Raw genomic sequence first — 144,179 nt, forward strand, 5'->3', positions numbered from 1 at the left:
TCTATGCATGTAGTTAATACTCAGTACTGTACGTATCAAAAAAGTGATTTACTGTATGTAATTTTAATTTCTTATTTTTTTTACTTTTTTAAGGCCACGGCATATGGAAGTTCCCAGGCAAGAGGGTCGAATCAGAGCTACAGCTGCTGGCCTACACCACAGCCACAGCAACGCAGGATCTGAGCCGCATCTGCAACCTACACCACAGCTCATGGCAACGCCGATCCTTAATCCACTGAGCGAGGCCAGGGATCAAGCCCTCAAACCCATGGTTGCTAGTCGGATTTGGACTGGAACTCCTGTAATTTTTAGAAATAACAATTCTCTTTAAGTACCAAAGTGAAATGAATGCCTATAAGATTTAGTTAAGTGAAAAATCATGGTGTAAAATAGTTTATATCATATGAGGTTGATTAGCACAAAAATACACGTGTTTAATAGCATATGTATAAAACATCTCTGAAAGAATAAGTAACAAACTCACTAGATAGATAGTATCCAAGTTTCAGATGGATGGCTTGATGTGGTATCTCAGTTCCCAGACCAGGGATTGAACCTGGGCTGCAGTGGTGAAAGTGCTGAATCCTCACCACTAGACCACCAGAGAACTCCCTAAGATGGAGAGTTTTTATTATATATTATTTTGTTTCTTTTTTATTAATTAAAAAATTTATTATTTTTATCTTTATTCTAATATCTGGTATACACAAAATAATACATGTAATATATTTATAAATTATAAACACTTCTGAACCATCTCTACACCAAGATAATTAATAAATTTCCTCTGGTTATGAGAACCTCCTCTGCCTCTCATCACCTACCCTACCCATTAATCCATGTCTTTATGTTTGTATAGGTATGTATTTCCTTTTTAAAATTTATTGACATTTTTTATCCTATTCCATTTTAATCCCTCTACAGGTTTAAATTTATACATCTTTCCTTATTCTACTTTTTACTGTCACTGTGCTTTTGCTGTTTTAGTGGTAATTTTGAATATTCTTATAATTATTTTAACTTAATGTCTGAACTTTAAAAATAAAATTTTCTCTTAAGCAATAATTCTGATCTCCATCTCTTCCTGAGTTATATGACATTTTTGTTCAGAATCTTTAAATCGCCATTTTTTTTCAACCCCACCACTCAGTCCTGATTATTATGTTTTTATGCATACCATGTTTTTTTTCGCTTGACATACATGTTTACCATTTTATTTGCTCTTAATTCCTTCTAGTTTTTCAGACTGTCCTTCTGGTATCATTTTCCATAGCCTGTGGGGCAGTAGTTTTCAATCTTCTCTGAAACACTTCAAGGAGATTTAAAAATATCCATAAATGCCTGACCTTACCCTACTCTAAGCTTTAGGTTAATTTTGGCTGGGATTGGGATCAGGCATTGGTATTTTAAAAAGAAGAGAGACAAAAGCTCTCCTAGTGACTCTGATAGTCACTCAGAGTTGAGAACTGCTGCTTCACAAGTTGCATATTTATTATGCTATTTTGTTTATTGCTTGTCTTCCTCACAAAAATGTGTTACAAAAAAATGCAAGGATTTTTTTCACTCTTTTGTTTATGCATGTATCTCGACTGCCTTGAACAGTGACAACCACACAGAAGTTGACCAACAAATGTTAAGTGAATAAAAGAAAGTGCTATGAATAGAATACATGGCAGAAGCAGAGAAGAGCAGTTGTCTGGTTTTGGTTAAGGGGTGAAAGGAAGCATCAGCAAGTTTGCGTGAAAGAGATAAGATGTGAGAAGACCTTTGAAAGATGAGTATGATTTAGCAGAGTGTGAAAGCACAGAGATTGGAGATCTCAGTGCACTTTCAAAATCATAAGCAGTTGTGTGATACTTGGATTGAGGGCAAGAGAGGCTGTGTGATGAGAAATGAAGTGAGAGAGAGAGAGATGGAGTTAGACTATCAAGGCTTTTGTATACCATGATAAGGTTTTGGGATTGGGGAGAAATATGAAAGGTCTGAACTACGATAGTGATCCTGGTGACTGAGAGATGTGGATGAAGTCTATAAACGCTCAACGAGCCTTTCTATAATGGCAACCCTTCGCTCTCTCCCCCTACGTTGCTAACCTACTTACCTGGTTCATTTCTACACAGCACTTGTCACCTTTAAGCATGTATTTTCTTAAATATTTTATTACCTGTGACACAAGAATGTAAGTTCTGTGAAAGCAGTAATTTTTGTTTATTTTGGTCACATTTCTATTCTCAGGGCCTAGTGCATATAAAACGCTCAATAAATATTTGTCACAGGAATTAATAAAAATTTTGAATGAATTTTGACTGCAGAGGGGATCAAGGAGAATGGTCAAGTTTCACTGCCTCTGGATTTCTAATAATCCATTGGCTGTTTTATCCAGCTCAATTCCAAAACGCAGTTAATTCTTATTAGCATAAACCCCTCATTTTCTATATGCAGTCATTGATTACCGCAATAGCCTCTTCTAAACCAACCTCTCTGCATTCAGAGTGCACTAGTACAACCCATTTTCTATGTTCTGGTTTGAAACATTATTATATGCTTTCTTGCTGAAAATTCATCTTTGACTTTCTGTTTTCCTCATAATTAGGCTCCAACTCCATAACATGTCATGGTCCTTCCTTGTCTGGTCTCTTTTTATATCCAGCCTCATCTCTCATCACTGCTCCTTTCTTTCGTATCAACTTCAATTGTCATTCTTCCTTTTCATTCATCCATTAAATCATTTGAATGAATGATTAATGTTGAATAACATTAAGCAAGTCTTTATTGAGTGCCTTCTAGGAGATAAGGTCTACTTTAGATTCTTAGTATTCACCCGTTCAATGAGATAGCCCTAGTTCCTACATTGTCTTCTTTTTAGGAATTATTAGTGTTGCATGATAGTGCTGCTAGTTGTTTATGTGTTTATTTCTCCCACCGTTTGGAAGGTCTTGAAATCTAGGACTATGTCTTATTCTTATTCAAATGGGCAATATCAGGAACAGAACCTTCCACTGAGTGGTTGTTTAAAATCTATTGGTTGAATGATAAGTCATAATGTTGAAATAAACTATAAAAGTACCAGCAAAATAAAGACCTTGTGTTGGCTCTTATTGTTGCCGTGACCACAATTTTTGGTCATTTATTCATTTATAATCAGCTATTTTTATGCTAAACTCCTATGTGTTTAATTTCGCATTTAGCCTCTAGGCTGTGGTCTTCTAATGCAATGTCTCTGGGTATAGTATAGTGATTGGGACATGGTATATAACTATGGATTGACTGAAAATGACTGCAAAAGATGAGCATTGGAGTACCGATTTTGGCCCCAGAAAAGGTTTCTGGAAATAACTGCAGAGGTGACTCAGTATTGAACTTTTAACTAGAGTAAGGCTAACCCTTACTGTTGAAACTCTTTGCCGGTTGTCTTTTTCTTCATTTTTTGGAGGCGTATACAAGTATACAAGAATGCTTTCTAAATGAGTTCACTTCTATTTATTTGGAAATTTGAGTATGGCATGTAACTCTATGCATACCATACCAAGAAAATATTATTCAGATTTAAGATTAAAAAAAATCTTGAAATCGAAGTATGCCACTGATACAAAACAACACAAAAAATTCCAGAAACCAGAAATCAGTATGGTAAATTTTTAACAGCAGACATTCAAGAATTAAGGCACTAAGGGTAAGGGAGTTATTTGAAAGTCCGAATCAGCAAAACGAGGTAACCAATTTGATACGGAGGGTTTGGCAGAGATGCTGCAGTTCCTGGGATGACTACAGCTGGGATTTGTAAAAAGTTATTGATTCCCTTTTCCAGCCATTTTATGTTACTATCCAGGTTCCTATCTGATGAGAGAGGCATTGAGATAAAGTATTTCAAGAGCTTGCTAGAGAGGAACAGGAAGTTGCCTGGAGTGCGGGCGGGGTGGAGGTGGGGAGTGGGGGGCGGGGGGCCGGGGGCCGGGGGCTGGTGGGGAGGTGGGGGCGGGGGTGTGTGGCAGCCCCGCTAAAGCTTCCGCCAAACAAAAGAAAATACCGCTTCCGGTCACGCCATCCTCGCGTCGCGGCTTTCTTCCTCAAGGTGAGTGTAAAGAAAGGGACTTGTAATTTTCCCAAGTGACTCCCCAAACCCCTCGGGAACGCTTTGCTCCTTGCTTCAACCTGAGGTGGAAAGACTACATCCCCAGGGTACAGCGTGTAAAGGATGTTTCTGACGCTTGTGGCTCTCATCGCCTCACTCTCTCCTCTCCTCAGGAGATGGCCGACTATTATCCCCTCCCCCTCCTGACCCCTGTCCTTTTGTCCCTGGTTATTCTTCACTTCTCTTCATTCTTTCTGAGCTTGGATCCTTCCCTCTACCACCGATTTCTGTCTTGCCTCTTACTCCCACGGTCCACTTCGCCCTTTCTTTTAGCCTCAGAACTCTTGAACCCTTTACCCACTCTGAACCTAACATTCTTCCTTCTTTTTCCTTCGGACCCCAGTGCTTTACAATCCCTGAAGGCTTCTGATCTCTTCTGTCCCACTTCTGCAAAGGCCCGTGAATTATATACTTTCCAAAACGAGGTGTGGCTTCAATTTCAAGGGCAGAGCTTTTTAAAAATAAGCAAAGGAGCAGAGATTTTAAGCTCTGAGAGACATAAGAACTTGATCAACTTATGTCCCTTTATTTATTTATTTATTTATTTATTTATTTATTAGTCTAGACGACATTACATATCAGATACTGCACTGGTTTCAGCCCTCTAACTCATGACATTAAAAAAAAAATTGACATGCAACTAACTGAATCCCCAGATTTTTAGAGTGGCAAACATAGTGGGTTATGCCTATAACTTGGTGTCAGCTTTAGAGGGTGGAAGCTTTCCTATCTCTTTTAGAATTTTTCATAGAGTAGAAATGGTTGACAGGACATCCAGTGGCAAATTTATTATTGCATATGAGTTGGGGTTTTTATGTAAATCCTTTTCTGGTGTCTGGTAACAACAGATATTTCAAAGATTTTTTTTCTAGGAGCTTTTGGTGCAGTAAGAATCTATTCTAAGTGTCTATTTGTCTTTTTTTTTTCCATTTGCTGCAATGTGAAATGTATTTTTCTGCTCCATTTATCATGTGTAATTTCTCTGGCGAGAATATTCATTATCGTAATATATTTTTTCAATTCTTTACCCAAGAGAGAGCAAATGATCATTAAATTTATAATGAGGGTCAAGAAGTTTTCAGACTTTAAAGAAGGGTTTAACCAACAGTCTCTTTGAACAAGCAACTTATTCCCTCTTCCTCCTTTAGCTAGGTGTGTTAGGCTTGCCAAAATAAGAGATGATTCTTTATTCTAGGCCAGGTATAATTTCAGTTCTTTAATGCTGAGACTGAGGTTTCATGACACCAAAACACTTAGGAACTTTTTCAAAGGATAATTCTGATGTCTCTTTATTCTGTATTCAAATCGTTACTACGCAGCATTTGAGTAAGTACCACACTGGCTTTTTAACTCACCGTGCATCCACCCATCCATTCACTGAAGAGGTCTTTGTTGAATGGCTTTTATATACCAGACAGTGTTGTAAGCACTGAGGCTGCAACAGTAGAAATTAAAAAATAAGAACAAAGTCTTTTAAACTATAATTGAGAGATGATAAATGAATATATAATAAATATATAATAGATTATGATGGGGAGGGCTGTATTATGTTAGATAGGATGCTCCCTGGCATTGTGACATTTGAGCAGAAATCTGAAGGAAGAGAGGGCACAAACTATACAGATATTAAGTGGGGGAACAGGGTATAGCTATGACAGTGTCTCTGCATTTTTTTGGTCACTCTGCTTCCAACATTCCCCTTTCTCTCCTCTACCTGTAGTCATTTTCCTGCATAGTGTTAATGCACCACCCTGCATACTCAAATAATCTAAACCATCTACATAAATTCCCCATATTTTGTTCCTCTTTGTTTCTTGCTACCATTTAGGTGGTTGGTTACCAGCCCTTTTAGGAAGACATCTCTGTGTCTACCTTCACCTCTTCCTCAGTCTGTTCATTTGTGGTGCACTGTGTGCCATATATTATGGCATATTTGCTTTCCTCTCTCATTGTTCTCATCACTCCATGTTCATAATATGGACTGAGAGTTTGGGGTTAGTAGATGCAAACTATTACATTTAGAGTGGATAAGAAATGAGGTCTTATTGTATAGCACAGGGAACTGTGTCCAATCGCTTGTAATATAACATGATGGAAGATAATATCAGAAAAAGAATATATATGTGTATGCATGTGTGTATATATATGACTGAGTCACTTTGCTGTACAGCAAAAATTGGCACAACATTGTAAATCAACTATACATCAAGAAAAAAAATTTTTAAAATATGCTGCCCATAAATGTTTGGTATGGTAAATTGAAAAGCTGTAACAGACAAGCTTTTGAATATAGTTGGCTCCCTAATGTTCAAAACCACTCTCTAAGGTCAGTGTCATCATTGTCATTTTCCTGATGATAAAACCAAGATTCAGGTGGATAGTAACTTGTTAAATGGTAGTGGAGTTAATGGAGTTAAAGTTTGTCAGACACTCAGTTCTGACCTGGTTCTCTCTTTCTGTCTGTCTCTTTATTAATGAAAAATAGAAAGTATGCAAAATGTTTTATTATTTTATTAACTGTAATCTGGGTATAAAATTGTCATTTTTTAGGTTTCCTTTCACAAGTCAGATTATATCAGGTGCTTGAATTACTTCTTAGTTATAAATATTAAGATCTGAGAGGTGTGATGTCTCTTTCTACTTGAATACTTTTTAATAAAATATTTAAAGAAGCATAAGTTGAAAGAAGAGTATAATGAATACTTTTATGCTATGAACCTAGATCCAACAGTTGTTAACTTTTGCCCTATTAGCTCTTATTCACTGACTTGCTCACTATCCATCCATCTAGATTTTTATTGCAGTATAACGTTTTATCTATTTTTGACCTATTTTGGCTGAACCATTTGTGATTTGTGGCATTGTTTTTAAGTCAATTTAAATACATGCAGGAAGGTGTACACACCATACATGTATAGCTCAAAGCATTTTCACACCTGTGTAGTAACCTATATGATCCAGCAGTTCCACTTATGGTATATATCCAGAAAAAATGAAAACGTTAATTCAAAAAGATACCTGCACCCCCGTGTTCATAGCAGCATTATTTACAATAGCCAGGATATGGAAGCAACCAAAGTGTTCATCAACAGGTGTGGATAAAGAAGATGTGGTGTATATATACAAAGGAATATTAATTAGCCATAAAAAACAAAATACTGCCATTTGCAGCAATGCGTATGGACCTAGAGAATATTATGCTTAGTGAAATAAGTGAGGTAGAGAAAAAGAAATACTTTATGATGCCACTTATGTGCGGGATCTAAAAAATAGTACAAATGAATGTATATAGCAAAAGTGAAACACCCAGAGATACGGAAGACAAACTAGTGGTAGAGGGAGAGAGAGGAGGGAAGGGGAGAGGGGCAAAATAGGGGTATGGGATTAAGAGATACAAACTACTATGTATAAAATAGGTAAGCAGTGGGGATATAGTGTATAGCACAGAGAATTATAGCCATTGTCTTATAATTTTTAATGGAATATATTCTGTAAAAATACTGAATCACTATGCTGTACACCTGAAAATAATATAATATTGTAGGTCAACTACACATCCTTCTTTAAAAAAGTGGTAGAAAGTGATCAGTATCTGACATCCCTTGAATATATACCAGTCACAAACTAAATTCTAAACTCCATCTTGGCTTCTGTCACTGTATAATAAGCTTAACCTGTTTTTTGACTTTATAAAAGTACAGTAGTATATTATGTATTTTTTTGTGTTTGAATTTTTTGGCCTAGGATTTTTGTTCCAAAGTTATTGGGTGTAGTAGTAATTCCTTCATTCTTATTGCCGTGTATTCCATTGTGTGGATATACCACAACTGATGGGCATTTTGGTGGTTTACATTTTTGGCCTACAAATAATACCATAAACATTCTAGAACATGTCTTTTGGTGATAATATGCACACCTTCTGTTCGGCATATACCTAAGAGTACAATTGCTGAATCATAGGTTATGGATCAGATTAGATTTAGTAGATACTGACAAATGGTTTGTCTTTTTAAGAAGAAAAAATGGAAGTTTATGTTGTGGCTCAGTGGTTAATGAACCCGACTAGCATCCACGAGGATGTGGGTTCGATCCCTGGCCTTGCTTAGTGGGTTAAGGATCTGGTGTTGCTGGGAGCTGTGGTGTAGGTCGTAGGCACGGCTGGAATCCTGTGTTGCTGTGGCTCTGGTGTAGGCCAGAGGCTACAGCTCCAGTTGGATCCCTAGCCTGGGAACCTCCATATGCCACAAGTGCAGCCCTAAAAAAAAAAAAAAAAAAAGGACGAAAAAAATGTAACCTTTCTAGTGGTTATGAATGGTTTCTTGTTGTGGGTTTTTGTTTTGTTTTGTTTTGGTCACACCTGCGGCATGTGAAGGTTCCTGGACCAGGGATCAAACCCATGCCACAACAGCAACCAAAGCCAATGGAGTGACAATGCCAGATCTTTAACCCACTGTGCTACAAGGGAACTCTTTGTTGTGGTTTTAACTTGCATATCTCTGTTGATAAATGTGTATCTTTTCTTATGTGTTGGTTTGCCTGAATATCTTTTTATGAAGTGCCTGTTAGTCTTTTGACGACTTTTTCTTTTGGAGTATCCTTTTCTTACTCATTTGTAGATCTTTCTGTGTGAAGGATATGACTACTTTGTCAGATCTTTTTATTGCAAATCTCAGTTGCTTACATTTTCAGTCTCTTTCTCTTTTTTGTCTTTTTAGGGCTGCACCCGCCCCATATGGAAGTTCCCAGGCTAGGGGTCAAATTGGGGCTGTAGCTGCTGGCCTACACCACAGCCACAGCAATGCCAGATCCAAGCAGTATCTGCAGCCTACACCATAGCTTAAGGCATTGATGGATCTTTAACCCACTGAGTGAGGCCAGGGATTGAACCTGTGTCCTCATGGATACTAGTCAGGTTCATTTCCACTGAGCTACCATGGGAATTCCCATTTTCAGTCTCTTAATGGTGTCTTTTGATGAACTGAATACAGGCATACCTTGGAGATATTGCAAGTTCAGTTCCAGACCATCACAATGAAATGACTATCACAGTAAAGCAAATCATACATATTTTTTGGTTTCCCTGTGCATATGAGTTAATTTTACACTATACTGTAGTCCCGTAAGTGTGCAATAGCACTGTGTAAAAAACAATGTACATACCTTAATTAGAAAATACTTTATTACTAAAAACTGTTAATCATCATCTGACAACACAGGGGTTGCCGCAAACCTTCAATTTGTAAAGAAAAAAAAAATTCAGTATCTGTGAAACACAATGAAACAAGATATGTCTGTATCTCTATTTTATTTTATTTTAATCTAATATTTTAAAGTACAGGCGTTCCCGTCGTGGTGCAGCAGAAACGAATCTAACTAGGAACCATGAGGTTGCGGGTTCAATCCCTGACCTGGCTCAGTGGGTTAAAGATCCTGCATTGCGGTGTGCTGTGGTGTAGGTCGCAGATGGGGCTCGGATCTGGTGTTGCTGTGGCTGTGGTGTAGGCTGGTGGCTACAGTTCCAATTCGACCCCTAGCCTGGGAACCTCCATATGCCATGGGTGTGGCCCTAAAAAGACAAAAAGACAAAAAAAAAGTACAATTGTTTTAGGTTTTAAATGGTCATATTAAAATATATTAAAATAATGGAGAAATGATTTTATAAAGATCATAGAAAGAATAAGAGTTAATACATGCATTATATTCATTACATTAATACATTATGGAAATTTAATTTTTTTACAGTTCTTCCCTCCCCCTCTGTCCTTGAAGTGTTTATTATATTAGCCAGAAGCATCACAGCTAGGGATAATTAATTTGGTCTTTGGAAATGTTTCCTAGTGTATCTCAATTTTAATACTGTTCAATTCATAATTTTTCCCCTTCATGAGTAGTGCTTATTTATCCTGCTTAAGAGATCTTTGCCTTTCTCAAGGTCATGAAGATATTTTTCTATGTTGTGTTAATTGCCTCATTTCTCATTTATATTTTCAATTCATTTGATAATGATTGTATTGTATGTTGCCAATATGAGTTATGGATATGGGTAAAGGGCGTTTTGTTGTTGTTGTTGAAATGGACATCCAGCCAACCCAATACCACTTATTGAAAAGATTGTCCTTTCCCTCCTACAGTGTCATCATCTTTTTCATACATCAAATGATTAGGTTATATATGCAGATTTATTTCTGGGTTCTGTTCATTTTAGTTTCTCTATCCTTATATGAGTACCACTGTCCTAATTAATGTAACTTGACAATGTATTTTGTATATACTGTCCTATTACAGTTTTGTTCGTTTTCTTCAATAATACTTTGGTTATCTGGGCCTTTTGAATTCCCATATACATTTATACATTTTAAAATCAGCTTGTCAATTTTCACAAAAATTCTTCTTGGCATTTTGATTGAGATACCACTATACCACTTTTTTTTTTTTTTTTGGTATTTTTAGGGCCACACCTGCGGCATATGGAGGTTCCCAGGCTAGGGGTCGAATTGGAGCTGTAGCTGCTGGCCTACGCCACAGCTACAGCAGCGCCAGATCTGAGCCATGTCTGTGACCTACACCATAGCTCATGGCAATGGGGGATCTGAGCTGTGTCTACGTCCTACATCACAGCTCCCAGCAATGTGGAATCCTTAACCCCCTGAGCAAGGCCAGAGATTGAACCTGCGTCCTCATGGTTGCTAGTCAGATTCGTTTCCGCTGAGCCATGACAGGAACTCCTGAGATACCACTTTAATAGATCAGTTTGAAGAGCACATATGGCACTTCCCCCATAAATATCTCAATGTTTATCTCCTAATATTAGGAACATTGTGTAAATAATTTAATTACCATTATCTCATTAAGAAAAGTTAATAATAATTCCCTAATAAGCATCTAAACCTAATCTGTTTTCAGACTCTTTTCCCCAACAAGTCTTTTATACTTGGTATTTAAAACCATCATCTAACCTAGATTAATGCATTTTTATATTTCTTAAGGTTTTATTTTATCGTTTTCTTTATTTTGTTGAACTTGTTATATATTTAGTACTTTTCAATTCATTGCAGTCACTATTTCTTCTGTTCCTCAAACTGTCCAGTTTGGAAAGAGCCAGTTAGAATTCCTTTCCATTAGTGAATTTTTTTCTTTTATTACTGAAATTTTCAAATAGATTCAAAGTAGAAAATAGTGAGAAAAAAAGTGCCCATGCATGAATCCATTCCCAAGCTTCAACAATTAAGATCGTTTTGCCAGTTTTGTTTGATCTTTTCTCCTCACCCACTTTTTTCACTGGGGTATTATACTCTAATAAAAATGAGATAAAAAATTAAAAAAATAAAGCAATCCTAGATATTGTGTCATTGCACAGGTAAATACCTCATTATGTTTCCCTAAATCATCAGTGTATTATATAAGAAACTGCTAGGCCATTATACTTAATATGATTGACAACAATTCCTTACATCACCTAATACTCAGTCCATATTTAAATTCCTATGATTTTCTTAAAAATGTCTATTTACAGTAGTTTTGTTAAATCCATCTGCAAACAAAGGGCATTTATTGCTACTGGATGCTTTTTTCTTGAGTCTCTTTTCCCATACAGTCCTCTATAGTTTCCCCCTGCTCCCATTTTTAAAATTTGTATTTATTTATTTTTTTTCTTTTTAGGGCCGTACCTGCAGAATATGAAAGTTCCGAGGCTAGGGGCAAATTGGAGCTGCAGCTGAGGCCTATGCCATAGCCATGGCAACACCAGATCCATGACCTATGCTGCAACTTGCGGCAATGCCGGACCTTTAACCCGCCGAGCAAGGCCAGGGATTGAACCCTCATCCTCATGCATACTAGTTGGGTTCTTAACCCGCTGAGCCACAACAGGAACTCCCCCCTGCTCCCATTTTAAATACCATGGATTTATTGGAGAAACTAAGTCATTTGTCCTAATGATAAATGGATTTAGATGATTGCTTTTTTGAGGTGGCTTTTATTGTTTTCCCCTCCCCATGTTTCTGTTCACTGGCATTTAGAGCTAAAGGCTTGATTAGATTCAGTTTAATTATTTATTGAGGGAAAGAATCATTTCAGGCAGTGTTATGCACTTTCTATGTGCATTTCATCATATCTGATTTTATCTTTTTAACTGATGCTGGGATTGGTTTGTATTTTTGGGTAATCTCAGCCTGATTCCTCCATTGTAGCATCTCCTTAACCAACCTTTGTCCTATTGGTTTTAGCAGCCGTTGAAGACAATTGTCTAAAGTCGTTATTTCAATAGTGGTTGGAAAATAGTTGTCTAATTTTAGCAGTCACTCTGCATTTATTAGCTGGAATAATTTTATAAAGGAGCCCTTTTCCTTTCCAGCTACTTTTTTTGTTTTGAAATATATCTCATAAAAAGAAAGTTGGGATTTACCAACACAGAAATAGATGCACAGACATAGAAAACAAACTTGTGGTTACCAAAGTGGATAGTTGGGGGTGGGATGGAGAGATAAGTTAGGAGTTTGGGATTAACATATGCACACTACTATATATAAAGTCAGTAAACAAAAAGGACCCACTGTATAGCACAGGAAACTATACTTAATATCTTGTAATAGCCTATAATGGAAAAAAATGAAAAAAAATGTGTGTGTTTGTATGTGTGTATAACTGAATCACTTTGCTGTACACTTGAAACTAACACAACATTGTAAGTGAACTATATACTTCAATGACAAAAAGAGTTAACACAAAAAAGTCAGGATAAATGCTTCTTTTCATTTTTCAATTTTTAGAGTAATGAATTGGTTTCATAGAGACTTTCATTGTTTTCTTAATATCACTAGGAATTCATGGATTTTAAGTATTTAATGTAATGTATATCCATTGTGATTAAACATTTTTTTATTCAAATATGGATGATTTACAATACTGTGTTTCAAGTGTACAGCAAAGTGATTCAGTTACATATAGATATCTTTTTCCAGATTATTTTCCATTAATGATTATTGCAAGATGTTAAATATAGTTCCCTGTACTATGCAGTAAATCCTTGTTGCTTATCTACTTTATATATAGTAGTATGTGTCTGTTAATCTCATACTCCTAATTTATCCCTCCTCATCTCCCTTTCCCCTTTGGTAACTGTAAGTTTATTTTCTTTCTTCTTTTTTTCTTCTTATGGCTGCACCTGTGGCATATGGAAGTTCCCTGGCTAGGGGTCGAATCAGAGCTACAGCTGTAGGCTTATACCATAGCCACAGCAATGCTGGATCTGAGCCACATCTGTGACCTACGCTGCAGATTTTGGCAATGCCAGATCCTTAACCACTGAGTGAGGCCAGGGATTGAAGTAGGATCCTCACGGACACTGTCGGGTTTTTAACCCACTGAGCCACAACAGGAACTCCATATAAGTTTGTTCTCTGTGAGTCTGTTTCTGTTTTGTAAATAGATTCATTTATATTAATTCTTAGATTCCACATATAAGTGATATCATATAAAGTTTGTTTGACTTACTTCAATTAGTATGATAATCTCTAGGTAGGTCCATGTTGCTGCAAATGGCAATATTTCATTCTTTTTTATGGCTGAGTAGTAGTCCTTTCCATTGTATATAAATACCACATCTCTTAAGCCAGTAGTCTGTTGATGTTGCTGCCATGTCTTGGCTGTTGTAAATAGTGCTGCTGTGAACATCGGAGTGCATATATCTTTTTGAATTAGAGTTTTCATCTTTTCCAAATATATACCCAGGATTGGGATTGCTGGGTCTTAGAGTAGTTCTATTTTTAGTTCTTAAAGGAATCTCCATACTGTTTTCTGTAGTGGCTGTACCAATTTACTTTCCCACAAACCATGTAGGACTGTTCTCTTTTCTCTACTCCTTCTCCAGCATTTATTATTTGTAGCATTGGGATTTTTTAATGCTCAAATTGTGTCGTTTCAGAAATTAGGAGTCCTTTTTGTTTGGTTCCTATATCATTTTCACATGATTTCATTAGACCTTGACTTCCCTGCATTCTGATACAAGATATTTTATTTTTTATGTTATATTATATTATATTAATCTTTTTAGGGCCACACCCATGGCATATGGAAGTTCCCAGGGTAGAGGTCGAATTGGAGCTGTAGCCACTGGTCTACACCACAGCCACAGCAACGGGATCCGAGCTGCGTCTGCAGCCTACACCATAGGTCAAGGCAATGATGGATCCTTAACCCACTGATTGAGGCCAGAGATGGAACCAGCATTCTCATGGATATTAGTCAGATTCGTTTCCGCTGAGCTATGATGAGAACTCTGGATACAAGATATTTTAGGCTCATGATGTATACTCCCTACTCCAGCCTTGGAATTAGTCATTTTACAAGAAATTGAGTATTGTTTTGGTAGTGATTGATACTAGAAACCAAGATGTGAATGCTCGGGATTTTTTTTTCAGTTATGCTGCCCGTCCTTTTGTTGTGCCCTTGTCCTCACTATTTTGAATATGTTTGAATGATTTTATCAACATTCGGTTGAAAGTTTGCTGCGCATGGCTTTGATTTATTCATTCATTCAGCAAAAATGTATGGACCACTTACAACTGCGTATGTGATCTTCTGTTTGGTACAGGAGATGTGAAGGTAAACCTAGCTGGTTTCTTGTTCTCAAAGAGTCATAGTGGGGATGTGAGTAAATAAACAAGCCATGTAAGAGTGTGATCAATACAATGATGGGCAATAGGCAAGTGGAATTGACAGTCTGTGGGAGCACAGAGGGGACATCTGAAAATGCTTTGTAAAGGGGAGATGATGCTTGATATTGGACGAGGTATGAAGGTAGAGAAGCTGCAAAGGGTGTTTCAGTCAGAGGAAACTGGAAGAAGCAGAGTGATCTTGATGTATCCAAGGAAAAGAATGTATGCAGTTGGCTATAACTGGAATGTAAGTTTTATGTAGGTGAGGAGAGACAAAACTAGAGACATGAGTGGGGGCCAAGACATTGACAGCCCCAAAGGTCAGGTCAAGAGAACGGGGATTTCACTCTGAAGGCTGTGAGAGAGAAGTAATGGTATGGTCTTAAGTAGATGAGATATATAATCGCTCCTGTGACAACACTGATGATGCATAGGTGGGTAGGAGTGAAGCAGTAGGAGAGTGGTAAGGAGGAGAGAGGTGTAGCTGTCAGGAGAGAGGTGTGTCATGTCATAGTGCATCTTAGGTGTGAGCATGGTGTGCGGGAGGTGTGTGTGTGTGTGTGTGTGTGTGTGTGTGTGTGAGAGAGAGAGAGAGAGAGAGAGTTACAGTAGGTTATATGTTTTATATATATTATATACATATATATACACAAAACATAAAAACATATAATCTATTGTAACACACACATGACTTTCCAACACACCGCACACACACAGATATAGAATATTATCTATAATGTATATATAAAATAGATCTGTGCATACATATGGACATACTGTTGTGTCTATAATTCTGTATGCACATGTATAACCAGGGGCTGTGTCATTGCTAAAGATCTGAAGTAAGATAATTACTTCAGTGGAGAAATATTCTCCAAGGATAGCTGATGAGTGAGAAAGGGCTAACAAAAGAATGTCTCCTGGACCAAACTTTAGTCATGCTTCTTTGAGCCCTGTTTTCAACCCTGTTTCCTCCTTGGGTATTGTCTTTGACCTGCCTAGCTCAGTTTTAGAAAGAATCTCACTAAGTCATTTTAGCGAGAATTCCCCACACTCTTGATATTTAACACTCTGGTCTGCCTTCAGTGAGAATCCCAAGTCAGTTTAGCAAGTATCCCTCTTGATGTCTCCTTTTAGTAATTTTCTATCCACCAACACCAGCCCACTCACCCTCGCCACTCCTCGTGCCAAATCTGCTTCCTGGCTATAGATCCCTAGCTGTCTTTACTGTATTCAGAGTTGAGTCCAGTCTCTCCCTTACTGCTGTAGTCTTTTTTTAAAAAATTATAGTTGATTTACAGTGTTCTGTCAATTCCTGCTGTGTAGCAAAGTGACCCAGTTTTATATATATATATAAATACATTCTTTTTTTCATATTATCTTCTATCATGTTCTGTCGCAAGTGCTTGGATTTAGTGCCCTGTGCTATATATAGCAGGAGCTAATTGCTTATCCATTCTAAATGTAATAGTTTGTATCTACTAACCCCAAACTCCCCATCCATCCCACTCCCTCCCCCTCCCCCTTGGCAACCACAAGTCCCTATTGCAGTAGTCTTGACAACTTTCACAGTAGTCCCGAATAAAGTCCTTACCATTTTAACAAGTGTCAGAATAACTTTTTCTTTAGCAGGTCACACCCAAACTTCTGCTTATTGTGCTCTTATTCTTCAAAGCTCCACCAGTTGGCCCTGAGCCCAGTTGTGTATCCTTGAGTAGTCTGAGAATTCCTCTTCCTCCTCTCCTTCCTGGGACTTTAGAGTATGAGGGGGAGTGAGGTGATTTTTTTTTCAGCTTCTCCCAGAGGTTAGACTATAGCTTTAACAGTTATCTCTGGGAGAGTGGCATGATGATTGAAGAGGCTTATCTCTTTTTATGTGTTTCCTTGTGCCAGGCACTGTTGTACTAATGAACATGTACTGCATTGAGAGGGTTGTGTTAGGTTAAAGATTTATTGGGAAACCAGGGCAGTGAGTATGTATGGATCAGTGTTGGTGAAGGCTAAAGTGCAGAGAACCAGTAATGTACTTGGTGAAATTGTTGATGAAGTGAATGTAGATTGTTGTGTCAAGAAGCTTGTCTGTGAAAAGTAGAATAGATAACAAGTGGTACATGTATATTTTTAGGATGAGAGATTTGAACATGTTTATGTGTTCTGCAGGGAAGGAGCTAATAAAAACAGAGGTTGTTGAAAATACAGGAGAGAAATGGGATCACTGGAGAAGCAAATGTGGAAAAGATGTGGGCTAGAGAACATGTGGAAGGACTGGCCATGAACAAGAGAAAGGACATTACTACTTTTTTTTTTTTGTCTTTTTGCCATTTCTAGGGCCGCTTCCGCGGCATATGGAGGTTCCCAGGCTAGGGGTCGAATCGGAGCTGTAGCTGCCAGCCTACGCCAGAGCCACAGCAACGTGGGATCCGAGCCACGTCTGCAACCTACACCCCAGCTCACAGCAACGCCGGATCCTTCACCCACTGAGCAAGGCCAGGGATCGAACCCGTAACCTCATGGTTCCTAGTCGGATTCGTTAACCACTGCGCCACGACGGGAACTCCGACATTGCTTCTGATGGATGAGAAAGGCTTGTTTTTGCGGTTTTGGTGAGGCAAGGGATTGACAGAGTGTCTTCTTGCCCTGATGTATTTTCTTTGAATAAGGCAGTAAGGGCATTCTGGAGTGTGAGAGAGAATGGCCAGGAGCCAGAGGAAAGGCTGCAACCTTCTTTGAGGAATGAAAGAATATTGATGGGCAATAATGAATACCTATCTGAGAAAGAAATAAAATGTTTGTAGTTCTGTTTTTTTTTCCCCCAGGTGTGTTCAGCTGCCAAGAAGTGGAAGCAAGGAAGGCAAACATTGGGTTTGATTTTAGACTTGTGAATGTGTGATGATGATTTGGGGCAGTGGGAGGTTTGAGGGCTAAGTGCGTTGTTGAGGTTACTGATGAGATTTGTTTAGGTTATAGACTGTGGGATCTAGTCTCATCAGGAAAGAGTATATTCTCAGGAGGATCCTGTGGAACCAGAAAAAGAGAAGCTGTGTGAATATGTGTGTGGGTGTGGGTGAAGCCATATGGAGAAGTCAAAACTCAAGGGTGGATGTTAAAAAGGTGAAATGGCGGGCAGGAAGTTTTGGTCAGTGGAAGACATTGGAACTCAAGATTTCAGAGGAAAAGTAGTTCTGGAGGATGACAAAGGTTCCATGGGTGAATGAGTTGGAAAAGAGGAGGTCAAGGAACTGTGAAGCTGGGGTGATGGACAAAATAGCCATGGGATCATCAAAGATAGTAAGAAAGATATAGGGTGTAAGAGTGGGGAAGAAGGTGAGAAAGATGATGTTTTTTAATATAATCTTTATTGGAGTATAGTTGACTTACAAAGTGTTAGTTTCAGGTGTATGGCAAAGTAAATCAGTTATACATATGTGTATGAGAAGTGAGAGATGGTTCAGATTATTTTCCCATATAAGTTATTACACAGTATTGAGTAGATTACCCTGTGCTATACAGCAGGACCATCCATTTTGCTGCCAATGGCATTATTTCATGCTTTTTTATGGCTGCGTAATATTCCATTGTATCTATGTACCACAACTTCTTTATCCAGTCCTCTGTTAATAGACATTTAGCATGCTTCCATGTCATGACTATTGTAAATAGTGCTGTGATGAACATTAGGGTGCATGTATCTTTTCAAATTATGTGGAGAAAAGGGAAACCTCCTGCACTCTTGGTGGGAATGTAAGCTTGTGAAACCACTGTGGAAAACAGTATGGAGGCTCCTTAAAAGATGCTATGTTTTGTACAAGGGGTGAGTGTAGCTGACAGGCAGATAGCATGACAAAGGAGCAGAGATTTTTACAGAAGGAAGAGTTAGGGAGTGGAGGCCGCAATGGCCAACATGAGTAGTTGCCCTTAACTTGCTTTGCAGCAGATCCCTTGGCTGGACCTCGCTTTGTTTCAACTTTTTCTTTGCTTCACAAACCTTTTTTAAAAAAATAATTAACTAGTTGATTAATTAAATTTTTTTTCCAAGGCTGGGAAAGGACTGGTGGTAAAATCTTGAATGTTAAGGGGAGCTAAGATAGCTGTTCTTACAGGGACTTGAACAACTACCCTTAGCAACTTTAAGGGAAATGGTACTGCTGGTAGGACCCTGGCCTGCCCAGTCTTCCTTTTCCAAGAACCCTAGTAAATGAATGTGGATAACCAGTCCCCACAGCTTTTGCAGGGAGGGTGGATACTTTTTATATCACATCATCCCTTATCGCAGAAAGCTTGAGAATTCATGCTTTAAGAGAGTTCCATAGGAAGGTCCTGGATTCCTTCTTTCTTTCTTTTATTTTTTTTTTAATATTTCTCAAATTGTGCAATATACGAAAATATCACAAGTTGCATAAAATGTAAATTTACACTAAAATGAATGATTATAGGAGTTCCTGTCGTGGCTCAGCAGTAACGAACCCAACTAGTATCCGTGAGCATGCGGGTTCAATCCCTGGCCTTGCTCAGTGGGTTAAAGATCCGGCATTGCCATGAGCTGTGGTGTAGGTTGCAGATGCAGCTTGGATCGGGTATTGTTGTGGCTGTGGTGTGGGCCAGCAGCTGTAGCTCGCATGTGACCCCTAGCCTGGGAACTTCCATATGCCATGGGTGCAGCCCTAAAAAGACAAAAAAAAAAAGAATAATTATAAACACCCATAAAAGAACCTTCCAGGACCAAATACAGAATGTTGCAAGTTATCTAGAAGCCTCAAGTCTTATTCCTGTCTCTCTCCCAGAGGTAACCATTTATCCTGACTTGACTTTTATGGTAATCATTTCTCTGACTGTGTATACAAACATGTATGCACATATATACCTATTTATACATTCTACCATTTATGGACATTTGAATTGCTTTCAGTTTTGGCTGTTGTGAACAGTACTGCTATTCTTGTATATGTCTCCTGTTCCACATGTGTATGAGTTTCTCTAAGATATATTTGGGAGAGGGATTACCTGGTAATAGTTTATGCATATCTTCAACTTTACCAGATAATGGGAAATTGATCTTCAAAAAGAATGCACCAATTTTGACTCCCATTAAAAGTATATGAATATTCATTCCTTAGTTCTTTCTCCTCCACAGTCTTGAGGCCAGAAAACTATGGCTTGGAGATGCTCAGGGGTAGCTAGGATTTATGATTTGATGTGGATATGGGGAACTTGGTTATTATCATTTCACATTTCTCCTGGAATAGTTAGTTACCCATAGCTGCTTCAAGGGTCTTCCATAGGAGAAACTTCATTTGGTCTCATTTTTCCCAGAATTTCGAGGTCTGAGAATTGGGCCCCAGAATTAAGTGTGGTGGAGGCCATTTGAGAATGTAGGGGGCTGGCTTTGCATCCTACAGTGCTCCTCTTTCTTGAAGGGTCCAAATGATTGATCTTAGCAATTAGCCAAAGGTTCTGTGAGTGGGCTCTGACTCAGTTAACTCTTCTTCAGACTCCAAGGTCAAGAATCGGAACTAGGAAGCAGATCAGAGATAATTAGCTCTGTGGATGGCAGGATGTGAAGACTGGTATAGTGGCTTAGATGACCCTGTGTCTTTTTTTTTTTAATTACTCAATGAATTTATTACATTTGTAGTTGTACAATGATCATCACAATCCAATTTTATAGGATTTCCATCCCACAACCCCAGCACATCCCCCCACCCCCCAAACTCTCCTTTGGATACCATAAGATGTTCAAAGTCTGTGAGTCAGTATCTGTTCTGCAAAGAAGTAGATGACCCTGTGTCTTTGGCAGATCCTTGAACAGCCATCTTTATCCAATTCCAAGGAGAGTGTTTTCTTGTTCCTTTCTTTCCCACAGTCTGTCCTTATGGAGTCTATTCCTTAAGGAGGGCCTTGGCTTGATTATTTCTTTCCCAAAGTCTCAAAGATTGGGAACTGTTTCTGAGGGCAGCTAGAAGTGAAGATGACTTGGCAAGCATTTGGATTGCCTCCTAGAGTCTCATTTTATGTTTGTTTATATACCTGAACTTCATAGAAATGTACTTGTAGCAATCAAAATTTCATGAGTTTATTAACTTTCAGAAAATTGATGACGTGTTCTATATGAAGATGTGAAATATTATACACCTGTATTAATTGATTTTTTAATTTTACAACTAATAATGGAGTAATAAATAATTCCAAACCTTAATTAAAATTAGTATTTAATGTACTTCTGGAACCTGATTTTTTTTTTTTTTGTCTTTTCTAGGGCCGCACCCACGGCACATGGAGGTTCCCAGGCGAGGGGTCTAATTGGAAATGTAACCGCTGCCAGCCTACACCAGAGCCACAGCAACGCGGGATCTGAGCTGTGTCTGTGACCTATGCCACAGCTTACAGCAACGCCGGATCCTTAACCTACTGAGTGAGGCCAGAGATTGAGCCCGAAACCTCGTGGTTCCTAGTTAGATTCGTTAACCACTGAACCACGAAGGAAACTCCCTGACTGTCTTTTTACATTCACTAATATTAGAGCATATTTAAAATTAGGAGATGCCTATTTTGGAATATTAGTTCTCTGTTTCTTTTCTTTTTTTCTTTTTTCTTTTTTTGTCTTTTGTCTTTTTAGGGCTGCACTCGCGGCATATGGAGGTTCCCAGGCTAGGGGTCTATTTGGAGCTGTTGCCGCCAGCCTACCCCACAGCCACAGCAACGTGGTATCTGAGCCATGTCTGCTACCTACACCACAGCTCATGGCAATGCCGGATCCTTAACCCACTGAGTGAGGCCAGAGATTGAACCCGAAACCTCATGGTTCCTAGTCAGATTCGTTTCTGCTGCACCACGACGGAAACTCCAGTTCACTGTTTCTTTACTTCTTCCTATTGTTATTATTTTTGCTTTATGTATATTGAGAATTTGAATTTTTAAGGCATTGAAAACAGTGTCATATTTATTGTGGGCTCTCCACTTGATGTCCTTTCATCTTTTGGCTTCTACTTTTGTCAAACTGTATAGTGCCCTGACTGCATTCCCATACATCCTCACAAAGCAAAGTTATTCTAGAAAATACCATCTTTCTTTATTACCAGGTGGACATTACTTAGTGTTAACCTGTTATCGTCTACAATGCATTAGGCTCTACTCTGTATCACAGGGCAACTCACTTGAGGATGTCCATCTGACAGATTCTGCTTGAATAGCATGTTATGGACAGGTTTCACATTCCAGTGTGTGTGGTTTACCAGTTGGGAATTTGGGGACCAGGGGTGTGGGAGAACCAGCAGACTTAGGAGAGAACTATCTCATTTATGGCTAGGAGGTGAAGGGGGTATTCTATACATCACTGAAGGGTGTGGTAAGCTTATTTTTCAAGGAGGGGGTGATTCTTGAGGTAGCCAAGAATTCTAGGTGGAAAGGAGAGTAGTAAACTGTTAGCTTCGAGGGGAAATGAGCATGGCTTGCTATTTTTCATTCCCTCTGTTTGTTTTCTTGGTTATCAGAAAAATATTTTCCCAGGGCCCTAGGGGACACAAAGTGTGAGTGAACAAAGGGGGAAGTCATAGAAGGTGAGAGAGGAAAGCATACGTAGTCTGAGAATGTCAGAAGTGCAAGGACACTAGTGAGGAAGATAGATTGATTGCAAGCCTTAGAAAAGTTGGATAGATCATTAATCAGTCAAAAAAATCAAGTAAAAATGCAGTGATATAGTTTCTTTGCTGCATAATGAGGGCCTTCTGATGAATTAGATGCATTTTCTACTGAGTCTGGTGGGTGAGATGGACACAGACATTTCAACAGGGAGTGCTGTGATGGAGAGATTAGGGTGTGGTGCTTTCAGGAGAAATGTGGAGGATGGTATCTCTAACCCATCCCAAGGGGCTCAGAGAAGGCCTCCTGGAAGGCACTATGTTAAGAACTTAATTTTGCATAGAAGTAGCAGTTTAATCTAGCAATGGAAGAGAATCCTCTGAATGTGGGGACCAGAGAGCAAGTGATCATTTAGACCATGTATGGTAGCTACCTGCATATATCCTCTAGCCTTGAGCAAGTACCTGAAGAAGCGGGCAGTTGAGAGGCCACTCTGGTCTAGAAGAGCTAGGGGAAAGGGGAAGATAGAAATAGTTTCATAAGTGGTTAAATTTATGCTATAATATTGATCACTTTAGCCTTCATGGAAGAGTAGCCAGTATGCCATGATATTATCATTATCCACATATGCCATATTTTTTTTTGCATCTTGTTTAAGAAATTCTTTCTCACCTTGATTTCATAAAGTTGTTCTACTATGCCCTCCTGTAAAACTTTTATAAGTTTCTTTTCACTATTAGATTAATGATTCACTTGGAATTTATTTTTATGTATTGTATGATGTAGCGATCTTAATTTTTCCTGTGCAATTAATCAGTGGTTCAAGGACTATTTACTGAATAGTCTGTTCTTTCTTCACAGATTTATAATGCTGTCTCTATATTATATCAAGTTGTAATATATGTATGTATCTGTTTCTAGGCTTTTTATTCCATTCCACTCACTGTTCTATTTGTCTATTTCTATATAGTATTACACTGTTAATTACTATAGGTTTTTAATGTGTCTTAATATATGGTAGTGAAAGAGCCTTATTCCTCTTCTTCAAAAGTGTATTCTTTGCTCTTTACTTTTCCGTATGAATTTTAAGATAAGCTTAACATGGTCTTTAAGAAACTGGAATTTTGATTAGAACTGCATTTTAGTTATAGAGTATAGACAGAAATGGCATCTTTATAACAATGAACATGGTTTATCTCTCCTTTTATCTAGGTATTTTTAATGTCTTTGAAAAAAGTTTTATAATTTTCTCCACAAGGGTCTCATGCATATTTTGTTAGATGTATTTCTATGTACTGATAGTTTTTTTGTTGCTCTCACTAGTATTATTTTTAAATTGCATTTTTAATTCATTGTGACTAGTATATGGGGATGCTTGTTTCTGGTGTATAGTTTTTAGATCCACTCACTGTACTAACCTCTTTCTCTAGGTCCAATTGTTTGTAGATTTTATTGAGTTTTTATATAACATTTCTATAAAACATACTTAAAAATGTATGGATTATACAGCTCAGTGAATTATCACAAAGTGTTTTTGGTTTGTTAATGTAATTTGTAAATAACAGTAATTATTTTTCCCTTTCAATCTTAATACCTCTGTAAGTTGATGTCATTGTGTGTAAAGTAGAATTCTTTTCTGAAATAATTTCACTTGTACATCTCTGAGATCTCATGCTCTAATGAGCTGTGTTTGATGTGTAAATACCTTTGAAGTCATCAAAGAAAGGAAATTACCTGTATTTGGAAATTTTGACAGTACTTAATAAATGAGCCTGCAGGGTGGTAATATTTCAGGTCATTGACTACACTCCAGAATTTGGTCCTTAGCATTTGTGAAATGCTAAAATGAAACTTGGTGATAAACAAATACAAATTAAATTACTGAGACTCAGATAGAGACAGAGAGAAAAGCACACACGTCCCACACTAATATATTCTTCCTGGTGGCCAGAACACTCAGGTCTTCTCTCACAGGCATGTCAGTTGGGGTACGTGTGAAGTCAGACTAAGAAAACAGCCTGGTGCTTACTGTGAGCATGAAATTAAAGCAAAGAAGAGTATCTCACAAACATGGAGTCTTTTGTGCAGCTGTGGGTCATTCGAAGAATACATTTGGATGTTCTGCCCTCTCTTCATCCCACCCTAAGCAGTTTGAGTGGCAGAAAGATGTAGTGGGAAAATATTGCACTTTATAGCCGATAGACAGGGATTTGAATGCTAGCTCTTTGTGTCCTGACCTTAGGGGTATCATTTTTTCTCACTGGTGAAATAGAAATCATGACACTGGTTTTTTTTTTGTCTTTTGTCTTTTGTCTTTTGTTGTTGTTGTTGTTGCTATTTCTTGGGCCGCTCCCTCGGCATATGGAGGTTCCCAGGCTAGGGGTTGAATCGGAGCTGTAGCCACCGGCCTACGCCAGAGCCACAGCAACGCGGGATCCGAGCCGTGTCTGCAACCTACACCACAGCTCACGGCAACGCCGGATCGTTAACCCACTGAGCAAGGGCAGGGACCAAACCCGCAACCTCATGGTTCCTAGTCAGATTCGTTAACCACTGTGCCACGACGGGAACTCCATGACACTGTTAATTTACAAGAAATAGATCCTCTCAAAGTATCTGTTATATAGTAAATCCAGTAGAATCGCGGGTTTATATTTGTTTACCCATGCCGATAGGTAAAGAGGAAAGTGCCAGTGATTTTTTTTTCCCCTCATATGTAAGAATGAACGTAGAGGTATTAATCTGTTTTTAAATGTAGAGATGACAATTTCAGCTTTTTCAGTAGTTTCCTATTGCTGCTGTAATTAATTATGGCAAACATCGATAATAAACACAAATTTATTATCTTGGAGTTCTGGTCAGCAGTCCTAAAATCTAGGTGTTGGTAGGGTTGAGCTCCCTCCAGAGGCTCTAGGGGGAAATCAGTTTCCTTGCTTTCTCCAGCTTCTTAGAGGATGCCGGTGGCATTCCCTGGGTTCATGGTCCTTCTCTCTATCTTCAGATGAACAGTATAGCATCTTCAGCTTTCGTACTCTGACCTACTTTCAAGGTCATATCTCTTTCTCTGACCTTCCTGCTTCCTTCTTATAAAGACTTCTGTAATTACTTTGAGCCCACCAGGATAATTCAGGATAATCTCTTCATCTCAAGATCCTTAATCATGTATGCAAAGTCCTCTTTGCCATGTAGGGCAGTGTATTCACAGAATCAGGATGTGCGCAATCTTAGGAAGGTCATTATTCTGTCTACCACACCAGGTTAATGAATTACCAAATATGATAATTAGACTGAATTATTTTTAAATAATACTTTTAAGGAAAGATTTGTATTAACAGGATAGAATTAGTTGGTAGCAGTTATGAATATTCATAAGTCTCCATATTGTAAAAGAGAACAAGATTGACATTCTTGTTAAAATTCTCGATTTAACATGTTTCAAATTTAGATTATTTGAAATAATTGTGAAGTAAAATGGGTTCCACCCCTCCAGGGCTGTAGGGGAGAGAGTACTGAGCCCACTTCTCTTTTTGAGTTTCCTTTTGTTGATTGTAAAGATTTGCATTTGTAAAGTTAGGCTCTGGAATTTCATTAGCTATTTTTAAAGAAAAATCAGGTCTAGAGCCAATATTGCTTGTAGAAATGGAGAAGGGGCTGAAAAGGGTTTTATTTATTATCAGTCAATTCTGTATTTTTGTGCCTTGTAAAGTAAAGATTCAGTTGTGGAATCAACTATTTAAAAAAACCCATTAAAAACCCCCAAGGGGAGTATTCTAAGTTGGCCATACAGATGACTAAAATATATATGTATATTTTATGTTTTTATATTTGTTTACCCATGCCATAAACAAATATAAAAATATTCAGTTGTGATCACTTTTATAAGGTCCCAAGACCTGCTTGGTGAGTGAGAGCAGTTTGAGTTTCTCACACTCTTCTGTACTTTCCATCTTTTGTCTCTTAATTGATCTCTTCTGACTTGTCTTAAATTTTCACAAACTGTATTTTCCTAATCTTATTAAAGCTATCCCTTGAGTTTTTCATCTGGAGTGCTGTATTTTTTTTAAGTTTGATTATGTTTAATTATGATATACTACTTATAGTTTCCTATTGCTTGGAAATATCTTCAAGTTTGTTATTTATTTCATTTTCTTATTTTTTTCTGTGAAATTTTGAAATTTACTAATTTTTATTTTATTTTTATTAGAGTATAGTTGATTTATAGTGTTGTATGAATTTCTGCTGTACAGCATATGTATATATATGTGTATATATATGTATATATATACACACACAAACCACACAAAAACACTCTTTATCTATGGTAAAATACCTTATGGTTTGTGTTTGCTAATTCCAGTGTTTGAAGTCTTTTCTGTTTCTGCTGATTCTGCTGTTTTGCTTCTTTGTCTAATTCAAGGCTCAAAGATCCCAGGGTAAGTCATAAATTCAACCTGAGCTGCAAAATAACCAGCATCCCATTCATTCACCCTCTGAGATGGTAGTCTTGGGATCCCAGCTTGTTGAAGGGAGGGTCTCCTGTTGGTTTTCCTACCCTATGTAATTCTGGGCTTAAATCTGTGTCCTTTGCCTTTTAAGGCAAAGTTAACTTTTGGGGGAATTGGGCAAAGCCCTCAGGGGAGAAATTGCTTCCCTGCTTATATTTATTTATCTTGGTTCCCCTTTTCCCATGGTGTTTCCCTGATGTTTCCATATTTTTATTAACCTGTCTTTTTATTGTTTTTAAGTAGTTGTTGCTTCTTTTTCATCAACATTTTTTAAGTTGTTTTCATCGTGAAGGTTTGTCCTAACAAGCTGGTGGGCAATTACCAGAGCTAGAAAATTTTCCTACAGCTCTCTATTATATATATTTTTTGAGTTAGGTTTAGGCTCACAATGTCAAAATTAAAACCTTTTTGGCTTTAATTTTCTTTATTTTATAGAGAAAAAATTTGTTGGCTAAGGAAAAATGTACAACTCAAAAGTTGGGAGCTAAGCTTTATTTGGGGACCTTGCTGAGGGAGGAGACAGGATATATAGGAGGGTTTTTTTTTGCTGGATGTAGTGTAGTCGAACATCAAAATATTACTGCTGTACGCAAAAATAGACATTTAAAGTTCATGATTTTAGTGCTTTTCTGTGTATGGGAAGATACAACAGTCTGGGCTCAAATTATTCCTTGGATATGCATCTTATAACTATCTAAGGCCAATATCCCCAGCACTGAATGCTTCTTGTTTTTCTGCATCATGATGAATTCCCCTCAGGACATACTGTGGCATGGGGGTAGGGAGGCGTGTGGCTGCAATGGCTGTTGACCTGATGGCTGGCAACATTTGTTGTTTACTGAAATGGCCAGCACATTCCCTTTCCATACATCCCGTGCTTGGAAAAGTAAAGATACTTGCTCAAGGTCCCATGGCAAGTAAATAGTAACCTTGGGATTTGAGCCTAGCTCTGTTTAACCCTGAAGCCTATGTGTTTAACCAGTTCAGTGCACTGTAACCTTTGGATTCCAATGATTTTTTTTGCTCCTGGATTATGGAACAAATCTATGTGGAGAGTAAATGACTTGTGTTTTTTTTTTTTTTTACCAGGTTTTCATCTCTCAAGGTCAGCGCCCTCTCCCTAGCTCTTGGGAACACAAGCATTTCTATGCCTCTTCACAAGGCCTCTGCCTGGTTCTCAAACACCCTAATGAGTAGAAACCCCTTTCCACCAGGTTCCCTGTAACTTTTCAAAACTGAATTTAGGGACATGAAGTACCCAAGCTCTAACCACAAAGTTTTATTTCCTTTTCAGCTGCAAGATTTTCCACATTAATTCCCAGCTGAATTTGCAAAGAGGCTAAGGACAAAGGGACCCAGGAAGAAATCCTCTTAGGTGAGCAAAGAAAGGAAAATGAGACAGGGATGGGCTTGAGAACTTATAGCTTTATTGGATGGTGTTAGGATAGTTTTGGAATTTTGGTTGGTGAATGCCCGCAAGGCACCTTGGCATAGTGGAAAACACAGGTGCTTACGAGCCAGCCATGCTTGAGTTGGCTTTCAGTTCCCCTAATTACTAATTCTAAAATATATTGTAAGTCAGTTCCCCTCTCTGACCATCACTTGCTTCATCAATACCATTGGAATAATAATACCCATCTCTCAAGGTTTCCATGTGAAATATAATGTGTTTCAGTAAAGTGTTTGTGCTTGGTACATGCTTACTAAATAGTTGTAATAGTTACCTTTATTGTCCTAACTGTAGGGGTGGGAAAATTTTCCCTTCTTCTAAGTTCTTTGGTCTAATAAGTAAATTGACATAAGACAGATTAACAGGAGAAAAACAAATTTAATTTTGTATGTATAGGGGCCCCATAAAAATGAGACTCAAGTGACCAGAGCAGGAAGCCGTTATACTTTTTAGACAGAACAAAAAACAAAACAAAACAAAAACCAGTGAATTTGGGAAGAATTGACAAGGCAGAGGATTTGGGGCTAGAAGTAATAAATAGTAAAAAAATTAGCAAGGTTTGTACCACCTTCTCGGGCCCTGAGTTACCAATCTCTGGTGATGAGGATGCCCTCTACCCTTCTGATAAAGGGAGGATACCTGTCACTTGAGAAATTTATCTCCGGCTTTCAGGGGGACAAAGGAGGGTCACAGTGTCCTTCTTGCACCAGCTGTTTCGCGAGTACCTTTCATTCAAAAAATCAGTATGCCAACGTGACATATTTTAGGGTGACATTCTGAGCCCCCCAACCCCCCCTCAAACTCTCCATCTGGTGGATGCCATAAGACCAGGCAAAAGAGTCTTTCTTTTCCTACTTTCTTTGTGGTTATCTTTTTGTTAGCATGCTCAGTTACTTCTCCGTTCTCTGTTGGTTGCTTCCCCTCCTTCAGGACCCTGAAAATGAATCTCTTGCCATCACCCTTCTTCCAAATCTTTGCTTTTCTCTCTTAGTTCCTCACATTTAATACCTCCTTTGTTCAGATCATTTTCCCATTTCCTTACTCAGTTGAATCCCTTTCATTATCTCTGCATTGCCCTCCAAACAAACCATTCTTCCTCACATCACTTTGCTTCTCCAAGTCCCTCTCTCCCTGAGTTGGGAAGCCACCTAAAAATGAGACAAAGCCATGAAGTCACTGGGTCTTAGCAGGCCATAGTTTTCTGAATAATATTCTTTTCTTTCTTTCTTTCGTCTTTTTAGGGCCACATCTGTGGCACATGGAGGTTCCCAGGCTAAGGGTCAAATCAGAGATATATCTGCTGGCCTACACTACAGCCACAGCAACGCCACATCCTTAATCCACTGAGCGAGACCAGGAGTTGAACCCGCATCCTCATGAATAATAGTTGGGTTCGTTTCCACTAAACCACGATGGGAATTCCCTAATTTTCTTTCTACCTCATTTTGGCAGCTTCTTTTCATCAAGTAAAAGTTACATTTTTTTCGCTCTATTCTTTATTAATTGTTTGCCTATGGATATCTTTATCCTTTTTACATATTTTGTATTATAAAGGTGGAGACATGCTCATCATGTGGATTTTGGAGAACAACAAAACTTTATCAGGAAGGAAATAAAAATCATCTATTTCATTACCCAGATATAAATCCTATTAACTAATCGATATATTTCCTTCTAGTATACACAGTTTTGTATCTTGCTTTATTAGTTTGCTAGACTGACATAACAAAATACCACAAACTGGGTAGCTTAAAGGGCAGAAATTTATTTTCTCAGAATTCTGGGGACTAGGAATTCTAGTCCCCAGACTAGATCAAGGTGTTGACAGGGTTGGTTTTTTTCTCAGTCCTCTCTCCTTGGCTTGTTGATGACTGTCTTTTCCTTCCTATGTTTTCATATGGTCTTCCCTCTATGTGTCTCTGTGTTCTAACCTCTTCTTACAAGGACACCAGTCATATTGGATTAAGGTCTACCCTAATGACCTCATTTTAATGAAATTACTTCTTTAAAGGTCCTATGTCCAAATTCAGTCACATTCTGAGGTACTGGAGGGTTGGACTTCAATGTATGAATTTGGAAGGGACACAATTCAGCCCATGCTTTCTTCCCTAAAAATTATCTCACGAAACTCTCCCTTGTCAATAACAATTTTTGGCACCATTTTGGATAGCTGCATAATATCCCATCATGAGCGTATACTGCAGTTTGTTTACGTAGTTCCGTGTTTTTGCATATTTTGTGTTTTTATTTTTTCGCTAATATAAATTCTTTGATGAGTCATTTTGTACATGAATCTTTACTTGATAGGTTGCTTAAAGACTAATTACTGACTCAAAAGGTATGACTTATTCTCTGGCTCAAATTATACACTCCAAAGTTGTTTTCTAGATGTTTTTACCAATTTACTTTCATACCAGCAAGGAGACCAGTCAAACATGCAGTCTCAGAAATTGCTGGTGAGAATGAGAAGGGAACAATTAATCTCTCACAGTTGTTTCAAATTACATTTTTTTGATGACTGGTAAAGTGAAATATTCATGTGTTTATTATCTGTTTGCATTTCCTTTTCTGTGACTGGTTGACTCATGTTCTTTCCCCATTTATGTTTGTGGGTCTGTCATTTTTAGGTAAGACTATGAGTAAGAATAGGATTTATCTCAAAGAGGGAAATTTCAGGAAAAGCCAAATTCCAAAGAATATTATGGATCCAGAATCCAAGGCCAATTGGTCAGAGTCTCCTGTGTGGAAAAGACCTGGCATATGATGACATAGGCTGCAGGAAAGCTTGACAGGGAAGAATCTAACATATTCCTTTTTCCAAGGAAGTCTGTTGGAAAACACAGTACTGCCACTTATAAAAATAATCTTACCCAAGAGAAAGGCTGAGAGTGCATCTACTGAGAAAAGACTGAGCTAGATGTCTGTTATATGAGGAAAACCCCTAGGAGAAAGAGCATAGAGATATGGTTTATAGGACTATGACTGCAAAATTTTTAGAATGTGTGAGGCACTGGGAAATTTTTGATCTGCAGAAGCCCTATGTGTGTGATTAGTGTCTAAAAGTCTTTTGTTAGTGTTCCAGGTTGATGCTTCAGAGTACTCTAGTAGAGAGAAATCCTATGAAGTTAATGAATATAAAGGAATTTTTAGTATGATGCCAACCTTATTTGACATCTGAGGATTCACACCTGAGAACCTGTTAATTCATATGGTTGTAAAAAATGTGGGAAGGCCTTCAGGCAGAACTCAGTTCTCTTTCAACACCAGAACTATTGTAAATTTTTCCCAATGTGAAAGAAATTGCAGTGAGTAATCAAGCTTTTTCCATCATATGAAAATGCATAATGAAGAGAAACCCTATGAATATATTGACAAGCTCAGACATTTTCTTTTGAAACATGAGAGAATTTTGAGAAGAAAAATCCCCTGTGCTCGCAATGCCTGTGTGGAAGGCTTTCAGATCTAATTCAGACCTTACTAAGCATGAAAGCATTCATAATGCAAAGAAACCTTATGTGTGTAATGAATGTGGGAAAGGGGTTTTGGTGATACCAGGCCTTATAGAATGTCAGAAAATTCATAATGGAGATGAAAAGAGATCCTTGTTTATCATATGCAAATTCATAGTGGAGAGAAACTGTACCTAGAATGAACTAGCTTTCAACTAGAGGCTGTCTTATCTATCATTATATGATTCATAAAGGCAAGACCTTCTGTGTATCTAAAAAAATATGAGCATGCTTTCAGCAGGACTTAGCCTTATTTAATATCAGTGAGTTCATAGTGTAGTGAATTTAGAAAGGCCTTCGATTTGAAGCATTAGACAATACAGGAATCTTATTAATGTAATGTTGTGGAGAGGTCTTTGTGAGAAAAATCACATCTTAGTAAAAATGAAAAAAGATTCATAATAAAACTTAATTATTTAATTAAAATACTTTCCACTTATTGTATATAATTAAACACCTACCATGTGCCAAGCACTATAAGAACTTTCAATAGTTTGTTCAATCATTTAATTCTTGTAACAGTCATGTAATATAGGAACTCTCATCCTTGTTTTACATGTGAAGAAACCTATTAAAAGAGATGGAAGAATTTTCCCAAGGTCACATAGCTAATAACCAGAAGAGCCAGGATTTGAATCCTAGACAATTTATTTGTTATGGGTTTGTAATGGCAATGTGTACGTCTTTAGAGATGTATTAGCTTTTATTCATCGTTAAGGAATTCATTCCAGAAATCAGAATTCACTCTTCAATGCATGAGTTTTGGTAGCCTTCCGTCAGTTTTGGAATCTGGTAGATAACTCCCAGAAAGTCCACATTGGGCTCCAAAAAAATGGAGTAAAGGTTAGAAAGAGTTTATCCTGTGACTCTCTTTGAATAGGGATCACCTCTAATCTTGAAAGACTGCATTAATAACAAAATTCTCTTCTCAAATGTTCCCTGTAACCACTTTTCATGCTGTAGACTCTGAGATTGGCTAGGATGGTTTCATTACCAGGAAATAAGGGAGAATTATCCACTTCTAAAAAAGACAGTAGGAATGGAGGCTAGACAGATGTGCTGGGGAGCCTCAGGAACAGAGCCAGATCATTTTAGGGGTTGCAAACAGAAAATACAGCCCATAAGAAGTGGAGAAATCAGGATATATGGAATGATTTTTCTCCTGGGATTGGTATAGATATAGGTTGCTTGTCTATCACTCAGTATTCAGAGGACCTACTACCTGAAATTACCATAGGAATATTCAGCGCTTTAGCACTCAAAGATCAGTGTGATGTCCAGAATCTTAAGGTAATAGAAATACTAATAAATGGGTTTTTATACCCTCTCACTTGAAGAAGACAGCATGGTACAACAGAAAAGTATCCATGTTCTAGAACCAGAAATACCTGGGTTTATTTGCTAGCTTAAGCTGTTTGACCTTGGTTATATTAATAAATCTCTGAGTCTCACATTGCTCATTTTTTTTTAGGTCAGAATATTGTAAAGATTCAAGGGATTTTAAGGGTTGTCTGGTGCAGTGCCTGGTACATAGTACACACTTACTGAATGTTTGCCATTATTTTTGTTAGTTCTGCCAGGGCCTCAATCCTCTGTAATACAGAGCTCCCCCACCCCAGTGTTTTATAGCTGTAAATCACTTTAGACCACGAGCTTCTGCTAACTCATATAGTACCTTTTTGTGAATTGGAATATGGTCTCTCTTCCTCAAAACACTGCATTACTACCTGCCAGAAAATTGTCATAGTAAAAATCAAATACTATGATATGCACAGTATGAATGATATCCTGCAGAATCATGTGATACATAGTCTGTGGTAAACTGCATATGGTAGGCTGAATAATAGACCTCCAAAGAGGTCTCCATCTTAATCCCCAGAACCTGGGAGTTCCCTGGTGGCTCAGTGGGTTAAGGACCTGGCATTGTCACTGCTGTGGCTCTGGTTACTGCTGTGGCACAGGTTCAGTCCCTGGCCCAGGAACTTCTGCATGCTACAGGCATGGCCAAAAAAAAAAAAAAAAAATCCCAGAATATGGTACCTGATAAGTTACCTGAAATGGTAAAAGGTTAAGGATTTTGAGATGTGTAGTATGTCCTAGATTATTACGGGGGCCCCAACATAATCATAATGCTCTTTGTAAGAGGCCAGAGCATCAGCGTTATAGAGGGAAGATATGAGGCTAGAAGCAAAGGTCAGAGAGGAAAGATGCTTAGCTGCTGGCTTTGATAATGAAGAGGGGGCCATGAGCCCAGAAATGTAGGCTGTCTATAAAAGCTAGAAAAAGCAAGGAAATGGGTTTTCCCCTAGAATTACCAGAAGTAATGCAACCTTGTGAACTTTTTTTTTTTTTTTTTGCTTTTTAGGGCCACGCCTGGGGCCTATGGAAGTTCCCAGGCTAGGGGTGGAATCAGAGCTACAGCTGCCGGTCTGTGCCGTAGCCGTAGCAACATCAGATCTGGGCCACTTCTGTGACCTGAACCACAGCTCACGGCAGCACCAGATCCTTAACCCATTGAGCGAAGCCAGGGATATAACCCACATCCTCATGGATACTAGTCGGGTTCATAACCCACAGAGTCACAACAGAAACTCCATGAACCCGTTTTAGACTATTAACTTCTAGAACTGTAAAAGAATAAACTTAGGCTGCTTCAAGCCACTAAGTTTGTGGTAATTTGTAGTAATAGTAGGAGACTAATACACAGCACAGGCAGCCCAGTTTGCCTGGAGCTTCCAGGCCAGTTACTTTCGGCCATGAACAGTATACCCCGTGTCTGCACATAAGTCATCATTTTGTATATGTATTATGGTGTTAAGATGTGGAAACAGTGCTCCAATAGATTGTTGTTCCACTTGAGAAAGGAGTTTTTACTCTCTTCTGTACTTTCCCAGAGGTTCTGGATGCAGAAGGAAAGAAGATAAGTTGATCCACTGTCTCTCCAAGTGTGAAATGCCTGTTAGTTGGTTCCTCAGGTGCAGCACTTTGCTTGTTATCAGATTTCTGATCCTTAGAGATGAATATTTTCTGAATGAATTGAGATGAAATTGAAGTATAAATGAGAATGCCAATATATGGAGCTTTGTCTCCTCTGATATGTCTCTTTATTGGGCAGTGCTGGATGTACATGGACAGAATTTACCTCCTGATGCCATTTTTTTGCTACAGCATACAACATTGCAAAGAGTGTTTAGGAGATGCTCTGCCATTAGTTATGTGAATTCTCCCACATTAATTCTCTTAGATCAACTTTGATTATTATTGAGGCACACTCCGTTGTGTCGGCTTACATTCCAGGATAAGAAATAAATTTTATATCTTGTGCCAATTCCAATTGATTGAAATAGGTTTTTCATAATATGCTGTCTTGAGAAAGATTCTGAGGTGTAAGGGGACAATTCTGTGGTAGATTACTGATGTCTGCCATTGATAGGAGATTGGCGTCAGGCTGGCCTCATAAATTACATCCTCATGATGATTCTTTATTCATTCAGAAACATTTGTTAAGCATTATCTCTATGCCAGGGAGTGCGATAGATATTTTGAATAGAGATAGGAAAAAGATATGTTCCTGGTCCCAGGGGACCTGATATTAGAAGAGACATGTAAGTAAACATGCACAGCAGAATGTTACAGATGCTTGATAAAAGTCTATAAAGAGTACATTAAAGACACAAAAGGGGAAATGGTTAATTCTACTGAGAGGGAGAAGGTTCCAGAAAGAAACTAATGCTTGAGTTAAGTCTTGAAAGATTAACTGTTGAGGCTGAGGAATAGAAGAGAGTTGTTCCAAGCAGTAGTGGTGTGAGCAAAGACATATTATATGAAATAATTCAAAATGTACAGTGTCTTGTAGTATGTTCAAGAGGGTAGCATAGTTGGAACATAGAGAGTGAGAGAATATGTAATGAGAAGGAGAAAGTGACCAGATTATATGGAGATCCTTGAATGCTATACTAAGAGCAGAGGGGAGAATATTTGGAGATTTTAATCAAGGAATTAGTAGGATCAGATTTACATTTTATTTTTTTGTATTTATTTATTTATTTATTTCATTATAGCTGGTTTACAGTGTTCTGTCAGTTTTCTACTGTACAGCATGTTTTCCCAGCAGATTTGCATTTTAGAAATATCCAGTGAATGAGAGCGTGATGGATAGACTGGAGAAAACAAAACTGGTATAGGGAGACTGATTAAGAAGCTATTACAAACGAGAAGAGATGCTGGTTTTTTTTTTTTTTTTTTTTAATATGGAACGCTTCACAAATTTGCGTGTCATCCTTGCACAGGGGCCATGCTAATCTTCTCTGCATCATTCCAATTTTAGTATATGTGCTGCCGAAGCGAGCACTGTTGTTTTTTTTTTAATTTTATTAGAATATAGTTGACTTACAAAGTTGTGTTAATGTCGGGTGTACAGCAAAGTAAATCACTTATACCTACACATATATCCATTCCTTTTCATATTCCTTTCTCATATAGGTTATTACACAGTATTGAGTAAATTTCCCTGTGCTATACAGTAGGTCCTTGTTACCCATCTATTTTACATGTAGTAGTGTATGTATATCAATCCCAACCCCCTAATTTATCCTCCTCCTCCCCGTTTCCCTTTGGTAAACATAAGTTTAGTTTTGAAACCTTTTGAGTCTGTTTCTGTTTTGTAAGTTCTATTGTATCATTTTTATTAGATTCCACATATTAGTGGGCTTATATGATATTTGTCTTTGTCTGATTTACTTCACTTAGTATAATTCCTAGGTCCACCCGTTTTGCAGCAAGTGGCACTATTTCATGCTTTTTTAAGGCTGAGTAATATTCCGTTGCATATTTGTACCACATTTTCTTTATCCAGTCCTCTGTTGATGGACATTTAGATTGTTTCCATGTCTTGGGCAATGTAAATATTGCTTTAATGAACATTGGGGTGCATGTATCTTTTGGAATTATGGTTTTCTCCAGATATATATCTAGGAGTGGGATTGCTGGAACATGTGGTAGTTTTTTTTTTTTTCCTTTTTTTCCCATTTTTTTGTGGGGGCGTGCACCTGCAGCATATGGAAGTTCCTGGGCTGGAGTTGAATCAGAGCTGCAGTTGCTGGCTTACCCCACAGCCACAGCAACACTGATCTGAGCCACATCTGACACCTGTGCCATAGCTTGTGGCAACATCAGATCCTTAACCAACTGGGCAAGGCCAGGGCTAGAATTGCCCACATCCTCACGGACACTGTGTTGGTTCTTAAACCACTGAGACACAGTGGGAATTCCTCATGTGGTAGTTCTATATTTAGTTTTTGAAGGAACCTCCATACTGTTTATAGTGGTTGCACAGCAGCTTACATTCCCACCAATGGTGTAGGATGGTTCCCTTTTTTCCACACCCTCAAGAGGAGAGATGCTGAAACCTGAGTTAAATGAGGCAATGGGAATGAAATTACAACATATATATATTAGAAATTAAGAACTCAGTCCCTGACTGGATTGAGGGGAGCTGATGAGAAGAATCCAGGATGATAGTTTTCTTTCTGTCTTAGATGGTTGAGAAGATGTGAAAGCCATTCCAGGAGCTGGAGAACTCAGAATGAGGAACGGGTTTGGTGTGTGGCGGGGTGGGGGGGGATGATGAGTTCAATTTTGAACACACAAAGTCTGAAGCATCTTCAGAATATCCAAGAGGAATTATCCAGTAGGCAGTCAGGTATTTATTCTGCTGCCTTGAGGCAAATAGGATTACAGATAGATTTGGAGGTCATCAAGCATAGAGGTGATGGTTTTAATTAAGGTATGAATGAGATTGTCCCAGGATAGTGTGTGGAGTGAGAAAAAAAATGGGGCAGGGCTGAATCTCAGAAATTTAGGGATCTGAGGGAGGTGGGTGGAAACTGAGAATGAGCAGCAGGAAAGGTTAGGAGGGGAGCCAGAGGAAATACTGAATTTGTGTGCCCTCTTGTGGCAGTATGAGTTTCTTTCCTGGAATAAATTTACCCTCTCCTGTCTTGAGCCTCCCTTGTGCCAGACTATTTTGGACCCATACTTTCCAATCCCACTCTACCTGTGAGACTGGGGCTACCAGGTCCTCTGGTGGTCACTTCTCAAGTGTAAAACTCCCCTTTGATTATTACTACAATTTAAGAGCAGTTTGGAACACCCACTCCCAAAAGTTGCAAAAGATAAAAAGCACACATTGGATTTTATCCAATGTTTCTACATTTATATGCTCCCCACCTCTTGATCTCCTCTGTTGGCCATATTAATTTCAGTAAATCCCAGCTCTCATCATATCCCTTTCCTTTATAATTAAATAGCTCCATTTATAATTACATTTTATTTTGTGTTTCTACTATACTAAAATGTGATACATAGATATAATGTATTCTATATTATAGTAAGACCTACATATGGCTTCAAAAAATATATATATAGTAAAAAAAATAGCCGTATTTATCTTCACGAATTCTTCCCATTCACCAGGGTCAAACACCTGAAGTAGCTAATTGAAATGTAATAGCTATTCATTTTAGTTTTTAATCTCAATAATTCTAAATAATATGCCTATACTATTATTTATCGAGTTATTTATTTAAAATAATTTGAATAAAATAATGCCAATAAACCCACCAGCCAGGACAAGAAATATGCCCTTCTCCAACCCTTTTGTCTGCTTCTATCTAGAGATGACATTGCCTTGACTTTTTTTTTTCTTTTTTTGGCTGTGCCTGTGGCATGTGGAATTTTCCAGGCCAGGGACTGAACCTGTGCCACAGCAGGGACTCAAGCCACTACAATGATAATGCAGGGTCCTTAACCCACTGTGCCTCAGGAGAACTCCTGCCCTGACTTTTGTATTAATAGTCCCCTTGGTTTTCTTACAGTTTTATCACTTATGTGTATGTTCCTAAACAATATATTGTTTAATTTTGAAAAAAAAAAATTGAAAAGCAAGCACAAACCTAGTTGCCTGACAAAAGGGTAGTACTGCCCCTGCTATTGTCTTAGTCTCCCAGGAAAATGGTGGTTCTGAGTCAAAGACTGACTTCAGCTTCCCCAAGAATTCAGCAAGACCATTTCAGCGAAAATTAGTGAATGAGATCATGAAGTTTGGTGGTACTGATGAAAGCCCTATGTATTTCTACTTTAATTTTTCTATTATAGGTAATTTTTGCTTTCTATCTATAAGCTTGTAAGATGTCCTCTTTATTCTTTGAGTTCAGGAATTTGATCCGGGTATGCCTGAGGGTGTCTTATAACGTAAGCTACATACAGAGATTTTTATTTTGTTCACTGATATATCTCAAGTGCCTTAGAACAGTGCTACACACATAATAAGTCCTTATTACATGCATTGATTAAATTAACATATGTAAGCATAAATTAATGAATGGATAAATGAATCAGTCCAATGAATCAGTCTTGTCTGGAATTCAGAGGAATCATGGTAGTTCTATTTTTAGTTTTTTGAGGATTTTCCATACTGTTTTCCTTAATGGCTGCACCATTTCACATCCCCAGCAACAATGTACAAGGGTTCCCTTTTCTCCACATCCTCACAGGTGCTTGTTATTTGTAGACTTTTGATGATAGCCAGTCTGACAGATGTGAGGCGATATCTCATTGTCTTTTTAAAATTGAGTTACAGTTGATGTACAATATTATATATTTCAGCTGTACGACACAGTGATTTATTTAAAAAAATTTTTTTATTACTCAAATGAATTTATCACATCTGTAGTTGTGTAATGATCATCACAATCAAATTTCACAGGATTTCCATCCCACAACCCAAGCACATCCCCCCACCCCCCAAAATGTCTCCTCCAGAAACCATAAGTTCTTCAATGTCTGCGAGTCAGCAGCTGTTCAGCAAAGAAGCTCAGTCTGTCCATTTTTCAGATTCCACATGTCAGTGAAAGCATTTGATGTTGGTGTCTCATTGTATGGCTGACTTCACTTAGCATGATCATTTCTAGGTCCATCCATGTTGCTAAAAATGCTGGTGTTTCATTTCTTTTAATGGCTGAATAATATTCCATTGTGTATATGTACCACATATTGATCCACTCCTCTGTCGATGGACATTTAGGTTGCTTCCATGTCTTGGCTATTGAAAAGAGTGCTGCAATGAACATCAGAGTACATGCGTCTTTTCGAGTCATGGTTTTCTCTGGATAGATGCCCAGGAGTGGGATTGCTGGATCAAGTGGTAATTCTATTTTTAGTTTTCTGAGGAATCTCCAAACTGTTTTCCACAGTGGTTGCACCAATTTACATTCCCACCAACAGTGTACTAGGGTTCCTTTTTCTCCACAGCCTCTATTGTTTGTGGACTTTTGGATGATGGCCATTCTGGCTGGTGTCAGGTGGTACCTCAGAGTGGTTTTGATTTGCATTTCTCTAATAATGAGTGATGTTGAACATCTTTTCATGTGTTTCTTGGCCATCTGTGTGTCTTCTTTGGAGAACTGTCTATTTAGATCTTCTGCCCATTTTTTGATGGAGTTGTTTGTGTTTTTTTTGGTATTGAGCTGCAGGAGGTGTTTATAAATTTTGGAGATTAATCCCTTGTCAGTCAATTCACTTGCAAAGGTTTTCTCCCATTCTGTGGGTTGTCTTTTTGTGTTGTTTAGGGTTTCCTTTGCTGTGCAGAAACTTTGAAGTTTGATTAGGTCCCATTTGTTTGTTTTTGTTTTTACTGTCATTACTCTAAGAGGTGGATCTGAGAAGATGTTGCTGTTGTTTATGTCAGAGAGTGTTTGGCCTATGTTTTCCTCTAAGAATTTTATAGTGTCTGGTCTTATATCTAGGTCTTTGATCCATTTTGAATTTATTTTTGTGGATGGTGTTAGGGAGTGTTCTGATTTCATTCTTTTCCATGTGGCTGTCCAGTTTTCCAAGCACCACTTATTGAACAAGCTGTCCTTTCTCCATTGTATATTCTTGCCTCCTTTGTCATAGATGAGTTGGCTGTAGGTGTGCGGGTTGAATTCTGGGCTTTCTATCCTGTTCCATGGATCTATATTTCTGTCTTTGTGTCAGTACCATGCGGTTTTGATGATTGTTGCTTTGTAGTATAGTCTGAAGTCCGGGAGCCTGATTCCTCCAGCTCCAGTTTTCTATTTCAGGATGTCTTTGGCTATTCTGGGTCTTTTGTGCTTCCAAACAAACTTTAAACTATTTCGTTTGAGTTCTGTGAAAAATGTCCTTGGTAATTGGATAGGGATTGCATTGAATCTGTAGATTGCCTTAGGTAGTATAGTCATTTTGATAATATTAACTCTCCCAATCCACGAGCATGGTATATCTTTCCAACTATTAGTGTCCTCTTTGATTTCTTTCATCCATGTCTTATAGTTTTCAGAGTACAGGTCTTTTGTCTCTTTAGGTAGGTTTACTCGTAGGTATTTTATTCTTTTGGATGCAGTGGTAAACGGGATTGCTTCCCTAATTTCTCTTTCTGATCTTTCATTGTTAGTGTATAGAAATGCTGTTGATTTCTGTGTATTACTTTTGTATCCTGCGACTTTGCCAAATTCATGGATGAGCTCTAACAGTTTCCTGGTAGAGTCTTTAGGATTCTCTAGGTATAGTATCATGTCATCTGCAAATAGTGATAGTTTTCTAAGGTCATATTTCATTTATAGTTATCATAAAATATTGGCTATATTTCCTGTGTTATACAATATATCCTTTTAGCTTATTTATTTTATATATGGTAGTTTGTACCTCTTAACTTCCTACCCCTGTCTTGCCCTTCCCTTCCCTCTCCCCACTGGTAACCACTAGTTCGTTCTCTCTGTGTCTGTTTCTTTTTCTGTTATATTCAACAGTTTGTTTAATTGCTTAGGTTCCACATATAAATGGCATCATACACTATTTGTCTTTCCCTGACTTATTTCAGTTAGCATGATTCCCTCCCAGTCTATTCATGTTGTTGCAGATGGCAAAATTTCATCCTTTTTTATGGCTGAGTGGTGTTCTATTGAATATATATACCACATCTTTTTTATCTATTCATCTGTTGATGGACCTTTAGGTTGCTTCCATATCTTGAAAATTGTTAACAATGCTGCTGTGAACATTGGGGGTGCATGTATCTTGTGAAATTAATGTGGTTTTTTTCCTTTTTTGGCGGGTATGTGCCCAGGAGTGGAATTGCTGGATCATATAAGTTCTAGTTTTAGGGTTTTTTTCTAAAGGCTTTATCAATACCTATCAAATAACTCTTATTCCTGCCACCCTTTTAAAATAAATATTTATGATTTTTTTTTAAAAATTATATTGAACTCTCATTGGTTTTACACTGTTACATTAGTTCCAGGTGTATAGCAAAGTGATTTAGTTATATTTTTAGTTTCTTGAATAACCTCCATACTGTTTTCCACAGTGGCTGCACCTATTTACATTCCTACCAGCAGTGTGCAAGGGTTCTTCCTTCTCCACATCCTTGCCAGCATTTGTTATTTGTGTTCTTTTTGATGATAGTCATTCTGACAGGTGTGAGGTGATACCTCATTGTGGTTTTGATTCGCATTTTTCTGATAATTAGTGATGTTGAGCATTTTTTTATGTGCTTCTTGGCTATCTGTGTGTCTTTTTGGAAAAATGTCTATTCAGGTCTTTGGTCCATTTTTTGATTGGGTTTGTTTTTCAGACATTGAATTCAATGTATGCTCTGTTTAGATATTTTGGATATTAACTCTTTTTTTAGTCATATCATTTGCAAGTATTTTCTCCCATTCTGTAGGTTGTCTTTTCATTTTGTTTATGGTTTCCTTTGCTGTGCAAGAGCTTTTAAGTTAATTAGGTCCCATTTGTTTATTTTTGCTTTTATTTCTTTTGCCTTAGGAGACAACCAAAAAATCACTGTTTTGATTTATGTCAAAGAATGTTCTGTTTATGTTTTCCTCTAGGAGTTTTATACTATCTGGTCTCCAGTTTTACATTTAGGACTTTAATCCACTCTGAGTTTATTTTTGTATATGATGTGAAGAAATATTATAATCTCATTCTTTTACATGTAGCTATCCAGTTTTACGAGCACCACTTATTCAAGAGACTGTTTCCTTTTTCTCCTGTACATTCTTGCCTCCTTTGTTGTAGACTAAGTGATCATAGATGCATGGCTTTATTTCTGGGCTCTCTATTCTGTTCCATTGATCTATGTGTCTGTTTTTGTATCTGTACTACACTGTTTTGAATACTGTAGCTTTGTAGTATAGTCTGAAGTCTAGGAGAGTGACTTCAGATGTCTGGCTTTGTTCTTTTTTCTCAAGATTTCTTTCACAATTCAGAGTCTTATGAATTTGGGGATTATTTGTTCTAGTTCTATGAACAATGCCATGGGTGTTTTGATAAGGATCACATTAAATCTATAGATTGGGAGTTACCATCGTGGTGCAGTGGTTAACGAATCCAACTAGGAACCATGAGGGTGTGGGTTCGGTCCCTGCCCTTGCTCAGTGGGTTAACGATCCGGTGTTGCCGTGAGCTGTGGTGTAGGTTGCAGACGCGGCTCGGATCCCGCGTTGCTGTGGCTCTGGCATAGGCCGGTGGCTACAGCTCCGATTCGACCCCTGGCCTGGGAACCTCCATATGCCGCGGGAGCGGCCCAAGAAATAGCAAAAAGACAAAAAAAAAATCTATAGATTGCCTTGGATAGTATGGCCATTTTAACAATATTAATTCTTCTGATCCAAGAGAATGGGATATCTTTCCCTTTCTTTGTATTATCTCCAGTTTCCTTCATCAGTGTTTTGTAGTTTTAAGATTATAGATCTTTCACTTCCTTTGTTATGTTTATTCCTAGGTATTTTATTCTTCTTAGGACTCATCACTGATCATAATTTTTCATTTTATTATTTTATTGAAATTATTTTCAAGCTCAAACTCCAGAAAGTTTTTGGTGTGTGTGCTGTATTTGACTTTCTTTAGGCATACTTATTACTCTTCAGTCAGGCTTTCACATATCTTGTCCAATAGTTTTGTTTTATTTCTCATTGACTACTGGGGCATATTTTGTTTGTATACTTGTTTTTATGGTCACTTTGTGAGCCTTGGTGTAGACTGGAGAAGGATATTTTTGGGTCAGTATTGCTAGAACACCCAACTGTGTGTAAGTATGAAAAGTGTAAGTATGAGAAGCAAAAGGGGTCACCTGTCAACACATTGTTTTATTTCCAGAGAACAATTGGCGTTTCTTTACAACATGAATGTTTCTAAGGTAGTAACTGCAAAAATTCCAGTACTTGGGCTTAGTTACCTTGGACACAAATTGTACTCTGAAATGGTGTTATTTCATTAATAGCAGACTAGCATAGTATTTAAGTTTGTATGCAAGAGCTCAAAAGCTAGCACAAAGCCAGCTAGCAAAAAAGAAAAAAATAAATAGATAAAACGGCTGTTAGATCTAAATTTCCAGAGCGCTTGTTAATAAGAACAACCTATCAGACTAAATTCTGGGGTTTTTTTTATTCAAAGGATTTTTACCCCTTAAGAAATGTTTCTCTGATACATAATTTGTCTTTCTTCAATAAGGCTTCGATATATCTGAGTGAATATCTAAACTCCTTTCTAATACTTCGCAGAAAGGTTTGCTACCCCATCTGACAAAAGAGCTCTTTTGGTTATGCCCTTCTAAGACTTATCCGTGTGGCCAAGGAAAATAGATCCAGTTCATGCCTGATTCCCACCATCCACCTGATTAATTAAGTGTACCTATTTATGATAGTATGCTTCAGAATTTGTACTCCCTAATCCAGAGGAATTGGGAATCTAGGGGTGATGAACATATAATTTCCTTGTTTAGACCTAATCTTAATTGCTGCCAAGTGTTTGTTGTGAGTGCTAATCAAAAACAAACTCCATATAGAAATTTGTTTGTGTTAAAAGACATAAAGCAAGTGAAGAGAATTTGATTTCAGTGGTCCACATCAGTGGGAATTGTAAAGGATCAATAAATAACACTTGTCTTCCCTGCCTAGGTTCAGAACCAATTGAAATATAAATGTAGGTATCAGATAGATGGAGATAAAAACATCATCTTCATTATTAGTAAAGCTGGATGTAGAAGACGGTTTTAGTGTGGTTTTCCAGTTAGTGTGGACCCCAGAATTAGGCTTACCCAGACAATTGCAAAACCACAAGACTCCAGGCCAAAAGAAGGCCCCTTATTGTATGGCAGGGAGGCAGTCAGAATGCATGTTCGCTGTAGGCACACAGATTCCTGAAAGGGAAGCAGAGAGCAAGGGCCTGAGCCAAGCCTACTCAGATATTTCTCCCAAACGTACTAGTCATATAACTCATTTCTCCTCCCGTGGGCAGAAAAGCAGGAGTGTTAGTCTAGTTGAAGTTCTTCCACATGGAAACATGAGAAGTAAAGATTAAGTGTTCTGTCTAACTTAGCTCAGTGATATATATTCAGTATTGCCATTTGCTCGAACCTGTCTATCCTCCTCAGTAACCAAAAATATCACAATTTTTTGGTAACAAAAAAGCTTTGGTGGTATTTTAGGAAGACATAAGTATAGTGCAAATAATTGCATAGTATCATGTTGAAGCGTATTAATGGAATATTCTAAAACTCCATCTACTGTGCAGCACAGGGAAAAGTGTGTGATTGGGTCACTTTGTTGTACAAAAGAACTTGACAAAACACTTAAATCAACTATATTTTAATAATAAAAAATAAAAAATAAAACTCCATCTAAACACTGCAATTAAACATGAAAAAAAAATGCTTCTTAAAGGTAAATGTACCCAAAGGAATCCATTTACAACTAGCTACCAAGTGGGAACACTAAGTATTGTTGTACATTTTGACCATGGTGTTTCCTCTTCTAACTAAAGCTCTGAAATGAGGCTTCATGTAAGAAATTTCCCTATTATATCTGCGATCATGTAATATCCACATACTAGGAATGTATGTGGGTATGGGGGCAGAGGAGAAGAGAAGAGAAAGGAAGGGGAAAAAGAAAATGAGAAAGAGTGCAGGGGATGGGCACCATGTGTAAAATTGTGGGTGATCTTGGCCATGGGTTTTATGCAGTGATGGGGAGAGTAGGATAGTGGGGGCGGGGAGTGATGTGAGCAAGGTGTGTGTGATAATGGTGGCATGGAGACGGTGTGAATAATGGTGGAGGATGGTATGAAATCACTGAAAATGAAGGCCGAAGCAATGTGCATGGTAGTGACAGGACAAGATCAGAATATATCTGGTAATGATAGTTAGGGACACAGTGTATGTCATACTGTGGAAGATGAGATTTGTGCATGTGTATGGTTGTGTGAATAAGTAGGAGGGAGAGAAAACAGTGAGAAAAGACACAGTGTTAGTGATACTGTGATCCTTGTGTGTTTAAAAAGGTGGGTGGGACATTTCAAGTAATAATAGGATGATGTAGACAGTGGATGGAATGGGGAAAATGTAATGCAATGATAGAAGATAGGTTCATGGTGGAAGTGATAGGGTTGGTGTCTGTGTGTGATGCTGGGGGCAGTGAGAAGTGTATCTATTTGTGAGGCAGATAGGTACAGTGAACGTGTGTGACAATGGGGAATGGAAAAGTATGTGATAATTTGGAGCATGGAAATCACGAGTGTTTGAGTGGGGTTGTTGAATAAAGTGTATGATGGGAAAATGCAGTTTCTAAGTGTCAGTGAGGAATGGCAAAAGTATGTGTGTCATGGAGTTCCCATTGTGGCACAGCAGAAATGAATCCGACTAGGAACCGTGAAATTGCAGGTTCGAGCCCTGGCCTTGCTCAGTGGGCTAAGGATCTGGCATTGCTGTGAGCTGTGGTGTAGGCCAACAGCTGTAGCTCTGATTCGACCCCTATCCTGGGAACCTCCATATGCCGCGGGTACGGCCCTAAAAAGCAAAAAAAAAAAAAAAAAAAAGTATGTGTGTCAGAGTGAAGGTGATGTGGACATGGGCTGTGAGTGTGTATGAGTGGGAGATGGTATAAGCACGTGGAAAAGGAGTTCTGAAGGATGAGGAAGGTTTTATAGTGGGGATTGTGGACTGTATGTATGATAGTGAGTGCAGCTAGGCACTATGATTGTGTGGGGATTGAGTAATGGTAGGTGTGACTGTGACTGATGGTGATGGTGATCATGGAGGTTGATTAGAGGTAATTGTATTTGACATCAGGTGTCATGGTACTGTATGGACACTTGTGTGTATGGTAGTACAGGATAAGATAGTGTATTGCAGAAATGTGAATAATAGGTGTGTTAGTGGGATAGTTTGACAAATTGAGACAGTGTGTGGCGATGATACATCATAGTCATTATCAAGCAAGTCATAGAGGGAATCATGTGAATGAGATAGTGTGTTAAAGACTATGCATTGTGTATGTGTCAGATTATGTGTTTTATGATAGGCATTTGGAATTGCACTTGAACATGAATAACAGAGATCTGAAAATGAGTTGCTTAAAATGACTAGGGGATATCTTTATCTTACCTAAAACAAATCCAATGGTATAAAGCCCAGGACTTCCATGATTTCATCAGTATCAGATACACCATATTTTTTGGTTATTATTCCATGATCCTTCACGTGTGGCTCCCATCTTTCAGGTGCCTCAGGGTTTCAAGATGCCTACTGCAACTCTAGCAAGCATTTCCATATTCCAGGTAGGAAGATGAGAAGAGTGGGCAAAAATACCTTGTCGGTAGAATTACTCCTCTTTATACAAAGCTTTTGTAAAAATTCTACCTGACAGTTTCCACCTACATCCTGTGGACAGAACTCTTGACACATGGCCACTGCTATCTGAAAGGGTATCTGGGAAATGTAAGTTTACAATTAGGAAACCCATAGTAAAAATCAAGGTTTGTTTAGTAAGGAAGATAAGATATTGGTTAGGATATAGCCAGTAGAGAAAGAGAGATTGATGATATAGCAGAGAGGGTATAATTAATAGATTAAAGTTCCAGAGATGACAGATACGGGATTCAGGGTGCAGGGACATGATTGGCACAGTTTGAGGTGCTGCGGATATCACAGCAAGCAAAAATAAACATTTTTTTTTCTGCTCTCATGGAATTTACTGTCTTGTAAAGAAGACAGACATTTATCATAGAGCAAATTTTTGTGAAGTTGACACTGCTGTGGAGGGTAAGTATAGGGTTCTGTGAATAGGCTTAAAGAGGGTTTGATCTACTCAGAGAGGTTAAAGGAGGAGGAGGTGATTATTGAGTAGAGATGTGTAGACAGATTCAGAGTTAAGTGGATGAAGGATGGATAGATGGTTGGGTTGGGGGGAAAGTGTTCCCCAAAGAGGAAAGAGCATAAACAAGGGCATTTATGCACTATTTGTTTTTAAATTAAAATTTCTATTTATTTTAGAATATTTACTATTGTTATATCTTCCAATTCACTAATCTTTCCTAGTTAATTCCATCCAGTGTATTTTTCATTTCAGTTCTTACGATTTTATAATTAGACCTCTGATTTGCATATATTTTGTAAAATGTATCTCCTTTCTCTACCTAATGTGACCATTATGCCTTTTGGACATATGGAACATAGTTATAATAACTTTTAAGATGTGCTTGTCTGCTAAATATAGCATCTGTGTAAGTTCTGTGTCAGTTTGAATTGATTGATTTTTCTCCTCATGATGGTCCCGTTTTTCTGCTTCTTTGTATGACTTTTTTTTTTTTTTTTTTTAAATCAGATGCCAGGCATTATGAACTTTTCCTTTGGGCAAAATTTTGGTATAAATTTTTTCCCTTTTGGTGCTACTTTCAAATTATTATACATCTTCTTGAGCTTTTTTGTGAGAAGTAGTTACTTGGAAGCAGTTAAATCTTTTTTCAAGTCTAGCTTTTCAGATTTATTAGGCAGGACCACAGCAATGTTTTGCGTGAAGTTAAATTAGCCCAGCCTACTGAGGCAAGACCCATCAGAATACCCCATGCCTCATGCTCTGAATGGTGGGAGCAGGCATGATCCCCAGACCTGTTTGAGCTTCTGATACTTGTTCCCTTTAACAGGTGGCTCTTTTCCCAGCTTTAGGTAATTTTCTTGTAAACATTCACTGATCACTACTCTGCTAAATACTTAATGGCAAACCTTCAAAGATCCCTGGCGTTCTCCTTAAGTGTGGCTCTCTCCTTTTTGGTATAATTTTCTCTGAACCCTGGCCTCCTTGGTCTTTCTGATCTCATCTCTGTCACCTAAACTAAGGGAATACTCTGAGCTTTCATATTTCTTGTCCTCCTTTTTTTTTTTTTTTTTTTTATCAGGTTGGAGGGTAAATTTGGTTTTTGGCTTACCTCTTAGGAAGCTATATGGTGGAAACTTGTTAGATAATCCTTTCCTTTCCTTTCTTTTCATTTACATTTCCTCTTCTTTCTCCTCTTCCTCTCCTCTCCTTTGAGCTGGTTGCTTTCCTTATTACTGCCAAGTATCAGATAGAAGTGACAGTTGTACAGTTGTACATTAAAAATATGTGTTATCAGGGAGTTCCTGTTGTGGCATAGTGGAAACAAACCCAACTAGTAATCCATGAAGATGTGAGTTTGATCCCTAGCCTTGCTCAGTAGGCTGGGGATCTGGCGTTGCCGTGAGCTGACACGGCTCGGATCCCATGTTGTTGTGGCTATTGCCTAGGCCGGCAGCTACAGCTCCAGTTGGATCCCTAGCCTGGGAACTTCCATATGCTGCGGGTGTGGCCCTAAAAAAAAGCAAATAAAATAAAAACAGATGAATGCATAAAGAAGATGGGTATATAACTACAATGGAATATTAGCCATAAAAGCAAGTGAAATTCTGCCATTTGCAACAACATGGATGGACCTATAGGGTATTATGCTTATTGAAATAAATCAGACAGGGTAAGACAAAATAAAATGAGTGTAACAAAACAGTCTCTCGGATATAGAGAACAAGTTAGGGGTTACTAGCAGGGAGAGGGAAGGGGTGGGTGGGCAAGATAGGAGTAGGGGATTAAGAGGCATAAACTACCATGTATGAAATAAATAAGCTATAAGAATATTTATACGGCACAGATAAATATAGCCATTATTTTATAATTTTTAATGGAATATAATCTATAAAAATAGGGAATCACTCTGTTGTATACCTTAAACTAATGTAATATTATAAATGAACTATACTTCACTATTAAAAAAAGTTACTAAGTATGGTTGAATTCCTGGTGAAGAAAAGCCATAGGAATGCACTCAGTGTAGAGGAGTCTTTAGGAGCAAGCCAAACTTTACTAATCATCAAAAATTCCAATCTGGAGGGAAACTATTGATTATCCAGAGTGCGATAAAACACTTCCCTCTCTTCTTATCTTATGCAGGTTCCCTCAGTCTCTGTAAGTGGTTCTTTGGATCCCTCTTCACATGGCTTTGGCAAGAGAGTCACATGCCCTTCCCTTCCTTAAAGGGGGAAGGGGGTAAACACTCTTTCCCAAGCCAAGACTCACAACATTGTAAATTATTCTTTAATTCTTTCTAGTCTTTAAGTACATTTGAGCTGAGAAGGAATGGAATAAGTATCAATAACATGACTAGTCTGCTGTGCCTGCCTAAGCCCTATGGGATTGCATTCAGGACTCTTTGGTGATGCTCTTTAGAATGTGGGGATATGTGGCATGTATTTTTTTTTTTTTTAGTTATGTGGCTTTAACAAAAATTCTGAGGCAGTTTTAAAAGTCCCATTAAATATCCTACTGAATTTGTATTGTTTCCTTACTTTATACTGCAAAAGAAGCATGCTTCTGTCTTTAAAATCAAAAATAATTCAGATTTTTAACTTCCCACTTAGAACATAGTCTTGAAAGGTAAATTACTGAGAAAGTATAGATATTTTTTATGCCCTAAAGATGCATTTCCAAAATAATTTCCAGCAAAATGAATATTTATTTGCCTTTTGGATTGGGGAAGACACCTGTAACATTAAAAAATAGAGGAAATTACAATGGAAAAGAAAGTAATGGTTTACACTTTCTCCTAGATTAAGAATTCATAAACAAAATTAAAGGGCAAGCCATGAACTTAAAAAAAATGCAACAAATATGATAGATATTAGGCTAATATCCTTAATTGAAAGAACTCTCACAGCAGAAGTATGGATGACTAGTAAACATTGAAAGTGTGTTCCACTTCATTAGTCATGAAAGAAATACAGTTTAAATCAATTAAATATCATTTTGTCTATCAAACTGGAAAATATTTTTAAAACAAATACTCAGTACTATCAAGGATCTATGAGACCTCTTCTACATTACTAGTGTTGATAAAAATCTTTCTGGAAAGTATTTTGGTATTATTGAATAGCAGCCTTAAAATAGTTCTCTACACCTTTGACCTAGTAATTCCATTCCATTTCTTTTGGGGGGGGCACAACCCAGGCACACTATCCTGGGCCAGGGATCAAATCTGTGCTGCAGCAGTGACCTGAGCCACCCCAGTGGCTGTGCCAGATCCTTAACCACTATGCCATCAGGGAACTCCTGTAATTTCATTTCTAATATAATACCATAAGAAAATAATTGGAGATATGCACTGAAGGTTGTGGGGAAAAAAGTCATCAAAATGATAATCTTCTTGGAGTTCCCGTCGTGGCGCAGTGGTTAACGAATCCGACTAGGAACCATGAGGTTGTGGGTTCGGTCCCTGCCCTTGCTCAGTGGGTTAACGATCCGGCGTTGCCGTGAGCTGTGGTGTAGGTTGCAGACGCGGCTCGGATCCCGCGTTGCTGTGGCTCTGGCGTAGGCCGGTGGCTACAGCTCCGATTCAACCCCTAGCCTGGGAACCTCCATATGCCTCGGGAGCGGCCCAAGAAATAGCAACAACAACAACAACAACAACAAAAAAGACCAAAAAAAATGATAATCTTCTTAACAAAAATAAATAGAAACAGTACCTTTGTTAATTAATCATAGATAAATGTATATCACTGGGTATTGCATAGTTATCATAAAGAAATTTGCAAAGGCTTTTTTAATGTCATGGAAAATGTTATGTCAAAATAATTGTGATTAATGTCATGTACTAAAAAAGTCTCAATGGAGATATTAATTGCCCTTACACATATGGGTGTGTGTGTATACAGTGTTGGAGTTGGTGTGGTATCCCAGTGTTTTTCAGATGATCCTTGTTTCATAAAATGAAATCAGGAAATGCCGTAACGCTGAAGTATGTGATGACTTATCTAAGTGCAGCTCTGTATTTGGTATAGTTGTTAATGCTTCATGACTCTCAAATTAGGCAGTTTATAAGTTTCATATTGATGCTGAACATTAAAAGACACATGTGGAGCTAAATCGTATCCCAGGTATCTGAGAACATTAAGATATACCTCTGAATTTACCAGTGCAAATGATAGAGAGCCTGTATGTTACAAGATACCAAGAGCCTGTATGGTAAGATCATCTGATAAAATAACAAAGAAACATCTTCATGCTGTGCATGGAGGCTCTACTTGCAGGCTTCTTCTGATTATCCCTTCAGATAACTCCTTCTTGTTAGCAAAATGTTAATTGCTTGGTGATGGGATTGAGGAATTAACTGGAAAGGAGATGAGGAGACTGTTTAAATTTGTAACAGTGTCATTTGATATAATTTCAAGATGTCACTTTGGCTGCTCCCATGATGCAAACTGGCATCAAAAACTCAGTAAGATTTCTTAAAATTATATGTGACTGAGCTCAGTTTGTTTACATTAGCTGAGATCCATTAGTCCTTAAAAGCAGGTAATATGTGTGTTTTTGCTCATCATTATTTCCTCAGCACATAGCACCTCATAAGCATACGGTACTTTAAAATTTCTTTCTATGTTCTTACACATAAGTAAATGAAAGAGAGGAAATCAAGTTAGCTTCAGTTCAGAAAACATGGAAGAGGGATTTGAGAGTTCCATAATGCTCATTTTGAGGCACCATAATGTTTTATTTTTGAGCCTCAATGTATAGTATCTTTGTAAGAGTTTCAAGAGTTCTATTTTGTATGATTAATCTATCATTCACTTAGAGAGGGATGTTATAATTGCATGCTATGACTTTGGTTTTATTATTCCTTCTGGCATATCCATTATGATTTGTATTTTATTTATATTATTCTGTTGATATCATGTAGTGTATTTTATCATGTTTTGCCTTAAATTGCTATGTCTAATATTAGTATATCTTTTGTTTATTGTGTGCCATAACTTATTTCATTCATTTATTTTATCCTTGCTAAATGTTTATGTTTAAGATATTTCTTTTGTGAATCGCATGTAGTTATTTATTTATTTTGTATTTTTAGGGCCGCACCCGCGGCATATGGAGGTTCCCTGGCTAGGGATCAAATCAGAGCTATAGCCACTGTCCTATGCCATAGCCACAGCAACGCAGGATCTGAGCCGTGTCTGCGACCTATATCACTGCTCACAGCAATGCCAGATCCTTAAACCACTGAGCGAGGCCAGGGGTCGAACCCGCAACCTCATGGATGCTAGTCATATAGATTCGTTTCCGCTGAGCCACGATGGGAACTCAGCACGTAGTTATTTAGTAATGAAAAAATACATTGCATAGATTTCTTTTGATTAAAGCATCCCCAAATATCTATCACTGTAGTTTTGATTTCCTCTTTGAAAGAAAGCTTCATTTATTCCCGTTCCAATGCTCTTCCTGTCTATATAATTCTAAGTTTTGGTCACCTATCATTTTCCTTGTGACTGAAAAAAATCTTTTAACACTTCTTGCAGGGCAGATGTACTGATGATGGATTCCTTCAGTTTTTGTTTGTCCAAGAACGTCCTTATATCTCCTTCACTTTTAAAGGATACTTTTGCTAGATATAGAAATCTAGGTCAGTGGGTTTCATTCTTTTAACATTTTAAATATTTCACTCCACTCTGCTGGCTTGCATGCTTTCTGAAGAAGTCTTTTGTAATTCTTATCCTTGTTCTGCTATAAATATAGTTAGATTTTTTTTCCACCTCTGGCTGGCTTCTTTCAGCATTCTCTCTCTCTATTTTATTGGAATATAGTTTACTTACAATGTTGTGTTAGTTTTGGCTGTATAGCAAAATGAATCAGTTACACATATACATATATCCATTCCTTTTCAGATTCTATTCCCATGTAGGTTATTACAGAATATTGAGTAGATTTTACTATATAGCAGGTCCTTGTTAGTTATCTATTTTATATATAGTAGTGTGTATATATTAATTTATCACCTCCCCCCATGTTTCCCCTTTGGTAACCAAAAGTTTGATTTTGAAATCTTTGTTCTGTTTTGTAAATAAGTTCTTTTGTATCATTTTAAAATTAGATTCCAAATACAAGTGATATCATGATATTTGGTCTTTGACTTACTTTACTTAGTGTAATAATCTCTAGGTGCATCCATATTGCTGCAAATGGCATTATTTTCTTTTTAATGGCTGAGTAATATTCCATTGCATATATATACTACATCTTTATCCATTTCTCTGTTGATGAACAATTAGATTGCCTCCATGTCTTGGCTATTGTAAATAGTGCTGCAATGAGCATTGTGGTGCATGTGTCTTTTTGAATTATGGTTTTCTCTGGATATATGCCCATTTAGATTGCAGGATCATATGGTAGTTCTATATTTTTTTAAAGAACCTCTGTACTGTTTTCCATAGTGGTTGTACCAATTTACATTCTCACCAACAGTGTAGGAGGGTTCCCTTTTCTCCACACCTTCTCTAGCATTTTTTGTTTGTAGACTTTTTGATGATGGCCATTCTGACTGGTGTGAGGTCATTGTAGTTTTGATTTGCATTTCTCTATCATTAGTGACGTTGAGTATCATTTCATGTGCCTGCCAAGATTGAACCAGGAAGAAATAGAAATATGAATAGACCAATCACAAGTACTGAAATTGAAACTGTGATTTAAAAACTTCCAAAGAACAAAAGTCCAGGACCAGATGACTTCACAGGTGAATTCTATCAAACATTTAGAGAAGAGTTAACACCTATCCTTCTGAAACACTTCGAAGAAAATGCAGAGGAAGGAACACTCCCGAGCTCATTCTGTGAGGCCATCATCACCCTGATACCAAAATCAGACAGAGATGCCACAAAAAAAAAAAAAAAGAAAGAAAGAAAATTATAGGCCAATATCACTGATGAAAATAGGTGGAAATATTCTCATTGTTTTTGTTTTTCTGCAATTTGAATATGATGTGCCTCAGTGTAAAGTTTTTTTTAATGATTTTTATTTTTTCCATTATAGTTGGTTTACAGTGTTCTGTCAATTTTCCACTGTACACCAAAGTGACCAGTCTCACACACACATACACACGTGTGCACACACACACATATATAATATATATATAATACATATATATTCTTTTTCTCGCATTATCCTCCATCATGCTCCATCATAAGTGACTAGATGTGGTTTCCAGTGGTATACAGCAAGATCTCATTGCTTATCCATTCCAGAGGCAATAGTTTGCATCTATTAGCCCCAGATTCCCAGTCTATCCCTAGTTTTTTTAGTATTTACCTGCTTAGTGTTTTCTGAGCTTCTTGGACCTGTGATTTGTTGTCTTCCTTAATTTTGGAAGAGTCTTAGCCATTATTATTTGTAATATTCTTCTATTCCATTCTCTCTTTTCTCCTTCTGGTGTTCCAGTTATGGCATATGTTACATCCTTTGAAATTGTCCCATATTTCTTGAATGTTTTGTTCTATTTTTTTTCATTCTTCTTTCTACTTATATATCAGTTTGGGAAGTATCTCTTTCCCTATCTTCAAGTTCACAAATTCTTTCCTCAGCCATACCCAGTCTACTAACGAGCCCTTCAAATGCAGTCTTCATTTCTGTTATAGTGTATATATTTTTTCTAGCATTTCCTTTTGATTCTTTTTTAGGATGTCCATCTCTCTGATTACATTATCTATGTGTTCCTGCGTGTTGTTTGCTTTTTAGATAAGAGCCTTTGACATATTAATTATAGTATGTTATATTCCCTGTCTGATAATTCCATCAGCTTTGTCATATTTGAGACTGATGTTTTGTCTCTTCAGACTTTTTCTTCTTGCATTTTTTTTATTTTCCCACTGTACAGCAAGGGGGTCAGGTTATCCTTACATGTATACATTACAATTACATTTTTCCCCCACCCTTTCTTCTGTTGCAACATGAGTATCTAGACAAAGTTCTCAATGCTATTCAGCAGGATCTCCTTGTAAACCTATTCTAAGTTGTGTCTGATAAGCCCAAGCTCCCAATCCTCCCACTCCCTCCCCCTCCCATCAGGCAGCCACAAGTCTCTTCTCCAAGTCCATGATTTTCTTTTCTGAGGAGATGTTCATTTGTGCTGGATATTAGATTCCAGTTATAAGTGATATCATATGGTATTTGTCTTTGTCTTTCTGGCTCATTTCACTCAGGATGAGGTTCTCTAGCTCCATCCATGTTGCTGCAAATGGCATTATGTCATTCTTTTTTATGGCTGAGTAGTATTCCATTGTGTATATATACCACTTCTTCCGAATCCAATCCTCTGTGGATGGACATTTGGGTTGTTTCCATGTCCTGGCTATTGTGAATTCTTCTTGCATTTTGGTGCACCTTGTAATTTTTGTTGAAAACTGGACATGTCAGGTAATAGGAACTAAGAGAGAGAGGCCTCTAGTGTGAAGATTTATGTTAATCTTGCTAGGAGTTGGGCTTTTTTTAAAATTTGCTTTAGCAATAGGAGCCAGAGGCTTCATATTCCTCTATTATTCTTGATTTTGTCTCTTCTCCTGACTTTGGGCTTCCTTAGAGCATCTGTCCTGCAGCTCATTCAGCTATAATCCACTGCTATTATATTGGAGCCCTGTTGGTATGGTGGTGTGGTATGGGGAAAAGAATGTTTTGTAATATTCCAATTAAATTTCAGTGTTTTAGTGGGTCTGTGATTCTGGCCTATGACCTTTACAGGTATTTCTTATATATTCCTTGTCCCTTCACCCTCATATACACATCTTAGGTGAGATAGGATAGTTAGAGGGGGACTGGAATAAGAAGAAAAATGTCCTACCTTCATGGCTCTGAGACAAGGCTCTAGTTGTCTTTCCTCCTGGAAAGTAGGCCTTTTCTAAGGAGAAAGCTCCGGGCATATTTCACAAGGATATTTACAAGAACTGTTTCCCTTTTCCTGCCAGGGCCACAAGGGTGTCTTTTTCAAATCTTTACTGTGAGAACCGGGTGAGAGTCCTGGAAATAAACCCTATGACAATTCCTAGGAGAGTTGCTCACTCTCACTCTAGTCCACGCTCACCATCTAGAAGTTTGTCACAATTTTCCTTTAAGAGTTCCTACAAGTTTATGGTTCTAGCAGCTTCTGCTTTAGGTAAGCAGAGCCCATCTGTGACTCTTGATTTGCCTGTCCCTCAATATTTCAGGATGGTGGTTTGCTCTAAAACTTCATTTCTCCATCAGGTCCAAGAAAAGCCATTGACTTTTAGATTGTTTAGCTTTTTATTATTGTTTGCGCTTATTTTCAGGGCTGTACCTTTAGCCTCACGTTTATTCTGTTGGGAAGAAAAGCAAAGAGGAAGCAAGGAGTCAGTAGATATTGTGGGTTCCTAAAAAAAAGGAGAAACCTAGGCCCTATATTCCTGGGATGGGAAGAAACCCCAGATAAGTTTAGAGATCTAGCAATGTGGCCTTGTACCTTACTTCCTGGGTAAAGCCAGGAAGAGGACAAGACTACAAAATAGCAATGGTTGTATGCTGTCTGTAGGCATTCTTAGTACTGAGTCATCTCACGTAGTTTGCCACAGCTCAGGATATCACAGGAATATAAGAAAAATATGTTAAGCAAAGACAGCCTCACAGAGGTGAACAAGCCCCAGGATATGACAGGAGCAGTAGAATATTTCCCATGTATATGAGTGGTATATGATACCCTCATATGCCACCGTCAGAAGGAGTCAGACCCCAAAGGGACTTTGTAGTAAAGAATGAAGCTCAACTCAACAGCTACCTGCTCGGACAGACAGTGGTGAACCAGATGTAACATCTTGTCCTGTCAGCATGGATATATGATACTCAACATATATCACCCATCCTGATGCTTTGACACTAAGATAACCATAACTTGGACACAAGCCCAAATTGTGGGATGAGGGAAAGAAACTCCGTGCTGTTGGAGTTAAGTTTCAGCCACTCAATAGATTGGGAACTTGACATAGAATTCAAGTTGAGTTGCAGAGAAAAAGAAAACTTAAATTTCCTGCATACTTATACTTGTCAGGTAATACCCATACCTAATGAACAACCAGCATCAGAAAATTAAGTGATAAATGCTAAGTATCACAAACAAAGGTATCTATTCAAAATGTGGGGAATGTATTTCTTACTAATTGAAAACCACAGTGGTCTTACCTCCAGGCAAGAGTGATGGTATGTAAGAAATGACCTCTGGCACTTTGATGCATACCAAATATAATGAAAACTGAGTATTTGAGAAGAAAAGAAGAGAACTTCTAAAATTAAACATTCTTCTCTCTGAAGAGTGAACTCTGCCATTATTCCTCCTCTTCCCCCTCCTCCTCCTCTGCCCTGTGCCTCTTACTTCAAACACTTCTCTTTTCTCCCTAGTTATTTTCTCTACACCATCCTACCTCTTTTTCTTCCTTCTCCTTGATTATTTTCCTTTCTTTTTCGTCTACCCCTTAGTTTGTCTGTTTCCTTCCACCCCCTTTTCACACGCTTCCCTTCTACATCTCTTCTCTCCTTTGCATTCTGCTTCCTTATTCTGTTTCCTCCTGCTTTTTCTATTTCAGTTTCATAACCCCTCTTTGTCCATTCTCTTATTTCTCCTTATCTTAATAATTACATTTACTTTCAACCACTGTTAGCACTTATTCTTAAATTTTTATTCTTTCTTTCCTCTCTCCCTCTTCATTCCCTCTCTTTTCACTTTTTCTCTTTCCATTTTTCCCTCTCTTCATGCTTTCTTCTAACAATAATATGATGAAAAGTGAGAGAATAGAATGGGAAACAAGGTGTAATTAAAATGGTAGAATCAATAGGAATAGGTGATGAACTATATTTGGAAACAAGGCAGAGAGAGACATGAATAACTGTAAGCAAAATAAGAGGAGAAATACTACTAAATATGATATTTAAAAACTACTTATAAAAAAGCAACAAACACTCTAAGTGGTGAAATGGTAAAGCCATTTCAAGAAAAAGAAAGGGATGTTACCCAAGAGATAATTACCAATATTGTTTTTGATGTTTCAAGGAGTTAAATAAGACATCAGAATGAGTACGATATATTGTAAAATTAGTGATCAAGTTATTTTTTCCTACAGGATGATTTTACATTAGAAATCTTAGTTATAATTATTAACTAAAAAATACTAGAATTGGGGGCTTCTGCTTCCAACAGGAAAGGATAAATGGTATAGATGTACTTTTCCCTATTTGTCCCTGGGCTTTATATATAAACACACATGAGAAGACCCTGAAAGTAGGAGATAAGATAACATACTCGAGTTCCCTGGGTTTTCTTTTTGCTGCATATATCCCAGACCAGATGCTGGAGAAGCTGGCAAACTGGAAACACCAAAGGGCACAGACCAAAAAAATAAAAGGCCCCAACATAACTCTAAAAGACAAAGACAGCATAGCAAGACCACGATTTTTTTTAGACAATAACTGCTCTACTCCAGCTAAATACCAGAGGAGAAACTGTGGCCCCACTCCTGCTAGCAAAAACAAACAAGCAAAAACCAACTGGAAACCTTATACGTCCACCTTTGCCAGGCTATAATAAGGTCTCAAATTTCCTGATAGAATGTTAGAGAAGAGTGAATGGGAAATAGGAACAATCCACTCCCCATGTTGTCAGAGACCATGTGGGGAACCTGGATCCTCATCTCTAATAGGTGATAATGAGATAGTCCTCCCACTAACCATTGGGATCATGTCCAAAGAAGACCTGGTGGAGAGTCAGGATTTTTATCAGCACCCAGCTCTAGCAATGATACTCACATAATTACACACCTAGATTTCTCTCAGTCAGTGTGGTATTAGCAAAAGCTTAATATGGAGCTAGAACTCTCACTTAGCTCTCAGTAACAAGGAGCCCCTCTCTCCCAGGTGTCTCCACTCTCTCCAGGCTAAGTGGGAATGTGGGCTTGGACCCATGTGGTAAGAGAGAAGATTTAAATAAGATTCGTATACTTATAGGATGCAAAATGTCCTGAATGCAATTGAAAATCACTTGTTAAATTAAGAACTATGATAATCACAACTTGAATGAGAAAAGACAGTCAACACACACCAACATCAAGATGACACAGCTATTAGAATCATCTACAAAGGTTTTTAAATACCCAGGATAAAATTGTTGAAATGAGCAGTTGTTCATAGAACACATGAAAGAATGGAAACTCTCAACAAAGAAATAGAAAATCTCCAAAAGATGTAAATCTCTTTACAAGATTCAAAGAAGTATCAGAAAGAAATTTATGAACTGAAAAATCCAATAAATGACTTAACCAGTAGATGAGCTCAACAGCAGAATAAAGTGACAGAAGAATGAATTAGTGAATTTGAAGGTGGAATGATAGAAATTATTGTACCTGACAGAAGAAAATAGACTGAAAAACAAAATAAACAGAGCCCCAGGCACTTGTTGGACTATTGCAAAAGATCTAACATAGGTGTCATCATGGTCATAGAAGGAGAGAAGGAGGAAGGGCTGAAAATTTCCAAATTTTGGGAGAAGCATAATCGGGTTCAAGAAGTTGAGCAAACTTCAAACAGGATACAGCCAAAGATTTACACCAAGACACATCATTTTCAAACTTCTCAAAGCTAAAGACAGAAATAAAACAATCTCAAAACACACCAGAGAGAGAAATGACACCTTATCTATAGGAAAACACCAAATCAATGACAGCAGATTACTCATTAGAAACCATGAAGGCCACATTTTTCAGGTGCTGCAAGAACTGTCAACCTGGAATTATTGACCCAATGAAACTGTTCTTCAGAAATAAAAAGGAAATCAAAGTATTTTCAGAAGAAGGAAAACTTAAGAGAATTTGTCATCAACCTACCTATCCTAAAATAATAATAATCCTAATAATTATTAATTATTATTATTTTAATAATACAATTTAAAAGTTTTTGGAAAAGAAAGGAAATGATAAAAGAAAGAATCTTGGACCATCAGTAAGGGAAAAAAACAACAAATAGTAAAATATGGGACATAATAGACTTTCCCTTTCCTCTTGAGTTCTCTAAATTATATGTGATGATTGAAGCAAGAATTATAATGCCTCTGTTCTCAATATGTGTAGAGGAATATTTAAGGCAATTATTTATATATATATATATAAATTATGAATGTAAATTATGTTATAAATGATGGTAAAAGCATGTAAACACAGGTTAGGCTTCTGTACTTCACTAAACTAGTAGAATGTTCCATGAGTGGATTGTGATACATTACACATATATAAAATGTGATAGCTGTAGCAACCACTACAAAAGTCTGTGAAAAGCTGTGCACTCAGAAACATTATAGGTAAATCAAAACAGAATTTGTCATAGCCATGTGGGCCGCTATAACAAAATACCACAGACTGAGTAGTTTATAAATAACTGAAATTTGTTTCTCACAGTTCTGGAAGCTCAGAAGTCTAAAATCAAGACATCAGTGTGGTCACATTTGGTGAGGGCCCTCTTGTTCAGAGCTGGCACCTTCTCACTGATTCCTCACATAGTGGAAGGGGCAAGAGATCGCACTGGAGCCTCTAAGGCACTAAATGCATTCATGAGATTTCCACCTTCATGACCTAAGCACCTCCAAAAGGCCTACCTCCTAAATCTATTATCTTTGAGGGTTAAGGTTTCAATTTTGGAGAGACACAAACATTCAGACCATAGCATTTTTATTCTAATAAAAGCTAGAGAAAGAACACATAAAAAATAAAAAGACAGACCTAAGCCCTAATATATCAACAATAAAATTCTATGTAAATAGTCAAAATACACCAATTAAAGACAAAGATTGGCAGAGTAGGTAAACAAATGTTACCTAATTACATACTGTTTATAAGAAACTCAGCTCAAATATAAGAATAAAAGAAGGTTGAAAGTAAAAAGATGTTAAATATATACCATGCAAATATTAATCACCAGACAGCCAGAGTGGTAATGTAAATAACAACATAGGCTTCAGAGGGAGGATGTAGAAGAACTTAACTATCATCAACCAACAGAATCTAATTGATATTTATAGAACACTCCACCCAACAACAGCAGAATATACAAAACTCTGATGAAGAAACCAGAGGTCAAAATAAAAGGAGAAATATACTGTATTCATGGATTAGAAGAATCAACATAGAAAAGATGTTAATTCTCCCTAAATTGATTGATATGCAAGTCGAATGCAGTCGCTATTGAAATCACAGTAGGATGTTTCATAGATACATTTCAAAACATATGAAAAAAGAACTAGAATAATAGATAAAATAATTCTGAAAAAGAAGAATAGAATTCTGTCAAACTTTGAGACTTCGTATGGCTACAGTAATCAAGACTACTGTGGTATTGATGGATGAATAGACACATAGACCAATGGCACAGAATAGAAAACTCATAAATAGCCTCACACTGATTTTTGACAAAGGTAAAAACATATCTCAATGGAAAAATTCTCATTTAAACAAATTGTGCTGGAATGACTGGATGGATTTCCATAGCTCTGCTACTTCCATCCTTCCAAATGAAACTCGACCTAGACCTCACATGTCATTCAAAATTTAAATCCAAATGGATGATAGACTTCCATATAAAAATTAAAACCAGACTTTTATGATGTAAGATATAGTGTTCATATCCTAGGGCTTGTTGAAGAGTTCTTAGAAATGACACAGGAACCACAGTCTTTAAAAGGAAAAAAAAACTCAATAAATTGGACTTCCTATGGGAAGTTTCATGTGACTCCATTGAGGATGAATAGACAAGCTACAAACTGGAAGATATTTGCAAACCATATATCTGACAAGAGACTCATACATAGTACATATAAATTCTCCAAGTTCAACACTTAAAAAAGGAATTCAATTAGAAAATGGACAAAAGACATGAAGAAACATTTCACCAAAGGGGACATATTGATGGCAAGTAAGCACATGTTACAAATCTTCAACATCATTAGCCATTAGGGAAATGTAAATTAGAACCACAATGAGTTATTATTTCACATTTATCAGAAGAACTAAAACATTCTGACAACAGATGCTGGCAAGGATTTGGAGAAAATAGATCCATTCACACATTGTTGGTGGGAATGTAACATGATACAATCACTCAAGGAAAGTTTGGCAAGTTTCTTATAAAACTAACATGCTCTTATTACACAATCTAGCAATTTCACTCTTGGGCATTTATCCCAGAGAAATGAGATCTTATGTTCACAGAAAAAATTGTACACAAATGTTTATAGCAGCTTTATTCTAATGGCGCAAATTGGAAACCACCCAGATGTCTTTCAGTGAGTGAATGGTGAAATCAGCTGTGGCACATCTATACCACTGAGCAGTACTTGGTAATAAAAAGGTAAAAACACATAACTTGGAATATCTCATAGGCATTATGCTGAGTGAAAAAAAATCACTCAAAACGTGACATGTTGTATGACTCCAATTTTATTGCCTTCTTGAAATGTTAAAGTTAGAGAGATGAAGACATTAATGGCTTCCAAGGGTTAGTAATAGTGGAGGAAATGGAGGTGAGTGTGACCATAAAGGGGTAGTACAAGTAAATCTTTGTGGTAGCAGAATGGTTGTGTATCTTGGTTGTTGTGGTTACTGTGGAAACTGCCACATGTGATAAAGTGACATAGAACTATATACACAGATGTGATACCAATGTCAGTTTCCTGATTTTGATGTTGTATTATAGTTACCTCAATGTGCCCATTGAGGGAAACAGCTAAAGGGTACATAGGACCTCTCTGTATTATCTTTTTTCTGTGCACCTATGGTTAATTAAAAGTAAAACATTTAAAAAATATGTTAATGTAGTAGAATTAGTAAAAATTCTGTATTTCAAAAATCATGCCATAGGAGTTCCCTTTGTAGCTCAGCAGGTTAAGGATACGGCATAGTTTCTATGAGGATTAGGGTTCAATCCCTGGCCTCACTCAGTGGGTTAAGGCTCCAGCCTTGCTGCAAGCTGCAGCATAGGTCACAGATGTGGCTTGGATCCAGCGTTGCTGTGAATGTGGCACAGGCCTCAGCTGCAGCTCCGATTCGACCCTAGTCTGGGAACTTCCATAAGCCACAGGTGCGGCCCTAAAAAAAGCAAAGTGCCATAAATATTAGCTGGTTGGATACCATTACTGCCACTGCTGAACACTAATACTGGATGCTGCCTCGGCCCTGCTATCAGTGCTGCTGCTCGGAACTAGATTTTATTTTGGTTCCTGCTTCCATCACCACAGATAAGGTATTGAATTCCATCATTGCATCTTTGAATCACTCCTTTCAGATCAAGTATTAGATTGGAGTTATGGCTGTTTGTGCAGTGAAAGACTTGACTTGGCAGGTCTGGAGTGTTCAGATCCTGTGCATTCCAAAAAACGTTTGAACATTCCAAAAAAGTCTAGCTCTTGACTGGTTCCTGGGAGATAACCTCTAGGCCTTTGACATATCATGCCTGATTAGAGTCTCTTTGTTCACCCGGGGCTTTGGCCCACATCAGATGGTTTATGTTAACAATATGATTTATAGTGCGGCCTTGAGCCTTGTGTCATTAGTTTGACCTCTGCACAGGCTGGAAATTGAGCAAGTAAGGTCAGCCACCCAGGTGTTCCATGCCTACGTGACTGACCTCCAGTAAAACACCAGGCACCGAGGCTCAGGTGAGCTTCCCTTATTGTCACACATGTTGCTGGAAGAATTAAGCACTGGCCGCACAATTCCACTGAGAGGGCAGCTGGAAGTTCATCCCTGGTCTCTCCTGGGCTTTGACTTAGGCACCTTTTAGCTTTGTGGATTTAAATCAGTACCATTTCCTTGTAATAAACCATAGCCATGAGTGTAAACACCTTTTCCGAGTTCTGTGAGCGCTCCTAGTGAATCATTGAATTTGAGGGTGGTCTTCAGGACCCCACCACACTGGCAAATCCCAGATCACATTCTCTTAGCTGCTAAGGGAATGCGAAAAAGTGAATATCTGGCCTTTGTGACTCTTACAGTTGAAACTGTTATGTATGTAGAGTATACACACTATATTATCTTGCTAAAATGTGGGGGAAAAGAAATTTGCAATATATCTAGCCCTAGGGATTTCAATAAGCATCTGTAGGACTGTACAAAGAAGTCTTCAAAACAATTAAGATAAAGACAGACAACACAAGAAAAATAAATGAAGGACTTGCACAAGTACTTTACAAGAGGAATCCAATATCTCCATTAACACCTGAATATGTGTTCCACTACTTATCAGAAATGTAAATTAAAACCACAAGGAGAGGCTCAGCAGTAACGAACCCGACTAGTATCCATGAGGACGCGGGTTTGATCCCTGGCCTTGCTCAGTGAGTTAAGGATCTGGCATTGCTGTGAGCTGTAGTGTAGGTCGCAGACAAGGCTCAGATCCCTAGTTGCTATGGCTGTGGTATAGATGGACAGCTGCAGCTCCAGTTGGACCCATAGCCTGGGAACTTCCATATGCCTTAGGTGCAGCCCTAAAATTAGAAAAAGAAGGAGATATAATACACATCAGATTGGCAAAATATTGGAAAAGTCTTAGAACACCAAACACTGTCGATTTTACTCCCAAGTATCTAATGTCATAGGAATAAAAAATGTTAAGCATTAAAATATAAGGATATATGCGCAGGTATTTTATTTCAGTGGTGTTGGCGTATGCTCCCTTACCTCTGCCCAAGACACCTAAAACCATAATGAATTACCATCAATGAGGAAATTGTTGAATACAATGTGGTCCATCCTATCATGGAATACTATGCAGCAGTGTAAAAGAATGAATCAGAGGTAGACTAGTATTAAAGAAATACATTAAGGTATAATATGATCTTAATCTTTGTAAAACGATAACAAGGACTTTTTGAACATGGATATAAAAAGCGGTTGTTAAAAATGCATGGCTGACAAATGGGGGTAGAAGTGAAAGAAAGTGGAAAGTAGTAAGTAAAAGAATACAATTTAAAATATTTATGGCATATATATGTAACCCCATTTATGTAAGAATATATATATGCATAGTGTTGTATGAAAAAGTACATTGGGATTTCCCTTGTGGCACAGCGGGTTAAGGATCTGGCATTGCCACTGCAGTGGCATGGGTTGCTGCTGTGTCATGGGTTCGATCCCTGACCTGTGAACTTCCACATGCCTCGGGGAAAAGAAAAAAGGAAAAATAGCATTAAAATCTCTTTTTTTTTTGGTCTTTTTTTTTGTCTTTTCCCAGGACTGCACCCACAGCATATGGAGGTTCCCAGGCTAGGGGTCCAATCGGAGTTGTAGCTGCCGGCCTATGCCACAACCACAGCAACACCAGATCAGAGCCGCGTCTATGACCTACACCACAGCTCACGGCAATGCCGGATCTTTAACCTCCTGAGCGAGGCCAGGGATCGAACCGGAAACCTCATGGTTCCTCGTCGGATTCGTTAACCACTGAGCCACGACGGGAACTCCAACATTAAAATCTTAATAGCAGTTTGCTCAAGGTGTGAGATTTAGAGTGTTTAATTTCTAAAGTACTTAGGTTATGTTTGAATTTTTAATGATGAATATGCATTATTAGTGTAATGAGGAAAAGTAAGTGATTCATCACAGGAAAGAAAAAAGAATGCTTCTCAGGTTTCTTGCTTAATCAAAAGGGTAGATGGCGGGATTCATTCATTCATTAAGCAAATATTTTTGAGCATGTAAAATATGCCATGCATTATTTTAGGTACTAGGAATACAGCACTGAATAAAACAAAAATCCATCTCCATAAATGGCTTTTATTCTAATGGAGAGAGAAGGGTATGACTAAAAGAGAAACACACAAGGTTGGTAAGGAGGAGGATATACAAAAGAATCAGTTCGGGACGTGTTAATTGGAAAATTCAGAAACATATCCAGTTGCAGAACTGAGGTAGGCAGCAAAATTACAGATCTAGAATTCAGTAAGCCAGGTCAAGACTGGAGATAGATATGGTAGCAGAAAGCATATAAAATGGTGTTTCAGATCTCCTTTCCTGAGTCTGATCACGTCCCACTGCAGACACTTTACAGAGGAAGTGCTGAGGAAAAACAGGCAGCTGACAGGGGAGGTTGCTATGCAACAGATGAGGAAAGTCATCCAGCCAGGCAGAATTGATGTTGGCCCTTGGGGACCAAATGCTGCAGTTCCTCCTAGCATTAGCTTCCTTTTCATATGTTGGCTCCTGGCAGGAGCTGATGCCAGAACAAATGTGAAATATACAAAGATCTTGGATTTTTGGAAAATAGCAGTTCAGTTTGAGTCATCTCACATCTGTATATTATTTTCTGCCTTTTTGAGTCTCTCTAGTCATTCTGAAAGCACAGCAGCATGTGTGTTGTTGGGTAGGATCCCAGTAATTGCCCTTTGCACTTTATGGTTTGCATATTGAACAAACCTGGCTCAGAAAAGTCCAGTGACCTGAGCAGGCTCACACAGCTAGTAGACACTGGCTCACCCTCCATCCCACGAATTGAAGCCCAGCCCAGGAAGGGACCAGGGCAAACATTTATTTTGAATCCGGGCTTGCCATGGCTCAGAATTGCAAGTGCCTGATTGTCTTGGCCACTCCAGCGGGCACCAGAAAGGCCGCAGGGGTAGGGCGTTTGTGCCTCTCACAATGAAGTGGCCTGACGGAGCAGGGAGTGGACCCCAATGAGTAATTTCCACATCTGGATGGACCCACAGAGCAGGAGGGCGGGGAGTGGGAGGGGGCGGGGCGGAGGAAGAGCTGGGACCTCTATCTGTTTCCTCCTAGATTGAGAGCATGAGCTTAAGTCTCAGGGAACACTAACCTTGTCTGTTTGGGGCAGATGTTGACAGGGCAGGAGGTGGGATAGATCTGTTGCTTAAACTGATAAAAGGAGGGTGCTTCAGTCCCTGGGCCAGCGCCCGTTGGTCGTGGGTTTTAGGGTCTGGAAGACCCAGGACAGGACCACATTTTGCTTTCTCTGTTTACTGGCTTTGTGGCTTTGTCTAGTTCATGCAATATGTTTGTACCTCAGCGTCTTTATCCGTAAAATGGAGATGCTGACATCCACCTCCCAGGGCTGCTGTAAGAAGAAAACAAGCCCCAGCATAGATCGTGCTGTGAAGTACAAACTGTGCCCTTCCCTCCCCTCCTCCCCACCTCCCCACCTTCCCACCTCCACACACAAAATAAATAGTTGGAGCTGCACAAAGGGCAGGAAAGAAGCTAATGTTTATGAGTCTGGGATCTGTTGAGGAGGGGGGTGGAAATCATGGAGTCACGTGGCAGGCACAGACTCTACCTCTAATAATGTATCCTCTGGCCGTTCCTTTTCCTGGGTCCCTAAGTGGATGTGCTTATTTTTAGCGCGAGCCTAACACTTGTAGCAGTTAGAGCCCCCCTACAGAGACCTCCTTAATAGTGACCTAAGTGCAGCTAGACTAGGGGGTGGAGATGCATGCCGACCTGACAGGAGGGGCCGTGCGAGGGGAGGGATAGAACAGAGACGCATTGCGGAAAAGGTAGGGGGCCGGTGTGTGGGGCAAGGGGTGGGATCTAGAGGCACTGCGAATCTGTTTGGGGAGGGGATATAGAGAAAGGGGAGGGATCGCTGTATACTGGCGACCTGGTTGGTGGTGGGGTGGTGTGTTGGCAAAGGGGCGGGGTTGCCTCCCACTGCACATGCGCACCTTAGGCTTCAGGACGAAGCTTTTGTTGGGAAAGCAGGCGGGACTCTTATTTGGTCGGTCAGTTCTTGCGCATGCGTACAACCATCTGAGTCGGTGGGTGGTATATTAGGCGAAGAGGCGGGGTCGTCCTAGCTGCCGCGCTGGCATTTTCTCCTGGACAAGGAGAGGGTGCGGCTGCTGAGAGCCGAGCACTGCAATCCCGATCCTCTGAGTCGTGAAGAAGGGAGGCAACGAGGGGGTTGGGGTTGGGGCCTGAGGCAAGGTGAGAATTAGCCCCCAGACAGGGCATCTGCCCCCTGGTGCGGGCCCCCCATTTTTCATCCCAATCCCTTTACCCCGGATTCTGATCCTTCTTCCACTCCCCGAACCCTAATTCACACCCCTCACCCGATCCTCCCTTATTCGGAATCCCTGTTTGCTCTCTGAGCCCCTCCCATCGTTCAGAATTTACAAATTTCTCGACCTCAATCTGTACTGTTATATGATTCCTCCTGATTCGGAAACTCCATTCAGTTTCCCATATGCGAATCCCAATGCTATCCGCCTGGATTCAGAACTCTTAAATCGGTTTTCCAAACCCCGATTTGAAGCTTCTCCCCGTCGTAGCTTCTAGGGATTCAGAACATCCATCCGGACACCCATTCACTTTTCCCACTCCGATCTGGCCCGTTCCCCTCACATTCAGCACCTCATCCGCCCCCACAATCAAACCTCAAACACCACCGTCTCGCCACATTCATTCCTTCCCATTTGCCCTCTGTAGTGTAACGCCTAACTCCTCCCCACACCCCCCTCCCCAGGCTTTGCTCTTGCCAGAGGGACAAGAACCATGGCTCAGAAAATGGACTGTGGTGCGGGCCTCCTCGGCTTCCAGGTGAGATCTCCACTCCCCACCCCACCATTTCCCCAGCCGACAGTTTACCCCTTCCCGGGCCCCTTTGGCTATCCAAACGCCTGGATCAGATTGTGCCTTCTTGGTGCCTGGATTCCTTCATTTTTCAAATTCCCATGGTTTATGGGGGAGGGGGCGTCCCTTTCAGCCATCAGTCCCTGCTCAGAGAAAGGGGAGACCCTGTTAGTAGTCAGGGCAATCTGCCCAGAGAATGCGGGTTGGGTAAGGAACCATTTTTTTCCATAGTCCTGATGCTTGTAGAGCTCTTTGCTGCCCCCTCCCCCAGCCTCCTCCACCCTCCCTTCCTCCTGCATTCCCCACCCCTTGCGACCCCCTTATTCTCCTCAACTCCTCCAGGCGGCACTCTTGCTCCGCCTCCTCCTGCTCCTGAGCTCCTACCTCACACTGCAATGTTCTGCTCTAACCTCACTCCCAGATCAGCACCTGCCTTCCACTTTGCCCCCCTCACCTCATTCCCCCCCCCCCGCCCCATGTTTAACCTCTGCCCCATTCAGCCCCTCTCACACGTTCTGTTATCACTTCATTCCTCTCAGGCCTCTAGATCTCTGCCTCAGCCTTCCTCTCTTTGCACCAGCCCCCCCCCCCCTGCACCTCCTCTGAGCTACTCCCCCGCTCCCAACCCCAGAGAGATTTATTTGTGAGGCCCAGAGATTTATTTTTTCCCCTTGTATTTGCAGGCTGAGGCCTCTGTAGAAGACAGCACCTTGCTTATGCAGACCCTGATGGAGGCCATCCAGATCTCGGAGGCTCCACCTACCAACCAGGCCACAGCAGCTGCCAGTGGGCCAAATGCTAGTCCTCAGAGTTCACAGCCCCCATCTGCCAATGAGGTGGCTGATATTCAGGCTTTAGCAGCTGCCACTAAGCCTAAGACAGCCTTTAAGGCCCAGAATGCCACCACAAAAGGCCCAAATGCTGCCTATGATTTTTCTCAGGCTCTTAATGCCAAGGAGATTACCAGCACACCACCTACGGTAGCCTTTAAGGCCCCAAATGCCCCCCCAAAGGGCCCAAATGCTGCTTATGATTTTTCCCAGGCAGCAACCACCAGTGAGTTAACTGCCAAACCTGAGATGGCCTTTAAGGCCCAGAGTGCTACTACGAAGGTGGGCCCAAATGCCACTTACAATTTCTCTCCATCTCTCAATGCCAATGAGATGGTCAACACTCAGCCTAAGACAGCCTTCAAGGCTTGGAATGATACCACTAAGGCCCCAACAGCTGAAACCCAGACCCAGAATATTAACCAGGCCAAGGTGGCCACTTCCCAGGCTGACATAGAGGCTGACCCAGGACCAGGTATCTGTGAATCTGATGGTGCAGCTGCACAGACATCAGCAGATGGCTCCCAGGCTCAGAATCTGGAATCCAGGACTATAATTCGGGGCAAGAGGACCCGAAAGGTGAGATCCCTGCTAGTTCCACTTTGCTTTGGGCCTCTCCTTCTGTGAGGTTGTTCATTTGTTCTAAAACAAAACAATATATAGCTGCCTGTATTCAGCTAGGTTGTAGGGGATGATAAGATGTATGTGATAATTCCTGTCCTCTGAGTGTCCACAGACTAATGGGGAGATGAGACATGGACATGTAATATATCCAGTCTGCATGTAATTCCTTGTGTATTTTGATAGTAGCCATCATGTGTTAGGTCTTGGCCTAGGCACATTCACACAGGTTATCTCACGCACTAAATCTTCAAGATGCTTTATACCGGCTGGGGTCATAGTTTCAGTTTTACAGGGAAGGAAACTAGTTCCCAGAGAGGTGAAGTGACTTGAGTGATTTGTCCAGGGTGGTACAAGCAGAGCCAGTGGTGAACATAGGAAGAGGAGAAGCTTCAGGCCCCACCCTTGGGTTGCTCCTGGCCTGGTTCAGAGATGAAACTCCTGCCTGGAAGACAGTGAAAGACAAGCCCAGGACTCAGGGTGACCATTGGCTAGTGGGTCAGGCTGTCACTACAGGTGAGGGTTTTAGGGGGCCTTCCTGGAATAGATAGGGCAAGGACATAGAAACAGTTGGTGACTCTGACCTTCCTTCTCTTTGATGATGCAGATTAATAACTTGAATGTGGAAGAGAGCAGCAGTGGGGATCAGAGGCGGGCCCCACTGGCTCCAGGGACCTGGAGGTCTGCACCCGTTCCAATTACCACTCAGAGCCCACCTGGCGCACCTCCCAATGTTCTCTGGCAGACCCCATTGGCCTGGCAGAACCCATCAGGCTGGCAAAATCAGCCAGCCAGGCAGACCCCACCAGCACGACAGAGCCCCCCAGCTAGGCAGACCCCACCAGCCTGGCAAAACCCAGTTGCTTGGCAGAATCCAGTGATCTGGCCAAACCCAGTGATCTGGCAGAATCCTGTGATCTGGCCAAACCCCATTGTCTGGCCCGGTCCAGTTGTCTGGCCGAACCCACTGGCCTGGCAAAATCCACCTGGATGGCAGACCCCACCTGGATGGCAGACTCCACCAGGCTGGCAGGGTCCTCCAGATTGGCAAGGCCCTCCTGACTGGCCACTGCCCCCCGACTGGCCACTGCCACCTGATTGGCCACTTCCCACTGACTGGCCGCTCCCACCTGACTGGATTCCCACTGATTGGCCAGTTCCACCTGACTGGCAGAACCTGCGCCCCTCACCGAACCTGCGCCCCTCTCCCAACTCGCGTGCCTCACAGAACCTGGGTGCCTCACAGCCCCGAGATGTGGCCCTGCTTCAGGAAAGAGTAAGAATTGTAACTCTGCAGTCACTTTCCCTCTCCCTCTTGCTCTTTTCCCTCTTGTCAAGTGGCCTGTAAATCGCTTATAACTTTAATGCTTTCTTTTTTCCTTCTCAGGCGAACAAGTTGGTCAAGTACCTGATGCTTAAAGATTACACAAAGGTGCCCATCAAGCGCTCAGGTGGGCATCCAGTGCCCTCTCCCAGAGCTCTGCCCTGTGTGGCCATTTCTTTGCTCATGTCCCTTCCCCTTCAGTCCCCTCCTTCTGCAATTGAGTCTTCCTTTTCCACCCTTGAGGACATTGCTCCCCTCAGCAGGGCTGGCAAAGAGGTTGCAGTTCTGTGGCCTCAGCTCAGGTGCTCCCTCCTCTCTCCTGCAGAAATGCTGAGGGATATCATCCGTGAATACACTGATGTGTATCCAGAAATCATTGAACGCGCATGCTTTGTCCTAGAGAAGGTGAGAAGGCAGCCCTGAAGGACAGGAATGATGGGGAAGGTTTTTTTAAAAATAGATATTATGGGAAAGTCTCGATTTCAAAGATTTCATAGGATCCCTACTGGGAATTTAGGGTGAGTGTCACAGGGAGGGGAGTGACTGAATATGGGTAGCTTATGCTAGATTTTGTAATTTCATAGTCTGATTTTTTTTTTGGTCCCTGTAGAAATTTGGAATTCAACTGAAGGAAATTGACAAAGAAGAACACCTGTATATTCTCATCAGTACCCCCGAGTCCCTGGCTGGCATACTGGGAACGTAAGATGGGAAGGGAGGTGGAACATGGCCTTTCTCAGGGGTGCTTTTTTCCTGGGAGTTTCAAGTAGGTCAAGGTCCAGGATTCAAGGTCACATAGCAGGGTCATGTGCAGAACTGGGATAGAATTCTCTCCTAGCCTAACTAGGGAAGTGAGAGGGGTGAGTTGCCTGGGGCGTCGCATTCATATGGCTGTTGAAAATGTATTGTTTTTGTGCTCCTTTAGGACCAAAGACACACCCAAGCTGGGTCTCCTTTTAGTGATTTTGGGTGTCATCTTCATGAATGGCAACCGTGCCAGTGAAGGTGAGTGGCTGGACAAGCAACTGGGGGTTGGCTACTGCCTGATTTCCATGCTCATTTTCCGTCCCTTGTCTCCCCTTGCCTCCCATTGCAGCTGTCCTCTGGGAGGCACTACGCAAGATGGGACTGCGTCCTGGGTATGACTGGGCTCTCTCATCTCTTGCCTGTTTATATCATCCTTTGGTAACAGAGGATGGTCCCAGGATTGCATCAGCCTGGCGGTCTAGGGGAATTGGTTTGGGGAGGTACAGAGCCCAACGATGTGACCTGGGTGAACGGGAAATAGTTCTGACCTCTCTGCCTCTTCTCTTGCCTATGACCTCTGTGTTGGAAAACGCTTTGCTTTTCTTGGGGCAATGTCATAGTCTCTGATTATGAGTTCTTTTTTTTTTTTTTCAGGGTGAGACATCCCCTCCTTGGTGATCTGAGGAAACTTCTCACTTACGAGTTTGTAAAGCAAAAGTAAGTGATGCCTAAGCGACTTTGTGTGGTCCTCATGAGTTCTGTGTGCTGGTCAGCCTCAGAAAGCCCCTCTTATGCTCATTTCTTACACTCACTTATACCTATACACAGGCATACAGACACACACGTGTACTCAGGAGTATTTATTGAGTATACTCCTTATGGTTGAACTTTTCTGCAGTATAGTTATCTTGCAAGTGGAGCCTGTCCACCATGCCCACAGTAGGTATTTCCAAGGCTGGGCTTGGCTGAGGCTTTTGCAGTGGGCCTATTTGTGGCTCAATGACAAGATTACAAGACCCTGGAGCTAGAGCTGTTGTGACAAAGGGGGTGAAATTAAGTGCTGTCCTTTCTATGACCCTACGCCAGCCACCCTCCAGCCCTGGGTGATTGCTGGGTGTAAAAGCACTGGCACAGGAACGTGAAGGCCTGATTATTAGAGGGTAAACAATCTGTTCAGGAATGAGACTGGGGGGAGTTGCTACCTGAAATCTGGGGTGTCAGAAACTAGCATTATTATGCACTGATGGACTATCATTCTGCTTGGGTAGAAACAAAGGCCTTTCTGCTCTTTCTAAGGTACCTAGACTACAGACGAGTGCCCAACAGCAACCCTCCTGAGTATGAGTTCCTCTGGGGCCTCCGTTCCTACCATGAGACTAGCAAGATGAAAGTGCTGAGATTCATTGCAGAGGTAATAGAGGAACTGCTCCAGACTTGCTAGGTCAAGGGATGAAGTATGACTGGCTGGGAAAAGTCCAGAGCAGGAATGAGATCTTAGGTATCGCACATGTAGGTGCCACATCATTGGTGGTATTTGTTGTTACTGTGTAAACAGTAGCACAACGTAGGGCGTTAAATATATAGCAGGTGCTTCATAAATATTAATGAATACTATTCTTGGTTTTATTTTCTATTCCTTATCTCAGGTTCAGAAGAGAGACCCTCGTGACTGGACTGCACAGTTCATGGAGGCTGCAGATGAGGCCTTAGATGCTCTGGATGCTGCTGCAGCTGAGGCAGAGGCCCGGGCTGAGGCGAGAACCCGCATGGGGATTGGAGATGAGGCCGTATCTGGGCCCTGGAGCTGGGATGACATTGAATTTGAGCTGCTGACCTGGGATGAGGAAGGAGATTTTGGAGATCCCTGGTCCAGAATCCCATTTACCTTCTGGGCCAGATACCACCAGAATGCTCGCTCCAGATTTCCTCAGACCTTCGCTGGCCCCATTATTGGCCCTGGTGGTACAGCCAGTGCCAACTTTGCTGCCAACTTTGGTGCCATTGGTTTCTTCTGGGTTGAGTGAGATGTTGGGTAGGTATATCACTTTGGAATTGGGCATTTAGGGTCATTGGGGATGTAGAGTCCATGGGAATGTATTTATGTGCTCTAGCTGGGAGTCCTAGGAAACCCATGGTGGGGAGATGAGAAAGGTATGGGGAAGCACCATTTGGTATTTTTGTTCCTTATTTGGTATATAGCATTGGTTTTTAATTTTCTTTCTTTTTTATGTTCACAGGTATTGCTAATCAGTTGCAACAGTCTTTCCCCTGAGTGAGGCTGAAGCCTCAGAATCCTTCTAAACACAGCTATCTAGAGAGCCACATCCTGTTGACTGAAAGTGGCATGCAAGATAAATTTATTTGCTGTTCCTTGTCTATTGCTTTTTTCCCCCTTGTGTGCTGTCAGGTTTTGGTATCAGAAATAAACGTTGAAACTGCAAAGTGAGTTAGATGTGTTCCCTGTTTTTTTCTGTGTTTAGGGAGAGATCAACTTGTTTATATGGGAGAGATGGGGCCTCAGTTCTAGCCTGACACAGAGGCAGATTAGTTTTCTGGCTAATGGATCGGGAAACAAGGGCTTGATGAACATGAATGCTAATGAGATCCAAGAAAAAGTATGGCTTATTTAATAAATATCATGTAAGTGACTCATGTGATAGATACTCTGCTAGGTGCTTTGGAGTGACATTGAAAGATGAAATAATGAGAGAGGGTGTAGGTGGTCAGACAGTTGCATTTAAGAAGACAGAAGAGGCAGAACTCCAGGTAATAATAAAGTTCAAAGAGTGGGTGGCTGAAGGGGAGGGAAGATGACTGTTCCCGGAGATAATGTTCTGGGGACTCCAGGGTGTTGGTTGTATTATCCATGTGGAAAGTGAATAACTCCAAGATGGGGGCAGAAATAGGAACAGAGAACACTGTGAACATGATTCCTAAGTTTCCTTTGTGAGATAGAAGATCTCATACCCCTCATCACATTGCCCACAAACTGCAGGCCCACTGCCCCCCACCCCCCATGTCTGGAAATGCTGTCCAGGAACCTGCCTCTAGAAAATATTCAGAATTCCTCACCCCTATGTAGGAACAGCGTGGTATCACAAAGACAAGGTGGTATGCACAGTGAAGGAGGTCACAAAGTGGCTGCTTCTCCCCTCCTGCAGAGAGAAAGAGGAACCTTTGCTACTTAGGGAACAAGAATTGAGGAAGGAAGACAAAGCTCCATGCAGAGCTAGACAGCCTTTTGGCTGTAACTGAATGGCACCTGGCTCCATGCAGAGCTAGACAGCCTTTTGGCTGTAACTGTGAATGGCACCTGGCTTGAAGTGCAGAGTTCTTTCACTGAGGCTAAAATCCTCGGAGGCTTGTTGGTACCTAAGCATGTGGGCAAGGAGCTCCTTGGGTAGAAGAAATCAAGAGCAAAGGCAATTAAGCCTCCTAGGAAATGCTCAGTAGTGGGCGGGGACTGTGCCCAGAGCTTCCTCAGGTTCTTGGGTGATGTCCACATTCTGAGAGGAGAGAATCCAGTATTAATAGGAAGGAGACAGGAGTGTGGAGCCCCAGGCTCTCCCTGCCTCTTGTCCTCACTGCCAGGCTCCTTCTTCAGCCAGGCCTGGAAGCTGACCCTCCTCTGGGCAAGCCTGGGGAAACCTCTGCCGGAGGTCTTTCTGGCAGGGGCTGCTCTAGCCCTGTGTCTCTATGGTGCCTCGGGCCTGGGCTGCGGTCCCTGAATTTCTGGGTGCTGGCTATTCTTACCTGTTGGTGTGAAACACCCAAGTTCAGGGAGACTGGAGCTGCCTTTTGATGGGAGAGGTGCTTTCACCACGTGCCAGCTTAGGCCAGAGTCCCTCCCTCACCTACCTCAGGCTTCTCCCCGTGTACGTTGATGGCCTCCACGTTCAGGCTGATTGACTCCATTTCGCAGCCTCAGAAAAGAACAAACCGGTCCATCCGTAAGCCACCAAGGTAAGCACAAGTCTTCCCTGAGGTGTCATTCCATCTCCAGCCCGTCGCTGCCCTCTCCCCAGCTCCACGCTGTGTATAGATTATGACTGCCCGGTAGGGAGGGGAATTTAGACCAGCTGTCAGATGCGTGGGGAAAACCAGGCCTCGGAGGTAGGAACGGGGTCTCCTCCCAGCCCTGGCCCTAATAGGCGCAGAGTTCTCTGAGCGGCCACTGCTCAGTTGTCAATGGGAATGAGCGGTGAGAAGAGACGATCTCTGCGCCGCCTCCCCAGCTCTTGTCTGTGAGCCAGCAGCCTAGTCTGGGTAATAGTGATGGAGCTCTGTGGATCTTCCCAGCTGAGTCAGGGCTGAAGTGATGAGAGAGTCCTGGGGCCACTGCCTTGGGGCGACCAGTCCCAGGTAAAGTTTACTTAGAGAACTATGTGGTTATGGCAACACCAGGGGTGTGGAAGGTCAAAGGGAGTTTCCGGGAGCCTGAAGAAAGAAGAGGGGCCTGAAGCTGGCAGAGGAGGTCCAGTGCCAGTGGAAGCCCCCTTAGCTCCATCCCTGTGGATTGTACCCTAGTTCAGGCTTCAGTACACTGTCTGCCCTGTTCAAACCCCAGAAGAGACTTGAGTCTTTCCCTTCCCTGCTCATGAAATTCTCATGCAATTTGGACAGTTGGAAAAACCTGAGTAAGGTCAGTTAGTAGTAGTCTGCTAGTATTAATATTAGTGGTCTGATTTTGACTTGTTTTATGGAAGATAATGTCTTCGTAACTTATTCTCAAAATATTTTAAAAATTGTGCATGTATGTGTGTGTAGAGAGTGAGAGGGAGGATAAAACGAATATAGTAAAATGTTAACATTGGAGAATCTAGGTTAAGTGTACATGGGAATTCTTTTTACTATTCTTGGAACTATTTTTTTGTAAGTCTTAAATTATATCAGAATGAAAAGGAAGAAGTAAAAATTATTTTCGTTTTAACAAGTATTTACTGAAGTTCACTTATCCAACATCCAGATGCCATTATACCCTTTGTGTGTGTGTGTGTGTGTGTGTGTGTGTGTGTGTGTTGCACCCAGATCCCAGTCCATGAATAATGGTTCATCCTAATTAGCAGAAATTTTGAATGAGGTCATTTGGGAAAATGGACAAAAAACAGATCTCAGGAAGTGGTATATGAACTTCTTGGAACTGGTCAGGACCATGAGACTATTAGTGTTAGATGTGACCACTCACATCAATAGGCTCTCATGAATCAGGTAGGCAATATGAGCCATTCAGTGGAGGTCAGTAAGCCTCTTTCCTCGGCTACTTCTGTGCTTCCTCAGTGCGCACCAGTACGAAGTGGTCATGGTGGAATGAACGGAGGCTATATGTGGCCCCAGCAACATGTTTTCCCTTTGCAAAGGCTGATGTGACCACCGTGCCGCTGAATGCCCAACTTGCTGGCACTATACTGAGTTCTTGGTATGTAACAATCTCAAGGAGACTAGCCAGGTACCTGGAAGTAAGTTAATTTGGATCCATTTTATCATGGAGAAGTTAGTTGGCTTTATAATTTCTCTGGAATAAGTGAGTATTCTAGACATGTATTTGCCTTCACTGCCTATAGGACTTCTGTTAGTACCACCATCTGTGATCTTACAGAATATCTCATCCACGGTTGTGAAGTTTCATGCAGCACAGCTTTTGATCAAGGGATTCATTTTAAAACCAAAAAAGTGTGGCGATAGGCTTATAACAATGGAATTCACTGGTTTTATTATGTACTCCATCACTTATTCAATGGTAAAATGACTGTATTGAAGAGAGTTATGTCACAAGCTGAGAGACAACACCTTGTGTGTTAGAGGTGCTGTCCTGCAACATACGTTATATATTCTAAACTAGCCACCAATATATACGATGTCAGCTAGTCAACAACTAGAATTCCTAGGTGTAAGAACTGAAGGATGAAAGATTTGTTGTTCTTAAAAACTTATTCACATATGTATGACGGGGTCACTAGGCTGTACAGCAGAAACTGACGCAACATTGTAAGTCAACTATATTCTAAAAAAATTCACAAAAATTCACAAAATGTTTGTTTCTGGTCCCTGCAACTTTGAGCTCTACTGATTTAGAATTTTTAGTACCCAAAGAATGCCTGTCCCTATCAGATTACTCAACAATGATTCAATCGATTTGGAAGTTTAGATGGCCACCTGGTAATTTTGGAATCCTTGTGCCAATGGACAAATAAGCAAAAATTGGGGATTTTGTGCTGGCTAAGATGATTGATTTCAATCTTCAAGGGAAAGTAGGGTTGCTGATAAATAATAGGGGCAGAAATGAGTGTGTCTGTAGACCAGGAGGTCTTCTAGGGTGCCTTATCATGTCCCAACATGGTTAAAATTATTAGACAACTATAGCAACCGTATAGGCAAGGCCTCCAATTGTTCAGACTCCAATAAGTAAATGTTCAAATCATCCTTCTAGAGAAGAAGCCATCCAACTGAGATGCTAACTGGATGAAAGGAAACATAACATGATGAGTTAAGAAAGTTGACCTTTTAACCAGTTTTAGAAATGAAGACTGTGCAGTTCCTGTCGTGGCGCAGTGGTTAATGAATCCGACTAGGAACCATGAGGTTGTGGTTCGGTCCCTGCCCTTGCTCAGCGGGTTAACGATCCGGCGTTGCCGTGAGCTGTGGTGTAGGTTGCAGACGCGGCTCGGATCCTGCATTGCTGTGGCTCTGGCGTAGGCCGGTGGCTGCAGCTCTGATTCGACCCTTAGCCTGGGAACCTCCATATGCCGCGAGAGCGGCCCAAGAAATGGCAAAAAGACAAAAAAAAAAAGAAAAAGAAAAAGAAATGAAGACTGCAGTAGTTACCCATATTTGATTCTTTGCAACATGTATATATTTTAGTGTGCCTCCTATATTACTCTCTTTTTTGGGCACTAATTTTTATATGGTGAGTTGGTGGTAGTTTTATTTTTTTATTTATCCATTGTATGAAAAATATTGACACAGCATTTGTATTGAACTAGAGGAAAAATGGATGCCACCTGAAGACCCTGAACTTGGACCTGGATAGTATGATTGATAAGACTTTAGGTTTGGCTGTCTTTGGGGACAAGTGAATGTATTTTTTATTGTGTGAAGAATAGTTGCATATTGTCATTTTTCCAAAATATGGGATGGCAAAAAGTATGTGTAGATGATGGAAAAATGGACTGTAGTGAATGTCTGTCTTTTTGGTATTCATTCATCTCCCTAATGGCACTCAATTTCCTTTTAGGATAATACATTTCCCCCATTTTTGTGATAGACAAAACTGTGGTAGACATAGTTCTAAAATGGCTCACAATATCCACATTGCTTGGTATACATATACCTTCTCACAGTTATTCAATAAAACACTAATCTAGATACTGCTGTGAAGGCATTTTCCACTTGCAATAAAGGTCCCAAATAAGTTGACCTTAAAACGGGAAGTTCATCCTGGTTAGGCTTGACCAGTCAAGTGAGAACTTAGTGGGGACTGCACTCTTCCTAGCAAGAGATACTTGAAGGGTGAGAGGGATTTTATGCATGGAAATTCTCCATTCCAGTGTTGGACAGTGGAAAGGCTATATGACAAAAAATATGAGTAGCATCTATGAACTAAGTTGAGGCCTTCAGCTGATAGCCAGCAAAGCAATGAAGTCCTCAGACCTACAGCTGCAAAGATAGGAGTTCTGACAACAACTGAAATCATGGAATCATGGAAGTGGTTTCTTCCCCAGAGGCTCCAGAAAGGAATGTAGCCCTGCTGACACCTTGATTTCGGGCTTGCCTGAACAGAGGAACCCAGTCAAGCCATACCTGGACTTCTGACCTACAATTACTATAAGATAATAAATGGATGTTGGAGAGTTCCCGTTGTGGCTCAGTGGTAACAAACCTGGCTAGTATCTGGGAGGATGTGGGTTCAATTCCTGGCCTCACTCAGTGGGTTAAGGATCTGGTGTTGCCCTCAACTATGGTGTAGGTGTAGACACGGCTCAGATCTGGTGTTGCTGTGGCTGTGGCATAGGCCAGCAGCTACAACTCTGATTTGACCCCTAGCCTGGGAACTTCCATATGCTGCAGGTGTGGCCCTAAAAAGCAAAATAAATAAATGCATAAATAGATAAATATTGTTTTCCATTTAAATTGTGGTCATTTGTTGTTCATTAATAGAAACTAATACATAGTCATTGTGAGATGACATGTTTAGAAGCAAGCCTCTTCCTATTGAAATGTTATAAACCAGATACTACTTCTTCCTGTTCTTGTGTTGTCAAGGAGCAGGCATGCAACCTACTCTGACTCAATCACATGCTCTTTCTTTGGATTTTGAAACTTAAATGATTGACATAAGAGTGAAAAAATGGTTTCTGTGATTTTATCCCCAGGGCAGCACCTTATCAGACTATTCCTATCTTTGTGCTTTGTACTCCCTATCCAGTTCTCAAGTTACTTTCTCCAGTCTCCCTCCAGTTTTGAGAGTCTTTGCCATCTTTCTAGTAAAATCTATTTATTTACATGAGCAAGAAAAAACTTCCTATTGCTTATGACCAGTAATGTGCAGGGGCCATCTTGCACCTGTGTGCACTTCATCCCATGTTTGCATACAGTGGAATTGGTAACTTGAAATTGACCGTGGTGGGATCATTGAAAAGTTGCAAAGACTACCATTGAGGGATATTTTGTTTTGTTTTGTTTTGTTTTGAGAACCAGTTGTTAACCATTTACCAGCACACCATTGCTTACAATAAAAATCTTAAGTTATGAAATATGCAAGTGCATGGAAAAGGGCTGGGATATTGTGACCTCTAGGAGGGCAGAGATAGCAAGGTGTTGTAGAAAGAACATGGATTCTGCCATCAGAGAGCCCTAGCTTCTAATCCTGCCTTGCCCAGTGGTGTGGTTTGGGGCAAGCATTTTTTCCTCTCTGTGTCTTAGCTTACACATCTCCGAAATATATGAGGAAAATTTGTTTCCTGAGAAAACCACAATTTGTAAAGATATATGCACCCCAGTATTCACTGCAGCACCATCCATGCTAGCCAAGACATGGAAGCAACCAAAATGTCTTGGCTATCAACAGAGGAATGGATAAAGAAGATGTGGTATATACATGCAATGGAATACTACTCAGCCATAAAAAGGACAAAATAATGTCATTTTTAGTAAAATGGATGGAACTAGAGATTCTCATATTAAGTGAAATAAGTCAGAGAAAGACAAATATGTGATACCACTTATATGTGGAATCTAATAAAAATGATACAAAAGAACTTATTTATAAAACAGAAACAAACACAAATTTCAAAACGAATATTATGGTTACCACAGGTGAAACCATCGGGGGGGGGGGAGTAAGGAATTGGGAGGATGGGAATAACATATACTCACTACTGTATAAAATGTAAAATGGGTGATTAATGAGAACCTACTGTATAGCTCAGGAAAATATACTCAATAGTTTGTAATGATCTATATGGGAAAAAGAATAAATATATTTACTTGTATGACTGATTCACTTTGCTGTACCCTTGAAACTAATACAACATAGTAAGTCAACTGTACTCCAATAAAATTAAATTTTAAAGTATATGAGCAAAATTTAATGTTTGGAAAAAAACCACAAATGAACAAAAAACACTTAGTGCTTACATTTCCCATCCACCTTAGTAGTTTTGTTGAGATCTTATCACTGTTTTTAACCAATAGATAGAAGTGATATGTGTACTTCTAGGGAAAAAAATGTAAAAGCCCATATATCTTCAAAATAATATGTGTCCAGCAGACTCCTGTGGGAGGTTCTCTGGATGGGTAGTTGAATGTTTTGGTGGAAGTAGGACTGCTGGAAGTAGGATAAGAACAGGGAAGGACTTGGGGTATGGCCCCAACTTTCTCTGTCCCTGCCAGAGTACTGAGCTACAAAAAAAGTTCACATGCAGAAGGAGATGATTTTAGCAATTTGTTTTGGTGTAGAGAGGTGCAAGTGAATGACAGACTGGAGTGGGGCAGGGGGAGCAATCCAAAGGCAACCAGAAGAACAAGTGTAGGTTGGGGCCAGATTGAAGAAAAGTCCCAAAGACCAGCCAGGGCATCTTAGACTCTCTTCTGGAGTGTTGGCCACTCACATGATGCCAATTTTGTCACTCACAAATTTTAGTACCTGTTGATGACTCTTGCCTCATTCAGTTATTACTATGCCTCTTGTCCAAAGATGAATTTCTGTTTTCATCACTTCTTCTACTTTTTAAAAGTTGGATTTCTGCTGTTGAAGTTTTCTGCTGTAAAGAGATTTCTGGAGTTCCCGTTGTGGTGCAGTGGAAACTAATCCAACTAGGAACCATGAGGTTGCGGGTCTGATCCCTGGCCTCACTCAGTGGGTGAAGGATCCAGTGTTGCCGTGAGCTGTGGTGTAGGTCACAGAAACGGCTCGGATCTGGTGTTGCTGTGGCTCTGGCGTAGGCCGGTGGCTACGGCTCCGATTCGACCCCTAGCCTGGAAACCACCATATGCCATGGGTGTGGCCCTTAAAAAAAAAAGAAATATTTCTTTCCCCTTCTCATGTAAGAATATATGTAAGTATGTATGTATGTATGTATATCAGTATTAACTCATTGATTATTATTCTATTCAATGCAGTATAATCCTTTTCTAAGATTATTTATTTAGATGGGCAAATAGTTATAGATTTGATCAGTGGGAACCACTTCTAGTTGACTCCTGAGTCCATCTGATGCATCCCCATCATTTTTTGAGCATTTCATACTTTTGGCCCAGCAAGATATTACCGACTCATCTTGTATGTTTCCTGCCTCAGCCATAATACATTTCACCTTGGAGCTCTTCCTTTTTTTCAGTGGGAAATGGTGTTTATAAATCAATATCTGAGTGCTAAGTGAGATCTTATGACTGTTTTTAACTAATAGATAGAAGTGATATGTGTAGTTCTAGGGAAAAAAATGTAAAAGCCCATATATCTTCAAAATAATATGTATCATTTTAATTATACTGATTGCTTCATTTGCTGTGCACTGCTATTGAGGTATCATTGCTAATTGGCTATCTCAGAAGACAGATTTAGGAGGGTGTGTGTGTGTGTGTGTGTGTGTGTGTGTGTATGTTAACATTTTAATCTGTTTTACATACATTTTAAAAACTGTAAGTTCATACTGTTACCCTAATTCTAGTCCAACAAAGGATTTCATTTCAACCTTCTTCCTTTTCAATAACTGTAACCCCCTTTTCCAACAGTGAGAAACCTGGCTCTCATTATCCATGATGTATATAATTTTTTAATTTGCTCTATGCCAGTCTACACGAAAATTAGTTTTAGAATTTTTAACCTGTGCTTCTTGAAGAAAAGTCAAATCAACAACAAAAATAACAATATAACTATTACTTAGAGGTAAATATTTAAGTTGGTTTTTGTTGTTAGTCCTAAGGCATACAGTGCTTTTCAAAAGTCATTTGCGGGACTCTTGCTTCCAGAGTTATCAAGTAGATATACTTTAAAAAAATTCCTTCCAGGAATAAAACCTTTAGACAGTAGCTGAAAAACACCATGAAAAAAACTTCAGCGAAGGTCAAATGGAGAGCCTCACATGAGTATAAACAGACTTTCCAGACTCTGACCCTGCCAGGGTGGTGTCAGAGAAAGGTAAGTGGGGATCTAGGACTTTCATTCTCTCTGGGTGGCAACTACTTCTTAGTTGTCAAGACTATGTGCAGCAGTAATGAGAAGTCCTTCCCCCTTCTGATTGTGGTGATGGCAGAGAACACTTAGTGCATCAGAAATCTCACTACCTTAGGGTAAGTAGTCCACACTGATCCCTGGCAGTGTCAATGGAGACAACGCGAGGAGCCTGGACTTCTATACCTACCCAGAAATGATGAGGCACTCCTCCATCCCCACTGGGGTGGTATCAGAGAAGGTGTGTAGAGAGCCAGGACTTTCACTACCCATTATCCTTAACAAGGCCACCATCCCACTGTTCAGTAGAGACCATACAGGGTGCAGTAACAAGGCACCTCTGCCTCTACCAGCCAGAGTGATATCAGCAGAAGCCTAATGGGGAGCCTGAACTCTTGACCCTGCACAGTGGTAATAAGGAGTCCCTCTTGCACTCTGGGTATCAACAGCAGCCAAGTAAAAACCTGCACTAGCACTCCTACCTAACAGGAATGAGGAAATGCTACCTTTTGACCACTGGAGCAGTGTCAGAGGATGCCTGCTAAAACATACGATTTAAATAATATATTGAGTCCCATCACAAAATACCCTGGATTTCCAAATTTCAGTGTTAAATCACTCATCATAGTAAAAACTCAACTTGTGTTCTAAATATTTTATTTCAATTATTTTTCATCATGGCAAAATGCACATAACATAAAACTTACTATCCTAAGCCTTTTTAAGGGTACAGTTCAGTGGTATTAAGTACATTCGTATTGTGCAGCCATCACCACCATCCATCTCCAGAACTCCTCATCATGCAAAGTTTAAACTTTGTACTCATTAAGTAATAATTCCTCATGATCTAGCCTCTGGTAAACACCACTCTACTCTTTGTTAGTATGAGGTTAGGGGTTTTGTTTGTTTTTATTATATCCCACATATAAGGGAGATCATATAGTATTTGTCTTTCTCTGTCTGACTTATTTCACTTAACATAATGCCCTCAAGGTCTTTCCATATTGTCACAAATGGCAGGATTACCTTATTTTTATGACTGAATAATATTTCATTATATATAATATTTGAATAATGCTATAATGATCATGGGAGTGCAGATCTCTTTGAGATAGTGATTGCATTTCCTTCAGGTATATACCTAGAAGTGGGATTGCTGAATTGTATGTTAGCTCTATTTTTAATTTTTTTTGAGGTATGTTCATACTGTTTTCCATAGTGGCTGTACCAATTTACTTTCCCACCAGGAGCATGTAAATGTTCACTTTTCTTCACAGTCTCTCCGACACTTGTCTTTTTGATAATAGCCATTCTAACAGGTGAGAGATGATGTTCATTGTGGTTTTAATTTGCATTTCCCTGATGATTAGTGAAGTTGAGCAATTTTTTCATGCACCTGTGGACCATTTGTATGTCTCTAGGAAAATGTCTATTCATATCCTTTGTCCATTTTTGATAGGGCTGTTTATTTAATTTTTTTTTTTTACTCTTGAGTTGTATGCATTCTTTATATGTTTTGGATATTAACCTCTTATCAGATAGATGCTTGGAAATATTTTCTCCCAGCATACTTTTTATCATACTGATTGCTTCATTTGCTGTGTAGATTTTTTTTCATGTAATACCAATTTGTTTACTTCTGTTTCTTCTTTTTTTTTTGTCTTTTTGCTATTTCTTCAACCTACACCACAGCTCACGGCAACGCCGGATTGTTAACCCACTGAGCAAGGGCAGGGACTGAACCCGCAACCTCATGGTTCCTAGTCGGATTCTTTAACCACTACGCCACGACAGGAACTCCACTTCTGTTTCTTCTTGCTCGAGCTTTTGGTGTCATATCCAAAAATCATTTCTAAGACCAATGTCAAGGAAATTTTAGCTGTGTTTTCCTCTAGTAGTTTTACAGTTTCGAGTCCTATACTTAAGTATCCCTTTTGAGTAAATTTTTGTGAGTGGTGTAAGATAGAGGTCCAATTTTGTTCTTTTGCATATGGATATAGCTTCCCCAACACCATTTACTGACTAGTAAAAAAGAGACTATCTTTTCCAATTGAATATTCTTGGCTCTTTTATAAAATATTAGTTTATATATGCATGGGTATATTTGCAAGGTCTTGATTCTATTCCATTGGTCTGTGTGTCTGTTTTTATACCAGTACCATATGGTTCTGATTACTATAACTTTGTAATGAAGTTTGAAATCAGGTCATGAGTTGCCTCTGCTTTGTTCTTCTGTCTCAGGGATTGCTTTGACTATTCTAGGTCTTTGTGGTTCTATACAAATTTTAGGATTTTTTTTCTACCTCTGTCAAAAATACCATTGGAATATTAATATGGTTTCACTGAATCCATAGAGGGCTTTGGGTAGTATGGACATTTTAACAATATAAATTTTTTCTATCCATGAGCATGGAGTATTTTTCCACTTGCTTGTGTCTTCTTCAGTGTCTTTCATCAATGTTTTATAGTATTCAATGTACAGATCTTTCACTTTTTTGGTTAAATTTATTCCTAAATATTTATTATTTTATGGTATTGTAAATGGGATTTTTTTTCATTTTTCAGATAATTTCTTGTTATACCATATAGAAACACAGCTGTTTTTTATATGTTAATTTTGTGTACCACAAATTTACTGAATTTGTTTATTAGTTCTAATGGATACTTTTGTGGACTCTTTAGGATTTTCTATCATGTCATCTGCAAACAAAGGCAATTTTATTCTTTCTTTCTGATTTGTGTACCTTTCATTTCTTTTTCTTGCTTAATTGCTCTGGCTAGGACTTCCTAGCCTAGGAGTGGTGAGAGTGGGCATCTTGTTCTATTCCTGACCTTGGCAAGAAGGCTTTCATAGTTTCACCATTGGGTACGATGTTAGTTGTAGATTTGTCATATACAGCCTTTATTATATTAAGCTATATTCCTATTACCCAAATTGATGAGAGTTTTTATTATGAAAGGATGCTGAATTTTGTTTATTATTTTCTGTGTATATTGAGATTATCATATGATTTTTATGTTTCATTCTGTTAATGTATTATGTAATATTTGTTGATTTTCATATTTAGACTCATACTTGCATAACAGGGGTAAATCCCACTTTATCAAGGTGTATGATCCTTTGAATGTGCTTTTGAATTTTGTTTGCTAGTAGTTTTTGGAGCTTTTTATGAATATATTCATCAGGGATATTGGCCTATGGTATTCTTTTCTTGTATGTCTTTATCTGACTTTGACATCAGGGTAATGCTGGCCTCATAAAGTGGATTTCAGACTGATTCCTTCTCTTCAATTTTTTAGAAGAGCTTGAGAAGGACTAATATTAATTCTTCTTTGAATGTTTGGTAGAATTCACCTGTGAAGTCTCATGATCCTGGGCTTTTCTTTGCTGGGAGTTTTTTGATTACCGATTCAACCTCCTTAGTCACTGGATGTTCAGCTTTTCTATTTCTTCATGATTCAGACTTGGTAGGTTGTATGTTTCCATATATTTATTATTTATTTTAGATTATATAATTGCATAAATTTTTTCATAGTAGTCTCTTACAGTCATTTGTATTTCTGCAACGTGAGTTGTAATGTCTCTTTCAAATCTGATTTTATTTATTTAGGTGTTCTCTTTTTTTAGTACTATGAAAAGTTTTTTGATTTTATGTTTACAGAAAATTAACTCTTAGTTTCACTGATCTTTTCTATTTTTTAAAACCTATATTTCATTTATTTCTGTTCTTTGTTATTTCCTTCCTTCTGAAAACTTTGAACTTAGTTTGCTCATCTTTTTCTATTTCTTTGAGGTGTAAAGTTGTGTTGCTTTCTTTTATCTTAATGTAGGCATCTATCAAAATATATGTCCCTCTTAGGACTGCTTAGGCTGCATCTCATAAATTTTGTAATGTTGTGCTCCCATTTTTGTTTTTTAAGGATTTTTTTATTTGCCTTTGATTTCTTCTTTGACTTTTTATTAAAGTACAATGTTGTGCCAATTTGTACTGTGCAGCATAGTGACCCAGGCATATATTTACATACATTCCTTTTCTCATATCTTCCATCGTATTCTAGCCCAAGGATTGGATACAGTTCTCTGTGCTATACAGTAGGACCTAATTGCTTATCCATTCTACCAACCCCAAACTCCACATCCATCTCACTTCTTCCCTCCTCCCCCTTGGCAACCACAAGTCTGTTCTTTATATCAGTGAGTCTGTTTCTATTCTGTAGATAAGTTCAATTGTGCCATATTTAAGATTCCACATATAAGTGATATCATATGGTGTTTGTCTTTCTCTTTCTGACTTCACTTAGTATGAGAGTCTCTAGTTGCATCCATGTTGCTGCAAATGCCATGATTTCATTCTTTTTTCTGGCTCAGTAGTATTCCACTGTATGTATGTACCACATCTTCTTTTTTTTTTTTCAAAGAGGGACTCAGATTCTTTATTACAAGGACTTTCCTGAACACAGGAAGTAAGTAGAACACACAGATTCTACCACGTCTTCTTAATCCATTCATCTGTCATTGGACATTTAGGTTGTTTCCATGTCTTGGATATTGTGAATAGTGCTCCAATGAACATAGGGGTGCATGTATCTTTTTGAATGATAGTTTTGTCCATATATATGTCCAGGAGTGGGATTTATGGATCATATAGTAGTTATTAGTTTTCTGAGGAAACTCCATACTATTTTCCATAGTGACTGTACCAATTTCCATTCCCACGAACAGTGTAGGAGGGTTCCCTTTTCTCCACATCTTCTCTCCAGCATTTGCTATTTGTAGATCCATCAATGATGGCTATTCTGACATGTGTGAGGTGGTATCTCTCTAGTTTTTATTTGCATTTCTCTAATAATTAATGATGTTGGGCATTTTTTTTCATGTGCTTGTTGTCCATCTGTATGTCTTATTTGAAGAAATGTCTATTTAGGTCTTCTGTCCATTTTTTGATTGAGTTATTTGTATTTTGTTGTTGAGTTGTTTGTTTATTTTGGAGATTAGGCCCTTGTTAGTTTCATCATTTGCAAATACTTTCTCCCATTCTGTGTGTTGTCTTTTCATTTTTTTAATGGTTTCCTTTGCTGTGCAAAAGCTTTTGAGTCTAATTGGGTCCTGTTGGTTTATTTTTGCTTTTGTTTTTAAGCTGTTAACAACTTAACTTTCAACACACTCTAAAACACATTTTATTCTCCCTCCCTGCATCTTCTGCATCTGATGTCCCCTTTCATATATTATATCCATTAAGAAATTATTATAGCTATATTTATTCGAATAGTTCTTACCTTATAACCTTTATACTATAGCTATAACTAATTTCCACACCAACATTAGAATATTAGAGTGTTCTGGATTTAACTATAGATTTACCTTTACCAGTGAGTTCATATTTTCCATATGTTTTCATGACACTGATTAACTTCCTTTAATTTCAGCATGAAGAATTCCCTTTAAGCTTTCTTGTAAGGCCAGTCTAGTGATGGTGAACTCTTTCAGCTTTTGTTTGGGAAAATCTGTATCTCTTCTTCAATTCTGAATTACAGCTTTTCCAGGTGAAGTATTCTTGGCATTTTGTTTGTTTGTTTTAGCACTTTGCATATACCATACCATCTGTTTTGGCTTGCAAGATTTCTGCTATAAAAATCCACTGATAGCCTTAAGGGGGTTACATTGTATGTAACAAGTTACTTTTTTCTTGTTGCTTCGAAGAGTCTCTTGTCTAATTTTGGACAATTTAATTAAAATATGTCTCAGCATGGGTCTATTTTGATTTATTTTTTAGTTATTCTTTGGGTTTCCTATGTCTGGATGTATGTTTATTTCCCCAAGTTTGAATAGAAAGTTTATTCAAACCTAAACTTTTCTCTCTCTCTTCTCTTCTGGGACACCTTTTCTCTCTTTTCTTTTCTGGGACATCTATAATTTATATACTTATCCACTTGATATTGTTCCATAAGTCCCTTAAGCTGTCCTCACTCTTTTTCATTCTTTTTTTTTCTTTTTGCTCCTCTGATTGGAAGCTTTCCACTGCCATGTCTTCGAGTTCTCTGATCCTTTCTTACATTTAATCTAATCTGATGTTGAATCCTTCAATTGAATTTTTCAGTTCAGTTATTGTTTTCAGCTCTATGATTTCTGTTTGGTACTTGTAGATAATTTCTCTTTGATACTTGTAGATAATTTCTCTTTGGTGAAATACTCACTTTGTTCATGAATGTTCTTATGACCTTGGTGAGTATATTTATGACCATTACTTTGAACTTTCTGTCAAGTAAAACATGCATCTGCATTCCATTAAAGTTGGTTTTTGGAGATTTATCTTGTTCCTTTATTTGGAACATATTCTCCTACTTCTTCATTTTCCTTGACCCTTGTGTTTGTTTTTGTGCATTAGGTAAAAGAGCCATCTCTCCCAGTCTTCACAGACTGGCCTCATGTAGGAGATGAATTTCATCAATTAGCCCAACCCAAGTTCCTGGTTGTCTTTCAAAACTTTTTGTTTGTCCAAGCTGCCATCTTTGCTCTTACAGGCTCCTGGTAGATTGGGATTACAAGGACCTTCAGGGTCCCAAATCCTTGAGAAAGCTACATTCCAGTCTGGCTCCCAAAGGACTACTCTTTTTCTAGTCCTTCAGCTCCCTGATGCAGGCTAATTAGAAGTTAAATGTTCAGGATGCAGGTGGGAATTTCAAGACCTTAGATATGAAGTTTGACCTCTATCAGGGAGAAACTAATAGCTGAGTGTTTGTGCCTATCCACTTAGTGCTGAGCCAGAGGGGCTAGTCGTTGGAGTTTATAGCAATACAAGCCTTCCTCAAAAAATAAGAAAAACCTCAAATAAACAGCCTACCTTACACCTAAAAGAATAGAAAAAGAGGAGTTCCCGTTGTGGCACAGTGGTTAACGAATCTGACTGGGAACCATGAGGTTGCAGGTTCGATCCCTGGCCTTGCTCAGTGGGTTAAGGATCCGGCGTTGCCGTGAGCTGCAGTGTAGGTTGCAGACGCGGCTCAGATCCCGCATTGCTGTGGCTCTGGTGTAGGCTGGTGGCTACGGCTCTGATTAGACCCCTAGCCTGGGAATCTCCATATGCTGTGGGAGTGGCCTAAGAAATAGCAAAAAGACAAAAAAAAAAAGAATAGAAAAAGAACAAACAAATCCCAAAGTCAGCAGAAGGAAAGACATAATTAATTTTGGGGAGGAAATAAATAGATTTTTTTTTATAATAGATCATTTAAATCAAGTGCAGTCTTTTTTGAAAGGATAAAAAAAATCAAACCTCTAGCCAGGCTCACCAAGAAGAAAAGAGAGAGCACCCAAATAAAATAAGAAAGGACAGAGAAGAAATAACAACTGATACTACAAAGATACAAAAAAAATCATAAGAGAATACTATGAACAATTATATGCCAACAAAGATTCAATATGATAAAGATAGCATTTCTTCTCAGATCAGGCTATAGATTTAATGCAGTTGCTATCAAAATCTCAGCAGGTTATTTTGTAGATACAGACAATCTGATTCTAAATTAATATAGAAAGGGGTTAGAATATCAAAATAATTTTGAACAAAGAATAAAGTTAGATGAGTAAGACAATGTGACTTTAAGAATTACTATATAAATTGAGCAGGATTTCTCAAATTCATTTACCATTAACATTTAGGCCAATTGACATTTAGCAACCCCACCACCACCTCCAAATGTGACGGCACAAAATATTTCCAGCTATTCCTAAATGTCTCTTAGGAGCATTATCTCCCATTGAGAACCACTTGATATAGTAGTAAAAAGTGTGGTATTGGCAAATATATATATAAATATAGATCAATTGAACAGAATAGAGATTAGATAAATTGAGAAACAGATCCACACAAATATGGGCATTTGACTTTAAGAAGAGTGCAAAACAATTAAACAGAGAGGACAGTATTTTCAAAAATGTTGGAGCAATTAGACATCTGTACTGAAAAAAAAATTGAACCTTGAATTAAACTACTCACTTTATATCATATCTAATATAGGTTATACATCTAAAATTATAAAAAGTGTAAGAGAGAACATAGAATAAATTATTGCTTGAGTTAGGCAAAGAGTTCTTAGATATAAAGGCAAAAACATCATTTGATGAATGAAAAATTTATACATTGAACTTCATTAAAATTTTAAAAAATTTTTGTTGTGCAAAAGACACTGTTAAGAGAATTAAAAGGCAGACTATAGACTGAGAGAAAATATACAAATCACATATTTAACAAAGGGTTTTATATCTGGAATACATTCTTCACAGAACTAGAACAAAATATTTTAAATTTGTATGGAAACACAAAAGACCCCAAATAACCAAAGCAATATTGAAAAAGGAAAATAGAAATGGAGGAATCAGGCTCCCTAACTTCAGACAATACTACAAAGCTACAGTTATCAAAACAATATGGTCCTGGCACAAAAACAGAATATAAATCAATGGAATAGGATAGAAAGCCCCAAAGTAAACCCAAACCTATGGTCAACTAATCTATGACAAAGGAAGCAAGAAACATTTAGTGGAGGGAAGAAAGATAGCCTCTTCAATAAGTGGTGCTGGGAAAACTGGACAGCTACATGTAAAAGAATGAAATTAGGACACTCTCAACACCATACACAAAAATAAACTCAAAATGGATTAAAGACATAAATATAAAGCCAGATACTATGAAACTCCTAGAGGAAAACATAGGCAGAATGCTCTTGGATACAAATCATGGCAACATCTTGTTTGATCCACCTCCCTGAATAAGATCAATAAAAATAAGATTTTACATGGACAAATATTTTCAATTCTCCTGGATATATACCTAAAAGAAGAATTACTGATTTAGGAGTTCCTGTCATGGCGCAGTGGTTAACGAATCCGACTAGGAACCATGAGGTTGTAGGTTCTGTCCCTGCCCTTGCTCAGTGGGTTAACGATTTGCCATGTGGATCGGATCCCGCGTTGCTGTAGCTCTGGGTGGCTACGCCTCCGATTAGACCCCTAAAGAATTACTGATTTATATGGTAATTTTATGTTTAACCTTTTGAAGAACTTCTGAACTGTTATTCAAAATGGATGAATAATTTTACACTTCCACCTATGATGTCTAAGAATTTAAATTTCTCCACATCTTCACCAAAACTTGTTATTCTCATTTTTTATTATATTCATCCTAGTGGGTATAAAATTATATCTCATTGTGGTTTTGAGTTACTGTCCCCAAATGACCAATGGTGTTAATCATATTTTCATGTGCTTATTGGCAATTTGTATATCTTTGGGAAAATGTTGATTCAAATCCTTTGCCCATTTAAAAAATTGAGTTGTTTTTTTTTTTTTTTTTGAGTTGTAAGGAAAATCTCTATATTCCAAATACTAGTCCCTTAGATATATGATTTGTAAATCTTTTATCTCATTCTATGGATTGGATTTTTCACTTTCTTGATGTTGTCTTTTGAAGCATGAAAGTCATTAATTTTCATGAAATCCAATTAGTAGTTTTTATTTTGTCTCTGTAGTTTTAGTGTTATATCTAAGACACCATTGACTAAACCACTAAAATATACTCATATTTTCTTCAAGAATTTTATAGTTTTAGCCCTTACACTTAGGTTCCTGATACACTTGTATAATTTTGTTGATGATATGAATAAAAGTCCAATTTAATTCTTTTGTATGAAGATATTTAGTTCAACAAGTACCACATGTTGAAAAAATTATTCTTCCCTGCTGAACTGTATTGACACAGCTTCAAAAATGAATTGAACAAGAATATAAATTCATTTCATTCCATTGATCTATATTTCTATCCTTATGCCAGTACCCACATAGTCAATTACTATGGCCTTGTAGTAAGTTCTAAAATTGTGAGGTGTGAATCCTCCAACTTTATTCTTTTGGAAGATTGCTTCAGCTACATTTGAAGCACTCTATTTCTCCCAGCTTACTGACAAATTAAAATTGATGAATTAAAATTGTATATATTTAGATTGTACAACATAATGTTTTGATATATATATATATATAAATTATTACCACAAACAAGGTAATTAATATATCCATCACCTCACATAGTTGTCTTTTTTGTAGTGAGAACATGAGATCTAGTCTCTTAGCAGATTGCAAGTATCCATTAGTTTTCCAGAACGTATTCATCTTATAAATGAAAGTTTACACCCTTTGATCAACAGCTTCCCTTTCCTCCTAAACCCCCAGGCCGTGATAACCTCCATTCTATTATGTTACTATGAATCTGATATTTTAATTTTAATTTCACATATAATGGAGATCATGCAGTATTTGTCTTTGTCTGGCTTATCTCACTTATCATAACTCCCCTCCAGGTTTATCCATGTTGTTATAAATAGCAGAATGCCCTTTTTAGGGCTAAATAATGTTCCTTTGTATTTTCTCTATCCATTCATCCATTAATGGACACTTTAAATAATTACATGGCTTACATATTGTGAATAAGGCTGTAATGAACATGGGAATATAGCTATCTCTTTGAGACAGTGACTAGTTCCTTCTGATATATAGTCAGATATGGGATACCTGGATCACATGATAGTTCTATTTTTAATTTTGTGGACAACCTCCATAATGTTTTCCATAGTGGCTGCACCAATTTATTTTCCCACCAAGAGTGCAGAAAGATTCCCTTTTCTTTACAGTCTCTCCAACACTTGTTGCTTGTCTTTTTAATAATAGCCATTCTAACAGGTGTGTGATTATATTTCACTGTGGTTTAATTTGCATTTCCCTGATGATTAGTAATATTGAGTATTTTTTTCATGTACTTGGTAGCAATTTGTCAACAGTTTTTTGTATGTCCTGTAGATTTTTTTGTCCCTCCTTTTTTCTATTCCTTCTTTCCTTTGTGTTTCATTGATATTTTGTAGTGACAGGCTTGGGTTAACTTCATTTCCTTTTGTATATATTCTATAGGTAATTTTCTTTTTGATTACCATATGAATTACATAAACATCTTAAAATTATAACTATCTATTTAAACCGATAACAACTCAACTTCAATGGTATAAAAATCTACTCCTTTACAGCTCCACCTCCACTTTATGTTATTCATGTCAAAAATAATATCCATACATGTTGGGAATGCATTAACATAGATTAATAGGTGCCTTTTGTGCTTTCATTTTTTAAATCTTTTTTTTGCAATCATCTGGATTTTTATTTCCTAATGATTATTGTTATGCTTCTATTACCTTAGAAATTCTTTCTTACTATTTTTTTTTCATTTTTTAAAAAAACTTTATTGAAGTATAGTTGATTTACAAGGTTGTGATAATTTCTGCTGTACAACAAAGAGATCCAGTTACACATGTACATACATCCATTCCCTTTCACATTCTTTTCCCACATAGATTATCAAAGAATATTTTTTTACAGAATAAAATACGTATATTTAAACACAGTTACATTCACACAGATTATTATATCATGGATCTTAAGAAACAGATTAAGTGTCTCCCTCTGGAGAAGTGGAATGGAAAATATGCTGAGATAAATAGGAAATTTATTCTATGCTTTATCCCATTTTGTATGCCTTTCATCTTTACTATATAGTATTATCTATTACATTTCAATTTTTCTTTAAAAATTAGCATTATATTAAAATTGTGTATATTATGCAACTAAAATTTATAAAGAAGAAAGCCTTATATACCATTAAATATTTTATATAGCATAATAAAAAGAATAACAACTGGTAAGAATAACAAAAATAATACACCCTCTGAAAATAAGTAAAATATAAAATGCATAAATTGGTTAAAAAAACAGTGTAACTATATAAATATAGTTTTGTTATATTTGTTACATCTTATTGATTCTTCAATATAGGCATTACACCATTCTAGGTGATGTGATAAACAAGACATCATAGACCTTACATTGTACCATGGAGAGAAATGGTTATTAATAATACAATTGCATTTTTTTGTCTTTTTGCTATTTCTTTGGGCCGCTCTCACGGCATATGGAGGTTCCCAGGCTAGGGGTCGAATCGGAGCTGTAGCCACTGGCCTACGCCAGAGCCACAGCAACGCGGGATCCAAGCCGTGTCTGCAACCTACACCACAACTTATGGCAACGCTGGATCATCAACCCACTGAGCAAGGGCAGGGACTGAACCCGCAACCTCATGGTTCCTAGTCGGATTCGTTAACCACTGCGCCACAACGGGAACTCCCAATTGTAGAACTGTATTATTTAATTGTACAGATTTTTTATTTAATTATAATTATCATAAATTCTTTGATGGAGAGGAAATCAGAATCACATCTAAGAAGACTTCAGCATTCCAAGAATGATGTCAAATGACCCCTTCATGGTGGATTATGCACTTATTTACTATGAGATATATTTCTTCTCCAGAGATTCCTTGTTTGTGTATCAATTTTAGATTTTTGTTTTGATATGAGTCTATATGTATATGAGATTGTTTTAAGTTGTTGTTCTCTTAATCGCAAGGGCATCTCCAGTGTCCTGCATTTGTACCCACCTCTCCTCATGATTTCTGATTTTGGTGGGATAATTGTGCATGGATGATTTCGTATCTTTACTGTATATATACCTTTACTGGTGAGCCTTGTCATTTGTGGAATTTTTGTTTCCTGTTGCTGTCTTTTCTTTTCTGCCTAGAGAAGTTCCGTTAGTATTTGTTGGAAGGCTGGTTTAGTGCTGCTGAATTCTCTCAGCTTTTGCTTATCTGTGAAGATTTTGATGTCTCCTTCAAATCTGAATAAGAGCCTTCCTGGGTAAAGTAATCTTGGTTGGAGGTTATTTCCTTTCATCACGTTAAGTATATCATGCCACTCCCTTCTGGCCTGCAGAGTTTCTGTTGAAAAATCTGCCAATAACCTTATTGGGGTTCCCTTGTATGTTACTTGTTTCTTTTCCCTAGCTGCTTTCAAGATTTTCTCTTTGTCTTTAATTTTGGTCAGTTTGATTAATATGTGTCTTGGTGTATTCCTCCCTGGGTTTATTTTATATGGTACTCGTTGTGCTTCCTGGATTTGAGTGAGTGGTTCCTTTCCCATGTTAGGGAAGTTTTCAGCTATTACCTCTTGGAATATTTTTTCTGTCTCCTTCTCTCTCTCTTCTCCTTCTGGCACCCCTATAATATGGATGTTGGTGCATTTAACATTGTCTCAGAGTTCTCTGAGACTCTCTTCATTTGTTTTCAAGCTTGTTTCTCTTTTCTGTTCCACATCCATAATTTCCACTAATCTGACCTCCACCTCACTTATTCGTTCTTCTGCCTCCTGTATTCTGCTGTTAGCTGCTTCTAGTGAGTTTTTTATTTCAGTTATTGTATTTTGCATCTCTTCTTGTTTAAGTTTTATATCTTGTATCTCTTTGGTCAGTGTTTCCTGTAAGTTATCCATCTTTGCCTCCAGTTTATTTCCAATGTCTTGCATCATCTTCAGCATCAACAGTCTAAAGTCTTTTTCCTGGAGGCTAAGAATCTCCTCATTGCTTAGCTGATTTTCTGGGGTTTTTCCTTTTTCCCTCATCTGAGTTATAGTTCTCTGTCTTTTCATTTTTATAGGTTTTTGGTGTGGTGACCTTTTTACAGATAATAGCGTTATAGCCTCTCTTACTTCTGGTGTCTGCCCCCCTTGTGGCTGAAGTCTGTATGGGGGCTTGCTGTAGGCTTCCTGATGGGAGGGGCTGATGCCTGCCCCCTGTTAGGTGGAGCTGATTCTAATCCCTCTTGTGGGTGGGGCTAGTCTCTGGATGAGATTAGAGGCATCTGTGTGCCTGAGGGCTCTTTAGGTAGCCTGTTTACTGAGGGGCAGGGCTGTGATCCCACCTGGGTTGTTGTTTGCCCTGGGGCTTCTCAGCACTGACTGATGGATGGGGCCAGATTTTCCCAAAATGGCCACCTCCATAGAAAGGCATGGGCTGCTGAATATTCCCAAGAGCTTTGCTTTCAATGTCCTTTCCCCACAACAAGCCACATTCAGCCCTTGTTTTCGCAGGATGACCTCCAAGAACTGCAGTCAGGTTTGACCCAGATTCCTATGGAGACCTCACTCTGCCCTTGGATCCATTGCACATGAAAGTCTGTGTGCACTTTTTAAGAATGGGGTCTCCATTTCCCCCCATCCCGTGGAGCTCCCGTGCACAAGCCCCACTGGCCTTCAATGCCAGATGCTCAGGGGCTCTTTCTCCCAGTGCCAGGTCCCAGCACATGCGGGTTTGATGTGGAGCTCAGAACTCTCACTCCTGTAGGTGAGTCTCTGTGAACCAGTTAGTTTCCAGTCTGTGGAGCTTCCCACCCAGGAGGTATGGGGTTGTTTATATCGTGAAATCGCCCCTCCTACCTCTTGATGTGTCCTTCTCTTTTTCTTCTGGAGTAGGGTATCTTTTTTAAGGTTTCCAGTCCATTCAAGTAGAGATTGCTCAGCTTTTAGTTGTGGATTTTGTAGTTTTTAGGAGAGAAGTTGAGCTCCAGTCCTTCTATTCTGCCATCTTAATCCTCTCTCCCTCATTTTTTAAATCTTATAAAATAATTAACACTGGATTTATGAAGCAAAATATTTCATTCAGTATTACAGATTTGTGTATTTGTATATCTAGATATAGATATAGATGCACTCTATGGTTTTATATGGCTTCAGGTCTTAGCCTCCTTTCATTTCTACTTGAAGGTCCTTTTGTCATATCTTATAGGCCATTTCCAATGGTAATGAACTTCCTCAGCTTTTTTTTATGTGAGAAAGCCATAACTTCTTCATTTTTGCAGGGCGAATTTGCTGTAGTAGTCTTGATTGACAGGTTTTTTTTTTCTTTCAGAACTTTGAATATATCAACCCACTTCCTTCTGACCTACAAGGCTTCTGGTATTTCCATTGATAATCTTATAGAGGTTTCATTGTATGTGTTAGGTCAGTTTTTTCTTACTACTTTTAAGATTCTCTTTTTGTCTTTGAATTTTGACAGTTTAATTACAATGTGTCTCAATTGGGTCTTTTTTAATTTATCCTACTTAGAGTAGATTTAGTTTCTTGTATTTGGATATCCATTTCTTTCCTGTCATTTGGAATGTTTTGGGACAATTATTAAAAAAAAAAAAAAAAAAGCTCTCACCTTTCTTTCTCTCTTTTCCTGCTGCAAGTCACATAATGAATATATTGCTCCAGTCAGTAATTTCCCATAAGTCCTTTAGGCTATGTCCATTTTTCTTCATTCTTTTTTCTTTTACTCTCCTGAATTAATAATTTCAAATGACCTGTGTTCACTGATTTTTTTCTTCTGACTGATCAAATCTGTTGTTGAACCTCTCTACTGAATTTATCAATTCAGTTATATTTTTTCTGCTCTAAATTTTCTAAATTTTGTTTTTTTAATAATTTTTACCTCTTGTTGATATTCTCATTTTGTTGTTGATTCTGTTTAGTTATCTGTCAATGTTTTCTTTTACCTCACTGTGTATCTTTAAACAGTTGTTTTAAATTTTTTTCAGGTAAGTCAGAGCCCTGCACATCTTTAAGTTTGTTTATAGAGACTTAATTTGTTCCTTTGAGTGGGCTATCTTTTTCTGTTTCTTTGAATGTTTTGTGATATTTTGTTGAGATTTTGGCCTTTGAAAAGATAGCCACCTCTCCAAACCTTTATGGACTGGCTTGGCGGAGGGGAAGATCTTCACTGACCAGCCTATCTTAATGGCTCAAGCCTTTTGTGATATGTTTCTTCACTGAGCTTGTGTTTTACTTTTATTCTACATCTACAGCTACTTTTAAATGGCTTGATTTCTCACCTCTTCTTCTTTTCATAAGCCTTGGTTTCCAATTGTATTCCTCTGCTCATAACCTCTACCCCCTGGTGTCTATGGGTCTGCATATCCTCTGTGGCTCTATTGCACACACCACTACTCTCTGTGCCTCCCAAACTGCTATACAAACCAGTCATAATACACATTAGTGCTGTTAATCAGGGGATAGAGAAACCAGTCTCTTAGACATCTCTCAACAGAGAAAATTACAAGCCAGGTACACTCTTTTCCTCCCATCCTGAGGGAGGAACCAGAATTAGTCAGTTTCTTCCAGACCATATTGTGCTAGGCTAAGGAAGTGGAGAAAGAGTGAACAAAATGTCATGAAATTTCTTACCGTCTTAATTGTGATTTTCCTTGTTTAGGTTTTTGCTTAGTTGCTGCTGCTTATCACCTTGTTTCTAGTGTTCTCAAAGCTATTTTGGTTTACTCAGTGTTTCTGTGGAAGAACGAGTGCCTAGAAGCTTCTTAATTAATCTTCTTGCCAGCATCATTCCCTCTTTTGATGTGGTGGATGATATTGGTTGATTTCAGAATGCTGCACTAGCCTTGCATACTTGAAATAATTGTATTGATTACATGTATAATTCTCTTTATACATCTCTGAATTAATTTGCTACTATTTTGTAGAGAATTTCTGCACCTACTTTCAGGAAATTTATTTGTGTAGAGTTTTCTTATTTTGTACTATCTTTGTCTGAATTTAGTTCCAGAGTAATACTGGTTTCATAAAATTAGTTTGGAACTACTTCCTATTCTTCCATTTTCAGTACGAAATTGTATAAAATCAATATTAATTGTTTTAATATTTGGTTATATTCTTATGTGAAGCCCTCTGGTCCTATAGTTTTCTTTTTCAGGAGCTTTTACATTGTAAATAATTTTCTTTAGTAGTTATATATCTCATCTTGGTTGAATTTTGGTATCTTGTTGTTTTCAGAAATTTGTCCATTTCTACTAAGTTGTGAATTTTATGAGTATTGCCACATTCCCTGTTATCCTTTTAAAGCTTGAAAGATCAATAGTGCTATCCCTCATTCTTGATATTTGCAGTTTATGTCTTCTCTCTTTTTATTTGTCATTTTTTTTGTTTTGTCAATTTTATCGATATTTTCAATGAACCATCTTCTTGTTTTATTGATTTTCTTTATAATTTCCCTCTTTTCAATGTTATTGTATTCTACTTTCATCTTTGTTACTTCCTCCCACTTATTTCTGTTAACTTTGTTCTTCTTTCCCTAGTTTCTTGGCATAGAAACTTAGGTCATTGATTTTAGACTTTTGCTCTTTTTAATGTAAACATTTAGTGCTCTAAATTTTTCTCCCCTCACCACTCTATCTGTATCCCACATAACACTACTGTGTTCCATTTTTATTTTCTTTTAGTTTGGTGCATTTAAAAATTTCCTTTGAGACTTCTTTCATCCACAGATTATATATAAATATACTGTTTGACTTACAACTATGCATACATTTTCTGTTGTTTTTCTCTTATTGTTTATTAATTTGATTCCTTTATGGTTGATGAACATACTCTGTATAATGTCGATTCTTTTAATGTTCCCAAGGTTCGTCTCTAAGGTATGAGCTATCTTGCTGAAAATTCCCTGAGTACTTGAAAAGAATGTGTATTCTGCTGTTGTTAAGTGGAATGTTCTCTGTATATACATCAATTACATTGTTTTTGGTTGACTGTATTGTTCAATTCTTATATATCCTTGCAGGTATTCTATCTCATAGTTTTATCAATTGCTGAGTGTGATGCTAAAGTCCTCTATTTTAGTTTCAGATTTGTCTAATTCTCCTTTCACTTATATCAGTTTTTCCTTCATATATTTTGAGGCTCTCTTGTTTGATACACACACATTGAAGATTACAATTTTTCCAGGTGATTGATCCTTTATTATGTAGTACCTGGTTTTATCTCCACTTTTGAAAATTCACATTTGTTTTTGTAAGCAGGTCCACATTTTAACAACTTCCGGGTTTGGTACATTTGAAATTTTAACAGCAAAATCAATTTTTATTCATAGCCTAACTTGTTTATGATCAGATTATTTTCTACCCAAGCATTAGTGATCTATATCACTGACTTGGGGTGGGTTTCTTTTACAACTGCTCCCTAGACCAAGGAAAGCCCTCTTTTCCCAATCCTTCACTCTTCCCTTAGAGGGAAGGCTGATGTGATGGGCCAGATTCCAGATCACTGTGAGTGATGCCACCATGCAATGTGAGGTGAAACCATACATGGAGGACATGTCCATGCCCTTCTCTCCCTTATGATACTAAACAGTAAGTAAGCTGAACCAGTGTGCCTATCTGTCACCGTAGGTGCTGTCAAATCACTCTTCCTTTCTTCCCACTGGAGATTTTGGGCTCTCTCACCCTTGCACATTGGAGGTGCGATAGTGATAAGATGGAGAACTAGAGTCAAAGAGACTCTGCTTCATTTGTGAGTCCAAGCAGTAAAGTGCTTCAACAGAACTCTACCATAAGAGTCTGTTTTTTTTGTTTTTTTTTTTTTTACTGCCCTGTGAGGCCATGCTCAGTTGCCTATCTGCACATGATATTCCCTTTCTAGGCAGGTAGCTGTTCTTCCATTGATTTTCTTGATTATTTCTGCCATCTTTGACTTCTGTATTTTCTTTTCTTTTTATTTTCTTTTTAGGGCAACACCTGTGGCATATGGAAGTTCCCAGGCTAGAGGTCAAATTGGAGCTGCAGCTGCCAGCCTATGCCACAACCACAGGAACACCAGATCTGAGCCACATCTTGATCTATGCTCCCACTGAGCAAGGCCAGGGAGCAAATCCACATCCTCATGGACACTATGTTCGGTTCTTAACCCACTGAACTACAATAGGAACTCCAACCACTGTATTTTCTGATCAACTCCAGTAATGAAGTCCATGAGACAAAATTAGCACTCTGTTATATTCCTACATTTCATCCGTGCTGCACTTTACCAAATTTTCTTAGTGTTTGACATATTATATGCTATTTTGTATTGGTTACTGCTTTAAAAAATATCACACGTTCTTCTATAGTCTGTTAGATAATGTGATTTAGTAAAAGAATCACGTGGTTTGAGTTCTGACTTAACAACTTTCTAGCTGTGTAGAAGGTGCTACACTGAGGGGCACTGGGAACTGGCCCAGTGAGTCATAGTCCAGGTTCTTGTATATATCCTTTAGGGAAAGGCTTGAGAGAAGGCAGAGTAGCAATGTAGGGTGGGAGTGAGGCATTCGTGTCCCCTGGACAAAGACTACCCTTATATAGTAAGATTCTCACCAGGAACCTCACTCTCTATTGCAGATGGTGAACACACAAACCCAAATGTCATAACCCACATTGAAATGTCACAGGTACCCGTTCAAATAGACATGCTCTCAGGTATTGCCATGCTCTCATCCAGAGGCCAGCACTTGGTATTTGCAGGCGTGGTTGGTAGACTTCATGTATGGAAAAGACAAGGTAAGTTTCTGCACTTTATTTGTTTCAACCATTTGCAGCAGCATCATTTCTTCCCTGATCTCCTTTCTGCTTCTGACCCATTCATTACTTTGGAGATTGTATTCTATTTGGCCTCTTTGGCACCTGCTCTCATTTTCTGGGTTCATATCAGGAGGTCACCAGTACCCTTCTGCCTTCCTGTGGTTCATGGTAATGTAAAGACAGGTCTACCAATAACCTGAGTAAGAGGAGTGGTTGATATGAGGTCTGGTCAAGGCCTCCTGAATTTTTGTTCTTACTCTGTTCTCACAATAAGCAGATTATCCTCACTTAGACATCATTTTATCTCTCAGCAAAATGAAAAATTGAAAATTGAAATTGTTCAAACTGGTAAACATATCACAGGCCAACTTACTAGTTTCTGCTGTTTCTCAGTTGTCTCAATTACAGTTAAAATTGGACACTTCAGTTCATCTTCAGTAAATACTCCCACATGTATAATTATTGTCTTATGTGCCTCACATTATATAGTTACCTTAAAATAGATAATACATATTGAGAAATGCATTTCAGCTATCACTACCTTATATTTTAAATTTTGTCTTGTTTCATCACTACCACTTTTTAATATGTATTTCCCTTGCACAAAAATTTCACACTTACTGGCTGGTATTGGATATTAATATAAACATAGACAAAATGGGATGAGATAAATTTTTCTTTGGTGAGCAATTTCCAAATATGCTGCCACATGAGCAGGTGGAGTCTACTCTATAGCCCCTATAATCCTCCCTAAACTGCCTATTACACAACAGTTTCTCCATGGCCAGAAAATCAATTCTCTGTTCCCATAAGCCCTGGTAAAATTGCATTCCTCTGTGTCCCAAAATAAATCCACCACTGAAATCACACCCATGTCACATGGTGCCATCACTCAAATTGAGCCCTAGTGGAATGACCATCAACTAAGTATTCCCTAACACATGCTCAGGAAAGGGGAATGGAAGATGTCATGATGAATCAAGATTGATGCACCAGAGTGGTTTCAGAATGGGAGGCACTTTTATATTTAAGTTTATTATATTCTGAATACTGAAAATCTTGGCTAAAAGACTCCTTATTATCCTGTGTTATTAATACTGGCTCATAGTGAATTATAACCAACATATGACTGAAGAAATATATAACTCAATCTTACAGACTCTCACAAAGATTACCTTGGTATTTAATACCCATAGTTGATTATATTTGTGTGTATCAGAGGATTTACATTTTCATGGCGCTTGAATGTAAATTCCCTATTTAGTATATTTGTTTTTACCTAATGGCTTAGGATAACAGTATAAGTATTTTGCTAATAGAGAGGATTAGATAACATCCCAGAAAGAGGCATGGATATTTTATCTGGAAATATTCAAAATATTCCCAAGAGAAACATTTTAGCAATGACAAGTGCACCAGTTTATGTCACTCACTATGTGAGCGAAGAGGCATCCACCACTCTTGCCCATTCCCTACAATTGTTATTAGCATGAGTTTTGTAAAAACACACCACTCTTAAGATTCTTTCAAAGATCACCTGCGGAGTAGTTTACACTCCTTGGCATGTGACTTTTAACACTATGTTTTGACCAAACTTCCCTAGCAGCCCCACCTCTCTGTTCTCCTGGGAGTTGCCACCTCTTCTTACTTGGCACCCACAGCTGCATAGAACTCTCTGTCCTCTTCTAAGTCACTGATGCATTCTCCTCTAAGGGTCCTGAGTCATGCCTTATATTTGATGCTCTTTCTTCCCTGTAGCTGCTACAGTCTGATGTTTGACTATGCTAAATTGTCAATGCTCCATGATTATTCACTCTGGATCCTGTGGGAAAGAATGGTGCTGTTCTGGGTCAGGAAGGAAAGTTGGTAGCGCTGCTCAGGGCTAAGCAATGTTGACAAAAAATTGATCAGTCAGTCTAAGAAAGAAATGGAAAATTTTATTCAAATCAAATTGGACATTATAACTTGGGAATGGACTCTCAGAAAGCTATGAGAACTGTTCTGCCTTTTAGAAGTCAAAGCACAATTGTATACTTTTTTTTGAGACAGAGGGCTGTGCATTAAATGACATATTAGTGATTGTTTACACAATTCAGATCTGCAAGTTCAAAGTGGTGTGTCCTTGTGACTCCTTACAAGATCAAGAGGAATGTTATCTTTAAAGGACCTGTCTTGTTGATTCTTGGAGAATGTTGCTTTTTATGGTTGAGCAGGTATTTCTGCCGGTGAGGGAAATTTGGTGGATGTGTAACGCATATACACAGTGCCTAGTGGAGGGGATAAAGGAGGCCAAAGAACAGAGGAAATTTTTTTAATGCTTAAATTTTTTTGTCTTGCCACAAAATATGAATTTTATTCCACAATTTCTCCCCTTTGATCATTAATCTTTTTATAGAAAGCATCAGGTGAGCAAATACTTTGTCCCTCAATGCCAGGGTGATTGCTTATCTCTCTAGGTCCATCATGTCCCTCAATGCTGGGTTCTAATAGCCTGATTCTCTCTTTTTGGGGTGGATTATACTAGCAGAATGTTTGGCAAGAACTGACAGTCAATTCTAGGTTATCCAGTAAGAGACATGTGCATTGCGTGTGCCCATTATTTTATAGAGAAGTATAGATGGGATCTATAGTTTCAAGTAGTTTATACATCATTATCTTAGTACAAGCAGGTGACACACACCATTAAAGGCAAGAAGCTATCATCTTAAAAGTTCCACAAACTAATTAAAATTTCTAGTTGGACCAAAAATGTCATTAGCAAGGATTTAAGCCAAGATCCTCCTGAACCAAACCATTTTCCTGGTATTTCCCCTAAACTGCGAAGAGGATTGTTCAGAGCAGAAATTTGACTCTTCACATGGGTCATAGTATTGGTTACATTTGAAGACTCATCAGGTATACAGATGCAGCATTTAGTACATATTACAATACAAGTTCCCCCTTGGGAAGCAGTTAAAATATTGAGGACTATGCAATTCTGTAAGAATGTTTTTTTCACATTATGGAGACTTCTAAATTGAGTAAGCTAATGGCTAACTATCATTCAAAGCATGCTGAGTGAATTTTGTTAAAGCTTCTATGAGTAATAATATTTTCTATTCCAAGAGAAGGAACAAGTATGAAGATCAAATGATCAAACCATCGGAATGCTAATCAAGCCCAATGTGCTCATGTTAAAGGCAGTTTGGCAGGGGCTGTTTCCAAGGTCACCCATAAGTTACCTTGGACCCAAAGAAACCAATTGGGCATTTCCCTAACCAAATTGAGGGATGCCAAGGCCATAAATTTGTTCCACAAATCCACTGGGTCCCATTAGAAGCTACCCAATATTTAACATCAAGTGAAAAGGAAGTTTTTTTTTTTTTAATTTTATTAGAGTATAGTTGACTTACAATGTTGTATTAGTTTTAGGTGTTCAACAAAGTTAATCATATGTATCCTTTAAAAATAGGAACACTTCATTAATTTGTATATCATCCTTGTACAGGGTCCATGCTAATCTTCTCTGCATTGTTTCTATTTTAGTATATGTGCTGCCTAAGTGAACACAAAATGGAAGTATTTATGGCAAGGTTCAGAAGAAATATCATCAAGTGGCTTGGTAAGAGGGTCTTAGTGATATTGGTGGTAACATTAGCTTGAATTTCTTTTAAAATAAAATTTCTAAGGGTCATCCAATTAAACCCTTGGAGGAGAGAAATCCATGAAGATAACCTGAAAGTATTAGACATGCATAACTGGCCACAAACCCAGTAATTGGATTGATTTTTTTGACACTTACAAATGATTGAGCCCTACAAAGAAATACATTTAGTTCATAACCAAAAGTGTGAGCAGTTGTCAAAGTCATCAGTATATGGGCCTGGTCTGGTATCTTGGGTCAGCTGTCTACTTCAGATGTCATCATCTTCTTATCCTGCTGTAGTAGTGCTTGTGTAGTCATAGTCAGATGTCAGAAAACAAGCATTGCAGTCCATCCAGGTAAGGCCTGGTATGGTCCTTTCCAATGCCACTGTAAAGTCCTTTATCTGATGTCTTTTCCAGTAGGCATAATCTCTTGGTTGTAGGTCATGGCAAGTCTGATCTTTATCTAAAGATAGATTACTGTGATAAGCTTTAGAAACAAACTTAGAATGTCCTTTTAATAATTAAACTTTATAATAATAGCATGCCAATAAGGATCTATCTGGGAAGTGAATCTTGGGCAGTAAAAAACAGGTCTCAATTAACAAAATTAGAATTTGATTTTCTTTTCAGTGCTGCACCCGCAGCATATGGAAGTTCCCAGGCTAGGGGTTGAATCAGAGCTGTAGCTGCTGGCCTATACCACAACCACAGCAATGTGCCAGATCCGAGCCACATTTGCAACCTTCACTGCAGCTTGTGGCAATGCCAGGTCCTTAACCCACTGAACAAGGCCAGGGATTGAAACCGTACCTTCACAGACACTATGTCAGGTTCTTAACTCACTAAGCCACAAGAGGAACTCCTACAATTTAATATCAAGTGAAACATAATCTTTTTCTGTCTAACATTACCCGCATTTCTACCAAATATAGCCAAATTAAAACCAATTTGTTGCAAAATAAATCTGGTTAATTGATCACCTAGGCTCTTTTAAATGCTGGAATCTCAGGTTGAACTTTTAAAGACCTCTCAAGGCTAGGAAAACCATGGCAAGGGCACGTCACAAATTCCATCTGTGATATCTATAGATCTGGGTGAATTCCTCTCCTCTCAAGGCCCCCCAAATACCTTGAGATTCCTGCACCTGTTAAGAAGTGGCTTTCCTTATTTACTTGATAAAGCTGCTGGGAAACTAAGGGTTTCTAAACTTTGGAGGGATCAGGTAGAGAGAAAAGATAAATGTTCAAGTCTACTTACAAAAGTATAATTTACCAAATTGCTATAAGGCATGATTAACTTGAAGCAAATGTTTCCTTATATTTGGAAAGTACAGATTAAAAACCAGTAATGTTTCAGGCAAAATTCAAAAATTATAACCATACTTGTCAGTTTGCTCAGTCCTACGTGACTAATCCTTCATCTTAATCTCCTGTTAACAGTTTTATAAAGCCATGGGGTTTTCCATTAGAATTCTTTGGCTTCTTACCCAGTTCAGCAGTATGATCGGAAAGTTATCAGAAACCTATACTTATCAAAAAGTCCTTTCTATGAATCTTCTTGAAGATGAAGCATTTTTTTTTGCAAAGGCATCAGTGTACAATAATAACTGTCTATAAACAACAAAAGACTTAAAATGCAAAGTAAAAAACCTAATTACAATGCAATTGACAAATAAACTTGGTTACTGCTATGACAGAAAAAAAATGTAAGATAATTATTAGAATTAGACTGATAACGTTTTACCAGGATATACCATATTTTTAGGAGTTCCATATAATTTCTAGACTACCTTTATTAATAACATTTACCCATATGATACAACCTGAGACATTTTATCACTACTTATTTGGCAGTGCTTCCCATGTAATAACACACTAAATAAACCTAATAGGTTGAATATTCCTCTTTCTGAGATGGAGAGAAAACAAATATTTTGAGGTGTTCCGGGGGCACTTCGAAGTTCGCAGGTAAAATGAAATCCATTTAGAATGTGATCTTTGGGAAGTTTGTAAAAAATACCAAAAGGTTTCAAAACACCTGGTCAAATAAAATCATAGGTCACAGTGAAATAATACAATTCACTTAACCAATGCTGCAATAAAAGATCTCAAAGGTTGTAATAAATCACTTGAAGGCAAAAGACCTACATAATCTATTACCAAAAGCAGCTCAATATTTTAAGAAAACTGTTTTCCCAGCAGAGAGAGAAAATCAAACTCCAGGCTTATATCAGCCTACTCTTAATAACAAAACTCTTAAGTAAATTCAGTCTAATCTTAGCTAATCCTAACCATGCATAAAATTCTTCTCTCAGTGTTCCTTTTCCACAAAGCTTCCACAGCTTTCTAGATCCATATTCTTCTGTTCCTCACTTTCTTTTCCATTTAGAAACAACCAGTTCTGGGATAAAACCACCCCGTTTTTTCCCTTTAACAAAAGGTATTTTCATTCCTCATACTTTCTTTTACTGAAAACACATGTCCCATTTCCCTTGCTTACTGAAATGTTTCCCTTATTATTTGAGTAGCTTTAGTTACATAAATTATAATTATTAACCTTAAAACCTAGTTTCTAGCAAAAACTAGGAAGTAAGCAATTATTAACTATACATTAGCATTCTGCAGGTTGGCAAGCTTATAAATACCATCTGTTGTTTCTAGAAAACACTTGCTTTCATACAGAAAATGTCTTAGTGTGGCATGAAACATATTTATTAATAGTCCTAAATATATTTAGTTTTGGTGTAAAAGAAGGCCTATGTTGAGCAATTAATGATCCAGTATATTATTCAGAAATGATCTGAATATTCACTGGGTTCCTATCATTTAACTTAATTTAGTAAAACTCTAGTTTCAAGTTGCCAAAACCTGAAGAGACTCTTTTAGACAGGAATTCCCCAAACATAATTATTCCTAGAGTTTACCTAAAAGCTTTTACTTCATTTTCCTCTATTTTATTCACTTAAAAATTTCATCATATCATTATTTTTTTCCTGGTAAACTTTGTAACAGAACAATAAGGTCTTATTTGATGTCTAGTAAACCTAGGTACAATAAAATGTTATACTTAATGTTGATGACTCTAAAGACATGTTTCTATTAATTAAATCAACAAGCTTAAGCTAACTTTAATACTAGATATTAATTCAATACCAAATATTTCTCATTTCACATGAACCCAAAATTCGTTCTGGCCATTTTCTTCTATATTTCTGAGTATTTATATAAGTGCTTCATTTCCTTTACATCAATTAAATAGAGCTCTTTTACAAATTAAGTTTGCCAATACCACACCTCTACCATGCACATATATAGATACATAAAAACATACCCCATACTTCCCATTCCAAAATTTCAGCCATGAATCAGGTACAATAAGACAAACTCCATCAGTTACAAAAAAAGTTGGATTCAAATTGGGTTTCTGGTGAATGGAACAAATCAAGGAAAGTCACCTGTCTAGACAGCTAAACCCTTTTTACTAATATTTTTGGAGAAGATCCTTATGATTTCTTTTTATCTTTGACAAAGTCAAGTTCCAAAGTGCTTACCTCTCTTCTGAAATTTGCATTTTATTTTATTTTATTTTTAAATTTAATTTAATTTTTTTGTCTTTTTGCTGTTTCTAGGGCTGCCTCTGCGGCATATGGAGGTTCCCAGGCTAGGGGTCTAATCGGAGCCATACCCACCGGCCTATGCCAGAGCCACAGCAACCCGGGATCCGAGCGGCGTCTGCAACCTACATCACAGCTCACGGCAATGCCAGATCCTTAACCCACTGAGTGAGGCCAGGGATGGAACCTGCAACCTCATGGTCCCTAGTCGGATTTGTTTCCTTTTCACCACAATGGGAACCCCCCAAAAATTTTTTCTCAATACTTATTAGCATCTTAAAATAAATAGGGGAGCTTTTGGGTGGGGGGTGGCAAAAGGCTTGGTGGACTTTGGGTTATTTCTAGAGCCAAACCTCTCATCTTATAAAGACTAGATTTCTAAAACAGGGACCATTGGTTTTCTTCCTCAAAGAATTGGGTGGCTATCTCAATGATATCAAAGGACTGATGTACCCATTTACCTATGTTGGAATGTTTTACTGTCCTTCATTTAGCTTAGGGCAGACAGACACTGCTCTTTACCTCCCCCCAATATTCCTATCATATTCCAAGTGTTATGATATGATATTCCAAATGTTATGATATGATAGGAATATTCCAAATATCAGCTATGGTGAGTTTAGTCAGACCAGTGGCCTCCCATCTAGATAATCCATTTAAAACACTTTTGAGGATCCTCCCTGGGCTTAAGAAGTCCTCTAATTATGGCCTTCAGTCTGGCCTTTGATCTGAAGAGGCTTGCCTACAGCCTCAGGTGGTCCCATTTTTAAAGGTAACCATTTAATATTGTCTTCAAAGTGGAAAGGCAATTCAGGCAAAAGATTACTGGAATGACTATTCAAATAAAGGGAGATAGAGGGGAACAGTAGTTAAAGTTTTAGGTAGCTTTTGTATCATTTATATTTAATTAGCCTTCTACAGCAAATCTTTCCATGAGGTTATTTTAGAAAATCTGAAGCCTTTTGGGGCTTCTGTATTCCAGTTACGTACAATAGTTTAACATGAGAGATCACTAAAATCTTAACAATTTAAAAGTTTCCCAATTCAAAGGCTCCAAGGAGCTAGACTTACAAATATTTTTCCCTGCTAATATAATTTTAGAAAACAGAAAAACTCTTACCACTGTTGTTTCCAATCGAACCTGCAGGCACAGATCCAGAAGACTGCTGGCTTTATGCACACACACACACACAAAATCAGTTTGGGAGTGCCAGAAGAACCCCATCTTAGCTATTTCAGGGCCTGATTTCCTTTAATTCCCAGTTAGGTACTTGCAAATATACACAAACCCAGCTGATATTCCCATAGGTGGCTTTTTGCACAGGAGCTATTTGGCCTTTGAGGCATAATTTCCAATTATTAATTTTATAGCCTAATTCAGATATGAGCTATGAAATGTGATCTAAACAGCTTTCTGAGGGCAGCGTGGTGGATCAAATGTGTACTGCTTCCGAATTTAGCTCCCCCAGGAGTTACTCCTAAGCTGGTTCAACTCTTTTTTGTGTGTTTTTGGTTTCTACCTGCAACAATCTAAACCACTGTGGGTACTCAGAGCACTAGGTTATCAGCCTCTGTTGCAACCCCTGGATGAGCAGTATATACTTAATTGTTGTGGTGGGTCTCCCTTATTCTTCAGAGCTAAATAATTTAGTTTCTCATTTCACTAGCAAAAGTCTTGTTCAGACCATATATCAACTCATTTTTTTTTTTCAATTCATCCACTGATGTTTCCCTAGGCCTCTTGTCCAGACCCTCTTAAGTCCCTGCCTAGGGAATGCACTTGTGCCCTTTAAGATTCCAAGTCTTAACTAAAACAGCTCAAATAAAAATTACAGAATCATCACTCCAAAAATGAGATCTGGATATCAGGAGAACTCACCCAAACACCTGAGGAGTGCCAAGAAGCTGATGGATGAATAGGCTCATGCTTGGTACCTAGTGTCAATTCCAGGTAGAATCCAGATGTCCTCTGGTGGGTATCTCTGATATCCTGCTGGCTATACCATGCATGTAGATGAACAAATTCATCAGTCAGTCTGAGAAAGAAATGGAAAATTTTATTTGGGCCAAATTGAGGATTCTAACCTGGGAACAGCCTCTCAGAAAGCTCTAGAAATTTCCCCCATTAGAAGTAAAAGCATAGTTACATAAGTTTTTTCTTTTTTTGAGACATAGGACTGTACATTAAAGGCATATTATTGACAGTTTACACAATCCAGATCTACAAGTTCAAAGTGGTGGGTCATCATTACCCCTTACAAGATCAAGAAGGAATGTTATCTTTTAAAGAGCTGTCTTGTCAATGCTTAGAGAATGTTCCTTTTGATGGTTGAGCAGGTATTTCTGCCGATGGGGCAAGTATGTTCAACGTATAATGTAGATACACAATGCACAGTGATGGGGAGAGAAGAGGCCAAAGTGCAAAATCTTTTTTATGTTTAAATTTTTCTTGTCTTGCCGTAAAATATGAAATGTATTTCACAGCAATAGACCTTTCCCTTACTTTATTGTGTTAAGTAAGCCCTCTCTTCAGAAACATTATATCTCTGGTGTTAAATATTCTCACTTTGGGGAAATTATTGCAACACCCCAATTATGGAAGACTTTATCAGGAACCTTTCAAGCTAAAAGCCTCTCAGGCTGATTCTTCTGTTCTGTCAACTGAATAAAACCCACAACCTAAAAGTTGTGAGTTAAGTTTTATTTGGGGACCTTTAGTGAAGACTATAGCCTTGGAGATATCCTCTCAGATAGTTCTGAAGAACTGCCTGAAGAGGTAAGGGAGGAACAAGGATATATAGGAATAGGAGTTTTTGCTGCAAAAAAAATGTAGTTGAACATCAACAGATTACTGATAATCACAAAAACGGACATCTCAAATTAATGACTAGTACTTTCCTATGTATGAGAAGATGCAAAATCTGGGCTCATTGAAATTATTCCTTAAATATGTATCTTATATATCTAGGGCCAGTATTCAAAGCACAGAATATTTCCTGCCTTTCTTCTTCCTGAATTTTTAAGACAGCTGTAGCAGCTGATGCCTTGATCCTTACAGAACTGAAATGATGGGCAATATCCTTCTTTTACTGAAATGGCAGGCAACATTCCCTTTCCAGAGTTCCAATGTGATTTTTTTTCTGGCCTTGCTGTGTTTCTAATCTTTTGTTGCCCCTAAATGTTCTGTGAGAGGTGTTGGCATACAAAGGAGTAAATAAAAATGTCAAGGTACCAGGCAGGTGAGATAGGTTCCCTGCAGAACATTGTATGTAATAGATGAAGAGTGAGTCCAGTCCTCATCCCTTTCTATCTCAGATAATCTAAGCTACTTTTTAATCTGTAATTGAGTGAAAAGAGAGGCCCCAGAGCTGCCAAAGTGTTACTTGTGTCCCTAGTTTTTAGTGACCTATTGTTCTGCATCTGAAAACCAGTAATGTGTCAGTTTTTAAGGAATATAAATTATAAAATGAACATAAATTATAAAAAGGAATATAATTATAAAAAGGAAAACTATTTTTTTTTGTCTTTCTGCCTTTTCTAGGGCCACACCCGTGGCATATGGAGGTTCCCAGGCTAGGGGTCGAATCAGAGCTGTAGCCACCGGCATATGCCACAGCCACAGCAACGCCAGATCCGAGCCGTGTCTGCGACCCACATCACAGCTCACAGCAATGCCGGATCCTTAACCCACTGAGCAACGCCAGGGATCAAACCCGCAACCTCATGGTTCCTAGTCGGATTCGTTAACCACTGCGCCACGATGGGAACTCCAGGAAAACTATTTAAAGAAAAAATTTCATTATAAGGTCTATAATAATTATTGAAACAAAATATATGACCATGATCACATAATGGATAGGGGTGAATGGAATTATAATATTTTAAATATATTACATTTATGTGGTGATAAATATTAACTCTAACAGTCTGTGATAAATTAAAAAATGCATATTGTAACTCTTAAGCAACTACTAAAAGTCATACAAGAGTTATAGATTTATCTATATATTTAAATAAAATAGAGGTATTAAATACAATACAAAAATATTGATGATAGGAATATGAAATAGAGGAATGATAGACAAATAGGACAAAGGAAAAACAAATAGCAAATGATAGATTCAACTACATGCAAAATTACACTAAATGGAAATACACTAAACACTCAAATAAAAGGCAGAGATTATAAGACAGAATAAAAAAATCAAGACCCAACTTTTTGTTGACAAAAAGAGATGAACTTTAATATAAATATTCAAATTGGTTGAAAATAAAAGGATGGAAAGTTCATGTAAACCTAAGAACAATGTTTTGACTATGTAAATATCTGACAAAGAATACTTCAAGAAAAATAATATCACATGAAATAAAGTGAGAAATTTCATAAAGATAGTGGGTTAATACGCAGTAATGCTAAATATGTGTGCACTTAAAAATAGAACTTTGCTGGGACCTTCCAGCTGTGTATGTAGCCATAAAAAAATAAAGTTATTATAAAATAAAAAAAATAGAACTTTGAAATTCATGAGACAAATGCAGACAACTCAAAAGGGAGAAACAGACACATTCACAAATAGATAATTTTTAAATTGCTCTTTTCTCAGTAATTAATAGATGCCACACAAAAAATTAGAAAGGATTTAGAAGATTTCAATAATAGTGTCATCTAAGTTAATGTAATTGACACTTTATAGAATACAACATAATAACTACAGAATTCATGTTATTTTCAAGAGCACATGAAATGCTCTCCAAGGTAGATGGCCATAAGATATCCATATATATTTTAGATATATGCATATATCCATATTTCCCCATAAATTTAAAAAGTTTGAAACCTTAAAGAGTATGTTCTCCAGCTACAACATAATTATTAGAAATAAATAACCATTAACTAGTCAGAAGATATTTAGAAATGGCCCCAAATATTTATGAATGAATTGACACACTCCTAAATAAAATATTAATCAGAGATAAAATCATAAGGAGAATTAGAAGATATTTTGGGTGTTATGCAATCACAACATATTACAATGTTTGGGATACAGCTAGAGCAGTACATAAAGGGAAATTTTTGTTTTAAATACTTAGACTGAAAAAGTAGAGAGTCAAAAAATCATTCACTTAGTTGATTTACAAATTGTTAATTTCAGGCATACAGCAAAGCAAATCAGTTATACATATACAGATATCCATTCCTTTTTGGATTCTTTTCCCGTATAGGTTACTACCCAGTATTAAGTAAATTTCCCTGTGCTTAAGTAAGTCCTCATATATTCCAATAAAATTTCAAAAATAAAATAAAATACACTAATGAACAATAAAAAAATTGGTCACATAAATTTACATCTTTAAAGCTAACAAAGTAAGAGAAAATTAAATTCAAAGTAAGTCGAAGGAAAAATATAATAAAGAGAATAGAAACAATTAGACTAGAAAACAAACCAATGATAGAAAAAAATAAAGCCAGAAATGAAAAAACATTAATAAAATTTGTAAAATAGTGAGACTGATCAAGGAACGAAGGGGGAGAAAATTCAGAATATCAGTATCAGGAATGAAAGTATACACCGCTACAGATTTTATAAATATTAAGTTTTAGAGTTCCCTGGTGGTTCAGCAGGTTAAGGAACTGGCTTTGTCACTGCTGTGCCTTGGCTCACTACCGTGATGTGAATTCGATCCCTGGTCTGAGAACTTCCACATACCATGGGCATGGCCAAGAAACAGGTTTAATAGAGTATGGTTTCTGGCCATATAAAATTAAACATCAATATTATTAGTAATAATTAGGATCTATTCTAAGAATGCAAGTCATATTTTCTTCCTCAGTTGTATGTCTGATTAGCCTATGTACTTTTTGATCAGGTCCCATGTTACTTGAGGAGTGGGAAAGAAAACTAGGGAAGATGGCATTATGGGAATTGCCTGGTAGAGAGGGGTTTAGTATTGTCATGGCATTGGTGAATAAGAGAAGTTGAGACTGAGGACTATAGTTGAGACTGAGGACAACCTTTGAGTGATGCCATAATGTATAGGCAGATAGCCAAGAGATACAAATAATTGCCACTAGTTGGAAGTCAGCGGAGAGTCATAACCAAATTTTCCAAATAACTTTTAATAATTTTAGGGGCATTGCACTGGAGTGAGCTCCTTTTCAATAGGCATTGGTATAGTTACAACCCATTTTCATTAAGCTCCTGAAAGTAGATAAATCAATCATACAGTGGAACTGAAAAGGCCGGTTGAGTAGAGTTGCTTGTCCTTTTTTTCCTCTCTCTCTAATTTTTTAAACCATACCACATCATGGAGGAGAAAGTAAGTGTTTTGAAGGGAGGATGACAATGGGACAGAATGTACATTCCTTGTCTGCTCCACATCTTTCTATACACTATAAGTGAGGTCAAAGTCACAGCCTGGTCTAGCACGACCTGGGGTAGACAAAGAGCTCTGAGATTTAAAATGAGTTCAAAAATCAAATTGTAAAACAAGTGAGACTATGTTTTAAATGTCAATATAAGATCATTCTAATAACCTAACATCACCAGGAAGTTATGGAATTTAGCTAAGCCACACTAGTATGAAGGAAATGTTTTCAACTTGGCTATATGGAGAGCAGTTACTAGAAAAAATAAAATCATTCCATGGTTGCACACCAGTGAGCTGAAAATTCTTAATTCACCTGCCTAGAGTTGAGACATAACTTTATCTCAACTATTAATCCTCTTCCTTTCCCTATATATTTGCTTGTTTATCAGTTTGCCCTTTCTCTTTTCTCTGTATTTAGTCCTTAATCCCGCTTTCTCAGTCTTTATTAATCTTCATAATCTTCTCTCTCATTTTATGTGTTCTTCCACTCTTCCTACTCTTAAACTTTTATCCCATGGTCCTATCTTTCCTTCCTCTCCTCTGTCTTGCCTTATTCTGATCCCTTCTTGGAGTATATTTGATCTCTACCTAGAGTTGACTAAATACTTTATCAATCAAATTGTATCACTTTTGAGAGTAAATCAGGGTGCCAATTATAATTTTGCTAAGGCAACAGGTATAAACCAGTACTATCATAGGCAAATTGGGATTATGATCACACTATCTGTAGAAAAGCCCCAAATAAAATAAGTCAAGATGATCATGGAAGCCCACTATGGGAAGCTGATATTAAGTCAATTTCTGTACGATGAATAAGAGGTAGGTGAAGAGTAGGTGAAGAATAGGAAGACATATGTTACTGACAAAACAAATAGGGATGCAGAGGTCCTGAGGTAGGAATGAAGAAATTTGGAGTAGTTGGAGAACGGAAGGAGATGGGAAGAGTGGCGTGGACTGAAGCTGCAGATGGAGATAGCGAGAAGTCATATCAGGAGAGGAATTGAACAAAGGGGTTTCCAGAATTCCTCTGTTTGTGAGGACATGAATGAGGCTTTTGGTTTGGAATGAGGGTTGTCACCAAGATACCTTTTTAAGCAAGCATAGGGATTTTATTTATAATTGAGCATTATAGGTCAATAAAAATAGCACTGTTTTACAAATACGCTTTTAATCACAAATTACATGAATTTTTGTTGAAGGAAATTATTATTATTTAGATGAAGTGACTAGGGAATGTAGATGAAGAAAACCAAAGGGGGAGAAGGCAAAAACCCTGCATAAGGCACTGCTTGCTGATGGTAGGGAGTTTGACTTTTACTCTAATTCCAATGGGACTACAGTGGGAGATTTAAGTGGGAAAACAGCATAATGTGATTTACAATTTAAGATTACTATAGTTACTGTATAGAACTAATTATAGTAAGAAAAAGATGAAGTAGGGAGACCAATTAACCTTCACTAGTGGCCTAGTCTAGGATGATGGAAAGAGAGAAGTTGTTATATAATTTAGGTAGAATGTTCAGCATTTGTTGGTTGTTTGAATATGGGAAAGTAAATGATGGAAGGGAAGTGGTGGTAAAAGATGTAAGTTTCTGGACTGAGAATATGAATGCATGTTGTTGGTACTTACTGAGATGGAGGAGTCAAGGGAAGGAATTCATGATTGTGAGAAGGATATACTACATGAAGTCAGTTTGTGGCATGTTAATTTTAAGAATACCAAGAAATACCAGTTAGAGAAGTAAGATATGCAACTACATCATGGCTCTAAAAGTCACATAGGCCAAGTTAGAACTGGAGATACATATATGGGAGCAGAAAGCATGTAAAAGGTGTTTCAGACCTCCTTTCCTGAGTCTGATCACGTCCCACTGCAGACACTTTACAGAGGAAATGCCGAGGAAAAACAGGCAGCTGACAAGGGAGGTTGCTATGCAACAGATGAGGAAAGTCATCCAGCCAGGCAGAATTGATGTTGACCCTTGGGGGCCAAATGCTGCAGTTCCTCCTAGCATTAGCTTCCTTTCATATGTTGGCTCCTGGCAGGAACTGATGCCAGAAAAATGTGAAATGTACAAATATCTGCCTTGGATTTTTGGAAAATATCAGTTCAGTTTGAGTCATTTCACATTTGTATATCATTTTCTGCCCTTTTGAGTCTCTCTAGTCATTCTGAAAGCATAGAAGCATGTATGCTGTTCAGTAGGATCCCAGTTAAGCGTCCTGTCCACTTTATAGTTTGCATATTGAAAAACTGGGAACAGAGAACTCCAGTGACCTGAACAAACTCATACAGCTAGGGACAGACTGGCCTGGCACTTCATCCCTGGAATTCTGAAGTCCAGTCCAGCTTCTTTCCACAAGACCACAGCTGCTCTTCATCCTGGAAGGAACCCAGACAAATATTTACTCTGAATCTGTGCTTGCTATGGCTCAGACACACAAGTGTCTGATTGTCCTGGCCACTTTGGTGGGCACCAGGAAGGCCTCAGGGGCAGTACATTTGTGCCACTCACAGTGAGGAGGCCTGATAGCCAGAGCAGGGAGTGGAACCCAAGGAGAAGTCCCACACCTGGATAGACCCATATAAAGCAGACCTGAGGCCTCTATCTGCATCCTCTGGACTCAGAGCCTGAGCTTAGTTCTCAGAGAACAGAAATCTCACTTGTTTGGCACAGATTTTGACAGGGCAGAGGAAGTGTGGTGGATCTGTTGCTCAACCTGAAGAGGAGAGGGTGCCTCAGTCTTCAGGGCCCATGCTAGTAGAACATGGGTTTTTGGACTTAGGAAGACCCGGGCCCAAATTCTGCATTTTCAGTCAACTAGCTCTGTGGCCTTGTCTAGTTCATGCAGTATGTCTATCTGTGCCTCAGCTTCCTGATCTGTTAAATGGAGATGCTAACATTACTTCTCAGGACTGCTGTGAGAGGAAGACAAATCCTAGCACAGATCCTGCTACAATGTACAAACTGCGCCCTTCCTTGATCCCCTTTCTCAATACACACAAAATGAGTCCATGGCTGGAGCCACACAAAAGGCAAGGAAGAAAGATATAGGCAATTCATAAGTGAGGAGCTCACATGGAGCCAGTTGGTGATCACTGAGGTAACTGCCATCTCCATTAGTATATTTTGCTTAGGCTCTTCCTTTTCCTTAGCCCTAGAGCTGAGGAGATGCTCAGCAGGTGTTGGATGTAGCACTTGTTCCCTCACAGAGATCTATTTCAGAGAGGTGGATGGCTTATTGGACTGGCTACCCTTATAATTAATCCTGTTGGTCCTCATGATTCAAGTTGTGGGCATGCTGCAAAGATTCAGCCTGGGGAGGCTGACCCATAACAACCAGACTCACAGGAGACTAGTGTATAACAAAATCCAGTATATTTACATAAATTCATTTTGACTGGCTGGTGCTCCCTCTTGTATACATTCTCTCTCAGTAAAGAAAAATTTTTGCAGGCAGCTTGGAGTCTTCAGAATCAGTGAGGGAAGTTGGTTGGTCATCTCAATGGCTGGAATTCTTTATGTGTATATAGTCTGTATAGGGAATTTCTGGTCACAAGTTCCAAAATTCCTATAAGCACCCAGGTCACTCACTGATATGTTGACTGCCTCACACAAAGGGATGTGTCTTTTCTGCTGCTTGGATAACCTCACCACAGTTTCCATGCAGCCCATCCCCCTTTTGCCTTATATAGTCCTTCTTCCTATATAGCTAATAGGACACAATGTCACTATTAGCTATTAACATCAATGTATCCCTGCCATCTCCACTTGACACTCTGGCCCCTTTGGTGGGAGAGTGTCCCCAGGTTTCTCATTTCTACAGATGCTTTCTAGGGTCAACCCTAAGGATGTCTCATGTCACTACCTAAATGGTGATTTTTCCCACCATTCCCTAAGGCCATGAAAATATTATTCAAAACCAGCATAAAAGTATTCCAACTATGGATTCACATTGTACATAAAGTATATTTTCAATCCCATAATGTTGGACAATTAGTTGTTTTCTAATTTTCACTATTGCATATGAAAATGAATAATTTTGTTTATAAATATTAAAGTAAATCTCTGATTATTTTATTGAAGTTGGTTCCTAACAGTGGAATAATTGAGTAAAGTATGTGAATTTTTCTAAGGCATTCATTTATATATTTCTCTCCAGAATGGTTGTACCAAGTTATAATGCTGTAGCTATGTGTATTCCAGTTTTATTGCATTATCACCAACACTGACCACTATTTTCTTTAAAAACCTGCCAATCCCTTTTTAAAAATTTAGTTAATGTTATTTTATTTAAAAAGCTTACTTTTTATGACTATATAGAAAACTCACAATCTATGTAGGAAATTGGAAAATGCAAAAAAATGAATGATATATATAAATGCTATATAATTTCACACCAGTATAACCACTGTTATAGTTTTAAAGATTTTCTTTACACTTATTTATTTATTTATTCCTGACTTCTTTTCTTCTTTCCACATAGCACATCCAACCCATCTATCAGGAAAATATTTTTGTTATCATGTCAAAGTATATACTTGTAATGTGACCACCTCTTACCAGTTCTATAGTTACTATCTTGGTTTAAACCACTGTCACTGTTCATATGGGCCATTGCAATAGCATCCTCACTGGTCTCCCTACTTTCAACCTGTCCTGTGTGGTCTATTATCCATGCATTACTCAGAGGGATCCTGCTAAAACCTCATGTCCCTCTTCTGCTCACAATCCTTCCATATTTCTAAAGTTCTTAAAGTGATCTATAAGGTCCAACATGATTCATTCCTCACCTCTCTGCTTGAATTACCTCACCCCCACACATACTTCTTATGACACATTGGCATCTATCCAGATCCTTAAATATGCCTTACTTGCTTACTCCTACTTTAGGTGTTTACTCACCTGTCTCCATTGTTAGAAATACACTTCTACAATATAGCTGCATGATTAATTCCTTAATAGTGAAAAATTTTCTCAAATAGTCACCTCCAGACTATTCTAATCCCCCTTACTCAGCTCTATTTTTTCTTTTTTTCGCATAATTCCTATTTTGTAATACACTATGTAATTTAGTTATTTTCCATGTTTATTGCCTATAATCTGTTTCCCTCACTAGAAAATAAGACCCACAAGGGAAGAGATATCTATGTGTTTTGTTTTGTTTCCAAAGAACATTGAACAAGGACCTGGCACAAAGAAGGCACTCAATAAATATTTGCTGAGTCTATCTATATATATTTCTATCTATCTATCTTAATAAATGCTTGGGATAAGTAATGAGCCTGAGTAGGCATAAGACAAGGGGAGGTTTATTATGTTGTTCCATGAAGGTAGAGTTAATAAGGAATTGAAAAAAGTAAACTAGAAGCCAATTAGTTGTGGAAAGTTGTCCAGTACTTGATGTAACTCTTTTTATTCAACTCCAAGATCTTTAATAAATTTCGAAAGTATCATTCACTGTTTGGTTTCTGTGAATGTTTTGGAGGTTGGGGTTGGAACATGTGAAAGGCAGAGTTTTGAGTTCAAGAGACATGAAGCAAAACAGAGACAGTTTGAGTGTGACATCAATAAGATGGCAGACTAGGAAGCTCTAGGTTTTTATTTCCCTAAAGAGAAACAAAGTAAATAACAGTAAGTGGGATAGGATACCTTTGTGATAACTCTAGAGATAAGTTGAGAAGTACCCAGTCCTAGAGTTCCTGTTGTGTTGCAGTGGAAATGAATCCAACTAGGAACCATGAGGTTGCGGGTTCAGACCCTAGCCTTGCTCAGTGGGTTAAAGATCCAGTGTTGCCGTGAGCTGTGGTATAGGTTGCAGATGCAGCTCGGATCCTGCATGGCTGTGGCTGTGGTGTAGGCTGGCAGCTGTAGCTCTTATTTGACCCCTAACCTGGGAACCTCCATGTGCTGCAGGTGTGGCCCTAAAAAGCAAAAAAAAAAAAAAAAAAAAGTACCCAAGCCAGTGTAAAGATAAGAAGGGATTCCAATGAAAGGTGTAGGAAAATTCACAGCATTTTGTTTTTACTTTGCCTCACCTACTACCTGGCATAGTGAGGTGCAACCAAGAGAAAACCGTCTATACTGGGGCTCCTCCTTCCAAGTGGAAACAAAACAGTGGACCATGTGTCAAAAGTTGTGGCTTGTCTGGAGGCTGACTAAAGGATAGATATCTCTCTTGCTTTATTCAGCAAACTGACAAGACTGGTGGTATAGTTTGCAAACTACTGAAAATGCGATGAGGCCTTTGGGACATTAGATCTGCTGTTCCACAGGCAGATGCTAGGGGAAGGGGAAAGCAGAGATTATGGGCTTCTGGGGGGAAGCTGAGACAAACCACTTAGGGAATTTGAGACAGTTAAGAACATACACATAGCCAAGAGAAGGCACATCCCCAGAAAAACCTTAAGAAGTCCTTAAACCTATAGCTTGGCTGATTGGTAAGGGTCATCTGCACAAAGCCAGTACAAAAAAATTGGGAAATGTGGTTGTTTATTCAAATGCCCAAACTTCAATAAAAGATCACAATGCATACCAAAAAAGGGAAAACATAGACCAATCTAAAGAACAGAATAAAACTCATGACACCAACCCTAAAGAAGAAATCTATGAACTGCCTGACAAAAATGGTTTAAAACTACCCTGAAGGTACTCAATAAGCTAAGAGGAACACAGAATGACAAGTAAATTAAAGTAGAAGTGTGATGCATGGACAAAGCAAGAAAATCGACAAAGCAATAGAAACCATACCAACACTACCACCAAAACAAACAAATTCTGGAGCTGAAAAATTCAATAACTGAACTGAATATTTTACTAAAAGGATTAAACATCACAGTACTCCAGACATAATAAAGAATCAATGAACTTGAAGATAAGTCATTGGAAATCATTGCACCTGAGAAGCAAAAATAAACAAGAATGAAGAAAGTGAACACATACGTGTTATGTGAGTCTCAGAAGGAAAAAAAGTGAAAAAAGAGGTCAAAGAGCTTACTTGAAGAAATAATAGCTGGACAGCCTCCAAATATGAGGAAATAAATAAACATACAAATTCAAGAAGCTCATCAGATTCCAGCTAGGATAAACCTAAAGAGATCCACACCAAGATACATTATAAACAAACTATCAGAAGTCAAAGATAAAGAGGAACTCTTGAAACCAGCAAAATAAAGCAACTTATGATATACAAGGGAGCTTCCATAAGATTATAAGCAGATTTCAGGCCAGAAGAAAGTGGGATGATATATTCAAAGCGCTGAAAGAAAAAAAACCTCCATCAACCAAAAATATTGTATCTGTCAAAAATGTCATTCAGAAATGAAGGATAAATTGAGACTATCCAGATAAACAAAAGCTGAGAGAGTTCATTAACACTAATCTGCTCTATAAGATATGCTAAGACGAATACTTTAAGTTGAAATGAAAGAAAAATGTACAAAGCAACATGAAGTCATGGAAACACAAAATTCTCCAGTAAAGATAAATGCATGGACCTGTATTATTATAAATTTGGTGCATAAACCCATTTTTTTCATTTAACTTAAATAAGACATAAAAATAACAATAAATCTATTTGAAAAGGTATGCAATATACAAAGATAAAATTTATGACATCAATAACATAAGGTGAGGCAGGAGAGTTGTAAAGGAAGAGAGCTTTGGTATGCATTTGAAGCTCTTATCACTTTAAAATAGATTATAATGAATTTAGGATGTTTTCTGTTCCCTTGTAGTAACTACAAAGAAAATAGCTATAGAATATACAAAATAGGAAATAAGAAATGAATCCAAACATGTCACTACAAAATGTCAATGAAACACAAAGGAAGTCAGTAAGAAAGGAAAGGAGGGTTAAAAAAAAAGCCCTATGAGCTATAAAAAATAATTAACAAAGTAGTTATAGTGAGTCATCTATCTGTAATTATGTTACATACAAATGAAGAAAACTCCCCGGTCAAAAGTGATTGGGGAGTTCCCTGGTGGTCTAGCAGACTTCAGGCACTATTACAAAGCCACATTTATCAAGACAGTGTGGTACTGGTACCAAAGCAGACATACAGACCAATGGAACAGGATAGAGAACCCAGAAATAAACCCAGACACCTATGGTCAATTAATCTTTGACAAAGGAGGCAAGAGCATAAAATGGGAAAAAGACAGTCTTTTTAGCAAGTATTGCTGGGAAACCTGGACAGCTGCATGCAAATTGATGAAACTAGAACGCATCCTCACAACATGCACAAATATAAACTCAAAATGGCTGAAAGACTTAAATATAAGACAAGACGCCATAAAACTCCTAGAAGAGAACATAGGCAAAACATTCTCTGACATCAATATTACAAATGTTTCCTCAGGTCAACCTCCCAAAGCAACAGAAATAGGAGCAAAAAATAAACCAATCAGACCTAATCAAATTGACAAGCTTTTGCACAGCAACAGAAACCATAAAAAAAAACCAAAAAGACAACTTGCAGAATGGAGAAAATAGTTTCAAATGATGCAACTGACAAGGGCCTAATCTCTAAAATATACAAGCAACTTACACAACTCAACAGAAAAAAACCCAACATCCAGTGGAAAAATGGGCAAAAGACCTGAATTGACATGTCTTCAAGGAAGATATACAGATGGCCAACAAGCACATGAAAAAATGCTCAATATCCCTGATTATTAGAGAAACGCAAATCAAAACTACCATGAGATACCACCCCACACCATTCAGAATGGCCGTCATTAATAAGTCCACAAATAACAAGTGCTGGAGGGGGTGTGGAGAAAAGGGAACCCTCCCGCACTGTTGGTGGGAATGTAAGCTGGTACAACCACTATGGAGAACAGTATGGAAGTACCTTAGAAATCTATACATAGAACTACCATATGACCCAGCAATCCCACTCTTGGGTCTATATCCGGACAAAACTTTCCTTGAAAGAGACACATGCACCTGCATGTTCATTGCAGCACTATTCACAATAGCAAAGACATGGAAACAACCCAAATGTCCATGGACAGATGATTGGATTAGGAAGAGGTGGTATATATACACAATGGAATACTACTCAGCCATAAGAAGGAACAAAAGAATGCCATTTGCAGCAACATGGATGGAACTAGAGACTCTCAAACTGAATGAACTAAGTCAGAAAGAGAAAGACAAATACCATATGATATCACTTATATCTGGAATCTAACATAGGGCACAAATGAACCTTTCCACAGAAAAGAAACTCATGGACTTGAAGAATAGACTTGTGGTTGCCAAGAGGAAGGGGGAGAGAGCAGGATGGATGGGGTGCTTGGGGTTAATAGATGCAGGCTATTGCTTTTGGAATGGATTAGCAATGAGATCCTGCTGTGTAACACTGGGAACTATATCTGGTCACTGATGATGGAGCATAATATGAGAAAAAAGAATGCATACATGTATGTGTAACTGCATCACCATGCTGTACAGTAGAAAATTGACAGAAGACTGTAAACCAGCTACAATGGAAAAAAAGTCATTATAGGGCTTTTACGTCATGGCTCAGTGGAAACGAATCCGACTAGGAACCATGAGGTTGTGTGTTCAATCCCTGGTCTCACTCAGTGGGTTAAGGATCTGGTGTTGCTGTGGCTCTGGTGTAGGTGAGCAACAACAGCTCCAATTAGATCCCTAGCCTGGAATTTCCATATGCCACGGGTGCAGCCTTCAGAAAGACCAAAAAAAAAAGTCATTATATAAAAAAATTATAGGTATAAAAAATAAAGAATACCTCAGTATAATAAAAGAAATGTATGAAAAGACTACAGCTAGTATCACACTGGTGCAGGACTGAAAACTTTTCCTTTAAGGTCAGAAATAAGAAAAGGATACCCAGTCTCATAATTTCTATTCAACAGAGTATTCCAAGTCCTAGGCAGAAAAATTAGGAGAAAGAAAAGAAAGAAAAAAAGAAAGAAAGGAAGGAAGGAAGGAAGGAAGGAAGGAAGGAAGGAAGGAAGAGAAAGGAGACAAAAAGGCATCCAAATCAAAAATGGAAAGAAATAAACTGATATTTGTTCACTGATGACATGTTCTTTTAAGTAGTAAGCCTTGAAGAGTCCACATAAAAACATGTTGGCATTAATAAAGGAACTCAGCAAAGTAGTAGGATAAAAAATCACCACAGAAAAATGAGCTGTGTTTTTATACATCAAAAAAGAATAATCCAAAAAGGAAATTAAGAAAATAGTTCCATTAATAGTAGTACCAAAAGTGATATATTTAAAAATAAACCTAACCAAAGAGGCAAAAGACGTGTACATTAAAAACAACAAATCATTGATGAAAAAAATTGGAGAGGGTACAAATAAATCCCATGGCTATGGATGGAAGTCTTAACATTGTTAAAATGGCAATCATGTGCAAAGTGATTTACAGAGTCGATGCAATCCTTATCAAAATCCCAATGATGTTTTTGCAGAAATAGAAAAAAATCATATAAAATTTATATGGTATCTCAGGAGACCCCAAATAGCCAAACAATCCTGTAAAGAAGAATGAAGTTGGAGGGCTCACAGTTCCTATATAGACATATAAACCAATGAAATAGAATAGAGGGTTCAGAAATAAACTCTTGCATATACTCGGCAAATAATCTCTGACAAGGATACTAAAATGGAGAAAGGACAATATCTTCAACAAATAGGGTTGGGAAAACTGGCTATACACATGCATAAAATAAAATTAGACCCTTACCTTACACTAATACAAAAATTAACTTAAAATTAATTAACTTAAAATTGATTAAATACTTAAATATAAGACCCAAATCTAAAACTCCCAGAAGAAAATATAGGAGAAAAGTTTCATGACATTGGATTTGGCAGTGAATTCTTGAATATGACACCAAAAGCACAGGCCATAAGAGTAAAAATACACAAATTGGGACTACACCAAACTTAAAGAAAACTATGAATCAAAGGACACAATCAACAGAGTAAAAAGGCAACCTACATAATGGGAAAAAAAACAGTTGCAAATCATATATATGACATAGGAGTAGTAGTAAGTGGAATATATAGAGAAATCCTACAATTCAACAACAAAAATAATCAAAAATCAACAAAAATCAATTTTTCTCATTGAAAAATGGACAAAGGACTTTAATAAACATTTCTTTGCAATGATATACAATCATACTGAAATATGCTCAATAACACTAATCACCAGAGAGATGTTAATCAATATCACAATGTAATCATGTTACACCCCATTAGGATGGCTCCTATCAAAGAAAACAGATATTAACTAATGTTGATGAGGATGTGGAGAAATAGGAAGACTTGTACGCTGGTGACTGGATTATAAAATGTTGCAATCACTATGGAAAATAATATGGTGTTTTCTCACGAAATTAAAAGTTGAACAACAACCACATGTACCAGAATTCCCACTTCTTGGTATATATCCAAAAGATTTGAAAGCAGGGTCTTAAGAGTTGTTTAGACATCCATGTTCATAGTAGCACTATTCACAATAGTCAAGATGCCAAATTCCATCAATAGAGGAATGAAGAAACATAATGTCATATATATATATATATATATATATATATATATATATATATATATATATATACACATATATAATTTGAAATAACGTCCATTCTTAAAAAGGATGGGGTTTCATCCTTTATTTATCCTTTATTTATTAATACATAAATATTTATTTATTTATTCAGCCTTAATAAAGAAATCTTGTCATTTACTACTACATGGATGAAACTTAAGGACATTAAGCTAACTCAAATAAACCTATTTCCAAAAGACCAGTAATGTATGATCCTATTAATACGAGGTAGCTAACGTGGTCAAATTTTGCAGAATCAGAATGTAGAGTGGTAGTTACCAGAGGCTGACTGGATGGGGAAAAGAGATTTTTTAAATAGGTATAGAATCTCATGTCTGTAAGATAAAAAATGTTTGGAGATCTATTTCACAACAATGTGAATATACTCAACACTATTGAACTGTATACTTAAAAATTGTTAATATCAATTTTTGCGTTATTTTTAACAACAAAGAAAAAAGCGGGGACAATTTGCTTGGATGCCAAGTTCAGAGAAGGTACTATGAGTTAATAAACTCTCCAGTAGTTTCAGAAATTATTAAACAATGGAGAAGATACACACGAAGATTAAATGTCCAAAGCTCAAAGATGACATGTAAGATTTTGAAATACGTATTTTTTTCCAGCTTAACATTGAGGAGATTGAAGATCAGAGCACTTAAGTAAGTTGGCCAAAACCATGTAACTAGTTGTGGAAGAGAGAGATGACAGATCCACAACTGTTCATCTCCAGACATAGTATTCTTAAGAACTGGAAAATAATGTAGCTAATATTTATATTTATTGAGTATATACTATGTACCAGGCACTGCACCAAATTCTTTAAACATGTTATTTTAGTTCTTATGACAAACTGGTGAGTTAAATCTATATAATTATCCCCATTTCACTGAGAAGCAAAATACTGCTATTAAAGATATCATATACTATAATATGTACTATAGTATCCAGTCAAAACAAAGGCGCTATATTATTATCAGGAACAATTATACTTCTCACAAACAATTGTGTTTTTTGGTGACATTTTGGTCACTATATTCCATGAAATGAATTGTATTTTCCTCTTTAAATTGGGCACTAAGAAGCTTAGAGTCATATTTGGGGTTTACTTAAGGGCATTCCTTTTGTGTTTTAACTTCTTAATATTTATTTTACTTTCCCGCTACGTGTTTCCTTTTCCTCTAGATTTTCTTTCATTATTTATTGTATAAATCTTATATACTTGCTTACACAAAGTAAAATTTTAAAATAATGGCAGAAGCATTAAATATAAATATAATCAAATATATACTTAAATATTATTTAAATCAAAAATGAGATATTCTTCAGATATCAAATTAGCTACAGTTAAAAATTTATATTCAATGCTATCATGAATAGAGTGATATGTGAAAAAAATTTAGCAATACGTTTTAAATATGGCCAAATATTTATGTACAAATTTAACGTGGCATTATTTAAATCAAACTAGAAACAATGAAGCAAGATATGACAGTTCATAGACTGTAGTGTTGGGAAGTCATTAAATTATATTTATAAGGAAGTTTGAACTGTAAGAGAAAGCCCTTATTACATAATGTCTGAAAAAAGTTATTCAGGAGTCAATACAGGTAATATATCTCAAGCATGCAAAAATAGAAAGAAAAAGGTTGATAGGAATATCCAAAGGATGTTGAAAATGGTTATCCATCAGTGGTTGGATAATGAATGATAAACTTTTCTTCTTTTGTTTTCTCTGTGTTCCAAAGTGTCTATATATGAAACAAATTGCTTTTACAGTCTGAGGCAAAAATAATGGAATCAATATATGATAAATCTTCTCAAGGCTTTTTGTAAATTCCTTTACCCATTGAACAAGTTCAAAGGAGCAGTAGGCTCTTTCCATGGAGACAATAATGTAAGATTGCTGGAGGACAGGGAAACCATTAGAAAGTTTTGTTTCAGTGTGTGTTTTAGTGTGTGTGTGTGTGTGTGTGTGTGTGTGTGTGTGTGTGAAGAGCTCAGTTTAATGGAAAGGAGAAAAACTTTCTGACAGCTAGGTAGCTAACCAGGCCAGGGCTCTTTTCAAAGAAGAAATGGGGAAATAACTTCAAATTTGACAAAAATTAACACAACCAAAGAGGACTGTGGGACACCATCCAACCAACATACACATAATGGGAGTCATAAAAAGAGAGAAAAATGAGGGAGTGGTGGAAAAATTATTTGAAGATGTAATGGCCCCCTAAATCCCCAGTTTGATGAAAGCCATCAAAAATCTCAACTCTAAGTAGTATAAACTCAAAGAGATACACTCATAAACATATCCTAATAAAACTCTCAAAAATTAAAGAGTTTTGAAAGCAGCAAGAGAGAAGCGACAAATCACAAAACAGAGATCCTTAATATGTTTCACAGCTCATTTCTCAACAGAAGCCATACAGATCAGAAGGCAGTGGGATGACATTCAAAGTTGTGAAAGAAAAAAAAAGTCTGTCACCAAGAATTCTTTTATAGCAAAATATCCTCCAAAAATTAAGGATAAATTAAGATATTCCCTCTTAAACAAAAACAGAAGGCATTTGTCACTAGTAGACCTACCCTATAACAAAGATTAAAGGGAGTCCTTCTGGCTGAAAGAAAAGGACACTACATAGTAATTCAACTCCACAAGAAGAAATAAAGAAAACCAAAAAAGGTCACTACATAGGTAAACATAAAATATAGTGTAAATGTAGTTTGTTTATAATTCCTTTTTTTCTTTTAGATTAAAAACACAACCACATAAAATAATAAGTACAAATCTAGCTTGATGGGCACACAATGTCTAAAGAAATAATGTGAATAATAATATCATGAAGGTGGGGTAATGGAGATATATAGTAGCGAAGTTTTTGTGTATGGTTGAACAATTATATTGGCATTAATCTCAACTGTATTTTTATAAATTAAGTTTTTAATTGCAATCCCAAGGGAAAGTCACTAAGAAAATAACTCAAAAATATATAATAAAAGAAAAAATAAGTGATTAAAATAGGACCTTAGAAAATGTCTATTTAAGGCATTTACATTCTGAAGGCAGTAATGAAGGAATTAAATATCACAAAAGATATAAAATTTATAGAGAAGAAATAGTAAAAAAAAAAAAAAGCTGAAGTATGTCCTTCCCTATCAGTAATTGCATTTGTGTAAATAGATTAAACTCTGACTGAAAATAGGAATTGGTAGGAGTTCTCTTGTGGCATAGTGGATTAAAGATCCAGTGTTGTTGGAGTTCTGGTCATGGTGCAGCAGAAACAAATCTGACTAGGAACCTTGAGGTTGTGGGTTCGATCCCTGGCCTTGCTCAGTGGGTTAAGGATCTGGCATTGCCATGAGCTGTGGCATAGTTCACAGACACAGCTCAGACCTGATGTTGCTGTGGCTGTGGCGTAGGCCGGCAGCTGTAGCTCCGATTGGACCCCTAGTCTGGGAACCTCCATATGCCATGGGTGCGGCCTTAAAAAAAAAATCCAGTGTTGTCACTGCAGCAGCTTAGGCTGCTGCTGTGGTGTGGGTTTGACCCCTGGCCTGGAAACTTCCACATGCTGTAGGTGTGCCCCAAAAAAGTTGATATTGGCAGAATGTATTAAATAAAAACATGATCTGACTCTATGCTGTCTAAAAGATAATCACTTTATATTCGAAGACCCAAATCATTTTAAAGTAAACAAATGGAAAAAAGGTATTATTGCCTATAACACTCAAAGAAAACAGGAATGGCTACACTAATAGCAATATACTTTACCACAAAAATTGTTCCTGGAGACAAGAACATTTATAATGATAAGTCAATCCATCAAGAAGATATAACAGGAGTTCCCGTCGTGGCGCAGTGGTTAACGAATCCGACTAGGAACCATGAGGTTGCGGGTTCGGTCCCTGCCCTTGCTCAGTGGGTTAACGATCCGGCGTTGCCGTGAGCTGTGGTGTAGGTTGCAGATGCGGCTCGGATCCCGCGTTGCTGTGGCTCTGGCATAGGCCGGTGGCTACAGCTCCGATTCGACCCCTAGCCTGGGAACCTCCATATGCCGTGGGAGCGGCCCCAAGAAATAGCAAAAAGACAAAAAAAAAAGATATAACAATTATCAACACGTATACAACAAACAACATAGCCCTAAAATATAGGAAGAAAACTGAAATAAATTAACAGAGAAGTAGACAATTCAACTATAATAATAGTTTGAGACTTCAACATTTCATGTTCAATAATAGAGTAACTACAAAGAATACCATCCAGGAAATATAAGCTTAGCAACTCTTTGTATCAATGAGGCCTAAAAGACAACTATAGAACACCAACAGAATCAGATGCATTCTTTTCAAGTACTCATGGAACATTCTCAAGGATAGACTGTATCTTAGGTTACAAAAAAATCTTGATAAACTTTAAATATGGAAGTCATGCAAAGTATGGTCTCTGACTACAGTGGAATATAATTAGAAATAAAACAGCACACTTCTAAATAACCAATGGATCAAAGAAAAAATAAACCACAAGGGAAATTAGAAAATACATCATAAAGAATAAAAATATAAACACAACACACCAAAACTTATGGGTTGAAGTGAAAGAAGTTGTGAGGGAAATTTATAGCTGTGAACATCTATATTAAAAAAGAAAAAAGAGGAATTCCCTTCATGCCTCAGCAGTAATGAACCCAACTAGAATCCATGAGGATGCAGGTTCTATCCCTGGCCTCACTCAGTGGGTTAAGGATCTGGTATTGCTGTGAGCTGTAGAGTAGGTTGCAGATGTGGCTCACATCCTGTGTTGCTGTGGCTGTGGTATAGGGCAGCAGTTGTAGCTCCAATTCAACCCTGGTCCTGGGAAATTCCATATGACGCAAGTGTGGCCTAAAATAAGAAAAAAAAGAGAAAAAAAAAGAAAGAAGAAAAAGAAAAGAAAAGAGATGGAGTTCCTGCTGTGCCTCAGGGGGTTAAGAATCTGACTAGTGTCCATGAGGATTCAGGTTTTACCCCTGGCCTCACTCAGTGGGTTAAAGGATCTGGCATTGCTGTGGCTGTGGTATAGGCCAGCAGCTGCAGCTCTGATTAGACCCCTAGCCTGGGAACTTCCAGGTGCTGCAAGTGTGGCCTAATAAAAGCAAAAAAAAAAAAAATCAAATCAATAACTTAAACTTCCACCCTGAGACGCTGGAAAGAAAAGAAAAAGCTAACTCAAAGGTAGGACAAGGAAGGAAATAATAAAGATTAAAGAGGAAATAAATAAAATACAAAATAGAAAAAAAGATAATCAATAGACCTCAAAGTTGGTTATTTGAAAAGATCACTAAAATTGACAAATCTTTAACCAGACTGGTAAAACAAAAAAGGGGAAAAGACTGAAATTACTAAAATTAGGAATGAAAGAGGAAATTACTACTGACATTACAGAAATTAAAAGGATAATAAGAGTATCATAAATAATTGAATACAAACATATTAGATAACCTAGATAAAAATAGATACATTTATATAAATACAATAAACTAGAGAAACAGACTCAAGAAGAAAGTCTAAATACCTATAGTAAGAGACTGAGTTAGCAATCTAAAAACTTCCAACAAAGAAAAGCCTAAGATAAGATGACTTCACTGGAAAAATTAATACGACTCCTTCTCAAATTCTTACAAAAAGTAGGAGAATCACTTCTTAGATCATTCTGGAAGTCATAATTACTCTGATACAAAAGCCAGATAAAGGCCTCACAAGAAAAGAAAACTACAGACAAATATCAGCTATGAATATGGATTCTATTTTTATATTACTCAATGAATTTATTATATTTATAGTTGTACAATGATCATCACAATCTAATTTTATGACATTTCCATCCCAAACCCCCAGCATCCCCCAACCCCCCAACCTGTCTCATTTGGAAGCCATAAGTTTTTCAAAGTCTGTGAGTCAGTATCTGTTCTGCAAAGAAGCTCGTTGTGTCCTTTTTTCAGATTCCACATGTAAGTGATAGTACATGATGTTGGTGTCTCATTGACTGACTGGCTTCACGTAGCATGATAGTTTTGAGGTCCGTCCATGTTGCTAAAAATGCTGTTATTTAGAACTATTATTATCACAAACTTGTGAATCAACTATACTTCAATAAAGTTTTTTTTAAAAAAAGATCACTAATACCAGTGTAGTGGGGAAAATTCTCTGGGATCGAATCCTGGCTCCACCACTGACTGTGTGACAGTGAACAAGAGAAAGACAAATATCATATGATTCACTTAAATGTAGAATCTAATAAAAATTATACAAAAAAAATTTATTTAAAAAACATAACATACCTAGGAGTAAACCTACCTAAACAGACAAAAGACCTATTCTGAAATCTATTTGACACTGATGAAAGAAATCAAAGAGGACACAAATAGATGGAAAGATATACCATGCTCTTGGATTGGAAGAGTCAATATTATCAAAATGACGATACTACCCAAGGCAATCTACAGATTCAATGCAATCCCTATCAAATTACCAAGGACATTTTTCACAGAACTAAAAAAAAAAAAAAAAAAAAAAAGCTTAAAATTTGTTTGGAAGCACAAAATACCCAGAATGGCCAAAGACATCCTGAGAAACAAAAATGGAGCTGGAGGAATCAGGCTCCCTGATGTCAGACTATACTACAAAGCAACAATGATCAAAACCGTATGGTACTGGCACAAAGATAGAACTATAGATCAGTGGAACAGGATAGAATGCCTGAGAGTATCTTTCGATGAACAAAAGTTCACATAAACCACACAGAGTACAGTTAATATTTTTCATCCATTATGATTTACTTATATATGCATTCAAATTTGTATTTTAAAATAGTTTTTGATGTTTTGATTTTGCTTAAAAATCTTTTCCATTTGGTTACATTCTGCAGAGCAGTAGTTTTCTGGACAAAATGTAATAAAACTGACTTTTATAAACAAAATAAGGAAGCACACATGGTCTCCCACTTGAAATTTTTAAAAATCTATTTAAAATTTTTGGGGTAAATAGGAGTTCCACACCAAAGTTATAGGATTTCTAAAAAAAAAAAAAAAATGATAACAAAAACACTGCCGGGGATCTGTGGAACACATTTAAAAGAGTAAGTGAAGAAAACTTTTAGAGTCTTAAACACTTTCCTAAAGAAAAATAAAACAAATTCTAACCTGAAAAAGCTGGAGAAAGAACAGTAAATAAGCCTAAATGAATCATGAGAAAATAATGAACTGGAGAAGAGAAAAATGTTAGAAAAAGTAAATAGACTCACTTGCTACTAATAAATAAAAATACAGAAATCACTTGTTTATGATATAATAAGGGACAACAACAATTGAAATATGAGGACTTTAAAAAATTATTTTAATTTTTTCCATTCTTATATGCATCTAACATGAAAGATGAAATGTGTCATTTCTTAGCAAAAATTATTTTCCAGTATTAATCCAATTAAAACTAGAAAGTTTAAATAAACTGACTTCCAATAAAAAGAAAAAGAGAATTAAAAATATTCCCACTAAAAGTAGGAGGCTTCAGTGTTTTCAAGGGAACATTCTTCTAATATGCAAAACCAGATAGTCCCAAATGCTCTACAGACTTTTTAAGATAATAAAAAGTGAAGAAAACTTGGAGTTCCCATTGTGGCTCAGTGGGTGAAGAATCCAACTAGTATCCATGAGGATGTGAGGGCGATCCCTGGCCTCACTCCTTGAGTTAAAGGATCCAGCGTTGCCCTGAGCTGCACTACAGGTAGCAGACGCAGCTCCGATCTGGCATTGCTGTGGCTGTGGCAAAAGCCAGCAGCTGCAGCTCCGATTCCACCCCTAGCCCGGGAAGCTCCATATGCTGCAGGTGTGGCCCTAAAAAGAAAAAAAAAATGAAGAAAACTTTATGATTGTTCTTTAATGAAGCAACTAAAACATTGATATCCGAAACTAAGAAGATAAAAATGAGACTGATATAATTTTTGAATATCGTATATTAAATATATCATTTATACTGTGTATAATATATACACACTGAATATTATAAGAATATGTATTCTATACATATTTTATACACTCATGCAGCCACAATATATATATAATCTTATACCAAATCCAGCATCTATTTAAAAAAATTGAAGTATAGTTGATTTACAATCCAGCATCTTTTTAAATGATGATATACTAAATCCAATTTATTTCTATTTAAGAATAGAGTTTGTCTTATAATTTTCTATTCATATGTCCTTGCCACTTGTTCCCTATTGGTGGGACAATAAATTCTCAGAAATTTATTTGAAACTTCTCAGGGTTGATCATTATAAGAGAAGTCTGCAGGGCAATTTGACATTAAGAAAAGAGAAGTTAACCTGGCAGCACAACTTCTGGATATTAATTCTAAGAAAAAAAGTTAGCGATGAATAAGAAGTTTACATATAGCATACCTGTTATAAATGTATTTTGAAAATGAAATATTACAAATTAATTGTCTATGTAAGACTTTCCAATTATTCCCACTCAACCATCACTGGATAAATTAACCATCTTTGGCAACAGCAAGTGTCAAGAAAAGCAGTTATGACAGCAGACTGCCATAATGGCTGACAACTCCCACCAAATCAAATGTACCACCAAGAGAGGCATGCCACTCTCTCCCAAGTTAGGATCTCATCTAACATAAATATGACATTGGGCTCATAAAATCTGGTTATTTTGATCCTGCTCAAAAGGACAGTGCTAGAGTAAGAAACCAGTAGAACTTTAAATGGCCATATAGAGTGGCATGCCAGATTGGTGTCTGCAGGAGGCCCAAACAATGAAGTGGTGATAGTTAAAGATACATGTGAAGTTTGATGGGAGTTAAGGGTCCAATTTCTTTTCATATGAGTTTCTAACTGATTCAGCATTATCAGTTAAAAAGACTTTCCTAAGAACTACAGGTTTGAGAAGCACAGAGCTGGAAGGAACATCATAGCTACCTATAAAACAAGATAATGAGCTGGGAAAAAGTTTAAAATAATGACTTTTTGGGAACCCTTCTGAAAATAAATCTCCCATGGAAAACTTCTACCACAAAATCTAGTGACAGATGTGTGCTTGCAGGTAGACCGAGAACCTGAGCATTTGCTTACCTAGGGCAAACACTCTTATATCTACTGTCCTATATATGTCCAGCATTCATTAAAAACATGAGATATACGAACAAAACAAAATATTTTCTGAAGAGAGAAGACAATCTATATCTAATTTTGAACCAGACCTAATTTTGATATAAATGTTGAAACTATAAGAAGGAATTAAAAACAACGATGACTAATATATTAAAATCGCTAAGGAGAAATATTCAAGATCGGATATATAATTTTAGCAGAGACGTGAAAACTATGAGGAAGAATCAAATGGAAGCGGTAAAAATAAAAATACAACACATCCTCAAATCAAAGTTGAATTAAACTATAACAAAAATATAGAAGATCTTTGAGTGCTTGAAAACTAAACAACAAATTTCTAAATAACTCATGGGTCAAAAAAGAAGTCTAGGGAGTTCCCGTCGTGGCGCAGTGGTTAACGAATCCGACTAGGAACCATGAGGTTGCGGGTTCAGTCCCTGCGCTTGCTCAGTGGGTTAACGATCAGGCGTTGCCGTGAGCTGTGGTGTAGGTTGCAGACGCGGCTCGGATCCTGCGTTGCTGTGGCTCTGGTGTAGGCTGGTGGCTACAGCTCCGATTGGACCCCTAGCCTGAGAACCTCCATATGCCGTGGGAGCGGCCCAAGAAATATCAAAAAAGACAAAAAAAAAGTCTAACTTAAATTTAAAAATAATTGAATGAAATGAAAATGAAAATATATCATATAAAAATTTGTGGAATACAGCCCTAAAAAGCAAAAAAAAAAAAAAAAAAAAAAAATTTGTGGAATAAGGCCAAAGCTCTGCTTAGAGGGAGATTTATAATGTTAAATGCATATGTTAAAAAGAAGGGATATCTAAAACCCAGTAACCTAAGCTTCCACCTCAATAATGTAGAGAAAGAACAAATTAAAGCTAAAACAAGTAGAAGTAAGGAAAGAATAAAGATTAGAGTAGAAATTAACAAAATGGAAACATAAATAAAGTCAGTGTGATAAAACTCTAATGAGGCCAACAAATATGGCTCAAATCCAGGATCAGTAGTTCCCACTGTGGCTCAGCAGAAACGAACCTGACTAGTATCCATGAGGATGTGGGTTTGATTCCTGGCTCTGCTCAGTGGGTTAAGGATCTGGCATTGCTGTGAGCGGTGGTGTAGGTCACAGACATGGCTCAGATCTGGCGTGGCTATGGCTGTGGCCTGCAGCTGTAGCTTTAATTCAACCCCTGGCCTGGGAACTTCCATATGCTGCACCTATGGCCCTAACACACACACACACACACACACACACACACACACACACACACACACACACACACACTCTCCAGGATCAGATATGAAAGAGGGAAAATTACTGCTGATTCCACAGGATACTAAGGAGATATTATCAGCTGCCCTATACCAACAAATTCAATAATTTAGACGAAATGGATTAATTCCTCGGATGATACAAACTACCAAAATTCACTGAATATATGAACAGTTCTATGAAATAAATTCTGAAATACTTTTCAAAAAATAATTCTCCAGGCCCAGATGATTTCATCGGGAAATTTACCAAACTTTCAAGGAAGAAACACCACCAATGCTATGCATTATCATCTGGAAGGTAATAGAAGAGGAACACTTCCTAAAGCTTTTTATATAGCTAGGATTACAATAATAAAGAGCCAGACATAATATTATGAGAATAGAAAAGTATAGAACAGTATTCCTCTTGAACATATACACAAATATCTTCAATAATATGTTTGGAAATCAAATCCTAAAGTATATAAAAAGATAATATATCACAATCAAATTCAGTTCATCTGAAGAATGCAAGCTGGTCTGACATTTGAAAATAAATAGATATAATTCATCAAATTAACAGACTAAAAAGAAAAAATTATTATCTCAGTAAATGTAGAAAAACAATTAAAAAATTAATATCCATTCATGATAAAAATACTCAGCAAACTAGGAAAACATTGGAAGTTCCTTAACATAATAAAATGTACCTATAAAAAAACCTAAAGCCAAGATCATACTTGGTATTGAGGGAATGAACACATTCTCACGAAGATTAAGAGCAAGGCAAGGATGTTGCTTCTCATCATTCTTTTTTTTTAATTTTGTGTGTGTGTGTGTGTGTGTGTGTGTCTTTTTTGCTATTTCTTTGGTCCGCTCCCCGCGGCATATGGAGGTTCCCAGGCTAGGGGTCAAATCGGAGCTGCAACCCCCGGTCTACCCCAGAGCCACAGCAACGCGGGATCCGAGCCGCGTCTGCAACCCACCACAGCTCACGGCAACGCCGGATCGTTAACCCACTGAGCAAGGGCAGGGATCGAACCTGCAACCTCATGGTTCCTAGTCGGATTTGTTAACCCCTGCGCCAGGACGGGAACTCCTAAATTTATTTTTTAATGTATTTTAAAAATATTTTTATTAAAGTATAGTTGATTTACAATGTCCCTTCAATTTTTTTCTGTACAGCAACATGACCCAGTCATACATATATATGCATTCTTTTTTTCATACTATCTCCCATCATGTTCTAACCCAAGAGATTGGACAGAGTTCCCTGTGCTATATAGTAGGACCCCATTGCTTATCCATTCTAAATGTAACAGTTTGCATCTACCAACCCCAAACTTCTGGTCCATCCCACTTCCTCCCCTCTCCCCACTGGCATCCACAAATCTGCTCTCCATGTCCATGATCTCTTTCTATTTTGTAGATGGGATCATTTGTGCCATATTTTAGATTCCACATGTGTGATATCATAAATTTGTCTTTCCTTTTCTGATTACTCCACTTAGTATGAGAATCACTAATTGCATCCATGTTGCTACAAATGGCATTATTTTGTCCTTTTAATGGCTGAATAGCATTCCATCGTCTACAGGTATCACATCTTCTTAATCCATTCATCTGTTAATGGACATTGTTGTTTCCACGTCTTGGCTATTGTGAATAGCGCTGCAATGAACATAGGGGTACATGTATCTTTTTTTCTTTTTAGGGCTGCACCTGCAGCATATGGAAGTTCCCAGCCTAGGGATCGAATTGGAGCTGCAGCTGCTGGCCTACTCACAGCCACACCAATACCAGATCCAACTGCATCTGCCACCTACGCCACAGCTGGCAGGGACACCGGATCTTTAACCTACTGAGCAAGGCCAGGGATCAAACCCACATCCTCACATACAATATATTGAATTCTTCATCTGCTGAGTCACAATGAGAACTCTGCATGAATCTTTTTGAATTATAGTTTTGCCCAGATATATGGCCAGGAGTGGGATTGCTGGATCATGTGGTAGTTCTATATTTAGTTTTCGGGGGAAACTCCATACTGTTTTCCATGGTGGTTTTACCAATTTACATACCTACCAACAGTGTAAGAGGGTCCCTTTTCTCCACACCCTCTCCAACATCTGTTATTTGTTGACTTGTTAATGATGACCATTCTGACCAGTGTGAAGTGGTACCTCACTGGAATTTTGATTTGCATTTCTCTAATAATTAGTGATGTTGAGCATTTTTTCATGTGCCTGGTGGCCATCTGTGTGTCTTCTTTGGAGAGATGTCTATTTAGGTCTTCTGCCCATTTTTAATTGGTTGTTTGGTTTTGTTGTTGTTGTTGTTGTTGTTGAGTTATGTGAGCTGTTTGTATATTTTGGAGATTAGACCCTTGTTGATTGCATTGTTTGCAAAGATTTTCTTCATTCTGTGGGTTGTTTTTCATCTTTTAATGGTTTCCTTTGCTATGCAAAAGCTTTTGAGTTTAATTAGGTCCTATTGGTTTATTTTTGTTTTACTGTCATTATGCTAGGAGGTGGATCAAACGAGATGTTGCTGTGATTTATGTCAAAGAGCATTTTGCCTATGTTCTCCCGTAGGAGTTTTAGAGTATCTGGCCTTATATTTAGGTCTTTAATCCATTTTGAGTTTATTTTTGTGTATGGTGTTAGAGAGTATTCTAATTTCATTATTTTACATGTGCTGTCCAGCTTCCCAGCACCATTTGTTAAAGAGACTCTCTCTCTTCCGCTGTATGTTCTTGCCTCCTTTGTCATAGATTAGTTGACCATAGATGCTTGGGTTAATTTCTGGGCTTTCTACCCTGTTCCATTGATTTATATTTCTGTTTCTGTGTCAGTACTATATTGTTTTGACGACTGTAGCTTTGTAGTATTGTCTGAAATCAGGAAGTCTGATTCCTCCAGTTCCATTTTTCTTTTTGAATATTGCTTTGTCTATTTGGGGTCTTTTGTGTTTCCATACAAATTTTAAAATATTTTGTCTTAGTTCTGTGAAGAATGTCACTGGTAATTTGATAGGGATTGCATCAAATCTGCAGATTGCCTTGGGCAGTATAGTCATTTTGACTATATTGATTCTTCCAATCCAAGAGCATGGTATATATTTCCATCCAATGTATCATCTTTGATTTCTTTCATTGGTGTCTTATAGTTTTCAGAATATCATTCTTTTGTTCTTTAGGTAGGCTTCCTTCTAGGTATTTTCTTCTTCTTGATGTGATGACTAGTGGGATGTTTTCCCTAATTTCTTTTTCTTATCTTTCATTGTTAGTATATGGAAATGCAATATATTTCTGTGTATTAATTTTGTATACTGCAACTTTGCCAAATTCATTGATGAGCTCTGTTTTCTGGTAGTGTCTTTAGAATTTTCCAGATATAGTGTCATGTCATTTGCAAACAGCAATAGTTTTACTTCTTGTTTTCCAATTTGGATTCCTTTTACTTCTTTTTCTTCCCTGATTTCCATTGCTAGGACTTCCAAAACTATGCTAAATAACGTTGGTGAAAGTGAACATCTTTTCTTGTTCCTGATGCTTTCAGTTTTTCACCACTGAGAATGATGTTGGCTGTGGGTTTGTCATATAAGGCTTTTATTATGTTGAGTTAGGTTCCCTCTATGCCCATTTTCTGGAGAGTTTTTATCAGAAATGGGTGTCGAATTTTGTCAAAACCTTTTTCTGCATCTACTGAGATGATCTTATTTTTCAGTTTGTTGATGTGGTGTATCACACTGATTGATTTGAAAGATATTGAAGAATCATTGCATCCTTGGGATAAATCTTAATTGATTATGGTGTGTGATCCTTTTAAAGTATTGTTGGATCCAGTTTTCTAATTATGGTTGAGGATTTTTGCATCTATGTTCAGCAGAGATATTGGCCTGTAATTTTCTTTTATTGGGGTATCTTTGTCTGATTTTGATATCAGGGTGATGGTGGCCTCATAAAATGAGATTGGGAGGGAGTTCCCATCGTGGCGCAGTGGAAACGAATCTGACTAGGATCCATGAGGTCACACGTTTGACCCCTGGCCTCTCTCAATGGGTTAAGGATCCAGCATTCCCCTGAGCTGTGGTGTACGTTGCAGATGCGGCTCGGATCTGGCATTGCTGTAGCTGTGGTGTAGTTCCAATTCGACCCCTAGCCTGGGAACCTCCATATGCCACAGGTGCAGCCCTAAAAAAGCAAAAAAAAAAATGAGATTGGGAGTGTTTCTTCCTCTGCAATTTCTTGGATGAGTTTCAGAAGAATAGTTGTTAACTCTTCTCTGAATGATTGATAGAATTTACTTGGGGAGCCACTGGGTCCTGGACTTTTGTTTTTTGGAAGTTTTTAAAATCACATTTTCAATTTCAGTACTTGTGATTAATCTATTCATATTATCTATTTCTTCCTGGTTCAGTCTTGGTAAGCTGTCCATTTCT

The 144,179-nt window shown here is 38.1% G+C and overlaps 1 protein-coding gene and 2 non-coding genes across 6 annotated transcripts; 1 reads left to right on the forward strand and 2 right to left on the reverse strand.

The window, feature by feature from the left end:
- The first annotated feature begins 4,014 nt into the window (after positions 1-4,014).
- MAGED1 (MAGE family member D1) lies at positions 4,015-75,595 on the forward strand. Of its 4 annotated transcripts, XM_047763981.1 has the most exons (14): positions 4,017-4,072; positions 28,162-28,242; positions 69,521-69,594; positions 70,311-71,036; positions 71,686-72,354; positions 72,466-72,529; positions 72,728-72,807; positions 73,013-73,104; positions 73,328-73,407; positions 73,499-73,541; positions 73,804-73,866; positions 74,446-74,560; positions 74,796-75,181; positions 75,387-75,595. In XM_047763981.1, exons 3-13 carry the CDS (start codon positions 69,550-69,552, stop codon positions 75,171-75,173), a joined length of 2,355 nt encoding a protein of 784 aa, XP_047619937.1. In that variant the 5' UTR covers positions 4,017-4,072; positions 28,162-28,242; positions 69,521-69,549; the 3' UTR covers positions 75,174-75,181; positions 75,387-75,595. The 4 variants fall into 4 exon arrangements, with proteins under 4 accessions (XP_047619939.1, XP_047619937.1, XP_047619938.1 ...); XM_047763983.1 differs by lacking the exon at positions 28,162-28,242 and having other exon boundaries at positions 4,015-4,072; XM_047763982.1 differs by lacking the exons at positions 4,017-4,072; positions 28,162-28,242 and adding an exon at positions 68,757-68,777.
- LOC125119047 (U6 spliceosomal RNA) lies at positions 36,071-36,177 on the reverse strand. Its single transcript, XR_007133003.1, has one exon. It is a non-coding gene; the product is annotated as a U6 spliceosomal RNA (small nuclear RNA).
- A 31,968-nt stretch (positions 75,596-107,563) lies between the features above and the next one.
- On the reverse strand, positions 107,564-107,670 carry LOC125119054 (U6 spliceosomal RNA). Its single transcript, XR_007133010.1, has one exon. It is a non-coding gene; the product is annotated as a U6 spliceosomal RNA (small nuclear RNA).
- Positions 107,671-144,179: the final 36,509 nt, after the last annotated feature.

This window comes from Phacochoerus africanus, chromosome X (genome assembly GCF_016906955.1).
Source record: "Phacochoerus africanus isolate WHEZ1 chromosome X, ROS_Pafr_v1, whole genome shotgun sequence".
In the NCBI taxonomy this organism is placed as follows: domain Eukaryota; kingdom Metazoa; phylum Chordata; class Mammalia; order Artiodactyla; family Suidae; genus Phacochoerus; species Phacochoerus africanus.

Bases quoted from the DNA above. Each gene is read 5' to 3' on its own strand.
- MAGED1 (XM_047763983.1), top strand. From the start codon at position 69,550: ATGGCTCAGAAAATGGACTGTGGTGCGGGCCTCCTCGGCTTCCAG. The intron at 69,595-70,310 runs GTGAGATCTCCA...TTGTATTTGCAG, and splicing joins CGGGCCTCCTCGGCTTCCAG to GCTGAGGCCTCTGTAGAAGA. The intron at 72,808-73,012 runs GTGAGAAGGCAG...TGGTCCCTGTAG, and splicing joins CATGCTTTGTCCTAGAGAAG to AAATTTGGAATTCAACTGAA.